General features: G+C 49.0%; 8 protein-coding genes across 8 annotated transcripts; 6 read left to right on the top strand and 2 right to left on the bottom strand.

Moving 5' to 3' along the window:
* The first annotated feature begins 1,163 nt into the window (after window positions 1-1,163).
* Window positions 1,164-2,147, top strand: LOC130474970 (olfactory receptor 5V1-like). The gene has a single exon (XM_056846659.1). It carries the CDS (start codon window positions 1,191-1,193, stop codon window positions 2,145-2,147), a length of 957 nt encoding a protein of 318 aa, XP_056702637.1. The 5' UTR covers window positions 1,164-1,190.
* Window positions 2,148-12,782: 10,635 nt separating this feature from the next.
* LOC130474967 (olfactory receptor 5V1-like) lies at window positions 12,783-13,739 on the top strand. The gene has a single exon (XM_056846657.1). The coding sequence runs from the start codon at window positions 12,783-12,785 to the stop codon at window positions 13,737-13,739; it is 957 nt and encodes a 318-aa protein (XP_056702635.1).
* An 8,445-nt stretch (window positions 13,740-22,184) lies between these two features.
* On the top strand, window positions 22,185-23,126 carry LOC130474966 (olfactory receptor 1019-like). The gene has a single exon (XM_056846656.1). It carries the CDS (start codon window positions 22,185-22,187, stop codon window positions 23,124-23,126), a length of 942 nt encoding a protein of 313 aa, XP_056702634.1.
* A 10,273-nt stretch (window positions 23,127-33,399) lies between these two features.
* On the top strand, window positions 33,400-34,341 carry LOC130474965 (olfactory receptor 5V1-like). Its single transcript, XM_056846655.1, has one exon. The coding sequence runs from the start codon at window positions 33,400-33,402 to the stop codon at window positions 34,339-34,341; it is 942 nt and encodes a 313-aa protein (XP_056702633.1).
* A 1,101-nt stretch (window positions 34,342-35,442) lies between these two features.
* Window positions 35,443-48,136, top strand: LOC130474964 (olfactory receptor 1086-like). Its single transcript, XM_056846654.1, has 4 exons — window positions 35,443-35,511; window positions 37,240-37,315; window positions 43,233-43,285; window positions 47,162-48,136. Exons 1-4 carry the CDS (start codon window positions 35,443-35,445, stop codon window positions 48,134-48,136), a joined length of 1,173 nt encoding a protein of 390 aa, XP_056702632.1.
* Window positions 48,137-53,342: 5,206 nt separating this feature from the next.
* LOC130474963 (src substrate cortactin-like) lies at window positions 53,343-79,875 on the bottom strand. The gene is made up of 16 exons (XM_056846653.1): window positions 79,836-79,875; window positions 76,430-76,513; window positions 73,750-73,823; window positions 68,669-68,798; window positions 68,213-68,323; window positions 66,168-66,222; window positions 65,061-65,171; window positions 64,266-64,376; window positions 63,009-63,119; window positions 60,841-60,896; window positions 60,570-60,639; window positions 59,215-59,363; window positions 58,820-58,933; window positions 58,070-58,412; window positions 55,031-55,102; window positions 53,343-53,479 (listed from the first exon to the last, which is right to left on the bottom strand). The coding sequence occupies exons 2-16, from the start codon at window positions 76,511-76,513 to the stop codon at window positions 53,343-53,345; spliced, it is 1,728 nt and encodes a 575-aa protein (XP_056702631.1). The 5' UTR covers window positions 79,836-79,875.
* A 6,196-nt stretch (window positions 79,876-86,071) lies between these two features.
* Window positions 86,072-97,321, top strand: LOC130474962 (snaclec VP12 subunit A-like). The gene is made up of 6 exons (XM_056846652.1): window positions 86,072-86,123; window positions 86,270-86,279; window positions 86,908-87,007; window positions 91,195-91,335; window positions 96,503-96,518; window positions 97,254-97,321. Exons 1-6 carry the CDS (start codon window positions 86,072-86,074, stop codon window positions 97,319-97,321), a joined length of 387 nt encoding a protein of 128 aa, XP_056702630.1.
* A 3,614-nt stretch (window positions 97,322-100,935) lies between these two features.
* Window positions 100,936-138,406, bottom strand: GOLGB1 (golgin B1). The gene is made up of 23 exons (XM_056846651.1): window positions 138,317-138,406; window positions 137,559-137,711; window positions 136,218-136,379; window positions 133,206-133,355; window positions 130,174-130,296; window positions 129,628-129,741; window positions 128,319-128,721; window positions 127,728-127,927; window positions 125,415-125,499; window positions 123,978-124,051; window positions 122,146-122,236; window positions 121,739-121,812; window positions 119,799-120,994; window positions 115,938-119,702; window positions 112,254-114,183; window positions 110,365-110,513; window positions 108,761-108,881; window positions 107,450-107,584; window positions 105,649-105,807; window positions 104,575-104,672; window positions 103,842-103,955; window positions 102,231-102,336; window positions 100,936-101,070 (listed from the first exon to the last, which is right to left on the bottom strand). Exons 1-23 carry the CDS (start codon window positions 138,404-138,406, stop codon window positions 100,936-100,938), a joined length of 9,627 nt encoding a protein of 3,208 aa, XP_056702629.1.
* Between the last annotated feature and the right edge of the window lie 2,429 nt (window positions 138,407-140,835).

Below are 140,835 nucleotides of genomic sequence, written 5' to 3'. Positions count from 1 at the left end.
CAATAGGTATCTTGTGAGGTAGGTAGGGCTGAGAGAGTTCAGAGAGAGCAGTGTCTGGCCCAAGGTCATCCAGCAGGCTTCATGGGAAGAAGAGGAGAATCGAACCTGGTTCTCCAGATTAGAGTCCTCTGCTCTTAACCACTACATCACTCCGGCTCTCCATGATGGCTAGTTGCAGCTCTCTGATAAGGCTAGTGATTCATGCCCCTTTTGTGGTGACACTAGTAGAGACAGAGAGCCTGGGAGGACAGAAGAGAAGTACGGTCTGTAATATATGTATTAAGTCTGAGATGACAATGAGACATCTCAGCAGAAATCTGAGACAGGCAATTGGAGGGGTTGGACTGAAGAGAGGGAGGACGTTCCAAGCTCCTGGTGGGTGTCCTCGGGTGTGGGTGGTGCTGAAAGCTCAGTGGGAGAGCCAGTGCTATGTGGGATCTGGGGTACTTTCATCCAGACACTCAGACATGAAGTTGTGTGGGTGACATTGGGCCAATCTCCTTCTCTCAGCCTGACATTTTATCCCAAGGAACTTCCAAGGAACTCAGAGTGACAATCTCACAGTAATGCAAGGATGCAATGAAGGCAGGTAGAATCACATAAATAACTCTGAGCTCCTTGGAAGAAAATTGGAAGAAAATGTTCTAGATAGACTGGCAGATAGAGTTTGAAGAACTCATCTACACCCAGCATAACATAAAAGCATTGAAAGGGCCAGGGACAGATCTCTGAGAGTACCCCACAAACAAATAAAACAACAACAACAGAGAAAAACACACGCACACATTCAAACAGTGAATGACCAATTACACATAGGAGGAGAACGAATTGAGGAGAGAGTCAAGAAATCCTACTCATCAAGCAAGGGAGAGATCAGAGGTATCAAAGGCAGCAGACAGACCCAGGGTATGGAGCACAGAGGACAGACCTTGTCCCTTTGGTGCTAGGGAGATCATCAGAGATGTTGGACAGTGCAGTTTCAGTGGAGTCAGGAGGGGAGAAATCAGAAAAGAAGCCATATATCGGTTACACTTCCAGTATCCATGAAAGGCACTATTCCAGAACCATACTTCTTCCACATGACTTCAGTGAGCTTCAAGCTACCAAGTAGTATCCCAAATGCACTTACCATGCAGTATGTCTTCTCTCAGTTGATTGTTTTCTCCTTACAGGTGAATTCTAAGCTCTCAATGGAAATCAGGAATCAGACGCAAGTGGTGGAATTTATCTTCCTGGGTTTCTCTGGCATTGCATACGGTCACATGTACCTCTTCCTGGCATTCTTAGCCATTTACTTGGTCACTGTACTGGGGAACCTCATGATATTTATTATGATTCAACTGGATTCCCACCTCCATACCCCCATGTATTATTTCCTCAGCCATCTCTCCTGCTTAGATATTTGCATCTCCTCGGTCACCGTCCCGAAGATCCTGGTGAACTTCTTGTGCCAGCAACAGACCATCTCCTACAACCAGTGTATGGCACAGATGTTCTTCCTTATGTCTTTCACAGGGACGGAGGCTGCATTGCTGGCCATCATGGCCTATGACCGCTATGCCGCCATCTGTAAACCTTTGCATTACTCCCACCTCATAAATACCAAGCTGTGCATCCTGCTAGCCTTTGCCACTTGGCTCTGGGGCTTCCTAAATTCCGCTCTTCATACAGCTCTCAGCTCCAGATTGTTCTTTTGTGGAGTCAATCAGATTCCTCACATCTTTTGTGATGTCCCCCCACTGTTGACAATTTCTTGCAATGATGCACACATCAATGAAATGACTCTCCGCATAGCAAGCCTTTTTGTGGCTGGGGGACCCTTCTTCTTCATCATTCTCTCCTATGTCTTCATCCTGTCCTCCATCTTGAAGATCCGTTCCACTACTGGCAAACGCAAAGCTTTTTCCACCTGTACTTCTCACCTCATTGTTGTAATAATTTACTATGGAAATGGACTACTTAACTATGACCGTCCAAGTGCTGGCTATTCTTTAGAGACTGACACTCTGGTCTCTACCATGTACTGCATAATCACCCCTATGGTCAACCCCCTCATTTACAGCCTCCGCAACAAGGAGATGAAAGGGGCCCTGAAGAAGTTTTTGGAAGGCCAGAGAAAGTTTAAACACCTCCAGTCTATAAGTTAGGGCAAGTGGGAGACATGTTGTGGAACCTGTCGGTATTGTTCCCCTTGAGAGCTACTGGGCTGCAGAATTGTGTGAATTCTGGTATGAACTCAACTTATTCTTTCCTGTAGTGAAGTAGTAAGGAAGACACAGATTAAATAGCTGAACTGAATGGAACAGGGTACTGAAATGTGAGTAACATGCTACAGAATAAGCCAAAGTCAAGAATTAAGAAAATGAGTAGGGGTGTGCAAAAGAAAATCGGCAAAATTCGGATTTGTGTCTAATGGACCTGATTTTTTTTTTTAACCTGGATATTTGACCACCTCAATTTTGGGAATATCCAGATCCTCAAAAAAAAATTCAGGTCTATTAGACCCGAATCTGAATTTTACTGCCCACTCCATTTCCCCTTCCCCCCACTTACTTTCTCCAGGGCTGCAGCTGTGGTGGTGGTGGTGGGCGCAGAGCTGCCTCAGTCCCCATGTGGTGACCAGAGGTTGTAGATGCCTGGGCAGAGCTATGGCTGCCTGGCCATGCAGCTCTTTGCTACTGGGAGCCCGGAGGCAGGGCACGGGGAGTTCTGTGTAGGCCTGGTTGGCTAGTGGGTAAGTAGATGGGAGAGGGGAGGGAGGCCTTTTTTAAAAAAAAAATGGCAATGGGAATCATATCGGCATAATTCGGCATGATATTACAAGTGGTTTAATCTATTATATTCTGTATCTGATTTTATAATAAATTTGATCCTACAATAATGTTCAGTTTCAATACTGTGCTTAATAAGTACTATGTAAAATATTAATGATTTGCCTCAAGATTAAGGGAATGATCACTGTCAAACTATTATTATTACTATTAATATATTATATATTGCCTGTAACAACCATGGTTGAGTTATTGTGTATTGCATATAACATTATTATCTGTTAATACTTTTTTAAAAAAAATTATTCTGATGTAATGATTACAATTGTCACTGATGTGAAGAATTGTCTTTTAAATCTAGGATCTTTTCCCATATATTCTTCATTTTCTACATTCTGTTTATACGCACACACAATTTTAAAAAATTTTTAAAATGAAGGGATGACATCTGGTACATTTACAGCTTGATAAAATAGTTCACAGGAACACAGGAGGGAGACCCCTGATGGTGAATGCATAGGGGATTCCCTGGTCTGAGGGAGCTTCGCAAATGACTTCTGAATTAGGTTGTCTAACTTGGGCTTGGCTTCTGCTAAATTGTTGCCCCAGATAACCTCTGGACTTGTACTGAGAGCCTGTTAACTGCCGAAAAGGCCAACTGCTCTCTCTTCCCTGGTTCAGCCATTTGCCCTTGACATCTTCTCATCCTGTTTGCAACACCTGCATTGCCAGGTTCCCCCAACCACTGGCGGAGGATGGGGTGGTAGCGTTGCCAGCTCCAGGTTGGGAAACTCCTGGAGATTTGGAGGTGGAGCATGGGGTGGACAGGGACCTCAATGGGGTACAATGCCACAGAGTCCACCCTCCAAAGCATCCATTTTCTCCAGGGGAACTGTCCTCTATAGTCTGGATATAAACTGTAATCCTAAGGGATCCCCAAGTCCCGCCTGGAGGCGGGCATCTTTGCCACAGATCCCCTGCCTAGGAGACCCATATGGAATTTTCTAATTCTTGCTTCTCCTCAGCCTGCCAGAAAAAAAAATCAGCATCATTGTGAGCCTGCCCTTCCAATAAGCACATACATTCAGAGGAGCAGGTACCCATGAATAGGGCTGTCAAAAAAAAAAATTCGGTACAGTTCGGATTCGGCCGAATTTGACCCTTGTGGGGTCGGTACGTGCCGAAGTCGGAACTCCCCCGCTTCGGATCCCCGGTAATTCGGGGGGATCTGGAGTTCGGGGGGAAATTCGGCCGAAGCGCGCCTTCAGGGATTCCCTGAAGGCGCGCGGGGGCCCTTTAAACTGATCTGAGCCTCCCTGCCGGGAGGCACAGATGAGTTTGAATGACAGCCCGCCTCCCTTCAGCGGGCTCCCATAAAGGGGGGGGCTGTCATTTAAACTCATCTGTGCCTCCCGGCCAGGAGGCACAGATGAGTTTAAATGACAGCCCGCCTCCCTTCAGCGGGCTCCCGTGAAGGGGGGGGGCTGTCATTTAAACTCATCTGTGCCTCCCGGCCGATCTGAGCCTCCCAGCTGGGAGGCGCAGATCAGTTTAAAGGGCAGCCCGCGCCTTTCAGCGGGCTCCCGTGAAGGGGGGGCCGAATTGGCCAAATTTATTCGCGAACTCCCGAACTCGCTGAATTCGGCCCCCCCGGTTGCCCGCCAGATTTGAGTTCGGATCCGTCCGAACTGAAAATCACCGAATCAGGGGAAATTCGGTTGATTTTCAGTTCGGACCGAACCGAATTGACAGCCCTACCCATGAGTGAGCTCGTCTTTGATTTCCCTCATGTTTGAAGCAACATTTGATGAATTATTGTCGAAGGCTTTCACGGTCAGAGTTCATCGGTTCTTGTAGGGTATCCGGGCTGTGTGACCGTGGTCTTGGAATTTTCTTTCCTGACGTTTCGCCAGCAGCTGTGGCAGGCATCTTCAGAGGAGTAACACTGAAGGACAGTGACTCTCAGTGTCAAGTGTGTAGGAAGAGTAATATATAGTCAGAAAGGGGTTGGGTTTGAGCTGAATCATTGTCCTGCAAACAGTAACAAAGGTAATGTGCAAACCATTGTCCTGTAAGTATCAAGATAATGTGCTAATGAGGGTATGGTATGTTAATATGGAACCATTGTATCCTCAAGTGATCTGTTAATGTGTGAAATCCAAAGCTAATCTGCATGGATATTGTTGACTGTAGTCTTTGATGAATTTGATGAATTCTTCTTAATTATTGTTTTTGCAACAGAAGCTATAAACAGCTAGCCATCACACACTTGAAAGGGAAGCCTAAGATTTGCTTCCTGAGTAAAAAAGTGATTTTACTACAGCAGCCAAATGTTTAGCCACACGCAAAGTGACTTGTTTATCTTCATTAAGAAGACTTACAGGGCAACCCTAGGGGGTGGGGCTGAAAGCACTCAGGGGGCAGCATGATCCTGGTGCCAGCGATAAATGCCCCTTGCACTGGTGTAAGGGGCATTTATGGAGGTGCTGAAGCACTTATACCAGCCCCAGATCACCCAGCAGGCTTCATGTGGAGGAGCAGGGAATCAAACTTGGTTTTCCAGGTGAGAGTTGGCAGCTCATAGCCACTACATCATGCTGGCTCATGAAGTTTTTAAAGAGATAATTATTAAGGGAAAGTTGTAGAATCTGAACTTTTTCTCTCTCTCCCAAAACACTAGAACCACTCTAGACCAGATTCCCAGGTTTTGGTATTCATACCTGAAACCCGAATATTGCCAAAATGGCTAATTTTGGCTTTATTTTAGGTTAGGGTATATCAATACGCACAACTTTAGTCAGGACTTGCGCATGCCTCCCTTTCTACTGCTCTGATGCTATCCCTTTTAGGTGTAGATTGCTACTCTCAGGGAATCTTCCTTACTTCCAGCCGCCTTCTCTCTCTCCCACTCATTCTCTCCATCCTGCTACCATGGGAACAAGACATGCGTCCTGCATCTCTATCCATCCAGCTAGCTAGACTAGCTATCCTATCTAGGATGGGGTTCCTTACAATAAAGGACTCATATTAGCTAAGATAAAAAGGCTCTGAGAGTTACTTTATTCTGTACAGCAGAACTCACACCACTGGTAATTCTGCCATGCCATGACCTGTGAGCACTCTGCTAATCGAATAGTCTATCAAGTATGAAGCATTTATGCACTCTTTGAGTACAGTTCTCCATCCAGCATGGGAAGACAATGGGATATCAGAGACATTCCTGCAAAACTAGCATGAATGTGTTTCTCAACGCCAGCAAGGCCCATAATCTGTATTCTGAAGTTTCTGAACCAATTTGAAGGATACCCCAAATAAACGTCATGACGGTAACTAATCCTGGAGAGTGCCAGGGCACAGCAGCACTAGCAAGTTCATTTCCCTCCAGGAGGATTCAAGTGGGGGAAGCTGGAGCATTGTAAACAATTTTTTTAAAGCACAAATATCTTTAATCTGTTGTAAACAGCCTTCTGTATATTATGTGTGGAAAGGTAGAATCTACCTTCTATAGAAGTAGGTAGAAGAAGAAGAGCTGGCTTTCATATGCTGACTTTCTCTACCACTTAAGGGAGAATCAAACCAGCTTACAATCACCTTCCCTTCCCCTCCCCAGAACAGACATCCTGTGAGGTAGGTGGGGCTGAGAGAGTGTGACTGGCCCAAGGCCACCCAGCTGGCTTCATGTGTACAAATGGGGAAACAAATCCAGTTCATCAGATTAGCCTCCGCTGCTCATGTGGAGGAGTGGGAAATCGAACCCGGTTCTCCAGATCAGAGTCCACCACTCCAAACCACTGCTCTTAACGACTACACCATGCTGGCTCCCAGCATGAAGACAGAAAGAAGCAAGAATAGACCTCAGACAGCCTACGAGAGGGTCATATGGTTGGTCTCAATTCTTGTGAGCGTGTGAGCTTGCAGACTGAACTGGTAAGAAGCATTCAGGTCAGGCAGCACTTTGGGAGAGAAACTTTAGAACTCGTTGGTGTTTTTCCAAAGCCATCTGCCTAGGCTACACTTCACATGTCCTGGTTCCCACTGTGGGTTTAAGGTGTGTATCCCCTGACAGTATGAGGCAACATCCATTCTGCATGGCTTAACTGAGTCTGCTAAGAAGCCCCATGTGAGCCACTGATTCTTGGAGCTTCAAGCAATTATACACAATTGATTCCCTGTGGGTTTCCAAACGAGGTTCATCCCCAAGGCCCCCAGGCCAAGTAAAGTATTCTCACTTCCAGCCAACCTCAGCCTTGTACAATACTGGCTGCAGAGACATGCTCTTCATGTTGAAGATGGAGAGAGCCCTTCCAGACCTACTATAGGGGCCACTTTTGTGGGCTAGCAATTGCAACCACGCTGCTGGTTTCACGCTAGGCACTATCTCAAGTCTAACCTTGCAGTCTAGCAGCAGGAAACGTGAAAGGCCATGTGGTTCCCCTTCCCAACATGAACTGAAGCTGAACTGGAGGAGAAGGAATCCATCCATCCATCCATATGCAAAGGTGAGATGCTTTCTAGGAGAAACTACTCATATTCTTCTTAGATAGCAAGATAAACGTGCCACAATAAACAATATATATACATATATACATACACACACACACACACACACATATAGTTTATATATATATATATAAATAAATATTATGTACATAGTGCTCTGGAGGGAAGGCAGCATGGTATAGCCCAGGGATTGGCAAACTCATTAGTCAAAAGAGCCAAATATCAACAGTACAACGACTGAGATTTCTTTTGAGAGCCAAATTTCTTAAACTTAAACTATATAGGTAGGTACACTGTTTATTAACTTAATAAACTTTAATTAAAGTTTTAAGTCTTAATTAAACTATAGGTACACTGAATAAAACTTGATATCATACTTAATAGTAATCTTATTTATTGATAAAAATTAAATTGTAAGTCCCTGCCATTTCCCCCTCACCGTCCGGAGTCCTTGTCTGGAGACCTGGTCTACCGCCATAAAAGCCTATTGGTAGACCTGGCCTCCGGCTGAGTCCCATTGGGAGGCCAGGTCTACCCATTGGCTTTCTTGGCAGTAGATCTGGCCTCCGGAGGCCCATAGAAGCCAATTGGTAGACCTGGCCTCTGAAGGGGGACTTTTTCCCCTCCTCAGAGTCCAGGTCTACTGCCAAGAAAGCCAGTGGGTAGACATGGCCTCCCAATGGGACTCAGTCGGAGGCCAGGTCTACTAAAGGAAGCCCGCCCTGCCCAACAGCTGATGGGGGGGCAGGAACCGCCGAGCCGCCCGCCCAGAAATCGTTTGGCTAGAGGGGAGGGGAGGCTTTAGCCTCCTAACCATTGAGGGCAAGGGCAAGGGGGACCCAGCCATTCTCCACAGTGTGTGGGGGAGACAGCGCGCCCACTCGCCCGCGCTCTCTCTCTCTCAAGTGCACCGGCTCCACAGCCCGGCTGCCGGCACGAGCGGGAGCAAGAGCAGGTGCTCCAAACCAAGTTCGGAGAGCCACACTCAACTGGCCAAAGAGCCACATGCGGCTCTGGAGCCGCAGTTTTGAGACCCCTGGTATAGCCCAATCTACTCAGATCTTGGAAGCTAAGGAAGGCCAGTACTTGGATGGGAGACCACCAAGGAAGACTCTACAGAGGAAGCCAATGGCAAAAATACCTTTGCTTCTCACTTGCCTTGAAAGCCCCTTGCTGGGGTTGCCTAAGTCAGTTGTGACTTGACAGCGCTTATGTACATGCTGTGCAGAGGAAGGCACTGGCAAACCACCTCTGTTAGTCTCTTGCCATGAAAACCCCAAAAAGGGGTTGCCATAAGTCGGCTGCGACTTGATGGCACTTCAAACACACACACGCATGTACATTGGTACATTGTGCTTTCCAGAGTAAAGGAAGCCGGAAGCCCCCACCAAACAATTGTTCTCCAAGGACACGGCAGTGTAAAGACTGGGTGGGGAAGCTGAGAGAAGGGATAGAGAGATGGGATGAGAGCGAGAGGCAGGCACCAGAGGAAATGAACATGAGCAGAAGCAGCGGCTGAGGAGGAAGCTTCATTTTCCCTGAATGCTAAGTGGCCTCTTGAGTCCTATGTTCCATGTCCATGCTCTGTGCAACCGAAGTGGAAGGGAAGATACCAGATTGCACAGACATTGTCCAAATGCTTATAAAGGCTGAAATGGGGTTGTGAAGAAAATTGACACATTATCTCATAAGATGATGGAATGCCCCCTCTTTAAACACCACCGAGATAAATGGATTACCCCCATATTGGCGAGAATTCCTGCCCCCATAACAGGAGACAAAATAGTCCCCTTTTTGCTGATGGATAGAGATCCAAATATAACATTGTGTGTGTGTTAAGTGCTGTCAAGTCGCTTCCGACTCATGGCGACCCTATGAATGAAAGTCCTCCAAAATGTCCTATCTTTGACAGCCTTGCTCAGGTCTTGCAAATTGGGGCTGTGGCTTCCTTGATTGAGTCAATCCATCTCTTGATGGGTCTTCCTCTTTTCCTGCTGCCTTCAACTTTTCCTAGCATGACTGTCTTTTCCAGTAACTCTTGCCTTCTCATAATGTGACCAAAGTACGACAGCCTCAGTTTAGTCATTTGAGCTTCTAGGGTCAGTTCAGGCTTGATTTGATCTATAACCCACAGATTTGTTGTTTTGGCAGTCCACGGTATCCATAACACTCTCCTCCAACACCACATGTCAAAGGAGACTAGTTTCTAACATTTTGTTAGAAAACACTTACTAACATTGGCCATGGCCAAATCTCTCTCCATCATATTTTCCTCTAAGAAATAACTGCTCAGGACCTATGGGTCATAGGAACTAAGAAAGAAAGGAAATGGGGACATGGTACTTGCTTTATGTATTGTGAACTGGCATGTGAAAATCCATGGACTGGAATGGGAAAAGACGGAGGGAAGAGACGTACAAGGTAGTGCAGCATTTTCCCATCAGAAGCCGTAAAGAAAAGTGTGACCTTCCATCTGGTCAACTCGTTAAATTCAGGGAAAGAATGTCGAACCTTCAATCTTGTCAGGCATTATGTTAGATGGATTTAACTTTTTTCTGGTGTTACTGTTTTTAGTGAATTCATAAGGTGATCAATACATTTTGTAAGCCAGACTCTACACAGGATGATTAGGATTGGGCTATTCACAAGGACCAGTAAAATGGAACCGTTCCCCTTTTATATGGACACTTGTTAGTAATTCTGAATTATGAAATGCTTTACAATCAATATTTTGGGAGTGAGCTATAGTATCACGCTGCACTGTACCATGGATGAGACTGAAATGTGGAAAAGAAGCTGTCGGGGTTACCAGGAAATATACTAGGCTAGGAGTGCAGAGACCTGGGTTCTAGTCCAAACTCAAGCCATGACACACACATGAAGCTGCCTTATACTGAACTTATGTTCATGAATATGCCAGTAGCATCTTACAGCTTCGTAAACTCTGGATGTTATACAGACCATCTTAAAATTGGAGCCACTGACATCACCTATTGTGCCCTGAGCTTTACTTACTCTCCACACTTTTTTTGACAGCACTAGGCTATTCTGGATGCTGAACCCATCCATTGCATTTATTCACTGACTGCAGCAGCTGCATCTTGGTTCTTGCTGAGGTCAACTAGAAGAAGAACTTCTAGAGGTTTTTTTTTATTATTTTTGCATTTGCACCAGTAAGAGGTAAGTTATCATTGTTCTCTTCCAGATTGGAGTTCACTAGCACCTTAGAGACCCAGATTTTCAGGGCTTTCCAGAAATGCTTTCAGGGGTTTCCAGAGTCAACACTTCCTTTATCAGGTTCTACTCTAGCTCTTTACCTCTTGTTATTGTTCCGGGTGCCTGGGTTTGCCCCACCTTGTGAAAGAACACTCCTTCCGATGTCTGCTTCCCCCCCCCCCACTCTTTTATTTTCATTACGACCATAGAATCAGAGAATCAGTCAGAAGGGGCCCTACATGCCATCTAGTCCAACCCCCTGCTTAATGCAGGATCAGCCTAAGGCATCCCTGACAAGTGTCCATCCAGCCACTGCTGAAAGACCACCAGTCATCACCTCCCTAGGCAGCCGATTCCCCTGTTGAATAACTCTTACTTTAATTACCCCCTAATATCCAACCAGTACCTTTACACACATAATTTAAACCCATTATTGTGAGTCCTATCTTCTGCTGCCAACAGGAACAGCTTCCTGCTTTCCTCTAAGTGACAGCCCTACAAATACTTAAAGAGAGCAATCACATCCGCCCTCAACCTCCTCTTGGTGGGCTTGGGCGGAAAGAGGAGAAGTCCAGTCTGGGGGGGGGGGAGAGAGAGAGAGAGAGAGAGAGAGAGAGAGAGAGAGAGAGAGAGAGAGAGCGTGTGATGGCAGTGGAAATCTCAGACTGACAACAGGAGATGCAGGACTGGAAAGAGGGAGAAAGCTCAGAGGTTAGGCTTGCCAACCTCCACGTACTAGCTGGAGATCTGCTGCTGTTGCTACTGATCTCCAGCCAACAGAGATCAGTTCTCCTGGAGAAAATGGCCGCTTTGGCAATTGGACTCTACGGCATTGAAGTCCCTCCCCTCCCCAAACCCTGCCCTCTTCAGGCTCCACTCCCAAAACCTCCCGCCAGTAGTGAAGATGAGCCTGGCAAACCTTTCAGCCAGGTGTCATCAGTGGGTAGGTTAGGGTTGCCAGCTAGTACCTGGAGGTTATTGCTGTGTTCCGTATGGAAAAATACCGAAATAAAGAACAAAATTTACAACTAAACCTTATTTGGTTTTACTGGATGTTGTATATACTTCATACAAACTTACAGTCATATGGCTTATCTCGTACACATACATACAGATTTACATATCTGAATACACAGGCATAATATGCCCTTGCAATTTTTCCAAATCTGGTGTAATTGCCAATTTTTCTGTGAGCATTACTTGCCCTTACAATCTATGCTGTGCCATATGCCATGCCATGCCAACTTTATTTCCCGGGATTGGGTAAAGTTTCAATAATCTTTATCAAGGCATCAACCTAAAAAATAATAATGAAAACATTTATAATCAAATACAAACATCATAGATTAATTCCTTTTACCATACTTACTGAATTGGAGGCAACAGCCTTCCCCTGCCTGTCACAATTGAAAAGTGCCGGACCTAACATGAGGTCCCTATACTTTTTATTCATGTTAATGCATTTAACTTTTTAACACAGCAATAACTACATACTGATTAGCACTGGTTACCAGTAGCTGGAGGTTGGCAACCCTAGTGTAGGACTAGAATGCAGCTGCCAGTTTTCCACAGGGCCTTTGGGTTGGCCTTTGGAGTGTAGTTCATATGTTTTGGGGTATTTTGCTGGTGGGAGGATGCTGGCCACATACTTTAATAGCTTCATATTTTAATGCTAACGTTTTATTTGTTTTAATGTTGTTTTTAACTCGTTTATACTGTTTTAGTGTTGTAAGTTGCTGTGAGATTCCCAAGGGTCAGCGGTGACTAAAAATATAACGAATAAATAAATATCTGGTGGAGATAGGGTTGCCAGCCTCCAGGTGGTGGCTGGAGATCTCCTGCTATTACAACTGATCTCCAGCAGATAGGGATCAGTTCCCCTGGAGACAATGGCCACTTTGGCAATTGGATTCTATGGCATTGAAGTATTTCCCAAACCCCACCCTCCTCAGGCTCCACCCCAAAAATTTCCCCCCGATGGCAAAGAGCGACCTGCTAACCCTAGGTGGAGAAAGGGAGATGAACTGTTGGTTTGCTGGGAGAAATGAGCTGAGGGTTAAGGACAGGGTAATCCTGAGGGCAGGGGGATAAGGCTTCTGCAGTTCCTTTTCCTCTGCCCTGTATATAATTATATAATCAATATCCCAGAGGGCAACAATTGTTCCTTATAACAACACAGAGCTTTAACCCACTTGAGGAATCCAAAAAACACTCAGAGTTGTTGCTCATTACAATGCCTAAGATGTGTTTTCTCCACTCATTTTTCTCTCCGTACAGGTGAGTTCTGAGCTCTCAATGGGAATCAGGAATCAGACACGAGTGGTGGAATTTGTTTTCCTGGGTTTCTCTGGCATTCCAAACAGCCACATCTACCTCTTCCTGCCATTCCTAGCCATTTACATGGTCACTGTATTGGGGAACCTCATGATATTTACTATGATTCAACTGGATTCCAGCCTCCATAGCCCCATGTACTATTTCCTCAGCCATCTCTCCTGCTTAGATATCTGCCTCTCCTCGGTCACCATCCCTAAGATCCTGGTGAACTTCTTGCGCCAGCGACAGACCATCTCCTACAACCAGTGCATGGCCCAGATGTTCTTCCTGATCTCTTTCACGGGGACAGAGGCTCTGCTGCTGGCCATCATGGCCTACGACCGCTATGCCGCCATCTGTAAACCTCTGCATTACTCCTTGCTCATGAACACCAAGGTATGCACCCTACTAGCCTTCGCCACTTGGATCTGTGGCTTCCTGGATTCAGCTCTTCATACAGCTCTTGGCTCAAACTTGTACTTCTGCGAAACCAACCAGATTCGTACCATTTTCTGCAATCTTCCCCCGCTAATGAAAATTTCTTGCAGTGATACACAGGCCATTGAAATGGCATTAGGCATGGCAAGTCTTTTTGTGGGCGTGGCGCCCTTCTTGTTCACTATCCTCTCGTACATCTTCATCCTGTCCTCCATCTTGAGGATCCATTCCACCACGGGCAAGCGTAAAGCTTTTTCCACTTGTGGTTCTCACCTCACCGTTGTCATCATTTACTATGGAAATGGGTTACTTAACTACAACAGACCGAGTTCTGGGTACTCTTTGGAGATCGACACTCTGGTCTCTACCATGTTCTGCATCATCCCCCCTTTGATGAACCCCCTCATCTATAGCCTCCGCAACAAGGAGGTGAAAGGGGCCCTGAAGAAGGTTCTGGAAAGCCAGAGCAAGTCTGTATGTCTCCACACTAGAAATTAGGGCAAGGGGGAGGCATTCTGTGGTATTTGTCAGTGTTGTTCCCCCGGAGAACTACTGGCTGGGAAGTTTTGCAATTTCTAGTGTTAGTTGTTCTCTCATTTTGCTTTAGCAGGATGTATTGAAGCACTAAGAAGCACACAGATTCAAATAGCTGAACTGAAACTAAAGCCAAGAATTAAGAAAATTAGAAAGGCAAAAGAATAAAAAGAATGAAACAAAAAAAGAGAAAAACTCTCATGTGGCCACAGACCATTTGCTGAATGCCCAGTTCTAAGATCTCTCTAGGATCTGATTCACGTTGTTGTATGAAGTGGTTGAAATTGAACCGCCATGGCTGTTAAATGATTCTATTTTCTTACCTTTCCTATCTGCTGCTTAGTCAATAAAATGTACTTGCCCTTGCTGGAGGTCTCCGGTCTCTCTCTCTCTCTGTCTGTCTCTCTCTGTCTCTCTCTCTCTCTCTCTCTCTCTCTCCAACTCCATTGGGGAAGGGGCATACCAACATCAGCAGCCCTATGGGTCAGAGTGTGCACATTATGGGTTCCTGGTAACAGCTAGCCACTGACCATGAGCAGAGTATAGGGCTGTCAATTCGGTTCGGCCCGAACTGAAAATCAGCCGAATTTCCCTTGATTCGGCAGTTTTTAGTTCGGGAGGAACCGAACTCAAAACTGGCGGGCAACCGGGGGGCCCGAATTCAGCGAGTTCGGGAGTTCGCGAATAAATTCGGCCAATTCGGGGCCGTCAGTAAGCAGCATAACCGTCAGTAAGCAGCATTCTCCTCCCCCGGCCAATCGGTGGCCAAGCTGGGTCTTCTTCTGGCCAATCAGTCAGGATTGAGTACTGGAGGAATCAGCTGATGTGCAGCCCGGCCGGGGAAAGAGAGAGAGAGAGGGAAATCCTCATGTGTGTGTGAGGGGGTGCTTGTGCACATTCGCTCCTTTCCATGGCTGCAGGGGGCGCATTTTTTGGGGTACAGACCCCAAACTTTCAGGGGATATTCAGACAGGTTTTCTTAAGAGACCACCCAAGTTTTGTAAACATTGGGTCAGGGGGTCCCGAGATATGGGCTCCCCCCCTTTTTCTTTCCATGGCTGCAGAGGGCGCATTTTTGGGTGTGCCGACCCCAAACCTTCAGCGGAGCATCAGACAAGGCTTCTTAAGATACCCCCCAAGTTTTGTAAACATTGGGTCAGGGGGTCCCGAGATATGGGCTCCACCCCTTTTTCCTCTCCCCCTTTTCCATTTTCGTGGCTGCGGGGGGCGCTTTTTTGGGGGTGCAGCCCCCAAACTTTTATCATAGCTTCAGAGAATCCCTCTTAAGAGACAACCCAAGTTTTGTAAAGATGGGTTCAGTGGGGGCTGAAATATCGGCTCCCCCCTTTTCTCTTTCCGTGGCTGCAGGGGGCGCATTTTTGGGTGTGCCGACCCCAAACTTTCAGCGGAGCTTCAGACAAGGCTTTTTAAGAGACCACCCAAGTTTTGTAAACATTGGGTCAGGGCCCCCCGAGATATGGGCTTTCCCCTTTTCCCTATTGGGATGAATGGATCACCCTCGAGAGATGCATACATATGGATCTTATATTGGATACAAATGGAATCATATTGGATTACCCAGCCTCCCAGCCCCTCCTGATGGAACAGAAGGCAGCCACAGTAAGACCCCTTTGGGGGCTTTAATCTGTAATTTTTCTTTTCTGTGTGTGTGTGGGGGGGAAAGCAGAGTCTGTGTGTGTGGGGGGGGAGGGAGCAGTTTCTGTGGGGGGGGGAAGCCAAAGGGGGCTTTTGCCGGTTCTGCCTGGGGTGTGTGTTCCCCCTCCAGTCTCTCTCTCCCTGGTTTGAGGGGGGGCTTCATTTTTATTCTTCAGGTTTTTCCTCATTCATAAGATCAGTTAGGTTATTTTGATGCTTGCTCAAAACTGGTTTTCTAATGGTGACTTAAAGAATGCATCTGCCTGGTCCCAAGTCCAATGCAAAAGGAGAAATTCCACCCCCTCCTGCTCATTATGCATAGCTAGCTGCCTCTGTCCCTTTCCATGGTATGCAAACTCCCAGGTGTCAGGTGTTGCTTTGCACTGTTGCAAAGGTGTTGCATTGCGTGCTTGTGTTGCTTTGCAGTTGTATTGTTTTGCAAAATTCTTCACACCTGCCCCGCCCTTTGCATGTTTGCAAAGGTGTTGCTTTTCAGTTGTGTTGCTTTGCAAAGTTCTTAGCACCTGCCCCGCCCTTGCTCTCATCAGCTGTTTGTCGGGGCTGGGAGCTTTGTGCGTGGGTGGCAAGCTCTGCTGAGAGATACACATTAAGGGTGGGGGGGACCCCTTTCAGGGCCCATATCTCAGCCCCCCCTGACCCAATCTTTACAAAACTTGGGGAGTCTTTCAATATACGTCCTTTGAAGCTCTGCTGAAAGTTTGGGACCTCTAAGCCCAAAAATGCCCCCCCCAGAGCCGCGGAAAGGCGCAATTGTGTTTTTAATGGCTTTATTCGGCCAATTTTTTTTTCCGAACTTTGAATTCCCGCCGAATTGAACGGATCCGAAGTGGGGGAGTTCGGACTTCGGCATGTACCGAACCCACAAGGGCCAAATTCGGCCGAATCTGAACTGTACCGAAATTTTTTTTTTGACAGCCCTAGCAGAGTACTAATTAGACATTTCTCTTCCAAAACTCTAGATCCTGCCTTGTACTGAATCAGACCATTCGTCCATCAAATCAGTAATGCCTACTCAGACTGGCAGTGGCTCTCCAGAGTCTCAGGCAGAGATCTTTCACATCATCTACATCCAGATCCTTTAACTGGAGATGCCAGGGATTGTACCTGGAGCCTTCTGCATGCCAAGCAGAGGCTGTTCCGTTGAGCCATGGCCCTTCCTCCAGTCCCTTTCCAAGATAGCGAAACGGAATAGATGTGGTGTGTTTCTAGAGATCAGGCACAGAACATTCAAAATAGGTTTAATATATGAATAACAGCGCATTCCTGAGATCTAAGGGCGAAAGCCCTTAGGAGGCCAAGAAGGCACTGCGCTGGCATTAGTGGCCCCAATGCTGGTGGGTAGGCCTGGTCGCCGGTCGCTGCCATGGCAGAGCCACCCCAGGATGCCGACGGGCCTTCTGGTGGCATCCCAACGTCGTCAAAGGTCGCACCGGCGTTCTGGGAGGTGTTCCCAGGGCGTTCTGGTGCCGGGCTAGGGGAGGAGCCGCCGTTAGGTGGCCTCCACAGCCCTTTCGGGCCAGGAACACCCATTTTTGGGGGGCGAGATATACCACCCTATGAGGGTTGCACGGATTTTTCACTCCATGAGGCGGTTTCAGCAGGGCCAGCCACATTGCCTCCAAAGGCCGCCTAAAGGCCCTTTCTGGGGGTGCCACCTGTCTAGCTTCAGATAGTGGGGGCAACCGAAGCAGGGCCATTGAGGATGACCAAACTTTTGATGGGTGCTTGTCAGAAAGAGATCATGGACCCCCCCCCCATGAGGATCTACGTTGTGGGCTTTGCAATCTGCTCACTTCCTAGAGGTTTTTTTTTTGGCCATCTTCTGGACATGGTGTAGGGGTCACTGTGGGTGTGGTGGTGGGGAGATAGTTGTGAAATCCCTGCATTTTGCAGGGGGTTGGACTAGGTGACCCTGGCAACTCTAGGTGACCCTTCCAACGCTATGATTCAGCCTCTGCTTTTCCATGGAGTCCTTTGGAGGTGACATTTTTACCCTTTGCCCTTGACATGGGCACAATATGTTTGTGGCTGGACAAGACTCCAGCACTTTGCCACACAACCCAGACACAAAGCTCGACAGTTAGGGTTTTGCAAAGCACTTTGAACTAAATGCATGGAGAATTTTGTGCCCCAGGCTGCTACTGTACGGAGCTTGCCTGAAGAATCTCTGTGCAATTGCACAGTAAAGCCAACACAGAAAGCAGGTTTCAGAGCTCTTAGTCGCCATTTTCGTGGGGTTTCCAACTGACTGCAATGGTCATTGGCTCTGACATTGGGCAAAGTTCTGTATGCAAGCTGTATACATCCCCCAAACTGTTCTCTGTGTCCACTCAAGCTCAAGAACCACCTGATTCATGATCCAGAACTGCTAGCCTCTGACCAGCTGGGACCCCATCCATTATGCTCAGGTGCAATCTTCCCTGCCAGAAAACCCCAAGAGGAGACCTCTTTTTCTGGACTGTTTCTCAGTTATTCTTCCTTGTGATGCAGATCTCTCTCTCCAGGGGCCTCTCACAGTCTTGATTAAAACAAAAACCCTCACTCCTGCCAATGCTGGCTTCACATGACACAGACAGCAAGCAGGCAGCCTAGCATTGGGGCGTGTGATCTGGGAGCAGCAAGGAACCAAGACCCTTCCTTGGGGCAGTTCAAGGGGTCATTTGAAACAGAGTCTCCATTCAACAAGCTTTCTGCCCTCTCTGGGTCTCTGACCTGGCTCTCTCCTTGCCAGAATTGACAGGAAGCAGCCTCCCGGACTGAAGATCTTCACACGGCCAACAGCAGCCACCTGATTTTACTCAGCAGGCAGAAGGAAGGTGAGTAGCAGAGCAAGAGTCTAGCAATAAGGCACCCAGTCCTGGGAAAGCTTCTTTTTGTTGCAGGGGAAATTGTTCCTTTGTATGCATTAAATCATTGAAATGCATGTGGTTGTGGAAAGCGACATCAAGTTGCAGTTGACTTATGGTGTCCCCTCATGGGGTTTTCAAGGCAAGAGAGGAACAGAGGTGGTTTGCCAATGTCTGCCTCTGTGGAGCGAACTTGGACTTCCTTGGAGTTCAGTGTGGTGTAGTGGTTAAGAGCGGTGGTTTGGGGAGGTGGACTTGGAGCTGGAGAACTAAGTTCTATTCCCCACTCCTCCCCCTGAGCAGCGGAGGCTAATCTGGTGAACTGGATTTGTTTCCCCACTCCTCCACATGAAGCCAGCTGGGTGACCTTGGGCTAGTCACATTTTCTCAGCCCCACCTACCTCACGGGATGTCTGTTGTGGGGAGGGAGGGGAAGGTGATTGTAAGCCAGTTTTATTCTTTCTTATGTGGTAGAGAAAGTCGGCATATAAAAACCAACTCTTCTTCTTCTTCTCCCATCCAAGCACTAACCATGTCCAACACTGCTTAGATTCCCAAGATCTGATGAGATTGGGCTATCCGGGGCCATCCAGGTCAAGGCTATGACAAGCATAGACAGTGCCATTTCCTAACACTTCAAGCCCAGTGGTCATTTAAAAATTTCCATTGTCCAATTCAGGGCAGGTTTTAATTTTTAAAAACCCACCAGGCGATAGCAAAATAATCTAGTGGACTAATTTTCCACGTGCCACAAGTCAAACCATCTTTCCTCATTGGCTGTTCACTATGTTGAGATGTGGATGGCTTCTCTGCAGCATATTGTTAAGTGCTCCTCACCTCCCAAAGCATCCAGAAGTTGTAGGACTGGTTCCTCTTGGAGGAGAGAGCGTGCCGGAGCCTAGTAGCATTTTTGTAATACTGGCTTTTGCTTTGATTCAAAGGTGGAGGACAGAGGTGGGCCAAAAGGCACTCCTACGAGGCAGTTTCAGGGGGTGGCCATGTTGGTCTGCAGTGAAACAGCTGGATTCAAGTCCAGGAGTACCTTAGAGACCAACAAGCATTTCAGAGTATGGGTCTTCAAGAGTCAAAGCTCCCTTTGTCAGACATGAGTAGGAATGGAGATCTCTGATCTCATAAGAACGTAAGAAAAGCCGTGCTGGGTCAGGCCCAAGGCGCATCAAGTCCAGCAGTCTGTTCACACCGTGGCCAACCAGGGGCCTCCAGGAAGCCCACAAGCAAGACGGCAGCAGCAGCACTTATCCTGCCTGCATTCTACAGCACCTGATATAATAGGCATGCTCCTCTGATACTGCAGATAGTAGATATTTATTCTGAGTAGTAGCCATGGATAGCCCTCTCCTGCATGAACATGTCCACTCCCCTCTTAAAGCCTTCCAAGTTGGCAGCCATCACCACATCCTGGGGCAGGGAGTTCCACAATTTAACTGTGTGTTGTGTGAAGAAATACTTCCTTTTATCTGTTTTGAATCTCTCACCCTCCAGCTTCAGAAGATGGCCCCACATTCTGGTATTATAAGAGAGGGAGAAAAGCTTCTCCCTGTCCATCCTCTCTGCACCATGCATAGTTTTATAGACCTCATATTAATCGCCTTCTTTCCAAGCTAAACAGCCCTAAGCATCTTAACCGCTCCCCATAGGACAGTTGCTCTAGCCCCCTGATCATTTTGGTTGTTCTTTTCTGTACCTTCTAAAGCTTTGCAATATCCTTTTTTTAGATGCGGTGACCAGAACTGTACACAATATTCCAAGTGTGGTCTCACCATAGATTTGTACAGCATGATAGCAGCAGTTTTATTCTCTACTCCTTGTCTAATTATGGTCAGCAGGGAATTTGTCTTTTTCACAGCACAGCACACCTAAAAAGGTATATTACAGAGCTTGAGAAGGTGCAGAAAAGAGCAACCAAAATGATCTGGGGGGCTAGAGCAACTGCCCTATGAGGAGCGGTTAAAACACCTAGGGCTGTTTAGCTTGGAAAGAAGGTGGCTGAGAGGAGACATGATAGAGGTCTGTAAAATTGTGCATGGTATGGAGAGAGTGGACAGGGAGAAGCTTTTCTCCCTCTCCCATAGTACTAGAGCACGGGGTCATCTGCTGAAGCTGGAGGGTGAGAGATTCAAAACTGATAAAAGGAAGTATTTTCTCACACCACGCATAGTTCAGTTGTGGAACTCCCTGCCCCAGGGTGTGGTGATGGCTACCAGCTTGGAAGGCTTTAAGAGGGGAATAGACATGTTCATGGAGGAGAGGGGTATTCATGGCTACTAGTTAAAATGGATGCTAGTCATGATGCATCCCTGTTCTCTCCAGGATCAGGAGCATGCCCATTATATGAGGTGCTGTGGAACACAGTCAGGACAATGCTGCTGCAGTCGTCTTGTTTGCGGGCTTCCTTGAGACACCTGGTTGGCTGCTGTGTGAACAGACTGCTGGACTTGATGGGCCTGGGTCTGGTCCAGCAGGGCTTTTCTTATGTTCTTATGATTCTATGTTCATATAGGCTAGGGATAGGGAGTATGAAAAAGGGGTGTCAGTTGGAAGGAATCATCAGTTGCAGGGGAACAATGCCAAGAGACACAGTTGCCAAGGGAGCCAGACTGGACTTCAGGGCTGGCCTAAATGCCCAAGCCTGACATGTTTTCACAGTTTAGAGTTTGGGGGCAGCTTTCGAATTTTGCAACAGGGCGGTGGGCACAACTACAAAATGGCTGCCACAGGAGGCAGAGCCAGCCATAAAATGGCTGGCATGGGAGGCGGAGCCAGCCACCCAATGTCAGAGAGTGAGGTCATGCACAGCTCAGTCTAACCCTTCAACATCTCAGGCAGAAGCTTTGTTTAATGGGATGCCTTTTAAAATGAGTATATTGTTTTAAAGTATTTTATCTATCTATCTATCTATCTATCTATCTATCTATCTATCTATCTATCTATCTATCTATCTATCTATCTGTCTGTTTTATGATTTCTAGCCCATCCTCGCCAGCCAAAGCCGGCTCAGGGTGGGATACATCATTTCAAATTTGCACCCACAATATTAAAACTTATAACAATAAAACCCAATTAAAATCAAACAAAATCCAATGATGGCACAACAATCCTGTCCTATCGGCCAAGCAAACAGGCAGGCATCCCTTCAGGTCGATCTTCTATACACATAGGAGGAGGGGGAGAGTACGGAGACCAGCAGCTGTAATTTTCTTGTATACACACAGCTTACTCCTAGTTGTACAGTACAGATCCATGGGCTGTTGTGGCAGTTGCTGCTGAAGAATTTTTCCAAAGATCTGCGCAGGCAATCAGATCTCCAATGGCCAAGCAGAAGCCCCACTTGGCCAGGCCCACTTCCTGAAAACCCTTGGTAACATCAGGAAAGATGTGGGCAGAAGCCCTGGCACCCACAGGAATGCTTCATTACGTACCAGAAACATAGTTCTACGTGGAATTACACATACACAAAAGCCGTGAGTTCTGCTTTTGCCCATATTAATTTCTGTTTCTTCCCTTTTCTAAATAAATTTTTATTAAAGAAAAGAAAATAATAACATACACATTATCCTTACATCCAGTGTATTACACCTTCCAAAGGGTGTCGAGTGTTAGCAATGTATTAACTGCATTTCAGTAGATTGCACACATAAGATAGCTGCTATTATTAAGAGTCAATATTCTCAACTGTTTTTACTGATCAGTACAATAAATCATTGTGTCTTTATATTAAAGACTTTTCCTAGCATACATAATTAATCTATTTATGCAGTGCAAATTCCAGTTTCTGTTAACAGAACTTCTCGTTCTTCCTGACCCTTTCATAGAATCATACAGTTGGAAGGGACCACCAGAGTCATCTAGTCCAACCCCCTTACAGATGGATACTTTGGAGCTCACAGCAGGTGTCAATCAGACGCAGGTGTCAGAATTCATCTTCCTTGGTTTCTCCGGGATCCCAAGGGGCCATGCCTTCCTCTTCCTGGTTTTCCTCACAATCTACTTGGTTACCATAATTGGGAACACCACAATCATCACCCTGATCCAGCTGGACTCCCGCCTTCACAGCCCTATGTACTTTTTCCTCACCCACCTTTCCTGCTTGGACATTTGCTACTCATCCGTCACAGTCCCCAAGATCCTGACAAACTTTTTCCGCCAGAAGCCAACCATCTCCTACAACCAGTGCATGGCCCAGATGTTCTTCCTGATGACTTTCGCAGGCTCAGAGTGTGCCCTGCTGGCTGTCATGGCCTATGACCGCTATGCCGCCATTTGCCAACCACTGCACTACAATAATCTCATGAGCACCCAGGTCCGTGTCCCTCTGGCCATCTTTTCGTGGTTCTGGGGCTTCTTGGACTCAGCCATTCACACTACCCTGGCCACCAATCTGTCCTTCTGTGGGGCCAACCAGATCGACCACATATTCTGCGATGTCCCACCACTCTTGAAAATCGCCTGCAGTGACATCTATGTCAACGAGATGGCCCTTCACACAGCCAGTGTCTTTGTGGGCTTGAGTCCATTCTTACTTGTCGTCATCTCGTATGTCTACATCCTGTCGGCCATCGTGCGGATTCGCTCCAACACTGGCCGGAGCAAGGCCTTTTCCACCTGCACATCCCACATGGTTGTGGTTGTAATCTACTTTGGGATGGCCAATGTGAACTACAACCGCCCCAGTGCCGGCTACTCCTTGGAGATTGATACCCTGGTCTCCACGCTGTATTGCATCATCACTCCCATGCTCAACCCCCTCATCTACAGCTTACGCAACAAAGAGGTGAAGGGGGCCCTGTGGAAAGCTCTGGGATTGTAGAGTAAGGATTATGCTTCCCCAAACAAGCAGTGAGACAGAAGCTGGACCAAGATTCCACGTCACACTGACATCCACTTTCCCATCTTCCCAATCTTCCCATATGCCAACTCCAGGTTGGGAAATTCCTGGAGATTTTAGGAGTGAAACCTGGGAAGGGCAGGGTTTGGGGAGGACAGGGACCTTAGTGAGGTATAGAGTTCACCCTCCAGAGCAGCCATTTTGTCCAGGGGGAACTGATCTCTGTAGTCTAGAGATCGGTTGTAATTCTGGGAGATTTCCAGGCTCCACCTACAGGTTGGCAACCCTAATGGGGGCCAAGGAGATACTTCCAATCTAACTGCACTCAGAGTATGAGGCTATTGGCATTTCAACAGGTTGTCTCGGACTTGAGAATCTACTCTGTTAAATGTATGGATCCCGACAATGTGTCAGGCAGACTCTAGCTGCTGAACATCTGGGAACTTGGCCAACTGGTACAGAAGACTATAGGTCCGTCCGTTCCCCTTTCCCCCTTCACTTCATTCTCTCTAAAAGTAGCTAATTGTCTCTATGGGGCTGTAAAGGGGAAGAGGAGAGTGCAGAGATGAAGGGATGGGAAACCTCCATTCCCCTCTGCCGATGGATCCCTCCACTTCCCTCTGCTTCTCTCCAAGGGTCTGGCTAAGGGGATACATTCCAGTTTCGATGGTTCTCGCAAATTCTAAAAAAAATCCCAGCAAAATGCAAACTAGTAATAAGGACATGTTCTAGCTTGGTTTCAGAGGGTATAGCCATGTTGGTCTGCAGCAGAACAGCTCGATTCGAATCCAGCAGCACCTTAGATAACAACAAGATTTTTGGGGTAGGAATGTTCAAAACTCAAAGCTCCCATCATCAGATATCTGATAAAGGAAGCTTTAGAAATCTCATATCCCCCAAATCTTGTTGGTCTCTAGAGTGCTACTGGACTCACATCTAGATGGCCTACCTTGGCCATTTGCTCACTCTCCTGATTCTGTGTCCAACAGGAATATTTAGCGTGAGAAAGCATGCAAAACTGCAAAACCCTTCCAGCCTGCTCTTTCAAGGGGGGCAATCCATTCTACCATTCTCCTCCCTATTGTACCCTATGTGTAGACTAGATCTCAGAAGAATCTGGTTTATATGTGGATACAACTAGGCACAATAATAATACTAACACCAATCACCATTTATCATTTCTACAGTTCTTGTATTTTTACAAGTGTCCCTCAACAAGTTATTAATGGAGTGATGCTCCTTAAAATGTCTACGGTGATAATGGTGAGATTTGTGACCAACAAGATTTTCAGGGTACAAGCTTTCAAGAGTCAAAGCTACAACTGACAAAGGAAGCTTTGACTCTTGAAAGATTACACCCCAAAAGTCTTGTTGGTCTCTAAGGTGTGACAGACTCTACTAGAGAAAAACATGGCTGCCCTCTGAAACTAAGGTGACGTTGACTTTTTCCCATCCTCCACCCAAACTGGCAAAGGCTCTTCTAATACACAGAGAATCATAGAATCGAATCGAATCATAGAATCGAATCATAGAATCATAGAGCTGGAAGGGGCCGTACAGGCAGTGTAGTCCAACCCAAGATTACACTTCTGAGCCAGTGTAGTGTAGTGGTTAAGAGCAGTGGTTTGGAGCGGTGGAGTCTGATCTGGAGAACCAGATTTGTTTCCCCACTCCTCCACATGAGCAGCAGAGGCTAATCTGGAGAACTGCATTTGTTTCCCCACTCCTACACATGAAGCCAGCTGGGTGACCTTGGGCTAGTCACAGCTCTCTTCGAGTTCTCTCAGCCCCACCAAGGAGCCAGTGTGGTGCAGTGGTTAAGAGCAGTGGTTTGGAGCGGTGGAGTCTGATCTGGAGAACCAGGTTTTATTCCCCACTCCTCCACATGAGCAGCGGAGGCTAATCTGGTGAACTGGATTTGTTTCCCCACTCCTACACACGAAGCCAGCTGGGTGACCTTGGGCTAGTCACAGCTCTCTCAGCCCCACCTTCTTCACAGGATGTCTGTTGTGGGGAGGGGAAGGGAAGGTGTTTGTAAGCCGGTTTGAGTCTCCCTTAAGTGGTAGAGAAAGTCGGCATATAAAAACCAACTATTCTTCTTCTTCATGCAGAGGATTATCAACTCTGTTGCGGCCTGAGCTTTCTGTAGCCAGGAGGTTGCCTTGCCAGATTCAGGGCCGTAGTCCAGAAAGGGGCCCCCCATTGAAAGGGAATGCATCATGCACCTGTTGGATGGAGCTGCTCCATTTGCACCCCCCGAAATATTGCTTTCTCAAGCACAAGCCGCTTGGACAGTTGGGCAGCCTTCTTCCTACCTGGTGTACTGCTGGTGCAGGTGGCAAGCTGGCCTCTTGGCACACCTTGATAGGCCCTGGTGAGAGTTCCTGCTCTAGAAATTTGTAGACTGGCTCTTTGCTCTTCCTGGTTACCTTAGGGAAGAAAAAGACCCAGCTATGCATTGGATTTCTTCACACTAACCCACCTGCTATTTGGGCTGTTGGCTCTTCCATTCTGCTTTACCCTGGTGCTCCCCCCACAGAATAATGTGCACCGCAAAACAGGAGCACTTCTCAGCCAAGGGAAGTTTCCTCATCTCCTTATTTTCTTGTCAACACAGTAGAGACATTTGTCGAATAGTCATATGTGGTGGGGGCATTATTCTAAACAGCCGCAAGGAGATTAAAACCTCTTTGACTGAATTAAAGCAATACCTTAACCACTAAATCACCGCACTGTTTGGTAACTAAATGCTCCCTTAAAGCATTCAATCTTTTCAGGGTACAGCCCTCAATCTCTAAGGGAGATATTGAAGTTTGCTTATTTGTTTGTTCCAGGTTCAAAGTGAAACCCTGTATTTACCAGCCAATAAACAGTCATTGTATTAATTAAAAATTTAGTTTAAAATTATCTGATTCCTTTACATCTGATGAATCATTAAATAAAGCATGATTACAGAGATTAGGGGTCCCCAAGAAAGGCACCCATTGACCCCTTTCTTGGTGCCCACCAAGCATTTTTAGAAAGTAGGCAATACCACTGGTGATTTGATTGGCTGTGCGGATTTTGAGGAATATTGCTTTGGCAGCAGCTGCCACCACAACACAAGGATCTTCGCTGTGTGACTGAAGGTAAGCTGTGGCAGCCATGCTGTGACCAGTTCCGGCTCCTGGGGCAGCCATCTTGTGGCTGCGTCCACCACCCTGTGTCAGAATTAATCCAAAGGGGCCTCAAAAAGATTGTGGACCCCCCGGGTGGCATGGATACACAGAACACTGGCAGGCCACATCGAAATAAATCCTATGTAAGCATAGATGTTATTCCTATTCTACCTAAGCTGACTTTAAGAAAAGGTTAGGTTTCAAAGCTTCTTATCCAGCAAGGAGAAATGCAGATTACACTTCTGAGCATCCCAAGAATAAATACTGCATAAAGCCATTTATCCTTCAAGGCTGAAAACTAAGTTAGCTAGAACAATGAAAAAAGGCATTTGCAGATCTAGAGAAGAAACTGAATGCAAATGGATTTAAAGTTAAAATCAGCAACATGGGTTACGTTTGAAGTTCAATTTTGATCTTCTCTTTAAATTGCCTCCAGACTAGGGCTGTCGATTCGGTTCAGCCCGAACTAAAAAATAGCCGAATTTCCCCTGATTCGGCGGTTTTTAGTTCGGGACGAACCGAACTCAAAAATGGCGGGAAACCGGGGGAGCCGAATTCAGCGAGTTCGGGAGTTCACGAATAAATCCGGCAAATTCGGGGCCGTCAGTAAGCAGCATAACCGTCAGTAAGCAGCATTCTCCTCCCCCGGCCAATCGGTGGCCAAGCTGGGTCTTCTTCTGGCCAATCAGTCAGGATTGAGTACTGGAGGAATCAGTTGCTGCGCGGCCGGGCCGGGGAGAGAGAGAGCGAGTGAGAGAAATCCTCATGGGGGGTGCTTGTGCACATTCGCTCCTTTCTGTGGCTGCAGGGGGCGCAACCCCAAACTTTCAGCAGAGCTTCAGACGAGCCTTCTTAAGAGACCCCCCAAGTTTTGTAAACATTGGGTCAAGGGGTCCCGAGATATGGGCTCCACCCCTTTTCCCTTCCCCCTTTTCCATTTCCGTGGCTGCAGGGGGTGCTTTTTGGGGGTGCAGCCCCCAAACTTTCAGCATAGTTTCAGATGAGCCTTCTTAAGAAACCCCCCAAGTTTTGTAAAGATGGGTTCAGTGGGGGCAGAAATATGGGCTCCCCCCTTTTCTCTTTCCGTGGCTGCAGGGGGTGCATTTTTGGGGGTGCAGCCCCCAAACATTCAGCATAGCTTCAGACGAGCCTTCATAAGAGACCCCCCAAGTTTTGTAAACATTGGGTCAGGGGGTCCCGAGATATGGGCTTTCCCCTTTTCCCTATTGGGATGAATGGATCACCCGATACAGTATGCATCTTCAGAGCGGCAAAACCTTCTGTGCTTAAATGGAACCATATTGGATTACCTCCTCCCAGCCCCTCCTGATGGAACAGAAGACAGCCACAGTAAGACCCCTTTGGGGGCTTTAATCTATAATTTTTCTCCTGTGTGTGTGTGTGGGGGGGAAAGCAGAGTCTCTGTGTGTGTGGGGAGGGAGCAGTTTCTGTGGGTGGGGGGGAAGCCAAAGGGGGCTTTCGCCCATTCTGCCTGGTGTGTGTGTGCCCCCTCGAGTCTCTCTCTCCCTGGTTTGAGGGGGGGCTTCAGTTGTGTGTCCTCAGGTTTTCCCTCATTCATAAGATCAGTTAGGTCTATTTTGATGCTTGCTCAAAACTGGTTTTCAAATGGTTACTTAAAGAATGCATTTGCCTGGTCCCGGTCCGATGCAAAAGGGGAAATTCCACCCCCTCCTGCTCATTATGCATAGCTAGCTGCCTCTGTCCCTTTCCATGGTTTGCAAACTTCCAGGTGTCAGGTGTTGCTTTGCATGGTTGCAAAGGTGTTGTTTTGCAGTTGTGGGTGTTGCTTTGCAGTGTTGCTTTGCAGTTCTGTTGCTTTGCAAACTTCTTAGCACCTGCCCCGCCCTTGCTCTCAGCTGTTTGTCGGGGCTGGGAGCTTTGTGCGTGGGAGGCAAGCTCTGCTCAGAGATGCACATTAAGGGTGGGGGGACCCCTTTTGGGGCCCATATCTCAGCCCCCCCGACCCAATCTTTACAAAACTTGAAACTTTACAAAACTGAAAGTTTGGGACCTCTACCCCCCAAAATGCCCCCCCTGGAGCCGCAGAAAGGAGCGGTTGGGTTTTTAATGGCTTTATTCGGCCGAATTTTTTCCCCGAACTTTGAATTCCCGCCGAATTGTACAGACCCGAAGTGGGGGAGTTCGGACTTCAGCATATCCCGAACCCAGACGGGCCGAATTCGGCCAAATCCGAACTATACCGATTTTTTTTTTCAACAGCCCTACTCCAGACCAAAGGAAAGCATGCGGCGGCTGGAGTTAGGGAAAGGCTCCCATTCTGGGCTCGCCCCCTCCTCCAAACCACAGATGAGTGCATTGCGAAGACATCACAGCAGCTCGGAGTACTGGACAACATCTAGCAAACCAGCGATGGTGCTCAAAAAGAGTTACTTAGCAGCACAGCAAAGAGATATGTTAACGAGACTGAAGGGTAGAACTGTCTTTGTAGTGGGACCATTTCTGCAGAACTCTCCCTATTTGTTAGAGACGATTAGTCCAATGGGATTAGACCGACAAGGGATCAGCACCTGACCCCAAAGCGTGGTGTGATAGATAAGACAAATTGCATCTGGAATCTCGGGATAGGAGATTGAAGACAGAAGGAAGCAGGAATAGACCTCAGACAGCCTACAAGAGGGTCCTATTGCTGGTCTCAATTCTTGTGAGCCTGTGAGCTTGTAGACTGAACTGCTAAGAAGCATTCAGGTGGCCCGGCAGAGAGAGTGGACAGGGAGATGTTTTTCTCCCTCTCCCTTAATACTAGAACATGGGGTCATCTGCTAAAGCTGGAGGTTAAGAGATTCAAAACAGATAAAAGGAAGTATTTTTTCACACAACACATAGTTAAATTGTGGAACTCCCTGCCCCAGGATGTGGCAATGGCTGCCAGCTTGGAGGGCTTTAAGAGGGGAGTGGACATATTCATGGAAGAAAGGGGTATTCATGGGTATTAGTTAGAATGGATACTAGTCATGCTGCATATCTATTCTCTGCATGCCTATTATTTTGGGTGCTGTGGACCACAGGCAGGATGGTGCTGCTGCACTCGTCTTGTTTGTGGGTTTCCTGGAGGCACCTAGTTGGCCACTGTGTGAGCAGACTGCTGGACTTGATGGGCCTGGGTCTGATCCAGCATGGCCTTTCTTATGTTCTTATGGCAGCACTTTGCAAGAGAAACTTTAGAACTCATTGGTGTTTTTCCACAGTCATCAGCCTAGGCCACACTTCACATGACCCGGTAACCTCTGTGGGTGTAAATGGTGTATCCCTGACAGTATGATGCAACATCCATTCTGTATGGCTCCCCCGAGTCTGCTAAAAGCCCTATGTAAACCACTGATTCTTGGAGCTTCCAGCAATTATAGACAATTGATTCCCTGTGGGTTTCCAATCGAGGTTCATCCCCAAGGCCCCCAGGGCAAGTAAAGTATTCTCCAGCCAACCTCAGCCTTGTACAATGCTGGCTGCAGAGACATGCTCTTCATGTTGAAGATGGAGAGAGCCCTTCCAGACATACTGTAGGGGCCACTTTTGTGGGCTAGCAATCACAACCATGCTGCTGCTTTCACTCTAGGCACTATCTCCACTCTGACCTTGCAGTCTAGCAGCAGGGAAAGTGAAAGGCCGCGTGGCTCCCATTTCCAACATGAACTGGAGCTGAACTGGAGGAGAAGGAATCCATTCATCCATCCATCGATATGCAAAGGTGATGCTTTCTAGCAGAAACTACTCCTATTTTTCTTAGATAGCAAGATAAACGAGAATGGAGAACAAATGTTGTCTTCTCTGTTCCAACAGGCTGAACTAATGCGATCAGTGCAGTATCTCAATAAACAATAGTACAAAATCATGATGTGCTTATAATGCTATGTACATGGTGCTCGGAAGGGAGAGAAGGTGTTACATCAATTAAATAGTCTCGGTTTAATTGGGGGAATTAGCAATGGTGACAAGATTTGCAACAGGTTGGCTCTCAGGATCTTTTACACTTTTTTCTATGAGGATGAGCATACCAGTGGAAATATTGTCAAGATCAAATCAAATTTTATTTCGATACAATATCAGCTCTGAATAAAAATCAAAGTTAGGTTAAAATAATGAACGTTGATGGTGCTGGGATGATTTAAAGAAGAGGAGGAAAGATCTTCAATGGGGAAAGGTTTTCATAGAATCATAGAGTTGGAAGGGACCACCAGGGTCAGCCATTTTCAATCAGACGTTTAAAAATCCCACTAGACCGGAGGCAAAATTTGGCTACTTGAGTGGTTATCTCCCGAGAGGAGTCTGCTAAGAGAAGGGAAATTTTAGCTTCTTCCGATCTGCCAGGGAATATGCTCAATAAAGATGCATTGCATGAATTTTAAAGATTTTATTAAAATAATTTTAGTTGCGCACACACTCATAGCAAATCACTCAGAACCTGATACATTCAAGAACTAGGAAATAAAAGGAGCAAGGGGATGGACATAAGGTTATGAGGATGTAGGGGGAAATTATAGCTACCATTCCAAGGGGTGACGTCCAATATGGCAGCTGCAGTTGAAGTGAGGAACGATCAACACTACTCAAAGGAAAGCGGGAAGGACCTCACATGCAAGTACAGGGTGTTGTGTTTTGGATCCAAGAAAACGCTCACAGTTTGCCATCATGAGAGGGGAGATACTTATACCCCAAAATGTATCCTGAGGCGTTATGACCTCATTGGCAACCAAACATTGCCAGGGACAAAGGCTTGATTACTCTTTGATTAGTTTCGCTGTTTGAGTATAAAAGGACAGGAGGTAGAAGCAGATCAGAATGATACCTAAGTTCTTCTGATTAAGTGAATACATTTTGGAAGAGGTTTTCCAGGTAGGAGGAGATGACTCAGAAGGGATTGGTTTTACCTATTTTGCAACTTGATGAAGTTAACTGGACATCTAGATAGGTAAGTCCAAGTTCTCTGAATAGAGTCTTGATTGCTGATGCAATTAAGAGGTTCGCTATCAGCTTCTAGGTAGCTGCTAGGAGAGCTTTATTACATAAGTTAAGGAGGCTGTCTCCTCTTCGTTCTTAGGATTCTCACCTGTCATGATGCCTGGGGAAATGCAGATTAGCCCGTCCCTGCCTGTCAGCTCCAGAGTGTCCCAAGATGGATTCCAGGGACCTTCCATTTTAGAACCTGTTTCACAGCAGTGCCCTGCTTCTTGTGTTAACTCTGATCCTAGATACATACCAGGTAGGGCATACCGGGTAGCTTAGGGCAGTCCATAGCACATCAAAGCCAGCATAGTGGAAGCTAAGCAAGGTCAATACTTGGAAGAGAGACCACCAAGGAAGACTCTGCAGTGCTGGCAAACCACCTCTCCTTCTTACTTGCCTGGAAAGCCCCTTGCTGGGGTTGCCTAAGTCAGTTGTGACTTGACGGCACTTAACGTACACATGTGCATTGTGCTTTACAGACTTGATGGCACTCACTCAAACACACAACCAAAAAGCTTGTGTACAGCTGAGTCTGAGGCGGATCACACATGCCAAAGGCCTTAGAAAGCAGAGCTCAGAGTGAAAAAGGCAAATTCCGTCTCTATTTTTTGGGAGTCCTTATTTTGTTTTCACTTTTTATTCTATTATGGCTAGAGGCCCCAGTGATTGGAGATGGCCTGAGTCACTCTGAACCTCACAGGTCCCAACTGGGAGGAGGTCTCGGGTTAGGCAGACCTCCATGCTAAAGTTGAAACTCTTTTACTGGGACCATTTAATGTCCTTTCTTCAAAATAGAAATCCATAGTCATGAAAACTGAACATGTGATCTTTGTAAACAAGGGCCATTTATGCAGGGAATATTTGCACTTCGTTTGCCGCTTACTAGATGCAGGGTTTTCTGATCCGAATTTTCAAAATGCTATTCATGGGTGCGATTTAATAGAAGATATTCTGAGGCTGATTGGAGTGGGCTTATGCTTGATAAGCCTAACCGTGCAGTATCCAAAATACTTGGGAGTGATTACCATCAATGTTGTTGTCATTACGTTTCTCACCATGCCCCTTTCTCGATTGTAAGCACTCATGCACATTGTAGATATCTCCATAGATTTTGTGTAAAAATCCCCCTGGCCATTGCTGCAGATTCTCTTTACTGGACAGAGTAGACATTTTGTGGCAAAAAAGAGGGCCATTTTGTTCCCCAAGAAGAAAAATTACACCCGAGCTCACTACACAAGCAAATGAATTCTTTCCGGAGAAAGATCTGGTGCTTCCTCGGACAACCCCTCTCACAATTGGTGGTCAATTCCCCAAATGAGAGAGGGGGCATGGAAGTGCCTTGTCCTTTCCCCGGCTGCTCTTCTCTGTAGGGAGGAATGAAATTACATTTAGCGTTTAAATTCACTAGGTATTGCCTACTCTCATTAACAATGGACATAATCATGGGAAGGGGTGCTTTGCAAAGTTTGTATAATAAAATGCTTGTTAAAAATACCCACTGGTGTCAGGGTATGCATTGCCTCCCACTCCCAAATAGCTTCTTTGTTACGTCCTAATGTGTTTTTGCCAAAAACATCACCAACCACTCGGGGAGGATTCTCTTTAGTGGACAGAATTTCCATAATTTCCATAAGACGGGGAGTTCAGAAAAAACAGACCAAAACCTCCCTCCAAAAAAATTCCTTATTTGGGTCAGTAAGTGAGGGGCAAGGAATACAAAAGGGACAACACTAGTCAATAGGGATATAATATCATTTCACTGTAAAACTATTCTCATTATGGAAGCCCAAAAGCATAATTAAAAAGAGGGGGCCGATGTGGTAGTCAAACTTGAAACATTAAAAAACATAAAAGGTAAGATGGCTTACGGGGGAGTTGAGAGGAAGGTTTGGAGGAAGGTAGGCTGAAGGAGGAGTAGGAGGGGAACCCCACTGTTAACATTTTTCTAAATTAACAAGGCTCAGTTAGTTATCTCTATAAAAGCTGAAATACTCCCAGGAATACTTAATTCCGTACCAGAAACATAGTTCTACATGGAATTATATATACACAAAGCCATGAGTTCTGCTTTTGCCCATATTAATTTCTGTTTCTTTGCAACCCTTTCCTTACAGATGGAGACTCTGGAGCTCACAGCAGGTGTCAATCAAACACAGGTGTCAGAATTCATCTTCCTTGGTTTCTCTGGCATCCCAAGGGGCCATGCCTTCCTCTTCCTGGTTTTCCTCGCAATCTACTTGGTTACCATAATTGGGAACACCACAATAGTCACCCTGATCCAGCTGGACTCCCGCCTTCACAGCCCTATGTACTTTTTCCTCAGCCACCTGTCCTGCTTGGACGTTTGCTACTCATCCGTCACAGTCCCCAAGATCCTGACAAATTTCTTGCGCCAGAAGCCAACCATCTCCTACAACCAGTGCATGGCCCAGATGTTCTTCCTGATTACATTCGCAGGCTCAGAGTGTGCCCTGCTGGCTGTCATGGCCTATGACCGCTATGCCGCCATTTGCCAACCACTGCACTACAATAATCTCATGAGCACCCAGGTCCGTGTCCCTCTGGCCATCTTTTCATGGCTCTGGGGCTTCTTGAACTCAGCCATTCATACTGCCCTGGCCACCAATCTGTCCTTCTGTGGGGCCAACCAGATCGACCACATATTCTGCGATGTCCCACCACTCTTGAAAATCGCCTGCAGCGACACCTACATCAACGAGATGGCCCTTCACACAGCCAGCATCTTTGTGGGCTTCAGTCCATTCGTACTTGTTGTTGTCTCATATGTCTACATCCTTTCCACCATCTTGCGGATTCGCTCTAACACTCGCCGGCGCAAGGCCTTTTCCACATGTGCATCCCACATGGTTGTGGTCGTAATCTACTTTGGGATGTCCAATGTGAACTACACCCGCCCCAGTGCCGGCTACTCCTTGGAGATTGATACCCTGGTCTCCACGCTGTATTGTATCATCACGCCCATGCTCAACCCACTCATCTACAGCTTACGCAACAAAGAGGTGAAGGGGGCCCTGTGGAAAGCTCTGGGGTTGTAGAGTAAGGATTATGCGTCCCCAAACAAGCAGTGAGACAGAAGCTGGACCAAGATTCCACGTCACACTGACATCCACTTTCCCATCTTCCCAATCATCCCAACTGCCAACTCCAGGTTGGGAAATTCCTGGAGATTTTGGGGATGGGGCCTAGGGAGGAGAGGATTTGGGAAGGAAAGGGACCTTAGCGGGGTGTATTGCCATGAAGACCACCTTCCAAAGCAGCCATTTTCTTCAGAGGAAGTGAACTCTATAGTCTAGAGATCAGTTGTAACTCTGGGATGTTTTCAGGCCCCACCTGTAGGTTACAACAAACAAGGCTAAATAGTAGTGCTGTAAAAAAGTGAACTGTAGAATAACAACAGCACTATAATTGATATGGGACCCATTATGATGGAACGTTTGTCACCAGGCACAGTATACAACAATGCTTATCGGTTTAATAAATTTCAATTATAAGAAAAAACAATCTGTACTCCCTAACTAGCTAGCTAACAAAAGCTGCAAATATAAACAATCACAATTGCATACACTGTCCTAAAGGATCATAATATTACAATGAGCTATACAATGTTACATGAATATGATTACATATTTGACCCCAGGAAAAACATGTGTAACAAATGAATATGAGTCTTTGTTTAACTGGGTCGACAACATGAAAAGAGATAACCTTCGAAATTTCCATATAGTAAGTCCTGGTTATATAAATCACTGCAGTACGTTGTCTATAAGGGCAATGTCAGGCACCGTACTGCCTCCAGGGGCTGAAAATTTGGGAACTCTGCCAGAGGGAAGCAAGTAACACTACAGAAGATTATGGGTCTGCTCCCCTTTCCCCCTTCATTTCGTTCTCTTTAAAAGTAGCTAATTGTCCCTATGGAGCTGTGAAGGGGAAGAGGAGAAAGCAGAGAAGAATGGGATGGTAGACCTTTGCTCCCCTCTGCTGATGGATCCTTCCACTTCCCTCTGCTTCTCTACGAGGGCCCAGCTAAGGGGATACAATCCAGTTTTGATTGTTCTCCCAAATTAAAAAAAAAATCCCAGCAAAAAGCAAACTAGTAATACAGAAGACATGTTCTAACTTGGTTTTCGAGGGCAGCCATGTTGGCCTGCGGCAGAACAGCTCGATTGGAGTCTAGTAGCCCCTTTGAGAACAACAACATTTTCAGGGTACGGATTTTTGAAAGTCATAGAATCATAGAAACAGAGTTGGGTGTAACATCCAGGAAATTCACAACTACAGTACTTCCCCCCCCACACACACACACACCCTCAGTGACCCCCTCCTCCATGCCCAGCAGATGGCAACAAAAACTCTCCAGGATCCCTGGCCAATCTGGCTTGGAGGAAAATTGATCTGGACCCCAAAACTTCCTTTGTCAGCTATCTAATAAAGGAAGTTTTGACTCTAGAAAGCTCATATCCCAAAATATTGTTGGTCTACAGTCCCCCTTGGCCTTCCCTCCGGATTGTGTTACTGGACTCGCACCTAGATGCTGTACCTTGGCAATTTCCCCACTGTCCTGATTCTCTGTCCAACAGGAATATTTAATATGAGAAGGCATGCAAAACTGCGACCACTTCCAAACTGCTCTTTCAAAGGAACAATCCATTCTACCACTCCTCCTCTCATTGTACCTTATGTGCCGACTAAATCTCAGAAGAATCTGGTTTAGATGTGGATGAAATTAGGTGCAATAATAATATTAGCACCTACCACCGTTTATCATTTCCAAGGTTCTTGTTTTTTACAAGTTTTTTTGGTTTTGGCTTTTCTTGTTTTTTGCAATTATTTTTGAGAATTTTTGGAGAACAGGTGAGGTGCCAGAAGATTGGAGGTGGGCAAATATTGTTCCCATCTTCAAGAAGGGGAAAAAGGAGGATCCGGGTAACTACCGACCCATCAGCTTGACGTCTATACCTGGAAAAATTTAGAACACATAATCAAACAGTCAGTTAGAAAGGGTGGCTGTGATTACTAAGAATACACTAAGAGACAGCACGAGTTTCTCAAGAACAAGTCATGTTAGACTAACCTCATCTTTTTTGAGAAAGTTACTACCTTGCTGGATCAGGGGAATACTGTGGGCATCGTTTTTCTGGATTTCAGTAAAGGCTTTTGATAAGGTTCCCCATAATATTGTTGTTGCCAAGTTGGTAAAATGTGGTTTGGATCCTATTACTGTTCGGTGGATCTGTAACTGGTTGACGGATCACATCCCAAGGGTGCTTATTAAATTTGCAGATGATACTAAATTGGGAGAGGTAGCAAATACGATAGAAGACAGAGCCGGGATACAGGATGATCTTGACAGGCTGGAAAACTGGGCTAAAACTAATAAAATGAAGTTCAACACCAATAAATGTAAAGTTCTGCATTTAGGTAGGAAAAATCAAGTTCATAATTATAGACTGGGTGAGACTTGTCTTGACAGTAGTATGTGCAAACAGGATCTAGGGGTCTTAGTAGAACATAGACTGAACATGAGTCAGCAGTGTGATGCAGTAGCTAAAAAGGCAAATGCAATTCAGGGCTGTGTCTAGATGGCCAACTATCAGCAATGTTGATTCTGTGAATTTAGGCAGATCATGAGAAAGAGGGCAAGGAGGGTTGTGTCAGTGTCTGGCTCTCGTGGCCCTTTCTTACATGCCCAGGGGGTCAGGAAGCAATTTTCCTCCAGGCTTGTAGAATCTCTGTGCAATTGCACAGAAAACCCCCAGACCTGCCAATGCTGGCTTTGGATGACACAGACAGCAGGCAGGCAGCATCACTTTGGGCCGTGTGATCTGAGAGCAGCAAGGAACCAAGATCCTTCCTTGGGGCAGTTCAAGGGGTCATTTGAAACAGAGTCTCCATTCAACAAGCTTTCTGCCCTCTCCGGGTCTCTGAATTGACAGGAAGCAGTCATCCTGTCTGAAGATCTTCACATGGCCAACAGCAGCTGCTGCATTTCACTCAGCTGGTGGAAGAAAGGTAAGTAGCAGAGCAAGAGTCTATCAGCCTCACTAAACAAGTATCATTGTTGAAGTTATGATTTCACTAGCAGCAACTGATTACAATGCAATAGGGGGGCATGGCTAGTGATACCCTGGAAACTGGCCTAAGCTGCCTGGTGTGCCTTGAAAGGTATATAGGACTAGGGCTGTCAATTCGGTTCGGCCCGAACTGAAAATCAGCCGAATTTCCCTTGATTCGGCGGTTTTTAGTTCCGACGGATCCGAACTCAAAACTGGCGGGCAACCGGGGGGGCCGAATTCAGCGAGTTCGGGAGTTCGGCGAATAAATTCGGCCAATTCGGCCGTCAGTAAGCAGCATTCTCCTCCCCCGGCCAATCGGTGGCCAAGCTGGGTCTTCTTCTGGCCAATCAGTCAGGATTGAGTACTGGAGGAATCAGCTGATGTGCGGCCGGCCGGGGAAAGAGAGAGAGAGAGGGAAATCCTCATGTGTGTGTGAGGGGGTGCTTGTGCACATTCGCTCCTTTCCGTGGCTGCAGGGGGCGCATTTTTTGGGGTACCGACCCCAAACTTTCAGGGGATATTCAGACAGGTTTTTTTAAGAGACCACCCAAGTTTTGTAAACATTGGGTCAGGGGGTCCCGAGATATGGGCTCCCCCCCTTTTTTCTTTCCATGGCTGCAGAGGGCGCATTTTTGGGTGTGCCGACCCCAAACTTTCAGCGGAGCATCAGACTAGGCTTCTTAAGATACCTCCCAAGTTTTGTAAACATTGGGTCAGGGCCCCCCGAGATATGGGCTCCACCCCTTTTTCCTCTCCCCCCTTTTCCATTTTCGTGGCTGCAGGGGGCGCTTTTTTGGGGGTTCAGCCCCCAAACTTTTGTCATAGCTTCAGAGAATCCCTCTTAAGAGACCACCCAAGTTTTGTAAAGATGGGTTCAGTGGGGGCTGAAATATTGGCTCCCCCCCCTTTTCTCTTTCCATGGCTGCAGGGGGCGCATTTTTGGGTGTGCCGATCCCAGACTTTCGGCGGAGCTTCAGTCAAGGCTTTTTAAGAGACCACCCAAGTTTTGTAAACATTGGGTCAGGGCCCCCCGAGATATGGGCTTTCCCCTTTCCCCTATTGGGATGAATGGATCACCCTCGAGAGATGCATACATATGGATCATATATTGGATACAAATGGAATCATATTGGATTACCCAGCCTCCCAGCCCCTCCTGCTGGAACAGAAGACAGCCACAGTAAGACCCCTTTGGGGGCTTTAATCTATCTTTTTTCTTTTCTGTGTGTGTGTGCGGGGGGGGGGAAAGCAGAGTCTGTGTGTATGTGTGGGGAGGGAGCAGTTTCTGTGGGTGGGTGGGGGAAGCCAAAGGGGGCTTTTGCCGGTTCTGCCTGGGGTGTGTGTTCCCCCTCCAGTCTCTCTCTCCCTGGTTTGAGGGGGGGCTTCATTTTTATTCTTCAGGTTTTTCCTCATTCATAAGATCAGTTAGGTTATTGATGCTTGCTCAAAACTGGTTTTCAAATGGTGACTTAAAGAATGCATCTGCCTGGTCCCAAGTCCAATGCAAAAGGAGACATTCCACCCCCTCCTGCTCATTATGCATAGCTAGCTGCCTCTGTCCCTTTCCATGGTATGCAAACACCCAGGTGTCAGGTGTTGCTATGCACTGTTGCAAAGGTTTTGCATTGCGTGCTTGTGTTGCTTTGCAGTTGTATTGTTTTGCAAAATTCTTCACACCTGCCCCGCCCTTTGCATATTTGCAAAGGGGTTGCTCTGCAGTTGTTTTGCTTTGCAAAGTTCTTAGCACCTGCCCCGCCCTTGCTCTCATCAGCTGTTTGTCGGCCGGGAGCTTTGTGCGTGGGCGGCAAGCTCTGCAGAGAGATCCACATTAAGGGTGGGGGGACCCCTTTCAGGGCCCATATCTCAGCCCCCCCTGACCCAATCTTTACAAAACTTGGGGAGTCTTTCAATATACGTCCTTTGAAGCTCTGCTGAAAGTTTGGGACCTCTAAGCCCAAAAATGCCCCCCCCAGAGCCGCGGAAAGGCGCGGTTGTGTTTTTAATGGCTTTATTCGGCCGAATTTTTTCCCGAACTTTGAATTCCCGCCGAATTGAACGGATCTGAAGTGGGGGAGTTCGGACTTCGGCACGTACCAAACCCACAAGGGCCAAATTCGGCCGAATCCGAACTGTACCGAATTTTTTTTTTTTGACAGCCCTATATAGGACTGCAGTTTAACACGCAAGAAGCAGGGCACTGCTATGCAACCAGAGACAAAATGGAAGTTCTCTGGCATCCATCTAGTGAATTTACATCCAACATTATGACAACTCTGGAAGCTGACAGGCAAGGATGGGTCTCATCTGCATCTTCCCCACACCCCGTGGCATGTGAGAACTCAAGAACAGTGAGAAAGAGACAGCCTCCTTAGCATACATGATAACACTCTCCTTGCAGCCATCTGGAAGTTGATAGCATATCCTCTTAATTACCTCAGTAATTAAAGCTCCATTCAGGGAATTTGGAATCATTCCTTTACATGCACAGATGCCCAGGTAATAACATCAAGTTGCAAAAGAAGTATAGGCAAACCCCTCTGAGTCACCTCATCCTTCCTGGGAACCTCTCCCAAAACATCTCCCCTCATCTGGAAATCTATAACAAAATACTTAACAGTACTTAATCAGCAGATCCTAGGTATTGTTCCTAGAATCATAGAATCATAGAGTTGGAAAAACCATCAGGGTCATCTAGTCCAACCCCCTGCATAATACAGGAAATTCTGAACTACTTCCCCCCACACCCCCAGTGATGCCAAGACTTCATGCCAAGAAGATGGCCAAGGTGCCCTCCTATCTGCTTCTACCCCCTGTTCTTTTTTACTCTAAACTAATCAAAGAGCAATCAAGCCTTTGTCCTTAGCAATGTTTGTTTGCCAGTGAAGTCATACGGCCCTAGGATATGTTTAGGGGTATGTATGGCCCTTCTCACAATGGCAAAGTGTGAGTGTTTTCTTGGATCCAAAACATGGACCCCTGTACTTGCGTGTACAGTCCTTCTAGCTTTCCTCTGAGTAGCTCTGGTTGCTCCTCACCTCTACTGCATCTGCCATTTTGGATGTCATTCATCTGATTGATAAATATATTTCCCCTGGGAACCTCTCATCCTTATGTCTACTCCCTCCTTCCATTTATTTTCTAGTTGTTGAATGTATTGGGTTCTATGTGTTTTGATGTGAGTGTGTATGCAATTTGTGTATTTTCAATAAAACCCTTAAAATTTATACAACATTTCTTTATTGAGGGTATTTCTGCTGATGTGCTCATCCCCGTAAAAATAGGTCTTAAAGATTCCGTACGCCAGTCTCTCGCAAAGCTCATTTTATCACCATAGCAAATTCCCCCAAATTAAAAGGAGACCCCTCTAATTGGTGTAACAGTAGAGCCTCTGCTTGGCATGCAGAAAGGACCAGGCAGTAGGTGATATGAAAAACCTCCACCTTAGAGAGCTAATGCCAGTGTGAGTAGACAAGGCTGACCTTGATGGACAGATCATCTGAATCAGTATGAGGCAGTTTCATGTGCGTGTTCACTTCAGGAAGTCTTGTTGCATGACCCTTCCTGAACAAAGAGATATGTTAACGGGACTGAAGAGGATAATTGTCTTTGTAGTGGGACTATTCTTGCAGAATTCTCTCCCTATTTGTTGGAGACAATTCATCCAACAGGATTAGACCGACAATGGATCAGCACCTGACCTCCAAGCATGATGTGATAGATAAGGCAGGATTGCATCTGGAATCTCAGGATAGGAGGCTGAAGACAGAAAGAGGCAGGAATAGACCTCAGACAGTCTACAAGAGGGTCATATTGCTTTTCTCAATTCTTGTGAGCCTGTGAGCTGTGAGCAAATGGATTGCCAATCTCCCGGACTGGCCATGGCAACCCCAATAGATGCGTGCCTCTGCCTTTCCTGAACTGGCGGCAAGCCTGAGCCACCACGGAAAGAACTCCTATTCATCCCGCAAAACCAGCAGTCGAGGAACCGTGGCCAGGTCAACCCCTCCAGCGAACCAGAGGGAATCCATTTTCCTGTGTGCCCGTTCCAGCAGAAGCCATCTCACAGGGAGCTGTCAAGCACGTAGTCTTCGCCAACACCCCCCTCCCCACCACATCTGCATGATTAATAGCCCATCAGAGAACATCAAGATACCAACAAAGAATCGCTCCTCCGGCTATGCAAAGTGACGCACCCTGGATCCATCCATACGCATCTTTGTTCCAGCTCGTTAAACCCATCTTTGGACGGTTCCCAGGCCTCCTGGAATTGCGCAAATCAATAGGAATAGTATAGTTGTTTCAATTGCCCTATTGCCTCACCCCGGCAGCCAACCATTAGACTTTTTGTTACCTTTTGTTTCACATGGGAACCACGAAGGGGCAATCCAATCACCCCGCCGCCGGGAAAAGGTATAACTGGGGTCCCCGCAATCCATACCTTACCTTAAGTCTTTCCCTGGCTTACTTGCCTCCACTCTGTTGGTTTGGGTTTGGTGCAGACTGACCACGCTCCCCTCCCGTTTCGGTGGTCGAACCTCAAGAACCCCCCTACCATCACCACCACCCCGCTTTCCTAGTATTGTAGCCTACGGAACCCAGGACAACTCCGCTCCAGGACAGGTGCAGTATTTCCCATCTTCAGAGGGCCTGCCACATTAGCCACTGTCTCTATACTCCTCTCTTTGATTCTTAGGCTCTGTGTGTTGTTGTGTGCATGTGATCTGAGTGCTTGTGCACATACTATTAATAAGTAAATCCTTGAAACTAAATCCATTGACTCCGCTTTATTCTTTGAATCACGGTTTGGACTCCCGTAGACACAGATTAGATCCTGCAGGTTATGCCCATTGCCGGTTATTGATTTGCTCTTCCCCAAATAATTATCATAACCAAGCAATTTGGCTAACAGAGCTTGCAGACTGAACTGGTAAGAAGCCTTCAGGTCAGGCAGCACTTCAGGAAAGAAACTTTAGAACTCATTAGTGTTTTTCCAAAGCCATCTGCCTAGGCTACACTTCACATGTCCTGGTTCCCTCTGTGGGTTTAAGGTGTATATCCCCTGACAGTATGAGGCAACATCCATTCTGCATGGCTTCACTGAGTCTGCTAAAAAGCCCCATGTGAGCCACTGATTCTCAGAGCTTCCAGCAATTATAGACCATGGATTCCCTGTTGGTTCCCAATCGAGGTTGATCTCTAAGGCCATCAGGCCAAGTAAAGTATTCTCATTTCCAGCCAACCAGTGCCTTGTACAATACTGGCTGCAGAGACTTCATGTTGAATATAGAGAGAGACCTTCCACACCCACTGTAGGGGCCAGTTTTGTGGGCTAGCAGTTGCAACTACGCTGCTAGTTTCATGCTAAGCACTATCTCCACTCTGACCTTGCAATCTAGCAGCAGGGATAGTGAAAGGCAGTGTGGTTCCCCTTCCCAACATGAACTGAAGCTGAACTGGAGAAGAAAGAATCCATCCATCCATCCATCCATCCATCCATCCATCCATCCATCCATCTGCAAAGGTGAGATGCTTTCTAGCAGAAACCACTAGTATTTTTCTTAGATAGCATGATAAATGAGATTGGAGAACAGATGTTATCTTCTCCACTTCAACAGGCTAAACTAATGCAGTCAATGCAGTGCCTCGATAAAAATAGTACAAAATTATTATTTGCTTAGTTATAATGCTATGTACATGGCGCTTGGGAGGGAGGGAAGGCAGAATAATGTAGCCCAATCTACTCAGATCTTGGAAGCTATGTAAGGTCAGTACTTGGATGGGAGACCACCAAGTAAGACTCTGCAGAGGAAGCTAATTGCAAAATACCTTTGCTTCTCACTTGCCATGAAAGCCCCTTGCTGGGGTTTCCTAAGTCCGTTGTGACTTGACGGCACTTAACGTACAGAAGTACATTGTGCTTTCCAGAGTAAGTCAAGCTGAAACCCCCACCAAAAATTGTTCTCCAAGGACACTGCAGTGTAAAGACTGGGAGTGAGGAAGCTGAGAGAAGGGATGGAGAGATGGGATGAGAGCGAGAGGCAGGCACCAGAAGAGATGAGCGTGAGCAGAAGTAAAAGAAAAAGAGTTGGTTTTTATATGCCGACTTTCTCCACCACTTAATAGTACAAAATTATTAGTACAAAAATTAGTACTCAAACTGGCTTACAATCACCTCCCCTTCCCCTCCTCACAACAGACACCCTGTGAGGTAGGTGGGGCTGAGAGAGCTCAGAGAGAGCGGTGACTAGCCCAAGGTCACCCAGCTGGCTTCGTGTGGAGGAGTGGGAAACAAATCCAGTTCACCAGACTAGCGTCCGCTACTCATGTGGAGGAGTGGGGAATCAAACCCGGTTCTCCAGGTCAGAGTCCACTGCTCCAAACCACCACTCTTAACCACTGTACCATGCTAGCTTCTAACTTAATGGCAACCTCAGCAAGGGGCTTTCAAGGCAAGTGAAAAGCAGAGGTAGTTTGCCATTGCCTTCCTCTGCAGAGTCTTACTTGGTGACCTCCCATCCAAGTACTGACCTAACTTAGCTTCCACTACATCATGGTGGCTACCAAGTAGGGGCCAAGGAGGAAGCTTCATTTGGGCAGGCACTGAATGCTAAGTGGCCTCTTGTGTTCTGAGTTCCACGTGTCCATGCTCTGTGCAACCAAAGTGGAAGGGAAGATACCAGATTGCACAAACATTGTCCAAATGCTTATAAAGGGTAAGGTGGGAATGTGGAACTTGCTTTATGTATTGTGAACTGGCATGCGGAAATCCATGGACTGGAATGGGAAAAGACGGAGGGAACAGACATACAAGGTACTGCAGTATTTTCCCACTAGAAGCCATAAAGAAAAATGTGACCTTCCATCTGGACAACTCATTAAATTCAGGGAAAGAATGTCAAACCTTCAGTCTTGTCACGCATTCTGTTAGATGGATTTAACTTTTTTCTGGTGTTACAGTTTTTAGTGAATTCATAAGGTGATTAATACATTTTGTAAACAAGACTCTGCACAGGATGATTAGAATTGGGCTATCCACAAGGACCAGGTGGTACAAAAACCTAGAAAGATGGAACCGTTCCCCTTTTATATGGACACTTGTTAGTAATTCTGAATTATGAAATTCTTTACAATCAATATTTTGGGAGTGAGCTGTGGTATTACTCTACACTGTTCCATGGATGAGATTGAAATGTGGAAAAGAAGCTGTCGGTTTTACTAGGAAATATGCTAGGCTAGGAGTGCAGAGACCTGGGTTCAAATCCAAACTCAAGCCATGACACACACATGAAGCTGCCTTATACTGAATTAGACCATCGGTGCATCCTGGTCAGTATTTTTTTTTTAAATTTTTATTGCAAGATTTAGGGATTACAGAAAAAGGAGGAGGGATAGGGGAAAAGGCAAAATAAAACAAAGTATATCTTCCGAGACTTAACAAAACTATATTAGGAGTAAAAAATAAAAAATAACAGATTTGTCAAAATTTTGATTCATATACTATAGCCTAAAACACCTATAAAATCTTTCTAGTAACTTAAACATACCATATTTTTAATACCTCAGTTGATTAACTCATTATAACTACCTTCTGAGATTCTAAAATATCTGTAAAGTTTTCAAATAGCAATCGTTAAAATAAGTAGCCGTTCAAAATTCGATTCTTATTTTTTATCTTGAAATGCCTTAAAACTCTTTCAAGTGACTTAAGCATAACGTTCACTTAAAACTTCAGTGCCTATTCCCACTACAAATACTCTCTACTGGTCAGTATTGTCTACTCAGACTGGCAGTGGTTGAAAGGTTTCTCAGGCTGAAGTCTTTCATATCACCTACTGAATGGTCCTTTTAACTGGAGACGCCAGGGATTGAACCTGGGGCCTTCTGCGTGCCAAGCAGATGCTTTACCCTCCCCCATGACACTCCCCTTGGACCAGTCATCGTCCCACAGAGGTGTTGGGCCCACCTCCTTGTGCATGAAGGAGTATGGCATAGGTGTGCTTACACAGAACAGGGTAGGGACCAATCTCCAGGGAGAGCTGCTTATTTGAAGAGAAAGACTGGACCAGAAGCATGAAAAAAATGCTTGATAGTTGATACTTGAATTGTTGAAGTAGACATTTGGACAAAGATTAAAACCATCCTCTTGGGTCTATACTTGAGATGCAATCTGTATGTGAGTTGGATGCCAGCGTGGAAGAGTCTGGGGCTTTTCAACTTAGAAAAAAGACAATGGATGAGGTACCTGATAGAGGCTTATATAATTCTGCATGGGTGCAGTGGGGAGAACATAAGAACATAAGAAAGGCCCTGCTGGATCAGACCAAGGCCCATCAATTCCAGCAGTCTGTTCACACAGTGGCCAACCAGGGGCCTCTGGGAAGCCCACAAGCAAGACGAGTGCAGCAGCACCATCCTGCCTGTGTTCCACAGCACCCAAAATAATAGGCATGTTCCTCTGATACTAGAGAGAACAGGTATGCAGCATGACTAGTATCCATTCTAACTAACAGCCATGAATACCTCTCTCCTCCATGAATATGTCCTCTCCCCTCTTAAAGCCCTCCAAGCTGGTAGCCATCACCACATCCTGGGGCAGGGAGTTCCACAATTTAACTATGCGTTGTGTGAAAAAATACTTCCTTTTATCTGTTTTGAATCTCTCAGCCTCCAGCTTTAGCAAATGACCCCATGTTCTAGTATTATGGGAGAGGGAGAAAAACTTCTCCCTGTCCACTCTCTCCAAACCATGCATAATTTTACAGACCTCTATCATGTCTCCCCTCAGCCAACTTCTTTCCAAGCTAAACAGCCCTAAGCGTCTTAACCGCTCCCCATAGGACAGTTGCTCTAGTCCCCTAATCATTTTGGTTGCTCTTTTCTGCACCTTCTCAAGCTCTGTAATATCCTTTTTTAGGTGTGGTGACCAGAACTGTACACAGTATTGCAAGTGTGGTCTCACCATAGATTTGTACAAGGGCAGTATGATATCAGCAGTTTTATTCTCTATTCCTCGTCTAATTATAGCCAGCATGGAATTTGCCTTTTTCACAGCAGCCGCACACTGGGTTGACATCTTCATTGAGCTCTCCACTACCACCCCAAGATCCCTTTCTTGGTCTGTCGCTGCCAGCACAGATCCCATCAGTGTATATGTGAAGTTGGGATTTTTTGTTCCAATATGCATCACTTTACCCTTACTCATATTGAATCTCATTTGCCATTTTAATGCCCATTTTTCCAGTATGCAGAGATCCTTCTGGAGCTCTTCACAGATAAAATCATAATACTATTGCTAATACATTATAAACTATCCTTTATATTAAAAAAAAGTATAGTGCCCAAACCTCCACCACCCTCCTATTGTGCCCACCACCCTTGGACTTCCAGAGCGGTGTTATGACAGTATTTAAAAATCTTATTATAGTCATTTATTAACATCATCTTAATCTATAATTCATTAACTATACCTGTAAAATCCGGATTTTACAGTCTGATTTTGTTTTAACCACCCTAAATAATTTGGTGTCATCTGCAAACTTGGTTCTTCACTGTTTAACCCCAACTCCAGGTCATGGCTTTGTGTATATTTAATTACCCATATAACTTTGTTTCTGGAACAGAATTAAGTGCTCCTGATAGGGCTGTGCAAACAAACAAAATTTTGTTTGTTTGCACAGCCCTATCAGGAGCACTTAATTCTGTTCCAGAAACAAAGTTATATGGGTAATTACATATACACAAAGCCATGAGTTCTGCTTTTACTCATATTAATTTCTGTTTCTTTCTGATGTTTTCCTTACAGATGGATACTTTGGAGCTCACAGCAGATGTCAATCAGACGCAGGTGTCAGAATTTGTCTTCCTTGGTTTCTCTGGCATCCCAAGGGGCCATGCCTTCCTCTTCCTGGTTTTCCTCGCAATCTACTTGGTTACTATAATTGGGAACACCACGATAGTCACCCTGATCCAGCTGGACTCCCGCCTTCACAGCCCTATGTACTTTTTCCTCACCCACCTTTCCTGCTTGGACGTTTGCTACTCATCCGTCACAGTCCCCAAGATCCTGACAAATTTCTTGCGCCAGAAGCCAACCATCTCCTACAACCAGTGCATGGCCCAGATGTTCTTCCTGATGACTTTCGCAGGCTCAGAATGTGCCCTACTGGCTGTCATGGCCTATGACCGCTATGCTGCCATTTGCCAACCACTGCACTACAATAATCTCATGAGCACCCAGGTCCGTGTCCCTTTGGCCATCTTTTCGTGGCTCTGGGGCTTCTTGGACTCAGCCATTCACACTACCTTGGCCACCAATCTGTCCTTCTGCGGGGCCAACCAGATTGACCACATATTCTGCGATGTCCCACCACTCTTGAAAATTGCCTGCAGCGACACCCACATCAACAAGATGGTCCTTCACACAGCCAGCATCTTTGTGGGCTTCAGTCCATTTCTACTTGTTGTCATTTCATATGTCTACATCCTGTCTGCCATCTTGCGGATTCGCTCCAACACTGGCCGGCGCAAGGCCTTTTCCACCTGCGCATCCCACATGGTTGTGGTCATAATCTACTTTGGGATGGCCAATGTGAACTACAACCGTCCCAGTGCCGGCTACTCCTTGGAGATTGATACCCTGGTCTCCACGCTGTATTGCATCATCACCCCCATGCTCAACCCCCTCATCTACAGCTTACGCAACAAAGAGGTGAAGGGGGCCCTGTGGAAAGCTCTGGGGTTGCAGAGTAAGGATTATGCTTCCTCAAGCAAGCAGTGAGAGAGAAGCTGGACAAAAATTCCATGCCACAATGACATCCAGTTTCCCATCTTCCTCCTCCCTCCATCTCTACCTTGCTCAGCTGCCACACAACAGATGATGAATTGCCACTAGGGTTGTGAAAAAAAATTCGGTAAATTTTGGTAATCCCGGAACAAGTTAAATACCCAGACCAGTAAATATCGGTATTCGGCTTACTACCAGGTTTACTAAAAAATTTGGGTCCATTATAGTCTATAGGGATTTTTTTAAAGCTCCTGTGAGGGCATTTTTGGAGGTAGAGTCCACAAATTTGCATCATGGCTGTCCTTAGACAGTCACCAAAGTTTGGTGAACTTTGGGACAAGAGGTTCAATTTTATGGGCCCACAAAGGGGTCACCCCCATCCTCCAGGCATTTGCAAGAACTGTCCATCAGTTTTCAGGTTCAGAAGTTCAGCGTTGCCAAGGACTGGCAGAAAAAGCCGGTTGGCAGGCTGGTGCCTCAAAGTCTGGGGGCTCCCGTAATATCTGGGGTGCATAGTATGATGTCCATGCAAATTAGCTTCCAAACTGAGGAAAAGGGCTTAAATGCAAGAAAAAATAAGGCATGGAAAACATTTCTTTTTGGGGGCAAATCACATCCGGTGAACAGTCCTTTATTATGGTTATCCGGGCTGTGTAACCGTGGTCTTGGAATTTTCTTTCCTGACGTTTCGCCAGCAGCTGTGGCAGGCATCTTCAGAGTAGTAACAGCTGCTGGCGAAATGTCAGGAAAGAAAATTCCAAGACCACGATTACACAGCCCGGATAACCTACAAGAACCAATGAACTCTGACCGTGAAAGCCTTCGACAATATATTTAGTCCTTTATTATGGTCATCAAAAATCTGATTTCAGGAGATGGTCACAGTGTGGGGAAACAAAGCCTCTACTCAGGGTGACCTTCAGTTTCAGAGCAGGTTTTCAGGGGGGGTGATATTGGAGCCTAGCCGAAGTCTCAACTACAAGGGCTGTCTGAAGGAGATAGTTCATCCTCATGGGCGAGGATGTCCCCTTCAGAAGCCTGGTGGTGTGAGCAGTTGTTGAAGCCAGTTCTTTTTAGTTGGAGGGTATATCCCTCCAGATGGGACTGGTCAGCCCCGTCTTTAAACAACCCTTATGCTTTATCCAAATTAATCCACTGAATGGTGATGGCCAGATGGTTTTGTGGTTAGATGGTTGGTCAGACCAAGTTGGCTCCAATTACACAACCCCTGCTTCAAAAGGTCCCCAACTATGGGTCCCTAACAAAACCAGTTTTTTTAAAAAAAGATAGAAAAATGGGAGAAAGCACAGAGCCGTTCACCTGAGCAAACGAGAATAGCCGAACCCGAAAAAGCCGAATATTTATTCAACTTTTTCGGGAATCGCCTATTCGGCTTCGGGGAGATCCCCAAGTTTTGATATTTGGTAAACCCAAAATGCTAATATTGCCAAAACGGCTAATTTCAGGTTTATTTTTGGTTCAGGTTTATCGATATGAACAACCCTATTTACCACATACACCCTGACCTGGATGGCCCAGGCTAGCCTGATCTCGTCTGATCTCAGAAGCTAAGAAGGGTCAGACCTGGTTAGTATTTGGATGGGAGACCACCAAGGAATACCAGGGTTGCTGTGCAGAGGAAGGCACTGGCAAACCACCCCTGTTAGTCTCTTGCCATGAAAACCCCAAAAGGGGTCGCCATAAGTCGGCTGTGACTTGACGGCACTTCACACACACACACAATTATCACATACAGATCAAGCGCCTCACCTCAGACAGAAGTCTGTTAACTGCCACATATGACTTTTTGGGAGTAGCTCTGTAGATCCAAAGGAGAAGGTGGAGCTGCAGATGAGTCTCCAAACAACTTCTATAGTGAAAGGTGAATTTTTCAGAGAACAGCTAGATTTGAGTTCAGTAGCACCGTAGAGACCAACAAGATTTTTGGGGTATGAACTTTTGAGAGTTAAAGCTCCCTTCATCAGACTCTCGAACCTCATACCCCGAAAAATATTGTTGGTCTCTAAGGTGCTCCTGGACTCAAATCTGCCTATTAAACCAGTTTTTGATGGAATCTACACGTAGCCTTGTTTTAGAAATGTGAATCAGATCTAGGTCCTGTTGGCAGCAGAGGATAGGACTCGCAATAATGGGTATAAATTGCAGGAGGAAAGGTGTGTGTGTGTAAAGTGCCTTCAAGTCGCAGCCGACTTATGGCGGCCCCTTATGGGGTTTTCAAGGCAAGAGACTAACAGAGGTGGTTTGCCAGTGCCTTCCTCTGCGCAGCAACACTGGACTTCCTTCGTGGTCTCACCGGCTGGATATTAAGAAAAAGTGTTTTACAGTCAAGAGTTGTTCGACAGTGGAATCGGCTTCCTAGGGAGGTGGTGAGCCTCCCCCCTCACTGGCAGTCTTTAAGCAGAGGCTGGACAAGCACTTGTCAGGGATGCTCCAGGCTGATCCTGCATTAAGCAGGGGGTTGGACTAGATGGCCTCTATGTCCCCTTCCAACTCTATGATTCTATGATTGTAGATTCAAGTCCATTAGCACCTTAGAGACCAACAAGACTGAGCTCAGGTATCTTCATATTTCATTTTACAAAATATCAATCAATGTTAATAAGTTGTTGAGGGACACCTTTAAAAACAAGACTATTAGAAATTATAAAGGTGATTAATGTTAATATTATTTTTGCACACAGTTGCATCTACATGTAAACTAGATTCTTCTGAGGTCTAGTCGTCACATAGAGTACAATTGAGGGGAGGGGTAGAAAGGCTTGCCCCCCTTCAAGGAGCAGGTGGGGGTCACTGTTTTGCATCCTTTCCCACACTAAATATTCCTAGAGGACAAAGAATCAGGAAAGGGGGGAAAGGGCCAAGCTAGAACAGCTCGATTCGAGTCCAGTAGCATCTTAGAGCCCAACAGAATTTTCAAGGTATCAGCGTCAGACACTCATTTCTCCAGGGGAACTGATCTGTGTAACCTGGAGTTCAGCTGTAATGCCAGGAGCTTTCCAGGCCCCACCTGGAAGCTGGCAACCCCACTGAGCAATGTAGTCGATGTCAACTTGTCACCTCTGACGTGGACTACATTGCTCAATTTCCAGGTGGGGCCTGGAAAGCTCCTGGCATTACAGCTGATCTCCAGGTTACACAGATCAGTTCCCCTGGAGAAAATGGATGCTTTGGAGGGCGGGCTCTACAGTATTATAACCCACTGATGTCTCTCCCCTCCCCTCCCCAAACCCCACCCTCACCAGGTTCCACCCCCCAAAGCTCTACGTATTTTCCAAACTGGAGTTGGCAACCCTGTGTTCAGGACAATTGATTTTTAAAAAATTTTGTCTCTCTGGAAGTTCATGGCTGACTCAGGGCCAAGGAAGGACTACCTCTTTGATCCAGAATTCTTACTTAAGAGTACATGCACATAAGAAGAGCCCTGTTGGATCAGACCCAGACCCATCAAGTCCAGCAGTCTGTTCAGACAGTGGCCAGCCAGGTGCCTCTGGGAAGTCCACAAGCAAGATCTCCTGCCTTGCAACCCTTGGGACATCAGGGGGAGCTCTGAAACAAGTTATTTACTCACATCAGACAAGTCCTAGAGTGGATGTGGGCTATGTATGAGTTGGTCTTGCCAACAGCTTGGCTTTTGGGGAAGTAGATACTCATCAACCCCAGGCCAGGCAGGAAACACAGAAGACAACCGGAGTGAAGCTGAAATGTCCCATTTTTAATGGCTTCAGTAACAACACACAAACACAGGAAGGGTCCATAAGATGGTCTCTGGTGTATCTCCAGGGACTCTTCAAGAGCACAACGTTCAAAGTGTCCAAACGCTGAAGACACCATGGAGCATCAAGGAAGCCAGTGTGGTGTAGGTGGTGAAGAGCAGAGGCTTGGAGCGGTGGTGGGCCCCCACCCCGGAGTTCTAAGCCTTCCACATGCACTCTTTGCCTGGCCTTGCCTTGCTGTGTGTGGTTATGACGAAGAAGGAGCTGGTTTTTATATGCTGATTTTCTCTACCTTTTAAGGAGAATCAAACCGGCTTGCATTCTCCTTCCCTTCCTCTCCCCACAACAGGCACTTGGTGAGGCAGGTGGGGCTGAGAGAGTTCAGAGAGAACTGTGACTAGCCCAAGTAGGGCTGCCAGCCTCCAGGTACTCAGTACAGGAGCGAAGTGTATCCAAAGTACAAAAAACTTTATAAGCTACCAAAATGACATAACAAATGACACAGCTCATTGGGAACCTCGCTGAAAATCCTTTGGATACCACTTCTCCTACAATTGAGAGAGACTCTATGAACATTAGCTGTGTCATTGTGACACTTTTTTCCACCTTGTACAGTCATCTTGTTTGTCTTAGCTTGTATGTTTCAGCTTAGTAGTGTATATAGTGTGTATAGCGGTATTGTTATATCATTTTGGTAGCTTATAAAGTTTTTTGCACTTTGTATACACTTCGCTCCTGTACTGAGTTCCTTATCTTCCCGATATTAGTGCAGTGGTGTCTATTTCTCCCTCAGCCTCCAGGTACTAGCAGGAGATCTTCTGCTATTATAACTGATCTCCAGCCAATCGAGATCAGTTCCCCTGGAGAAAATGGCTGCTTTGGCCATTGGACTCTATGGCATTGAAGTCCCTCCTCAGGCTCTGCCCCAAAAACCTCCTGCCGGTTGTGAAGAGGGACCTGGCAAGCCTAAGCCCAAGGTCACCCAGCTGGCTTCATGTGGAGGAGTGGGGAATTGAACCTGGTCCTCCAGATTAGAGTCCACCATTCATGTAGAGGAGTAGGGAATCAAACTCGGTTCACCAGATTAGAGTCCACCACCTATGGGGAGGAGTGGGGAATTGAACCCAGTTCCCCAGATTAGAGTCTGCTGCTCCTAACCACTACACCACGCTGGCTCTCTGTGGTGGCCACAAAAGGAGTTTCCGGGGACATCCAGTGCCAAGAGCTGGAGAGATCATGATGCAGACTGCAAAGCTCAGAAAATTGCCCCAGGCTTGGAGCGGCAGGAGCTCCGTGGGCTCTATTTCCAACCTGCTGCACCATGGGAAACAAAGCATTAGATCCCCATACCTGGAGCTCAATCGTAAAAAGAGGGCTAGGGAAGCCACACCCCGTTCTCCTGTCCCCCACCCACAAAGGATTGGGGCCGGTGTCATGGGGGCAGCTGGGAGCAGACGGGGTGGGTCTCACTGCAGGAGCTCCACGTAATTGGCTGGAAAAAGGCCCACAGCGCCACGGCAGCGCCCACGCCACCAGCCCTCGTCCACCTGCTCGATGTGTGTGATGGTGTCGCCGGGGTCGAAGGAGATCTCATCGTCCCCATCTGGAGGAGGAAGAGGAAGAGGAAGAGGAAGAGGAGTTGGTTTTTATATGCCGAACTTTCTCCACCACTTAAGGAAGAAACAAACCAGCTCACAATCACCTTCCCTTCCTCTCCCCACAACAGACACCCTGTGAGGTAGGTGGGGCTGAGAGAGTGTGACTAGCCCAAGGTCACCCAGCTGGCTTTGCGAGTAGGAGTGGGGAAACCAACCCAGTTCACCAGATTAGCTTCCGCCGCTCATGTGGAGGAGTGGGGAATCAAGCCCAGTTCTCCAGATCAGAATCTACTGCTCCAAACCACCGCTCTTAACCACTACACCACGCTGGAGTGGAGGGGAGTGTCAGCAATGCCATGCTTTCCTTAGCAGAGTTACAAGCTCCAGTGGGGTTCATGGTAGGATCCCCATTTGTCCATTAATGGAGGGAGAGCTCCAGCCGATTGCTGGCATGGCCTGCCGATGCTCAGCTGAGCGGCGGGTGGAAACCAGAGCCAAACTGGGGGGGGGGGATCATGCTGGGGGGAATCTTAATCTTACTGTAGAATCTCTGGCAATAGCTAGGCTCCCCTTGTCACTTCTGGGTAGCTCTAGGAATCACATGGAATTCTATGGTCAGATGTTCTGGTAAGTAGCCCAGGCCTTGTTTCACTTTTTACTTTTTCTCGCAGGACACTGCCACTCCCCACAACCTTCTCGCCCAGGGTTGCCAACCTCCAGGTACTACCTGGAGATCTCCTGCTATTACAACTGATCTCTAGCCGATAGAGATCAGTTCCCCTGGAGAAAATGGCCAGTTAGGCAATTGGACTCTATGGCATTGAAGTCCCTCCCTTCCCCAAACCCCGCCCTCCTTAGGCTCCACCCCAAAAACCTCCTGCCTGTGGCAAAAAGGGACCTGGCAACCCTATTCTCACAGGCTGCCAGGCACTGCCTGGCAATCCTGGTTAATTGAGATGGGCCATGCCTCGCAGATGTCTCCACCAACCCCAGAATCCAAAACATATCTCCAACTGCTCCTTACCGCTGCCACCTCTGCTGTCCTGCTTAATCCTTGCAAGGGTCAGGAGACCCTTGGGAACTATGTGAATCGTGGTTACGGATGACAACCTCCAGGTGGGGCCTGGAGATCTGGAATGGCCACTGATCTCCAGGCAACAGAGATCGATTCCCCTAGAGAAAGTGGCTGCTTTGGAGGGCAGACTCTGTGGCATGATACCCCTCTAAGGTCTCTCTCCTCCCCACACCTTGTTCTCCCCAGGCTCTACCCCCATATGTCCTGGAATTTTCCAACACAGAGTTGGCAACCCTAGTTGTGACCCAGGACATCACAGCTGGAAGTGGAATCTTCAGAAACAGGAATACCCCCTTTCCTAGAGCCTTTTGGTTTGCAATCATTTTATGCACATCCAGGGATTTGGATCCCACCTCCTCCACTCGCCTTGACTCTCCATGACTGTTGCCACCTCTCTCCTGGCTCCACTGACCTGCCCATCCTTAACCATGTCCCCAAATCTTTATTCAAGCTCCATGAACACCCCAAACGATTGACTCACCTCCCTGGTAATCATAGAGGGCCACAGCTGACAGGCCCGTCTCGCCCACCTGGCACACAGGTCCTCCACTTCCTGCAGGAAAAGAAGCCAAGAAGGGGATTGGGAAGTGGGTGACCCTGCAGGAATGGCCCTACCTAATGGCAGGTTCCTGGTGGGATGGGGAAGTGGGTGGATGAGAACAAGATGCAATTCAACAAGGACAAGTGCAGAGTTCTACAGCTGGGTAACAGAAATGAGGGACATGCATAGAGGATGGGGGATACATTTCTGGGTAACAGTGTGCGTGAACAAGATCTTGGGGTATGGGTGGACCGTAAGTTAAATATGAGCAGCCAGTGTGATGCAGCGACAAAAAAAAAAAGGCTAATGCGATCTTAGGGTGCACCAACAGAGGCATCACATCCAAATTGCAAGATGTCATAGTCCCGCTGTACACTGCATTGGTCAGGATGCACCTGGAGTATTGTGTGCAGATCTAGAGGCCTCCCTTCAAAAAGGACATGGACAGAATGGAGCAGGTGCAGAGGAGAGCGACGAGGAGGACTGGGGGCCTGGAGACCAAGCCCTGCGAGGAAAAGCTGAGGAAGTTGGGAATGTTCAGTCTGGAGAAGAGGAGGTTGAGGGAGGACATGATTGTTCTCTTTAAGTACCTGAAGGGCTGTCACTTAGAGGAGGGCAGGGAGCTATTCCTGTTGGCAGCAGAGGACAGGACTCACAATCGTGGGTTTAAATTGCAGGCAGAAAGGTACCAGATGGATATTGGGGGGGGGGGATTTACAGTGAGTGTAGTTCAACAGTGGAATGGGCTTCCTAGGGAGGTGGTGAGCCCCCCCTCACTGGCAGTCTTCAAGCAGAGGCTGGACAAGCACTTTTCAGGGATGCTCTAGGCTGATCCTGCATTGAGCAGGGGGTTGGACTAGTTGCCCTCTATGGACCCTTCCAACTCTATGATTCTATGATGTACAGTCAGTCTCACCTTCGATCTGGGACTCCAGTGGTGATATCCAGGTGCTTCCAGGAAGATTTTACTCTCCTCCTGGCCCCACCTCCTGAGGCCCAGATGCAATCTAGGCTATGAATGTCCAACAGCCCCCACTTCACACTTCTCTGGTCCATTTACTGGTCCTCTGGGGGAACCACACACACCAGTGGCCCTCAAGTGACTACTGTGTGCTCTCCAGCGTTGGTGCTCATCTGACTTGCTGCTGATCGACTTTAACTTTTTGATTATTTATTTATTCATTTATTTCTTTGGCATTTGCTGCTGTCTCGCTCATATGGGCTTTGCTAGTATGAGGGTCGCTATTTATTCTTGTACTTTCCTGGCTATTCGGGCAAGTGGTGAATTCAGTGAATCAAGATAAATAGTTTAAAGAAATAACCTTTTCAAGACGTGAGTCTCGGTCCTGTGTCTAATACATTATAAAGTCATCTCATTTATTACCTATACTTTCCATCATTCAGTCCAGGGGAGAATCACGGCTATCCTGGGCAGCCAAACCAGCGTAGCTCTAGCAATGGGCCTACCTAAGGGTCGTTCAGTCTGAGACGAGTTGTCGAAATGCCAATAGCCTATAGTTTTAGTTACTGTATATTCTCCGATTTTAATTCTGTAACTGATATGAATTAATGGCATTTTCTGTATCAGTAAATGAATCTGAATGAAAATAGCCTCAGACTTTGATTGCGGTTAGAATAGGAGCCTCTGCTTGGCCCCCATTAGGTTTGCCAACCTGCAGGTGGGGCCTGGAAATCTCCCAGAATTGCAACTGATCTCCAGACTATAGCGATCAGTTCTCCTGGAGAACATGGCTCCTTTGGAAAGTGGGCTCCACGGCATTATACCCTGCTGAGGTTCCTCTCCTCCCCAAGCCTCGCTCTCCCCAGACTCCACCCCCCCCAACATCTCCAGGAATTTCCCAACCTGGTGGGCAAACTGACCCAAAAAACAAAAGGATGTGCCTAGCAGTATCTGGTATATACTGGTATGCACACCTTGTACGTAAGGGTAACACAGCCCAGAAAAGAACAAGCAGAAAGTATTCCATGGCAGTTGGCTCTTTAATTTTATAAATTTTCTAGAATATATAGGGCACAAACTGGAATACATCCTTACATACATACCAGGGTTGTTGTTGTTATTATTCTGCTATAATACTGTTATAAATGTTTTATTATAGAATCATAGAATAGAATCATAGAGTTAAAATTATGAACACACATGAATCTGCCTTCTACTGAATCAGACCCCTGGTCCATCAAAGTCAGCATTGTCTACTCAGACCGGCAGCGGCTCTCCAGAGCCTCAGGCAGAGGTCCCCCACATCACCCACCCGCCCGGTCCCCCTAACTGGAGATGCTGGGGACTGAACCCGGGACCCTCTGCATGCCAAGCAGAGGCTCTACCACTGAGCCACAGCCCCTCCACAGACCAACCCAAGGATACTCCCTACGCCCAGCCCTTAGCTCATTGACTTGGAAGTAAGTTCTGTTTGTTTCCATCCGTGGGGAGCTCCACGGAAGCCTGCTCCACCGGCTGCCGCCAGGAGCCCGTGCGCTCCCCCCAGGATCAAGCCCCCCTTTCCCTAGAAGGTGCCCTCCCCCCGCCTCCCAGAAGCAGGCAACTCACCAACTGAGATGCAGTGGGAGTGCCGGGGGTCGGGCAGGGGGTAGGCGCTCTGGTAGAGGGCGGGCATGTGTCCCAATACATAATACAATTATGTATTGATGTGCATTATAAGTGATGTTATTAGACCACTGATGAAGGCCAGGGGGCCAAAACGTGTTTGGAATGTGGTTTTAGTTGTACAGAGATACATTTATTTTTAAGGCGCTGATATCTATTTTAAAAACATTAAAAATTATACTAAAAGAAAGCACAAATGGTAACTTATTCAGGTTGATAAAGTTGCCATTTGTGCTTTCTTTTAATATAATTTTAATGGTTTTAAAACAGATATCAACGGCTTAAAATAATATATTTCTATACATAATTAGCAGACCGACCCCCCATCAATGCTTCGCTTCCCCTCTCCTCACCTGTAGGGGGCACTACCACACAGCTGCCCGACTTCCAGTCTGGGATCTCCTCATAGTCCTGGCCCTGGTCGGTAGAGTCTTCGTAGATGGGCTCCTCGTCCCTCAAGGGCCCCGGCATATCTTCATAGTCCCCCTCGCCATCCTCCTCCTTGACGCCTGGAGGTTCCTCCCAGTGGCTTGGGGCCACAGAGACGTCCTCATAATCATTGCCACCATCTGCACTCTCAGGGGAGGGAGGGGGCTGCACAGGTGGGGGTCTGGCCAGCCCGTGGGCACCTTCGTCCAAATCCAGATTGCGTGGGGGAAGGGCGGGAGGCTGGTCCTCTTCCTCCGCTGCTGCCCCCTGAACATCAGACAAAGAACAGCCAAGGGGTCACAGTACGGTTGCCAACCTCCAGGTACTAGCTGGAGATCTCCCACTATTACAACTGGTCTCCAGCCGATAGAGATCAGTTCCCCTGGAGAAAATGGCCCCTTGGGCAATTGGACACATTGAAGTCCCCCCTCCCCAAACCCTGCCCTCCTCAGGCTTCGCCCCCAAAGCCTCCCACCAGTAGTGAAGAGGGACATGGCAACCCTAAGGGCTGTGGTCCCGGAAGGGGCCTCGAAGAGTCCTGGCCCAGCATCTTCTGAGCCTTTGCAAGGGATTGCGTCATGCGCCTGTTGGATGGAGCTGCTCCATTTGCACCCCCCAAAATATTGCTTTCTCAAGCACAGGCTGCTTGGACAGTCGGGCAGCCTTCTTCCTACCTGGTGTACTGCTGGCACAGGTGGCAAGCTGGCCTTTTGGCACACCTCAATAGGCCCTGGTGAGGGCTCCTGCCCTGGAAATTTGTAGACTGGCTCTTTGCTCTCCTGGGTTACCTTAGGGAAGAAAGAGACGCAGCTGTGCATGGGATTTCTTCACACTAATCCTCCTGCTATTTGGGCTGTTAGTAGGCTTGCCAACCTCCAGGTACTATCTGGAGATCCCCTGCTGACAGAGATCAGTTCCCCTGGAAAAAATGGCCGCTTTGGCCATTGGACTCTATAGCGTTGAAGACCCTCCCCTCCCCAAACCCCGCCCCAAAAACCTCCCGCCAGTGGTGAAGAGGGACCTGGCAACCTTTGCAATTGGGGGGCTTCCCGAGGCTCCACCCCCTCACCTTCTGCTGCTCCTGAGCCACCTGCCGCTCCTGCTGCTCCCTGGCTTGGCGGCGCATTCGCTCCTCCTCCGCCCGCTTCCGGTTCTCTTCGTCGGCTGACTTGGCCATGTTCTCAAAGCGCTGCTTCAGGCTGCCGGCCCCTCCAGAAGCTAAGTGGGGAGGGGGGAATCACTGAGAGGAAATGAAAGGTGGGAACACCCCCTCTTTGCCCCTCCCCAAAGCCAAGAGACGGGTTGGTTGACTCCCAGGGAGATGTTACTACAATCAGGCAGCCACCTCTCAGCTTTCAGGTTCCCAAGAATGTGTGATTTCTTTAGGAAATCTCTCTGCCGCTTCTCCAAAGATCTGCTCCAGGCCGGATCCCAAAGTAAAACAGCGTCATAAAATGATAAAATGGCAGCATAAAAACAAGACAGAGGCATCAAAACAGCATAAAACGACACTCAGCAACTGACGGTGACATTCATTGAAAAGTCCTCAGGCTAGAAGCAGGCCACAAAAACAGCTTTAAAAAGATGGAACCATCCCCAAAAGCTGGGTGAAAAAGAAATATTTTGACCTGCTGCCTAAAGGATGGTAATGTAGAGAGCAGGTAAGGCTGCCAACTCCAGGTTGGGAAATACTTGGAGATGGGAGTCTGGGGAGGGCGGGGTTGGGGTTTGTGGAGGGATGCCAGTTGGGTATAATGCCATAGCATCCGCCCTACAAAGCAGCCATTTTCTCCAGGGGAGCTGATCTTGGTCATCTGGAGATCAGTTGTACTTCTGGGAGATCTCTAAGCCCCAGCTTGAGGTGGGCAACTTTATCACCAGGCATGCCTCAAGGAGAAGGCCATTCAGGAGATGAGGTGTAAAAGCCATGTCTTTCGGCTGCCCACTTCACCACTCCATGAAGTTATTCCTCCTTGAATATTAAGTACCTGTTATATCTGCTCACTTACCTGCATGAGACGAATACAGAATACAGAAGATTGATGTGTATACTTTGAGAGACATTGCACTTTTGAATTGAACTGTTCCTGGTTACCATCATCCTTGAGATGGTTCTGTATGTTTGTGCTTGATATGATTGTATGTGTTGTTCACTTTGTGTATTTATGAGTGCGTATTATATTAGACACAGTAGCATATAAACAGTCTTTGCATCTATATGTGTTTTTCGCTCCTGTACTGACTTCCTAATCTCCCGATACCAGTACAGTGGTGTCTGTTTTCTCCACCACTTGGAGGTTGGCAACCCTGGTTATTTGTGTAACTGATGGCTCCTCATGGGAACTGCAACTGGTGAATTTCACCTGATATCCCACAATGCATCCACTCACAAATTTTGCCAAGTTCATGTGGGAAAAGACTCACCAGCCTCCACAGGCTTGGTCTTCTCATACGAGGAAGTCGGGGCTTCCATCTCGCTGAAGCCTGCAGCGCTCTGCAAAGAGAAGCCAACGGATGGGAGAGATTCTACAGCATGCTGGGACCTCACCACAAGGGCACCGAAGACCCCCCCCCCAGTAACTAGCCTTCCTTACCTTGTGTAAGGGTATTCACAAGATCAATTGACGTTGATCATCTACCTATTCTCATTTACCCACCCAACCACCCTCCCCCCACATCGTAGCTCAAAGCTTACCTTGTCCACTCTATCCTTCTGCACCCCATAGCGGCCTCCAAAGCCCTTGGCATAATCTGAGAAGCAAATGAGGACTCCGTTATGGGATGCATGACCTAGGGCATTGTGTTCAGTTTTGGGCTCCGCAATTTAAGAAGGATGTAGACAAGCTGGAACGTGTCCAGAGGAGGGCAACAAAGATGGTGAGGGGTCTGGAGACCAAGTCCTATGAGGAAAGGTTGAAGGAGCTGGGTATGTTTAGCCTGGAGAGAAGAAGACTGAGAGGGGATCTAATAACCATTTTTAAGTACTTGAAGGGCTGTTATACAGAGGATGGTGCCAAGTTGTTTTCTGTTGCCCAAGAAGGTCGGACCGGAACCAACGGACCGGATTTGAAATTAAATCAAAAGAATTTCCATCTAGACATTAGGAAGAATTTTCTAACAGAGCTGTTCCTCAGTGGAACAGGCTTCCTCGGGAGGTGGTAAGCTCTCCTTCCCTGGAGGTTTTAAGCAGAGGTTAAATGGCCATCTGTCAGCAATGCTGATTCTATGACCTTAGGCAGATCATGAGACGGAGGGCATCTTGGCCATCTTCTGGGCATGAAGTATGGGTCACTGGGGGTGTGTGGGGGAGGTAGTTGTGAATTTTCTGCATTGTGCAGGGGGTTGGACTAGGTGACCCTGGAGGTCCCTCCCAACTCTAAAAATCCAAGATTCTACAGATTGCCCTCAACAGGCTCAGCTTCAGGATCCTTCCAGACCACCCAGGCAACAGCGGCAAGTCCCACTGGGTCAGTATCATATCAGCTGCTACAAGGAGGGACCCCCATTGAATGCAGAGTCAACCCAAATGCACCTGAGTGTATGAAGTAGCAGTTTGTTGAATGGCATTCAGTGCACAACTAGATGTGCTGTACAAGTACAACGTGCTACAAATTAACCACTCAAGGAGCTAAAACATGGATGAACTGCATTTTGGTATGCAAGGCAGGACCCATGAGAACCAGATCACGTGATCTCATTGACACACTGGTTGAGAGTATAAATGTCATCGCTGGTTATGTGATGCGGCAGACAGACATGCTCACAACATAGTCCAAATTTGGTAAGTGTAAGTGGATTTGGCAGTGGCAGAGGAAACATGGCTTGGAGTAGAAATTGGGCACTCTAGTGACCCAGTCCCTGAACACCTTGAACTGTGACAGAGGTGAAACAACTTGCCCCAGAGATCTTGTATAGCCCAAGATGGGACTGATGCACAAAGCAAGGGAAGAACAATCCACAAGCTGGGACTGCCTTTGAAAAGAGGATTCAGGGTCTGACTGAGATCAACACATTAGAGTTCACAAAGACTGAATCCTTTCCCCCAAAAAACGATCACCTTGCTCTTCAGATGCTCCCCTTATGAGATGGCAGAAGGCACACCTAGAGAATATTCAGCAGTGTCCAATCACAAGGATGCATGCCAGGTCTGGGCCCCTTGAAGAGCCTTCCTGTTCATACTTGAGATTGGCCAGCCATAGACTGCTCTGGAACAATATCTATGATCCCTGGGAGCTCTCCAGGTGCTGAAGTCCCCCCTCTTCTCTCTGTTATCCTCTGTCCTGCTTGCCACCTTTGACTGTCTCCACAACACTTCTGCTCCATCACTGGAGCCAGCAAGGTGCAGTGGTTAAGAGTGGTGGTTTGGAGTAGTGGACTCTAATCTGGAGAACTGGGATCGATTCCCCACTCCTCCACAAGAGCAGTGGAGGCTAATCTGATGAACCGGGTTGGTTTCCCCACTCCTCCACACAAAGCCAGCTGGGTGACCTTGGGCTAGTCACAGCTCTCTTAGAGCTCTCTCAGCCCCACCACCCTCACAGGGTGTCTTTTGGGGGGAAGAGAAGGTGATTGTAAGCTGGTTTGATTCTTCTTTAAGTGGTAGAGAAAGTCGGCATATAAAAACCAACTCTCCTTCTCCTCCTCTGTTAGGCCTTTGATTCCCAGCCCTATTGCTAAGGATTCTTTAACTGGAATCACTGAGGATTTCTGTTCCCAGGACCTTTGGAATCCAGGGCAGGGTGTAAAGTGAAGAGCCGGGATACATGATAGTCACACTCCTCTCACTGTCTTTACCCAGGTGCACCCCTCACACACAGACACACACTGTATCCGACTCCAACAGGGAGGAAAGGGGACACCCACCTGTCTGGGACTCGTGGGGCACCACCTCCTCTTTGTGTGCCCAGCTCAAGGCAGATTTGTCCTGACGGTCCTTCTGCACACCAAACTTCCCACCAAAGCCCACCGCATAATCTGCAAAGAGGAAGAGCCAGCATGTTTCAGGCAGATGTGCACAGGGCAATAGGCAATGTGCCCACCATACCACCCATCACCCCTGCTCTCGTTGTCTGACCTAAATGTTTAATGGTGGATTAAACTCTGCTGTTGGGTGAGACACACCACAGGCATCAAGATGCTCTGGCATGAATTTTGCCACTGCTTACATCAGGGGTGGGGAACCTTTTTTCTGCCCAGGGCCATTTTTATATTTATAACATCGTTCGCGGGCCATACAAAATTATCAGCTTTAAAATTAGCCTGCTATATTTGGTCAAACATTTAGCCAAAAGGCATGACGGGATACGGCTCTGAGTGTCTGCAACATAGAGCAACTCACTTTTGAGCTCTGCCGTTCCCAGCTGGGCCCGAGAGATTCAAGCAGGGCAGCAAACACAAGACGCAGTCTAGCAGCTCCATAGCTAACGACTCTTCTTCAAGGGGGAGAAAAGTTTCCTTTTCTCAGCAAAACAAACTCACATCCGCCTTGAATAGAGGCTATTCCTGTCCACGGGAGGGGGCGGATCGCCATTTTAGATCCTTCTGAGCTAGAGATCTGCCAGGACCCACAAAGGGCCAGACCAAATGATTTTGTGGGCCTTAAGCATCCCTCGGGCCTGACGTTCCCCACCCCTGGCTTACATGATCCCCTCCCCCAGTTTACCAAAACAGAAGGGCTCTAATTGTGGACAGACAGAAATCTTCACAAAAAAGAGATCCCACTTACATGAGCACTTAATCTCTGCTTGAGATTATGGTTGTCAACTCTGTTTGGGAAATTCCTGGAGATTGGAGGGTGGATCCTCAAGAGGACGGGGTTTGGGAAGGGGAGGCAGCTCAGCAGGGTAGAATTACATACAGTCCACCCTACAAAAATGCCATTTTCTTCAGGGGAACTGATCTCTGTTGTCTGGAGATTAGCTGTAATTCCATGAGGCTCTCCAGGCCCCCTGTGGAAATTGGAAAGCCTACCTGAGATTGAATTTGGTAACTTTGGAACCCAAAGCAGGTGAGCCCTGGGCCTAAAGTGAAGGATGGGGAGATATTCACACTGCTCTCACTCTCTTTTTCCATATACACACCCCATATGCTTCTCCAACCAGGAAGACAGTGGACACCCACCTGTCTGGGACTCATGGGGCACCACCTCCTCTTTGTGCGCCCAGCCCAAGGCAGATTTGTCCTGACGGTCCTTCTGCACGCCAAACTTCCCACCAAAGCCCACTGCATAATCTGCAAAGAGGAAGAGCCAGCATGTTTCAGACAGATGTGCACAGGACGCCATCACCCCTGCTCTCATTGTCTGACCCAAAAATTGCATAGTGGATTGAACTTTGCTGTTGGGTGAGACTGTGCCGGATGCACACCAGAGTCTCCCAGATGCCCTGGTACTCCCAGAATCCCCCATTTGCTTCTCACTGCTGACAACTCCCCCTGTCCCCCATGTGCACAATCTTGAAGCCCACCCCCTCGCTTATATTTTAACTGGGATTGAAGGCACAATGTTTTCTTTGGAAGATGGGTGCTTTCTTGTGGGAAATTCCTGGAGATCTGGGGGTGCAGCCTGGGGAGGGTGGGGTTTGGAGAGGGAAGGTAACTCAGTGGGTATAATTACTTATAGTCCACCCTACAAAGCAGCCATCTTTCTCCTGGGGAATTCATCTCCCTAGCCTGGAGATTAGTTGTAATTTCAGGAACTCTCCAGGCCCCACTTGGAGGTTGGCAATTCTACCCAATTTGAATTTGGGACCTTTGGAATCAAAAGCAGGTGCTCTACCACTAAGTGATGGGCCTAATGTGAAGGGCAGGGAGATGTGGTATTCGTACAGCTCTTGCTCTCTTGTTCCAGGTGTTGCCCACACACAGACACACCCCACAATGTGTCCATCTCCAACAGGGAGGAGAGAGGACACCCACCTGTCTGAGACTCATGGGGCGCCACCTCCTCTTTGTGTGCCCAGCTCAAGGCAGATTTGTCCTGACGGTCCTTCTGCACGCCAAACTTCCCACCAAAGCCCACCGCATAATCTGCAAAGAGGAAGAGCCAGCATGTTTCAGGCAGATGTGCACAGGGCTCGGGGCAATGTGCTAACCATACCACCCACCACCCCTGCTCTCATTGTCTGACCCCAAAATGTCATAGTGGATGAAAACGTGATACTGGGTGAGACACTGCAAGTTACACACTACTCTCCACAAAGAATCTGAGCACAGAGGTATCCCATACTCATTCACACACATATGAACACAAATGAAGCTACCTTCTACTGAATCAGACCCTTGGACCCTCAAAGTCAGTCTTGCCTACTCAGACTGGCAGTGGCTCTCCAGGGTCTCAGGCAGGGGTCTTTCACACCACCTACTGCCTGGTTCTTTCAACTGGAGATGCCAGGGGTTGAGCCTGGGACCTTCGGCATGCAAGCAGAGGCTCTGCCACTGAGACACAGCTCCTCCCCACTCTTGGTTCTTTGAGATTAGGATTGTCTACCCAGATGGGCAGTAGCTGTCCAGGGTCTCAGGCAGAGGTCTTTCATGCCCCCTACCACCTAGTCCTTTTAGCTGCAGATGCTGTGGACTGAACCTGGGACCTTCTGTGTGCCAAGCAGATGCTCTGCCACTGAGAGGCAGCCCCTCCCCACAGGCTCCAGTACTCCTGGATGGGACCCCCCATTTCCTTGACGTTGCTCCTATTTCACACTTTCCCATAGCACCTCTCTTTTCTTCTTCTGAGCCCACCATTGGCAAAGTCTTTGTGAAAACTCTCTTTCTCTACAAGGGCTGCTGAGCCCTGCAGCACTTTAACAACACGCACCATGTTGCCTTGTGGTTCACAGAGGAACACAAGATGGTGCCTTTTGACTTAACGCTGCATCCTCTTCTCCGCAGTGACAGACCAGGCGGGGGGTGAAGGCCGCCACAGCTGCAGAATAGGCTTCTGCTGTGGGAGGAAAACAGAAGCCGGACGCCCCAGGGGAAAACTCAGGGATGGACCCCAAGCAGAGCTGGGGTGCGCTCGGGACTTACCTTTCTGCGAGGCGTGCTTTTCCACTTCGCCCTTGTAGTCGAAGCCCTGCGCTGACTGAGAAGGGAAAGCAGCGCAAGTGGTTACAACTGGTTGCTATTGTTTAGGCAGCAGCAACAAAGCACATGGCACAGAGAGCATCAGGGCTAAAAGAGACAGGACCCTGCCGCAAAGGGCTTGCAATCTATATTTTGACAGTTGGGAGGGGAGGAGAGGACAGAAAAATGAAGGGTTTATGGGAGCAAATGCTGGTTCTTGCGCTTTGACGTTGTTAAGGACCGGCATGGCATCTGCTCCAGGGTGCCACAGGAGCAAAGTTTTGAAACAACATCCCACAAACTCAGTCCTGAACTTCTGAGGTATTTTGATATTATGATTTTAAATGTCTGTTTCGTTACACACTGTTAAGACAACGAAATCTGATGTCGATATATTGTCAAGGTTGTATACATCAGGACTAAAACAGGGCTTGTCAAACCCCAAATTTTATACCCTACATTTCTTCTTCCCCCCTCTTATTTTTTCTGTGATATTTCCAGTTATAAGTTTCTGTCCATCTGCTTTTAAATGATTAACAAATAGAACAAACCATTTAAAACAACAATCCACCCCCTCCCAAATATCTGTCGAACGAGATCTAGCAATCATAAATGTGTAATTTCTCAGTTTTGACATTAGGAAAGATGACAATTAACGGCTTTCCTGCGAGCTAAGAGAAGTATCCATCATTGTCAATATTCAGTTTTCTCTAAAAAATAATAATGAGAATAAACATTTGAAACTTCACAAGCGAGTCCGTGAATCCACACCACTAATTCAGATTAGCATTTCTAGGCTAGACCTCAGGGAGGTAACCAATGCAGAGATGGAAAAATTGCAGAAGAGGGCAACCAAAATGATAGAGGGTTGGGGATTATAAAATTATGCACGAGGCAGAGTGTTGACAAAGATAACTTTTTCTCCCTCTCCCAAAATACTAGAACTTGGAGACACCCAATGGAGTTTACAGGCAATAGGTTCAGAACAGACAAGAGTTCTTTTATCAATGAGGAATGACATTGTGGGCTTCACTGCCGGAGAATGCAGTGATGGTCTCAGGCGTAGGTGGCTGTAAAGGGGGGTTACACAGATTCGTGAAGGAGAGGTCTATCAGTGGCTGCTAGCTATGATGATTAAAGGGAACCTCCACGTTCAGCGGCAGCAAACCTCTGAATACTGGTGTCAGGAGGCAACATCTATGCCCTGTTGTTGGACCTCCAGATGAACTGGTTGGCCACTGTGTGAGATGGGATGCTGGACTGGATGGACCCTCACTGGTCTGATCCAGCAGGGCTCTTCTGATGTTCTTAACAGTGGCAGGCCTCAGCTTCTATGCCCTGTTGGTGGACCTCCAGAGGAACTGGTTGGCCCCTTTGTGAGATGGGATGCTGGGCTAGATAGACCCTCCCTCGTCTGACCCACCAGGGCTTGTATTTTGGTCTTTTGCCTGCAGCTCCTGCAAATGTATAGTGGTTGCTTTCCACCCTCAAAGAGAAGGACCTCTTCTGCACCATAGAGCCTGTGGAATGGTGGGGGGAGGTTGCTTGCTGGACAAGGGCTGTGAGCTGTCTGGGCACTAGTGTGCCCAGAGAAGGAGGAGGAGGAGTTGGAGGAGAAGAAGAAGAAGAGTTGGTTTTTATATGCCAACTATCTCTACCACTTAAGGGAGACTCAAACCAGCTTACAAATGCCTTCCCTTCCCCTCCCCACAACAGACACCCTGTGAGGTAGGTGGGGCTGAGAGAGCTCTGAGACTTGTGACTAGCTCAAGATCACCCAGCTGGCTCCATGTGTAGGAGTGGGGAAACCAACCCAGTTCACCAGATTAGCCTCCATCGCTCATGTGGAGGAGTGGGGAATCAAATCCGGTTCTCCAGATCAGAGTCCACCACTCCAAACCATCGCTTTTAACCACTACACCACGCTGAGTCAAACGTGGTCACTGTTCTGGGGGAAAGGCAGAGGAGCCTGCCGAAGGGAGCACAACAGGAAAGGAGGTGATACTGACCTTGTCCGCTCGGTCCTTCTGCACCCCGTACTTCCCTCCGAAGCCCTTGGCTGCATCCGTCTGAGACGAGTGCATCCCGACCTCAGCAACATACTCATGGCCCAGTGCACTCTGGGAAAGCAAGAACGACAGGCATCAGGATCTGCATTTTGCTGAACAAGCAAATAAGACAAAGGGTGCTCTGGGCTCCTGAAGTAGGGCTGCCAACCTCCAGGTGGTGGCTTGAGATCTCCCACTATTACAACTGATCTCCAGGCGACAGAGAACTGTTCCCCTGGAGAAGATGGCCGCTTTGGCAATTGGACTCTATGGCGTTGAAGCCCCTCCCCTCTCCAAACTCTGTCCTCCTCAAGCCCCACCCCAAAAAAATCTCCAGGTATTTCCCACCCGGAGCTGGCAACCCTAACAAACACATACGCCAGCCCCAATCCTTGGCAGCACAGAGCCCCTCCACACCTTGTCCATGCGGTCTTTCTCAGTTCCAAACTTGCCCCCGTAGCCATAGGACGCTTTGGGCCCCGTCTCCAGCTCTTTCTTCTTGAGAACCTGGTGTTCTTCAGAGACTTTGCTCCTCAGCTTGTGGATGCTGCAGAGAGGGGAAGCAGCCAGAGTGGAAAGGCAGCAAGAGCAGAAATGTCCTGACCCAAGTTTCTCCCCCTCCCCAAGAAACAAGGTGCCCTCTGGAATGGTTGGGGGCTTCAGAAAAGAAAAGAGGGGATTATACTTTTTCTGCAGGTAGGGCTGCCAACCTCCAGGTGGGGCCTGGAGATCTCCTGGAATTCCAGACTACAGAGATCAGTTCCCCTGGAGGAAATGGTTGCTCTGGAGCACTGATTCCCAACCAGGGGTCCATGGACCCCCAGGGGTCCGCGAGAACTAAATTAAGGTCCGCGAAACAAAGTTATAAACCCATAATAAATTAATATTTTCAATTAAAAGTTCTCTATTATAAAAATATATATTCAAATATTATTCTAAGTTTAATGTTTAACTAACAGTTATGATTAAAGTTTATTTTCAAATTCTCAGAATTTTTATTTTGAACCTTGGGGTCCCTGCACCGAACAAAAAAGTCCTAGTGGTCCCTGGTCAAAAAAAGGTTGGGAACCACTGGAGGGTGAACTCTATGGTGTTGCACCCAGCTGAGATCCCTGACCTCCACAGGCTCCACCCCCAAATCTCCAGGAATTTCTCATCCCAGAGCTGGCAGCCCTAACTACAGGGAGGGTTTCCAGAGCTTTTAGAAATGGCAGATGGCTGTTGTGACTATGTATGTGTGGCGGCTTTTCATCAGGGCCACAACACAGGAGTGCATGTGTGTGTGTGTGAACACTTTCCCCAAGTTGTTCCTGCAATATCAAGCCCTACCCCCCAGACTCCTGCACCCCACATGGGGGGAAGCACCACCATACAATAAGGACTCTTACATGCTCCACCCCATAGAATAAAGAGCAGTGAGGGAGGAAAATGAGACTGCAGGAGAAGAATCTCCTTTAAAGGAAAGTAGAAAAGGGCAAGAGTCCAGTAGCACCTTAAAGACTAACAAAAATATTTTCTGGCAGGGTATGAGCTTTCGTGAGCCACAGCTCACTTCTTCAGATACAGCTAGAATGTGAATCCATCTGTCTTTAAGTAGAGGAGAGTGAATTCAGACAAGCATTAGTATGTAAATGTTAACAGTATGTCAATGTGAATAGCAGGCGTGATGGGATTAGGTGTGGTATGCAGAAGAGTCTGTGATGTGCAGGGGAGAGATGGGTGTGGAGAAATCAGCATGGGTAATGAGCCATGAATGCAAGGTCTTTATTCAGCCCAGGTAAATGCATTGTCTTTAGTTTGAATATCAACTGTAATTCAGCAGTTTCTCTTTCCAATCTCCCTTTGAAATTCCTTTGTAGGAGAACTGCTACTCTTAAATCTGCAACAGAATGTCCTGGAAGGTGAAATGTTCTCCCACTGGTTTTTGAATATTGTGGTTTCTGATGTCAGACTTATGTCCATTTAATCTTTGTCTAAGAGACTGACCTGTTTGACCAATGTAGATTGTGGAAGGGCATTGCTGGCATGTGATGGCATAAATCGCATTAGAAGATGAGCAGGAGTATGAACCTGAGATAGTATGGCTGACATTGGTGGGTCCAGAGATGGTGTTCCTAGAATCTATATGAGGGCAAAGTTGGCACCTTGGTTTGTTGCAGGCCTTGGTGCCAGAGTCCATGTTCTTGTTAAGTAGTTTATCATCATGGGTGAGAAGTTGTTTTAGGTTAGCCGGCTGTCTGTAAGCAAGAAAGGGACGCCCCCCCCCCCAGTGCTTCAGCGAGGGAAGTGTCACAATCCAGCATTGGTTGTAGGTCCTTAATAATATGTTGGACTGGTTTTAGTTGGGAGCTATAAGTGACAACCAGAGGTGTTCTGTTGTCATTCTCTCTGGGCTTATCTTGTAATATTTTTGTGAGTCTTTAAGGTGCTACTGGACTCTTGCTCTTTTCTACTACTGCAGACAAACTAACACGGCTACCCACTGTGAATTATCTTTAAAGGAAAGGTGAGAGAGCCGCCTGGAGCAGGCGGCCTCTGGGAGGGAGAGTGAAGAAGAAAAGAAAACATGTGCAGGAAACATGTGTGAGGGGAAGAAGGAGAGAGGTGGGCAGAGCATCACACAGATGCTGTGTGATTCAAATCCAGACTGCAGAAGATGCTGGGAAATTCCTGAGATCTTCCCAGCAGTCACATGGAACCATGATTGGAAGGGTTGCCAACCTCCAGGTGGCACCTGGAGACCTCCTGCTATTACAAATGATCTCCAGACAAGTAAGATGAGTTCCCCTGGAGAAAATGGCTGCTTTGGATAGGTACACTCTCTTGATGTGTTTTCCCCCCCCTTCCAGAGCAGGTAACCAAAGAGCAGACAGAAAGGTTAACACGGACGCCCCTCGCTTGCATTCTGGCCACAGTCCATATTAGGGCTCAGCCCCACCCGCTATTTCCTTTTAAAAAAAATCCAGCTACATGTTTCCCAGCAGTTTGTACAATTTGGTCTGAGGAGTCGAAACAGATTAAACAAGAAGTGGATCAGGGAACTCATGCAAACAGCAACAAGGATAACAATCAAAGTAAGAAGCAGCGAACGTGAGACAAGCAACTGAATTAAGAACTGAAACCCAAAAGTTGGCCTTTGGAAACAAGAAGACCGACAAGGAGACTCTTACAAATGGTTGTGCAGTTCGGTAATTTTAGAATAATCTAAGGCTGCCAACCTCCAGGGAGTAGCTGTAGATCTCCTGGGATTACAACTGAACTCCAGCCAATAGAGATCAGTTCGCCTGGAGAAAACGGCTGCCTTGGAAGGTGGGCTCTATGGCATTATACCCCATTATAACTCCCTCTCCAAATCCCACCCTCCTCAGGCTCCGCCCCAAAAATCTCCAGGTATTTCCCAACCTGGAGCTGGCGACCCTAGAATTGTCCCTTACAGGTCTTGGATGGGGAGAGCTTTCTAATGCCCTTCTAGTATTATGAGGGTCCATTTGACCTAACACACGGCTTGATGTATGCACATCCTTAGAAGCCTGGCATGAAATACAAGGTGGGACATGGGAGCCATGTTCTAGTGTACATGGAATAAATAATTTTACAAGAAGACTCATAATACTAGAAGGGCTTTTATGTATTTTCTACCTTGCATTATGATATCATACTGTAAAGATGTGTACTAGACTACAATTCTATGTCTGACCACTGAGGAAGGCCTTTTGGAGGCCAAAATGTGTTTGGTCCTACTTGGGTCATTGCACGGGTTCACATCAACTGTGTATGAGTTTCATGTATTTATTGATTGTGAATGACTCGCCTGTGATATAGGCCTTATGCTTTTAACTTTACTGTGAGCTTATTAAAATTTAGATATTTGTAATTTTAGTGTTTTTTAGCTCAATCTTTTCAGTTTGGATTCAACATTTTGGTTGAGTTTAATTTGTCCCCCCCCCTTTTGTAGTTGTTTGAGAATAGGGATGCATTCTGACTAGTACGTGCATCACGACTTCTCCTCCTTTGCCAGAGCTTTTGTGGCTGATCTGAGAAAGTCCTTATTTGGCAAGCTGCTGTGTGAGGGACACCACTTCCTTTTCCGGTCAGAAGCGGTGTCGCCGTGACTGCCGGAGAGAAGCCTGAGCATCCATTGCAGAGTTCGGCTCAGGGGTTGCTGCTGCTGCAGAACTGGCTGCAGGTGACTCCGGGTGCCCAGGAATGCGGGTCGCCACTAGGTCTCTGCCCTGAGACAGACATATTTGCACCCGCGCCCCTTTCAGGTGTCCATTTCTCAATGAGACACAGGAAGACAGTGGAGGCAGGAAGACAGTAGGGTTGCTACCCTTAGGGTTGGCAACCTCCAGGTGGTGGCTGGAGATCTCCTGCTATTACAACTGATCTCCAGGCGACAGAGATCAGTTCCCCTGGAGAAAATGGCTGCTTGGGCAATTGGACTCTATAGCATTGAAGTCCCTCCCCTCCCCAAACCCCACCCTCCTCAGGCTCCACCCCCAAAATCTCCAGGTATTTCCCAACCCAGAGCTGGCAACCCTACTGGAGAACCCTGCCCTAGAGCATTGCTGATGTGGTGCCACCACTTCTGGATGATCCCCTGGAAGTGACTTGGCCGCATCAGTATCTCTCCCCCTCCCGGGCTCTGCCCCCCCCAAAGCTCACAGAGGTTGCCCACACAAGGCAGGCACCTCTAAACAGTGAAGGGTCTTATGCAACCCATGCATGTAGGGTTGCCAGCTCCAGGTCTTAAAATCATAGAATCATAGAGTTGGAAGGGACCACCAGGGTCATCTAGTCCAACCCCCTGCACAATGCAGGGCATTCACAACTACCTCCCCCACACACACCCAGTGACCCCTACTCCGTGCCCAGAAGATTGCCAAGATGCCCCCCCTCCCATGAACTGCCCAAGTTCAAAGAATCAGCATTGCTGACAGATGGCCATCTAGCCTCTGCTTCAAAACCTCCCAGAAAGGAGAGCTCACCACCTCTCGAGGAAGCCTGTTCCACTGAGGAACTGCTCTGACTGTTAGAAAATTCTCCCTAATGTCTAGATGGAAACTCCTTTGATTTAATTTCAACCCGTTGGTTCTGGTCCGACCTTCTGGGGCAACAGAAAACAACTCGGCACCATCTTCTATATGACAGCCCTTCAAGTACTTGAAGATGGTTATCATATCCCCTCTCAGTCTTCTCTGAGAAACAGCTGGAAATTTTGGGTGTGGATCCTGAGGAGGGAATGATTTGAGGAGAGGAGGGACTTCAGTGGGGCATAATGCCATAGAATCCACCTTCCAAAGCGGCCACTTTCTCCAGGTGAACTGATCTCTATCAGCTGGAGGTCAGCTGTAATAGCAGGAGATCTCCAACCACCGCCTGGAGGTTGGCAACCCTACATGCATGTGACAAAATGTAAAATGGAAAGAGCTGTTTTTATGTGACAAGCATCGAAGGGTATGTAATGTGGGGAGGGAAGAAGGAGAGAAATCACTCACTCAATGTGCTGGGGGCGGCCGGAGCCTTCGATGGTTTTGGCCCCCCACCTCTGCTCTTTCTCCGTGATGTCATTCTGCAAGAGAGAGAGAGAGAGAGAGAAAGAGAGATGCTTAAAGCCGGGAGCTGATTGAAAGAGAATGATCCTGCCTCATTTTCCATCCAAAAAATACAAACCGCTGGCTTGTGTTGCCTCACTCTGCCTGGGGGATGTGCAGGTAAGGGAGAGAGGATTTAACCCTTCAACATCTTCTCAAGTCTGATAATCAAAGATGTCCCCTCTATTATTAACATTTTAAAGAAGAAGGGAAAGGTATGTCCTTTAACAACAACAAAAATCCAAATTTGTTCCTTTTAAAAATGCTGATAACAAAGCAGGAAGCCTGGTTTTTATTACTGGAATTAAGTGGATTGGATAAACCTCTCTCCCTTTCCCGCATGTCCCCAAAGCAAATTGAGGCTGAAATCTAAATGTTCAGGACGTCTGTATTTGGTGGAGCCTTCCTTCCCTTCAGCTGATGCTCTTTAAGATTCAGAGCACTTCACAATCATGGCAATTAAAACTGAAGCTGTAATTAAAATTGTTACATTATGTCTGGGAGAACTCAGGAGAACTGCCCCCCTTTTGAGTCTTGCTGCTACATGCATGTAAGTTTTCCTTTAGCAATGTCATCAGTGAGTAATGGGCATGCCAGTGGGACTCCCTTTGTAATAGGATAATTGCCCATATCCCATTAAGAAGCCTGTACCAATTAGCTTGTACGAATATTATTTCCTTTAGCTAAGTGGCCACAAAGGCTTCAGAAAGATCTCTATAGATAACACCCGCTGAGAGGGTAACTTAGCTGCCTGGTGCAGTAATTATAAGTGAGGTTCTGTATTTAGTGTTGTACTAGCAAAACAAGCAGAAACTTCAGTGAACTAATGATCTTGTATTGAAAAAGATGTAGCTCTTTTTTTAGGCAAGATAGTAAAAATAGATACTAGTTAACCCTATAAATACTGGAAAACCACATACAAGGAAGATCAGATTTCCTACCATTTCTCAAACACAACTGAATATATGAGGTTTAAAACAAATCAGATTTCAAATAACTGTCTCAGAATGCTTTAGGAAGCACAATACACGCACACACATACGCACACACAGAGAAATTTCATCTGTACCCCCTTGACAGCCCTTCCCCATAAGCTTCATTAGCTGTCTGCGTGATGCCTTTTATTGTTACGATATGGACTGCTTGTGTCCCGGACTGGTCATGGCAACCCCAGTCAATGCGTGCCCCCACCTCTCCAGAGCAAACGGGAAGCCTAGAGCCGCCTGGAGAGGAGTGCTCTGTCATCCCGTGAGCCGGCAGTCAAGGAGCAGAGGCCAGGTCAACCCTCCAGTGAACCAGAGGGAGTCCACCATTCGCAGTGCCCCTGTTCCAGTGGAAGCCATATTGCAGGGAGCTGACAGCCCGCAACCACCAGCAGCGCTTCCCCACCCCCCAATCTCTGAGCTGATCGACTTAATTAGCTAAACATTAAAAACAAACAAATAACACCATTCCTTCGGCTATGCAAAGGAATGCCTTCCCGGACATCGTGATGAGCAACCCGTGTATGAGCAGCAAAACCCATCAACGAGAGACTCCTGATTCCCTCAGGGTTGCGCAAATCAATGGAGACAGTATAGTCTACCAAATTATCATACTTCCCCACCCCGGCAGCTGATTGTTAATCCTTTTTTCACCTTGTTTCTTAGCTTGGGAACCGCGAGAGTAATCCCATCACCCTCCCCCTTGGAAAATAGTATAACTAAGGTCCCCGAGATCCATATGGTACCTTAGGTCTTCCCTTCCCTTGGCTTTTCTGCCATTACTCTGTGAGTTGGGCTTTGCGCAGCCCATCCCCTCTCTCTCCCTCCCTGGGAACCCCTCCACTCTGCCCCTTTTCCTCAGTGCTTTAGCCCATGGAACTCAGGACATCTCCTCTACAGGACAGGCATCGTATCTCCCATCGTCTGGGACCTGTCACATTGGCTACTGTCACTCTTCTCCTCCCTTTTTGCTCTTAGAATCTGTATAAGTGTGGTGTATATTATATTTGTGTGCTTGTGAACATATTTGATTGGTCAAGTAAAAACCTTTAAACTAAACCCATTTGCCTTCGTCTTTTCTATTGTATCTCGGATTGGACTCCCGTAAACATTGGTTAACGATCCCTAGGTTATGCCCACTGCCGGTTATTGAACGCTAATTTCCCCATATTATTCATAACTGAGCAATTAGGCTAACATTATAGATAAGGTGACAGCCACCATCTTACATAAATCTTTATAACTTTATCATGTGATGGTTTTATAGATAATTGATTGGTTCTCAAAATAATCATGAGATCATACACAAGTGTGCTGAAGTATATCTGATAATGCTGGGGTTGCCAGGTCCCTCTTTGCCATTGGCGGAAGGTTTTTGGGGCAGAGCCTGAGGAGGGCGGGGTTTGGGTAGTGGAGGGACTTCAACGCCATAGAGTCCAGTTGCCAAAGCGGCGATTTTCTCCAGGGGAACTGATCTCTTATCGGCTGGAGATCAGTTGTAATAGCAGGAGGTCTCCAGCTGCCACTTGGAAACAGGCAACCCCACCACAAAGCGAGAGGGCTGGTTTCTTCCTGCTTCTCTCAAGCAGCAGAAAACTCACCACAAAATCAGGGTCTGTGTCCCAATCATCTCCTTCAGACTCCACCTTCACAGACACGTTGTGGCCCACGGCAGCCTTCCACATCTAAAGCAGGTGAGAGCACAGGGTCAAAGAGTCAAGCCAACTTTCTTAGGAGGTAGATGCCCTCTCCTCCATGTGACAATCTGGGGGCTTTTTCTAAATGCTCACACACACACACACACACACATAGAATGAATGGGCTTCTGGCACCAGCCATGTATCAAAACAGGCAGCCAAATGTTGTATTTGTACAATGGGACTCTGGAACAAGAGGAGGGAGTGAGATCAGAATGTGGAAGAAGGATGCTGTGATCATGGGGGAAATAGCCAGGCCTTCTCTGATCCAGGGGGCTCAACAGAGGGAAAACAAACCAGGTTCTAGCAAGTGACTTCTTGGAAGGTGTGAGCCTGGTGTCCAAGCCTCCTCTCCCCTACCCTGCTCAAGTCAGTTCAGTCCACTGCTCCTTGCAGACTTCCTTGGCTAGCTGTCCAAGACACCGCCAGGTGCCAAACTGGCAAAGATAGCAAGGTCGGCAAAAACCAGTACCAGCTTCTGATTGTGGCAATTAAGGTTGCCAGCCCCAGGTTGGGAAATACCTGGAGATTTTAACGGTGGAGCCTGGGGAAGTCGGGGTTTGGGGAGGAGAGATACTTCAACAAGGTATAATGCCATAGAGTCCACCTTCCAAGGCGGCCATTTTCTCCAGGTGAAAAGGGATCAGTTCACCTGGAGAAAAGGGCTGCTTTGGAAGGTGGACTCTATGGCATTATACCCCATTGAAGTCCGTTGCCAGGTGCCCGCTGGTGGCGAGCAAACCCCCGGCAATTATATTGTCGAAGGCTTTCACGGTCAGACTTCATTGGTTCTTGTAGGTTATCCGGGCTGTGTGACCGTGGTCTTGGTATTTTCTTTCCTGACGTTTCGCCTGCAGCTGTGGCAGGCCTCTGAAGACGCCTGCCACAGCTGCTGGCGAAATGTCAGGAAAGAAAATCTGTGAACTTAGACAGATCATGAGAGGGAGGGCAAGAAGGGTTGCATCAGTGTTTGGCTCTTGTGGCCCGTTCTTACATGCCTAACTCCACTTTGGGGTCATAAAGCAATTTTCCTGCAGGCCAGATTGGCCAGGGATCCTGGAAGATTTTTTTTTGGCCTTTTTTGGCCACTAGATGTGTGGGGGGAGGTAGTTGTGATTTTCCTGCATTGTGCAGGGGGTTGGACTAGATGACCCTGGTGGTCCCTTCCAACTCTATGATCATAGAATCATACCACCTTTTACCACCTTTTTCTGCATTTATTACTGCACTCCACACAGTTGCTAAACCGGAATATTTCTGTAGTTAAGGTGATTGTTAGGGGGAAGTCTATTTCCCACCCAAAGGAAGCAAATACCAAAGGCAGCCTTCCCCTTCTGAGTTACCAGCAAGGAGAGCACATGTAAGAGATCAGAAAAGTGCCCAGCCTCTAAGCCCTTAAAAGCCCTCCAAACGAAGGGCAACATTTCAGGAAGCCAAACTTCTCAGGGGCCTGGCTGTCCGTTGAAGGGCAGGAGCTTCCTAGGCAGGAGAGCCAGGGGCCGCAAAGAAGCTGGGACTCCCTTCTTCTGTGCACAACAGGGACGCTCTGACCCATTTCCTAATAATGCCGCATCCAAGGACAAGACACAAGGAGTTGGAGAGTGTTTGCTCTTAGTTCGTAGAGTGTCAGTGTGGTGTAGTGGTTAAGAGCAGTGGACTCTGATCTGGTGAACTGGGTTGGTTTCCCCCACTCCTCCACATGAAGCCAGCTGGGTGACCTTGGGGTAGTCACAGTTCTATTAAGAGCTCTCTCAGCCCCACCTACCTCACAGGGTGTCTATTGTGGGGAGGGGAGGGGAAGGCGATTGTAAGCCTGTTTGAGTCTCATAAGTGGTAGAGAAAGCCGGCATATAAAAACCAAGTCTTCTTCTGCTGCGGACTTCAGGCACCAATCTCGTTTGTCCCGAGACCACCAACCTGCAGCTGAATCTCACCACAAACTCAACTTCAGTCCCGCAGTAGCAGAACTGCACAATTTTTTATTCTTTGGCAGAGGTTGTGGGGAGACACTGCAGGAAAAGGTATCCCAGGAGATTGGGATGGGTGGGGAGCAACAGTACAAAGATATTCTCATCGACAAGGGATAAGAAGCCAAAGTCAGGTGCAAAGAACTTGAGAACGGCCCTGGAAGGGCATGGCGAGGCCTGAAGGGAAGATGGGGGGGGGGGCACAGACAAGACCCATGGGGGCTCAATTGCATTCATTAACCATTGGCCAGTTTCAAGTGGTGATGCATTTCCACATGCTATGGGGAAAGTTTCTGTAACTTTTAAAGTTTTTAAAATAAACAGATCTTTGTAGGGGAAGTGAATGCTGAAACCAGAGAGCGTGGAAAGAACCACCCAGCTGAGGGCCATGTCAAATTGGCCTCACATGCTGGGGGCACTGGAAACCGGGGGGGGGGCACCTTGCGCATGAGCACAGCCCCATCCTCTGGCGAGGAACAGACTGGAGCAAGTCTCAGCCACGCTCCTCATCCAGGTACTTTGGCTCACCTGCCCTCCTCAGAAAATGGAGAGGCCCGGTATTTGCTAAGCGGGTCGTCTCCCCTTCTGGCAGGCTGCCACAGTGTAGTTTCCCTCCCGGGTGCCTGCCACACATGGGCCAAAGTGGAATGGGCCACAGGGGCTTGTGGTGCAACTGAGGGGCTCTACCGCCCTCACCCCACCTGCAAAACCCACAAGAATGCATGTGGAGAGGGAAGGGCTGTGGCTCAGTTTGTAGAGCATCTACTTGGCATGCAGAAGGTCCCAGGTTCAATTCCGGCATCTCCAGTTAAAAGGACTAGGCAAGTAGGGGATGTGAAAGACCTCAGCCTGAGACCCTGGAGAGCCGTGGCTCAGTGGTAGAGCCTCTGCCTGGCGTGCAGAAAGTCCCCAGGTTCAATCCCCGGCATCTCCAGTTAAAGGGACCAGGCAAGAAGGGGATGTGAAAGACCTCTGCCTGAGACCCTGGAGGGCGGCTGCCAGTCTGAGTAGACAATACTGACCTTGATGGACCGAGGGTGTGATTCAGTAAAAGGCAGATTCATGTGTTCATGTGAGGGCTCAAGCGCTATGTTAAGGGTGGCAGCATCTCACTGTTTGGACTCGGCTCTCAGCTACCAATAGGGTACCAATAGGGTACCTTCCAGGCCAGGGCTGCTGCAACGGCCTGCCCCACTTCCGGCTGCGTTAACAGCCACTTCTTCTGTCCTTTCCCCCCAACTAAGCTACCAGCGCCCTCGCTCGGGAAGGCCCCCAAGAAAGCAAGCCAGGCGTGTCCCCCCTCCAACCCGTACCACAAAAGCCCTCCCCTTCCAATGTTGTACCTTGGATAGGAAACCTCACTCCACGGACGCCCGTCTCTGCTGCGAGGGCCAGCTGCACCCAAGTTCCTGTTTTAGCATCGCCCGACTCCCTCGCTTCCGGTGGGCCAGCCCTTCTGCGGAGCTTCGCAGCAAAACCACCCCTGTGTCTCACGCAAGGCTGGGCCAGGTTGAAAAAGGAAGGCCTGGGGGTCTCGCAGGGCGCGGAACGGGCTGTGCCACGGGGGCTGTCCGTTTTGCCCGTTGCAAAGGCGAGCAAGCCGGCCTCAGCGGCACAGTGCCTGACCACGATCGCCGACTGCCGCACGTCTCCCTTCTTAATAGGATTAATTCTTTTAGGCCAGAACAGCATGGGTTTTGCAAGCGCTGAGTGGAAACCCGGGGGTGTCACGTTTTGCTTCCACCACCGAAAGTGTGCTTCTGGTGCTACTTTGGAGAGGATAGAGGGGCGCATGGGCAGGCCTCACCTTGCCAGACCCCACATCCAAAGGGGGACAGAGAGAGACAGAGAATGTAGTCATGGATTTGCTTTAGGGCACCCAGCAGCCTGTGGCACCTGGAGGCAAACATACTTGCCAGGAGGCAACAGGAAGAAGAGCTGGTTTTTATATGCCGAACTTCTCTACCACTTAAGGCAGAACCAAACCGGCTTACAATCACCCTTCCCTTCCCCTCCCCACAACAGACACCCTGTGAGGTAGGTGGGGGTGAGAGAGCTCTAAGAGAGCTGTGACTTGCCCAAGGTCACCCAGCTGGCTTTGTGTGGAGGAGTGGGGAAACAAATCCATTTCACCAGATTAGTCTCCGCCACTCATGTGGAGGAGTGGGGGATCAAACCCGGTTCTCCACTACACCACACTTAGGGTTGCCAACTGCCAGGTAGTAGCAGGTGATCTCCTGCTAATTCATTGATCTCCAGCCGATAGAGATCAGATCACCTGGAGAAAAACGGCCGCTATGGCAATTGAACTCTATGGAATTGAAGCCCCGCCCCTCCCCAAACCCTGCCATCTTCAGGCTCCGCCCCCAAAATCTCCCACCAGTTGAGAAGAGGGACCTGGCAACCCTAACCACACTGCAGATACTCCAGAACAATATGTTAAAAATCAAAACGCAGAGAGAGAAAGAGAGAGCACATGCATTTATTACCCTTTCCAGGCCAAAATGCCTCCAGAATGGCCTGGGACGGGCATTAAACAAATTATTGTTCTGCAAAATGGGGGTTACAATCCATCCATCAATGTTTCCCCTTGCTCAAAAATCACACGAAACCTGTCTGAAATGTTGGGTTGCCTAGCACCTGAAGATCCTCATGAAAAAGTAGGGATGACCTAAGAGAGGGCTGTGGAGAGGACGGTTGGGCAGATTACAGGAGGGGAGAACAATACAGGATTGGAGGGGAGTGGCAGGCAACAGGGTCTTCTGTGGTGGGTCAGGGCTGAAAGTGCCTCTGGGCATGCTTTCGGCGCCAAGGCCCCCCTGCAACTGTCCAGTGGTAGCTTGAGGCTTAAGACACGGTCTCCACCTAATGGGGGTCAACTGGCTAGAAGCTACACAGCCCAGAGCCAGGGGTCCTGTGGAAGGGGCGAATGGGAGTTCCCACTCCCCGAGGGTTTTTGCAGGTCCCCCACTAAATCAAAAGAGTTTCCATCTAGACATTAGGAAGAATTTTCTAACAGAGCGGTTCCTCAGTGGAACAGGCTTCCTCGGGAGGTGGTGAGCTCTCCTTCCCTGGAGGTTTTTAAGAAGAGGTTAGATGGCCATCTGTCAGCAATGCTATTTCTGTGACCTTAGGCAGATGATGAGAGGGAGGGCATATTGACCATCTTCTGGTCACAAGTGGTGTGGAGGGGGGAGGTAGTTGTGAATTTCCTGCATTGTGCAGGGGGTTGGACTTGATGACCCAGGCAGTCCCTTCCAACTCTATGATTCTATGAAACTACTTTAAGCATTGCTCCCCATAGCCAGTCATGAACACATGAACACATGAAGCTGCCTTCTACTGAATCAGACCCTTGGTCCATCAGAGTCAGTATTGTCTACTCAGACTGGCAGCGGCTCTCCAGAGTCTCAGGCAGAGAAAGGTCTTTCACATCACCTACTTACCTAGTCCCTTTAACTGGAGATGCCAGGGATTGAACGTGGGACTTTCTGCATGCCAAGCCAATGCTCTACTACTGAGCCACAGTCTTATCTACCCGACTGGCAGCAGCTCTCCAGGGTCTCAGGCAGAGAAAGGTCTTTCACCTCACCTACTTGCCTAGTCCTTTTAACTGGAGATGCCACTGGGGATTGAACCTGGGACCTTCTGCATGCCAAGCAGATGCTCTACCACTGAGCCACGACCCCCTCCAAGTAAACTGCAACAAGGCTGCGTTTTCAGTGGGATGAACTCAGAAACTCCCTGATTCAACATGACAGCACTTTCCATCCACCAAGCTAGTTGTCCCTACAACATCTCACAGACGAGGTAACAGGAAACTATACAACACGGACCCCTCATGCGTTCTGCTTCCTGGTAGCTGAGTCACTGCTCACCTGTGGTAGTCTTCACATGATGTGCTTTCGGGGGGGGGGGTGTTCACTGTTCTGAACGGGGACAGGGTAAAAGCCAGAACGGCCCGTAACAGGCATTAAACAAATCACAGTTACGCAAAAACCAGTGGCATGCCTTGCAGATGCTTCAGAACAATTTTTCAGAAATCAAAATGTAGAGAGAACACGCATTGATTAACATCTCGCAGACAAGGAAACAGGAAACTATCCAACACGGACCTCTCATGCGTTATGCTTCTTGGTAGCTGGGTCACTGCTCACCTGTGGTAGTCTTCACACGCTGTGCTTTCAGGTCGAGTGATAATGCTTGGTCTTGATCCATATCACTCCCTCCCAGTTAGCACATAAGTGCTCCAGGAGGGCGAGAGCAGTGCCCAGGAGGATCAGAAGAGACCCTCAGTTACAACGAGCCAGACTGTGAGTGACCTTCACAGGTGGGCTCTTTGAGGGCCAGCGTGGTGTAGTGGTTAGGAGTGGTGGTTGGGAGCAGGGGAGTCTGATCTGGAGAACCAGGTTTGATTCCCCACTCCTCCGCATGAGTGGCGGAGGCTAATCTGGTGAACTGAATTTGAACCTGGGACCTTCTGCATGCCAAGCAGATGCTCATGGAGGAGAGGGCTATTCATGGCTACTAGTTAAAATGGTCATGATGCACACCTATTCTCTCCAGGATCAGAGGAGCATGGCTGTTATCTTAGGTGCTGTCGAACACAGGCAGGATGGTGCTGCTGCAGTCGTCTTGTTTGCGGGCTTCTTAGAGGCAACCGGTTGGCCACTGTGTGAACAGACTGCTGGACTGGATGGGCCTGGGTCTGATCCAGCAGGGCTTTTCTTATGTTCTACCACTGAGCCACGTCCAAAATTATGCACAAATCGCTGGGATGACCTATCTATGTACATAGTAGCGTCCTCTTAGGATTTTATGTATTTTATACTTTTTATACTTGTATTTATATATTTTATACTTTTATATTTGGAATTTCTGGTTTTAATACTGATGGGATTTTAGGCAACTGTTGAATAGGCTATGTGCCGTATTAATAAATGACTGACTGTAAAAGGCAGCTTCATGTGTTCAAGTTCATGTGAGGTTCCTAATAAGAAGTTGCAGAGAAACAAAATCATTCACTGACATGTATTGTTTCTCTGCAGCTTCTTATTCGTTGGTTTTGATTTGTGTTGCCATCCAAATGAGGCAGAGTCACCCGTGAAGGAGCTAAGGAGGATCCCCCCGGCCACCCATTACCAACGCTTGGGTGGGGTTGAGGAAGGTTCTACCTCATTCTTTCCTTCCCTGAAGAAGAAGAGCTCTAAAAGGGTCTCTACAAACTGGAAGAATGGGCATTAAAATGGCAAATGAGATTCAATGTGAGCAAGTGCAAAGTGATGCTTATTGGGGCAAAGAACCCCAACTTCACATATATACTGATGGGATCTGTGCTGGCAGCGACAGACCAAGAAAGGATCTTGGGGTGGTAGTGGATCGCTCAATGAAGATGTCAACTCAGTGTGCAGCTGCTGTGAAAAAGGCAAATTCCATGCTGGCCATAATTAGACGAGGAATAGATAATAAAACTGCTGATATCATACTGCCCTTGTGCAAATGTATGGTGAGACCACAATTGGAGTACTGTGTACAGTTCTGGTCACCGCACCTAAAAAAGGATATTACAGAGCTTGAGAAGGTGCAGAAAAGAGCAACCAAAATGATCAGGGGACTAGAGCAACTGTCCTATGGGGAGCGGTTAAGACGCTTAGGGCTGCTTAGCTTGGAAAGAAGGCGGCTGAGGAGAGACATGATAGAGGTCTATAAAATTATGTGTGGTATGGAGAGAGTGGACAGAGAGAAGCTGTTCTCCCTCTCTCATAACACTAGAATACGAGGTCATCTGTTGAAGCTGGAGGGTGAGAGATTCAAAACTGATAAAAGGAAGTATTTTTTTACACAACGCAGAGTTCCACAACACCTAATATATTGGTCATGCTCCTCTGATCCAGGAGAGAATAGGTATGCATCATGACTAGTAGCCATTTTAACTAGTAGCCATGAATACCCCTCTCCTCCATGAACATATCCACTCCCTTCTTAAAGCCTTCTAAGTTGGCAGCCATCACCACCTCCTGGGACAGGGAGTTCCACAATTTAACTGTGCAGTATGTGAAGAAGTCACGTCATGAGACGACAAGAGTCACTGGAAAAGACAGTCAAGCTAGCAAAAGTTGAGGGCAGCAAGAAAAGAGGAAGACCCAACAAGAGATGGACTGACTCAATAAAGGAAGCCACAGCCCTCAGTTTGCAAGATCTGAGAAGGCTGTCAAAGATAGGACATTTTGGAGGACTTTCATTCATAGGGTTGCCATGAGTCGGAAGCGACTTGACGGCACTTAACACACACACATGTGAAGAAGTACTTCCTTTTATCTGTTTTGAATCTCTAACCCAGGGGTGGGGAACCTTTTTTTCGCCAAGGGCCATTTGGATATTTATAACATCATTCGCGGGCCATATGAAATTATCAACTTAAAAATTAGCCGACCAAGCCCCAAGCAGGCAGCTGCCCCAGATGACCCCCTCCCATGCGGGAAAGCAGGCAGGCATCCAACCAGTGGCACACTCGCCCACCTGGTGGCACAGGATGGTCTGTTGCACCAGCCGGGCGTAGCCGTCCAGCCATAAGCCGGAGTTGCTCCTGCCCCGCATGGTCGGGGCCAGATTCTACAGCCGGCTCCTGCTACCTCCACCTGCAGGGGTGAAATGAGGACACACTGGCTAAGAACCCATACACACCCTGCACATTCTGGCCCTGCCCCCTTTAACCCCTCCATTGTTGCCACTTCTGCCCCCAGCTCTCTTGTAGTACAGAGGGAATACATTTCTCCACGGCCCGGGTGGGAAAGGGTTAACACAGTTTCTTGGACGGTCCTAGCAGCTCCATAGCCAATGACTCTTCTGCAAGGGGGGGGAAAGGTTCCTTTTCTCAGCAAAACAAACTCACACCTGCCTTGAATAGAGGCTATTCCTGTCCACAGGAGGGGGCGGATCGCCAGTCTTAGATCCTTATGAGCTAGAGATCTGCCAGGACCCATGAAGGGCCAGACCAAATGATTTTGTGGGCCTTATACTGCCCCCGGGCCTGACGTTCCCCACCCCTGGTCTAACCCTTCAGCTTCAGCAGATGATCCCATGTTCTAGTATTATGAGAGAAGGAGAAAAGACAGAGTTGTCTGGAGCCATGGCTCAGCGGCAAAGCATCTGCTTTGCAGGCCAAAGGTCCCAGGTTCAATCCCAGGCATCTCCAGTTGGAAGGACCAGGCAGTTGGTACTGTGAAAGGCCTGAGACCCTGGAGAGCCCCTTGCCAATCTGCGTAGGCAGTAGTGTCAGGACTGACCTTGACAGGCTGATGGTCTGATAAAGCAGTTTCAAGTGCTCATGTGTAATAACTGGGTTGCATGGAGAAGTGTGGCAGGTGCAGATTCTCCACCTGTTATAAGACCATCATAGGAGACCTGCTTGTCATGCTGTCTTCCATGCCATGATTAAAGGCACCAGCCAGGTTTTTCCATCTTGGATCTGGCGCTGTGATTGATGGAAGAGGCCATGTCAATGGGTCTTCACCTCCTCCTCCTCCTCCCTTTTCATCATCTGCTCTTGCTCTCCACAGGACTGGAAGAGAGAAAGAAGATGGGTCATCTCAGCTGTTTCGCTCTGGCCTTCCTTGGCTTCCTGATCGCTGGTCCGCTCCCAAGAGTTGAGTCTCTGCAGAATCCCCCAGCCTTAACCAGGCCAACTTCACGTAGTCTTGACCTGTTTGCACGTAATATTTTGTAATGATTCCCAGAGACCTGAAAATGTGTCTCTGTGAGAATCCTTCCTTCTCAGGGACTGTCCCGTAAGCAGGTTTCTGCCCATCTCACCCTCACAGGAGGGTTCCAGAAAATGCATCTGATACAGGGTTCCTTTCCCATGTATGCAGACATGTAAAAAGGATCATCTTCAAAAGGAGACCTCTAAACCAGAAGTCCCCAAACCTTTTGAGCATTTGGGCACCTTTGAAGTGCTGAAATAAGGTGGTGGGCACAGCCACAAAATGGCTGCCCCAGGAGGTGGAGCCAAACAAATGCAGTGCTGGGGAGAAGAGGGGTAATTTTAAAAATACACTGGGAAAGAAGAGTGAGAGAGAATAAAACAAGTCCTCAGGTGGCTGATGCCCCCCTTCCAAAAAAACCACAATTTGAATCAGCACAGCCGGTTGGTTCTTCAGCGGCCAATCAGAAGCCCTCCTGGGCAAGATCCCTACCTGGCTGCACCCACCTTCTAAAAACACAGAGTGGGTGCCACGAAAAGTTTTGGTAGGAAGAGAAACTGATTGACTACTCTGAAAAAGGGGATTCTTTGCCCACTAAAGTTCCTTTCTCCTCTCGCCTCTCCTCACGTCCGACCCTTTTCCTCCAGATTCACAGTCATTTCACACATTTCCCCCTTCTTCTTTCCCCCCTGTCCGTCCATCTTTTTCCTAGAGCAGGTGAGGGAGTGTTGGTCTGCGCTGAAGGATGGATGTTCTACCAAGGCAGCTGCTACAGACTTTTCAACTACACGTTGTCCTGGTATCAGGCAGAGGTAAGGGGCACTTCTTGACCACTCTCTACACATCCTGCTGAGGAACAGAAGTCAGCATCTGGATTGAGACAGATGTTAGCTGGATTCCTCTGGGGGTTTGATGAACAGCCCATGGAGGCATTCCTTCCTGCTCTATCTGACTACCAGCATTCAGAGATACACTGCCTCTAAGCATGGAGGTTCTACATAGTGACCAGGGCTAAGCGCTTGGTAGACGTATCATATGGTTGTTTTCTGAATACCCTTTTAAATTCATCCACGGCAGTGGCCACGGTTGACTCTTGCGTAAGTGAATTCCATACATTCATTGTGCATTATGTGTGACTTTGGTGTGTCCTGAATTTTCTGCAGTCAGTCCCATTGGGTTCTATTTTGGAGTTATTATTATTCTGTTATTATGGGAGAAAGAGAAACAGTCCTATATGTCTACTTTCTCCACACCATGCTTCCCTGTGTCATTAAAAAAAAATGAAATTCCCCAAATCGTGCAGCCTTTCCTCTTGAATATATGAACTCATGAAGCTGCCCTATACTGAAGCAGACCAGCAGCTCTCCAGGGTCTCAGGCTGAGGTCTTTCACATCACCTCCTGCCCAATCCATTTAACTGGAGATGCTGGGGTTGAACCTGGGACCTTCTGCACACCAACGAGATGCTCTAACACTGAGCCGTGGCCCCTCCATGACCTCCCCAGCCTCTCTCTTAGGGAAGGTGCTCCAACTAGGGCTGTTGATTTGGTAAAAACTGAAAAAATACCGAATAAATGTCAGTACAGTAAATTTCTGGTTCGGGTTTACCGAATCAGCAAAATCCGGGAGATTGGCAAAACTGAATTTGGCATTCTTGAAAATTTGGCTTTAATAGGAACCCCTTTCCGCAGCTCCTGCAGGGGCATTTTTGCAGGTAGAGGTCCCAAATTTTCAGGGTAGCTAGAAGGGACTCTCCTTGCAAGAACCCCCAGGTTTGGTAAATATTGGGTATTTCTATGGAGGCAAGGGGTGAAATTTTCAAAGATACATTGCAAAGATCACACTAAAGATTCTGAACACAGCCACTTTGCCAATGCATTTCAATGGTGGAGGATAGGGGCGACCCCTTCCAGACCCCATAACTCTGGACCCCCTGAGCCAATCTTTACCAATCTCGGGGGTTCTTGCAAGGTGAGTCCCTTCTAGCTACTCTGAAAATTTGGGACCTCTACCTGCAAAAATGTCCCCCAGCTTTTTTTGCAAAGCTCCTGGGGGGCATTTTTGCAGGTAGAGGTCCCAAATCTTCAGGGTAGCTTGAGGAGACTCTCCTTGCAATAACCCCCAAGTCTGGTGAAGGCTAGGGCAGGGGGGTCTGAAGTTATGGGGTCTGGAAGGGGTCACCCCCTTTCTCCATAGGAATGCATTCAAACCCATTTGTATTGGTTTTAATAGAGGAAGGGGGGCAAACCCTTCCAGATCCCATAACTTTGAACTCCCTGACCCAATCTTCACCAAACTTGGGGGTTCTTGCAAGGAGGGTCCCTTCAAGCTACGCTGAAAATTGGGGACCTCTATCTGCAAAAATGCCCCCCAGAAGCCACAGAAAGCCGCAAAATGGCTTTAATGGGTTTAAATGGCCGGTTTTTTCAGGAATCCTGAATTTAAAGCCGAATTCCCACCTTTACTGGCATAGGGGAATTCGGCATTTGGGTTTTCTGGGGGGCAGGGGAAGGCCAATTAAACCCAAATTTCCCCAGGGTTTTTTATTCAACAACCCTAGCCCCAACCCTTTGATCTATTTCTGTAGCTTTTCCAGTTCAATTATACAATTTTTTGGGATGGGGTGATCTGAATATGGAAAGGCGGAAATCAGACTCCGGTATTTATCTGAGTGTACAGCAGTTCCAGACAGTAATGTATGAATCAAGGGGATGAAAGACCTGATCTCGCGGGGGCAGGGAGGGTGCAAGTGAAAAGCCAAATTATTTGTATGAATAGGGTTGCCAACCTCCAGGTACTAGCTGGAGATCTCTCACTATTACAGCTGATCTCCAGCCGATAGAGATCAGTTCACCTGGAGAAAATGGCCGCTTTGGCCATTGGACTCTATGGCATTGAAGACCCTCCCCTCCCCAAACCCCGCCTTCCTCAGGCTCAGCCCCAAAAATCTCCTGCCGGTGGTGAAGAGGGATCTGGCAACCCTCTGTATGAAGGCAGAAAGTTACTGCTTCTCCTTCTCTGTGGCCCCACCTATTTTCCTGAAGGCCTTGGTGGGCACCTGGGGAACTGCCTGCTGCCGCCACGGTGCCCACGTTGGGGAACCCTGGTATAAATGTTGGGTGTGTTTGTTAGTTGTAACAAGGGATCTTTTTTTGGCAAAATTCCACTAACAAACAGAATCAGTCAGCTGTCTGGTCATCTCAGTGTTCGGCGTGAGAAATATTCACTCCCTGCACCACTTAGTTTTCCAGAAATTGTGGTTTCTGGCAGCAATGTAGGGTTGCCAGATCCCTCTTTGCCACCAGCAGGAGGTTTTGGGGGCGGAGCCTGAAGAGGGCGGGGTTTGGGGAGGGGAGGGACTTCAATGCCATAGAGTCCAATTGTCAAAGCGGCCATTTTCTCCAGGTAAACTGATCTCTATCGGCTGGAGATCAGTTGTCATAGCAGGAGATCCAACCCTTCAGCAATGTCATGCTGTACAATTCCTCAGGGTCAGGCTTTTTTCCCCCCCATCAAGTCACAGCTGAATTTTGGCAACCCCATGGGGTTTCCAAGGCAAAAGATGGTGGATTGCCATTGCCTGCCTCTGTGCAGCGATCCTGGACTTCCTTAGGGGTCTCCCAACTCCCATCCAAGTAATAACCAGGGCCAACTCTGGTTAGCTCCCATCATCTGACCAGTTTGGGCTTGCCTGAACCATCCAGATCGGGGCTCAGGGTCTTGACTAGGGGTTGCCAGGTCCCCCTCTCCTCCAGAGGGAGGTTTTTGGAGCGGAGGTGAGGCAAAGATTGCCCACGGGCAGCCACACCACGCAGCCAGTTGGATTGGCGGGGGTTTGCCCACCACCACCTAGCACTTGGCAACCCTAATCTTGACCCCCAAGAGAGTGAGGACTTTTCTTCACCAGATTGTATCCCGGTCCTTCCATAACAAAGCTGACAGAATCTGACAGGAACCAAGGGTGACTAATGAAAGGCAGAGTAGGCACATCCAGTAGAAGCATAAATCCAGTGCCACCTTCAAGAATAACCACATATATACCAGCATGTTTTCATAAGTAAGAATTCACCTCTTCATATGTTGTGAAGAAGAAATTATATCCTACCCTTAAGGTAAAAGGTAAAGGCCCCCCATGCAAGCTGGGTCATTCTTGACCCATGAGGTGACATCACATCCCGATGTTTATTAGGCAGACTTCGTTTATGGGATGGTTTGCCACTGCCTTCCCCAGTCATCCTCCCTTTACCCCCAGCAAGCTGGGTACTCATTTGACCGACCTCGGAAGGACGAAAGGCTGAGTCGACCTTGAGTTGGCTACCAGGAACCAACTTCTGTCGAGATTGAGCTCAGGTCATGAGCAGAGCTTGGACTGCAGTACTGCAGCATTACCACTCTGCACCACGGGGCTCTGTGATTCTACCATTACATGGAGAAAATTACAAAAGGGGAGGGAAGAAGGGAACAGCCAGTGACAGACCTAGACTTGGTATGCATCCAACCTTTCAGGTGTGAAACCAATTTAGGCTATTAACACATAATGGATGATGAGAGAGATCAGAAGATCCGGCCTCTTTCTCATGGGATGCAGAGAAGCAAAAACTGTAGTAAAGTAGGTTCTGCTCAAGTATTAGAAATGATAGTGTGTAAGGAAACCCAAGTCTCTGTTTGAGCCGGAAAGAGAGGCAGTGTTTAGTTCCTTGATGAATTCTAATTCAGCACTTTCACATTGTATATTGCCTTTAAAGTCTGATTTGTATGTGTGTGTAAAACAATGATTTTCAGATCTGCAATAGTATGTCCAGGAAGATTAAAAAATATTCTCCCATTGATTTTTCAGTGCGGCGGTTTCTTTAGCCAGAGTTCTGTCATTCTTTTGCAAAACAGCAGCAGCAACAATAAGAATAATTTGACCTTGCAGCCCATGATGGCCACGAAATGTCCCTCCCCACCTGATGCTGCCCTCTTGGGTAAAATGGACTTTTATGTCTCCCTTCCTCAGCTCGAGTGCCATCGCAAAGTCGTCAGGAGCCACCTTGCTTCTATTCATAGCCAAGATGAGGGAGCCGAGTTGGCCAAATACATTCAGGCCTCTCAGCAAGAGTGCGTCCCTGTCTGGATTGGACTGAAAAACTTCGTAAGGGTGAGTATCTGCTCTGCTTCTTTGTGTTTACTCATTAAATTTCAAAAATATTACACCTTCAACTTAATTCAAAACAATATTCCTCATTAATGTGATTCCCAGATGGTTGGTAATTTTATTTGTTTGTTCGTTTGTTTGGACGTGTATCCCGCCTTCAATCCCCAGTCAGACCCGGGCTCAGGACAAGTAACATCAATACAAAACGACAAGATGACCATAAAATATCGTCCTGCGTGCCGGTGGCAGTGCTGGCCGTGCCGTCCCTTCGGCCCCTGGCTGGCCGCGCCTCCAATGGTGTCCTGTTTCCTATTAAAACTAGTCGTTCCTTAGGTACTGCTTACATATGCCTGTTTTGAAATATCAGTTTAGTACTTGAGTACGATTGCAAACGTGTTCCACATTGGTGACATTTATTTTTGCATTGACTTTGCAAACGAGTGTCTGAAGGCTGGACGGGGGCGCGGAGTGAAGTTAACTGTAATTCAAATTGGAAAAGAACTTTTGTCCAGTCGCATTCTTTTGGTACAAAATTAAATTACTATGTACTGAAAAATTTTAAAAGACCCTAAAATATCATCCGTTAAAACCATTAAAACCATACAGTCCTCGGCAACACTGAACTTCTGAAACTGAAAACCAATCGACAGCTCGGCTCACAAATGCCTGGAGGATGGGGGCGACCCCTTTGCGGGCCCATACAATTGGACCCTGTCCCAAAGTTCACCAAACTTCATTCTCTGTCTAGGGATAGTCCCTTGCACTCATGCTACAAATTTGGGGACTCTACCTCCAAAAGTCTCCCCAGGAGCTTCGAAAAAAATCACCATATAGTATAATGGACCCAAATTTTTCGATAAACCTGGTAATAAACCAAATACCATAGAGTTGCCTTTGAAAACAGTCCAGAACCTGCCATTTGTCCAAACAACCGGGGCCAGGCGGCAATCAGAGACAGGGCATTTTCAGGGGTGGCTCCTCACCTTTGGAATGCAATCCCCCTGGAGGCATACAAGGAGCCGAGCTGGCTGGTCTTTACGCACCATGCCAGTGCATTCTTATAGGGTTGCCAGTGCAACTGGGAGGGGGAGAAGAAGAAAGAGGAGGAGGAAGAGAGGAAGAGTTGGGTTTTATACCCTGCTTTTCTCTACTTTTAAGGGTTCTCTACTTTTAAGGCAACTGGCAGGAAGTCCCTGAACACATGAACCTGCCTTCTACTGACTCAGACCCTGGGTCCATTAAAGTCAGTCTTGTCTACTCAGACCGGCAGCGGCTCTCCAGGGTCTCAGGCAGAAAAAGGTCTTTCACATCACCTACTTGCCCAGTCCCTTTAACTGGAGATGCCACTGGGGATTGAACCTGGGACCTTCTGCATGCCAAGCAGAGGCTCTACCACTGAGCTATGGCCTTTCCCCATATAGGAAGTGACAAGGGGCAGAATTCACAGGAATTCTGGTGATTTCTAGAGGCACCCGTTGTCACTTCCTGAATGAAATTCCAGCAGGTACACAAGGCATCTCTTTTTCTTCTTAAGTTTCTTAGTTTTTCTCCTGCTGCTGCGTGGAGACACAATGGATCTGGGGGCAGGGTCCCCAGTCTACAGGGGTCTTGGCAGCCATACTTTTTACCCAGGCCTCCAACTAGGGTCACCAACTTCCAGGTGTTGGCTGGAGATCTCCAGTTACTACAACTGATCTCCAGCCGACAGAGATCAGTTCCCCTGGAGAAAATGGCCGCTTTGGCAATTGGATTCTATGGCATTGAAGTCTCTCCCCTCCCCAAACCCCGCCCTCCTCAAGCTCTGCCCCCCAAAATCACCAAGTATTTCCCATCCCACTCAATGTCATGCCGTTTTTATGCTCTGGCTTATGGTTATTCTCTTGGTTTTAAGGCTCCAAGGTGAGCGAGTCTCTGGAAAGGCAGCAGGTACATTTCCTAAATAAATATACCTTTCACTGCCTGGTCCTCCCCCACACACCCAAAAAAACCTTCTTTCTTGTCAATGCAGAGGCAAGGCTGGGGATGGTATGATAAGTCTGTAGTCAATTACACGGCTTGGCATAAAAAGGAACCTACAAATCTTACAAGAGGAGACCACTACTGCGCAGAGCTTTCGTGTGACACAGGTAAGCCCTCTCCTCATGAGGTGAGAGATGCTGGGTATCCAGGGCAGAACATCTCAAAGCCATGGGTCTCCCAGTGATGGAGATATGCTCACAGAATGAAGGGCAAGACAGAATTGTTTTGGAAAAAGGCTGTGACTTACTGGAAGAGCCACTGCTTTGCATGCAGAAGGACCCAGGTTCAATCCCTGGCATCTCCAGTTGAAAGGACCAGGCAGCAGGTGATGGGAAAGACCTCAGCTTGAGATCCTGGAGAGCTGATCCAGTTTCAGTAGGTAGTTCTGACCTTGAGGGACCAAAGGTCTGATTCAGCAGAAAGTGGCTTCGTGTGTGAATACATAAACACATGAAGCTGCCTTCTACTGAATCAGACCCTTGGTCCATCAAAGTCAGTATTGCCTACTCAGACCGGCAGCCGCTCTCCAGGGTCTCAGGCAGGGGTCTTTCACATCATCTCCTTCCCTAGTCCCTTTAACTGGAGATGCCGGGGATTGAACCTGGGACCTTCTGCATGCCAAGCAGATGCTCTACCACCGAGCCATGGCCCCTCCCCAACATGGACCCTGTGTGTGGTTGTGTGTGTGCGTGCTGTGGTTGCAGAAGTACAATAAGATTAATGATGTGACACATACCAGGCAATCCAAATTCCATTTCTAGGTTTGTCAGCCCTTCTAAAATTTTGTGCAGGCTTAGCAAAACTGCTGGAATGCCACTGGCATTTATTTCTCATCTGAGGAAAAACAAATCAGTGGGTTTTAGATCAAATCTTGCCTGAACTGACCCTAGAAACTAAAATGACTCAACTGAGGCTGTTGTACTTTGGACACATTATGAGAAGACAAGAGTCACTGGAAAAGAATATCATGCCAGGGAAAGTTGAAGGCAGCAGGAAAACCCAACAGCAGAGGAATTGACTCCACAAAGGAAGCCAAGGCCCTCAGTTTGCAAGATCTGAGCAAGGATAGTGTCCTGGGTGGGGCCTTGGGAGTTTCACAATTTAACTATGTGTTATGTGGAAAAATACTTCCTTTTATCTGTTTTGAATCTTTCACCCTCCAGCTTTAGCAGATGACCCCGTGTTCTAGTATTATGGGAGAGGGAGAAAAACTTCTTCCTGTCCACTCTCCAAACCACGCATAATTTTATAGACCTCTATCATGTTTCCCCTTAGCTGCCTTCTTTCCAAGCTAAGCAGCCCTAAGCGTCCTAACAGCTCCCCATAGGACAATTGCTCTAGTCCCTTAATCATTTTGGTTGCTCTTTTCTTCACCTTCTCAAGCTCTGTAATATCCTTTTTTAGGTGTGGTGACCAGAACTGTACACAGTATTCCAAGTGTGGTCTCACCATAGATTTGTACAAGGGCAGTATGATATCATGAGTTTTATTCTCTATTCTTCGTCTAATTATAGCCAGCATGGAATTTGCCTTTTTTACAGCAGCCGCACACTGGGTTGACATCTTCATTGAGCTATCCACTACCACCCCAAGATCCCTTTCTTGGTCTGTCGCTGCCAGCACAGATCCCATCAGTGTATATGTGAAGTTGGGATTTTTTGTCCCAGTATGCATCACTTTACACTTACTCACATTGAATCTCATTTGCCATTTTAATGCCCATTCTTCCAGTATGCAGAGATCCTTCTGGAGCTCTTCACAGTCCGATTTTGTTTTAACCACCCTAAATAATTTGGTGTCATCTGCAAACTTGGCTACTTCACTGTTTCACCCCAACTCCAGGTCATTGATGAACAGGTTGAAAAGCACCGGTCCCAACACAGATCCCTGAGGCACCCCACAGCTCACATCCCACCATTGGGAGAACTGACCATTGATTCCTACTCTCTGCTTCCTATTTTTCAGCCAGCTCTCAATCCATAAGAGGCCTTGTCCTCTTATCCCGTGACTATGAAGTTTGCTTAGCAGTCTTTGGTGGGGGACTTTGTCAAAAGCTTGTTGGAAATCCAAATACACAATATCCACAGGCTCATTCCTGTCCACATGCTTATTGACGCTTTCAAAAAACTCTAACAGGTTAGTGAGACAGGACCTACCCTTACAGAAGCCATGTTGGGTTTTGCCCAGCAGACCTTGCCCTTCTATATGCTTGACAATTCTATCTTTAATAATGCTTTCCACTAATTTACCCGGAACAGACGTTAAGCTAACTGGCCTGTAATTTCCTGGGTCCCCCCTGGAACCTTTTTTATAAATGGGTGTTACATTGGCCATTCTCCAGTCCTCTGGTACAGAGGCTGATCGAAGAGACATATTACATTTCTTTGTTAGAAGTTCAGCAATTTCCCATTTGAGTTCTTGAAGAACTCTAGGATGAATACCGTGTGGTCCCTGTGACTTGTTAGTTTGCAGTTTGTCTAGACATTATAAGACTTCCTGCCTTGTTACCACTATTTGCCTCAGTTCCTCATTTTCCCCTCTCCAAAATCTCTGTTCAGGAGAAGGAATCTGCCCTGTATCTTCAACAGTGAAGACAGATGAGAAGAATTCATTTAGTTTTTCCGCAATCGCTTTATCCTCCCTTATAGAGTTCCTTTGCTCCCATTGTCATCCAATGGTCCTACCGCTTCCCTAGCTGGTTTCCTACTCCTAATATACTTTTAAAAATTCTTATTGTTTGTTTTGATGTGTTTCGAACTATGCCCCTCAAAATCTGTTTTTGCATCTCTAATTATCTGCTTGCATTTCCTTTGTGCAACTTTGTGTTTGCTTCTGCTCGCCTCGTTTGGGCAAACCTTCCAGTCTCTGAAGGAAGACTTTTTTTCTCTAATTGCTTCCTTCACCTTACCTGTTAGCCATGGTAGTGACCTCTTGGACTTATTACTACCTTTCCTGACCTGCGGTGTACAAGCTAGCTGAGCCTCTAGTAATGTGGACTTGAGTAACCCTCAAGCCTTTTCCAGAGATTTAACCCTCCTAACTGTTCCTTTCAACTTCCTCTTTACCAGTTTTCTCATTTTAGAGAAGTTTTAGGAATTTGAATGCTGTCTCTAAACTGTTTTTTATGCCCAACCTTTTTTCCCAACTGCAGCTAGACCTCAAGGAGGGTAACACCATTGAAACAATCCATAAATCATAATAAAAAAAATACTACTAGGTTCTCCTTAAAAGCAACAGAATAAATAGCCAGAGCACCAGCGTAGTGTAGTGGTTAGAGTGTAAGACTAGGATCTGGAGACCCAGGTTCGAATCCTCGCTCTGCCAAGCTAACTGGGTGAACTTAGGCCAGTCACACCCTCTCAGCCTAACCTACCTCATAGGGTTGTTGTGAGGATAAAATGTAGGAAAGGAGGAGATTGTAAACCACCTTGGTACCCCATTGGGGAGAAAGGTGGGGCATAAACGAAGTAAGCAAATAAATAAATTTGAGAACCGACTAACTGTTCAATCCATACCAAGGGCTCCCCTAGTCTTTCTGAAGGGCAAGCTATGTAGAATGTGGGGTGGTTCGGAGTGAAGATGTACATGTTTACTCTCTATAACTGCATGATACGTTGCCCTCTGACCCTGCCAGCCTCCCTAAAGCATTTCCTTTTGCAGTCAAGTCACAGCCGACTTATGGCTACCCCCCAGGGTTTTCAAGGCAAGAGATATTCAGAAGTGGATTGCCATTGCCTGCCTCCCCATAGCAACCCTGGACTGCTTTAGTGGTCTCCCATCCAAATACTGACCCTGTTTAGCTTTCGAGATCTGATGAGATCAGGCTAGCCTGGGCCATCCAGGTAGGGCCCCGAAAGCATCGGAAGAAGCATTCCACAGCCTGTTTTTTTTTTCTCTTCCAGGATACGAGAAGTGGAATTATAAGACTTGCGACGGCAAGTCCCCATCCGTCTGCAAGTATGTTCCTTAGTAACCACACTAACTGTTAGAAAATTCTTCCTAATGCCTAGACGGAAACTCTTTGGATTTAATTTCAACCCGTTGGTTCTGGTCCAATTTTCGGGGGCAACAGAAAACAACGTCAAGGGGGCACATCTACTACTTGCCTGACTTCTAAGCTCCTGCATTCTCTGTCCGATCACATCAAATGCTGACTTTTCAGATCCCGAGTGGAATATAAAACATGTGAATCAACTCAGTTGTCTGGCAGGCTTACTGAATGCCACTTTGCAGGGAAGCCCCTGAAGATGGAGAGGAAGCTGCCCCCCTCTGCCTCGGTCTTTCTTCTGCATTTCCTCTCCCCACTTTGCACTGTTAGCTCAAAGGGTGGCATCCAGGCACTTTGCTGAGGATGCTTATCACGGTTGCAAACCAGCTGCATTTAGCTTCACTTGCTATGCATAACACCTTTTTTTACAGATAATGCCCTTTTGTAGTTCTGTATATTGCATTTCCCTGAAATGCTCCGAGCCCTTCCCAAGTACCACTTCAATGATGTTGACACCAGCCCCCAAACTACGGCAGTCAACATGACAGCTGTTTGCAAAGGGGAGGGTTATTTACTGAGTCGAATCATTAGCCTTACCGTTGTCCCTCCCTCTTTTGTTCAAAAAGTGTCATATTCTCATGGAGAAAAAAGGTTCTGGGTGAGAATTTGCCCCCGTCTTTTTGCTGCTATGGGAGTTTGGCTCCCTGACCTCCTGGAGTTTAATGCCCAGCTCTTAACCCTCTGGAATCAAAAGCTTTCAAGGACAGGAGACAGGAGAACGTGCTTTATGGGTGACCAAGCGGGCCTCCTCTGGGAAGGATTCTACTGGAGTGGAGAAGGCCCGCCTGCTTGGCCCTGATGAAAACTTATCCAGGAGGATGGGCATCTTTGGGGATAACAGAAGCAGAGGACATAAAAAGAGACCTTCTGGATCAGACCTTTGGCACATGTAGTCTAGCATTCCACAGTGGCCAACCAAATGCCTTGGGAGAAGGAAGCCACTTCTGGGTTGGGAAATTCTGGGAGGTGTGTGGGCGGAGCCGGGGTAAATTGTCATTGAATTCACCCTCCAAAGTTTGCGTTTTCTCCTGGGCAAGTGATCTCTGTAGTCAGGAGATCCGTTGTAATTCTGGGAGATTTCCAGGCCCCACCTGGAGGGTGGTAACCCTACTTGGAAGGCCCACAGCAGGGCCCAGAGGCAGGGTTGCCAACTGTGGTGTGGGAAATTCCTGGAGATTTGGGGGTGGAGCCTGGGGACTGATACCCAAACTGGACCCTGAAAAAGTGCAGAGGGAATTAGCGTATTACTAAGTTTCCAGATGGGTAAACAAAGGATCTTTTACCTGTGTATATCAGGGTGTTGTTCCAGAGGAATGTCAGAGAGAAGGACACAACAAACTGTCCAACTGTTCCAAACTAAATAAAATTCATTCCCTAATAAATATGACTGATATGCAAATAAATCAAACGAAATTACAGAACGATAAAACCACCCTCTCCATCCGGGAGGGAGGGAGATAGAGAGATACACACACACACAATAGATCCATAGACTACCCCACCTTTTCCAGTGCTACCAAACTATCTAGAATTCTTATCCATTCCATCCTTGTGAAGACTTTTCCTCTTGATATAGAACTCACATAGAATGGCTATTCATGAAGTAATACAACATATATAAAATGCAACAACAGACACCCTGTGAGGTAGTTCAGTGGGTAGCCGTGTATCTGAAGAAGTGAGCTGTGGCTCACGAAAGCTCATACCCTACCAGAAAATATTTTTGTTAGTCTTTAAGGTGCTACTGGACTCTTGCCCTTTTTGACTCCTGTGAGGTAGGTGAGGCTGAGAGCGTGTGACTAGTCAAGGTCACCCAGCAGGCTTCATGCAGAGGAACAGGGAATCAAATCCGGTTCTTCAGATTTGAGTCCACCGCTCTTAACAACTACACCATACTAGCATGAACAGAAGGGCCTCAAGTGACGCCAAGGGCCAGGTGGAACGTACAGAGCAGAGCCACTGAGGGTCCACAGAAGAATCCCAGTGAACGTGTCTGGTTGTGGTGAGTTGGCTGCTAAAGGCCGGCTTGTACCACTTCCGATGTATTAATTTATTAAAACGTTTCTATCCTGCCTTTCCTTGTGGCTCAAGGCGGCTTACAGCAATAGTTAAAAACGTGTTCTGCCACAACCAGAAATCAAACGGCCAACCCAAAATCTCTCACAGTAAAGACTCACATGACCGGTTCATACACATAGGAAAGGCCGTGGGCCACTGAAGGGTTCATGCCAAGCTTTCTATGTACAGCAGAGGGTTTCTAGAGGAGGTGCCTTCCATGAGGTGGGTCTCCACGGGGGAAACCTGCACCCGGATTGACAGCACGAGGCCAGAGGCTGTTCTAGGGACAAGAGTGGGGTCAGAATTGGGGATTCCCTCTGGAGGCCTGGATGCAGACCAGCCCGGCAGCAGAACTGGACCCACAGACGATGACACTCATTCCAGGCGCTCGGAAAATAATCTTTATTGCACAAATTGGGATTGGGGGAGGGGTTCAGCAGGCAGGATTTTGGAAATGAAAAGGACACCCACAGACCACACGTCCTGCAGGAGAGGGGACGGCCCCAAGTCACTGTTGGAGGACCCAAGAGGAAGAACCAAAACCAGAGGAGAAACCTCTTCCCCCCAAACACACATTTCTAACACATGCAGTCCTCAATTCATCCTGGAGAGGAGGGCCATGGATGAGCTACCAGGGCTCCCACCTGTCAAAAATTATGACTCCCCTTCCTCCACATTCATATAGGTCCTCCCCCCCCACCCATGGGGGTGTAGAATTCTGCCTCTTCTCCTGATCTCCATGCAGTGCGAGAAACAGGTCCCGCAGCTACCAGAGCCGGAGGCAGCGTCTCCTCCCTTCTCTCCTCCCCAGCACGCGACAGAGACGGGGGCCTGACGCTTCCGGTTCTCCCACAAAGCCAGCCCAGATCCCTGGTGCCAAAATTACAGAACCCAAAACAGCAGCTGCAAAAGAAAAAGTCCTCCTGACAAGGCGAATGCCAACCAGGCTAACTTCCCCTTTCCAGAACCCCCACGGGACGCTTGCGGCGATTCCGGAGAGCTGGTGTGTTTTCGCAGCATGCCAGCATGCTGAAAAATCCCTGTCTGTTGTCGGTAGGAAGCCCAGGCTACGATTTGCATGGTGTGTCGAGTGGAGAAGGGAAACTCTTCATCTCCCCCACTTCACCTGCCTTCCCCTTCCAATTACCCTAAACTGTAAATTACCTTAGCCCCGATTCAGTGTGTGCAGCCAACAGAGAAGTTCAGTGCTCTTCCTTACGAGCATACGTGAGACTAAAACCACGCCGACAGTGGCTCGTGGCAGCCGTCTCTGGGCCAGGCTCTCATTGGCAAGAGGGGAGGGAGGCCCCCTGAGTTTGATACAGCAGCCCCCTCGCCATCAGCCGACTCACGTAGGGTGTCGGATACCCCGAGCAACAACTGGGGGGAGCTTCCCCCTCCAGCCAGGCCCCCCAACACTTCTCCCTGTGGGCAGAGCCCGAGGAAAGGGCCGACTCTCACAGGCCCGCAGGAGGCTGTTACAGGTGGCCTGTGAAGCACAGGAGAAGCAGCACGTGGACGGTGAGGAGGTAGACCGTGGCCAGTAGGGGCAGGCGCGTCCGAGAACAGAAGAGCGAGCGGAGGAGGCGCCGGGGGCCAGTGCTCTGCCGAGGCTGAGGAGAAAGCACAAGGAAGGTGGTGGTTATGACACAAGGGAAGGGTGCCATGGCCCGTGAGACCAAGGACAGCACACAGGGCACCTTTCCGTCTTTCACACTGAAGCTTTTCAGGCATGAAGGTAAATAGAATCTTAGAGTTGGAAGGGACCACCAGGGTCATCTAGTCCAACCCCCTGCCCAATGCAGGAAATTAACAACTACCTCCCCCCACCCGCATCCCCAGTGACCCCAACCCTCCCCCGCAATGCAGAATCCCACAATCAAAGCACTCCCGACAGATGGCCATCCAGCCTCTGTTTAAAGACCTCCAAAGATGGGGACTCCACCACCCTCCGAGGCAGCGCATTCCACCATCGAACAGCCCTCACCATCAGGAAGTTCTTCCTAATGTTTAGGTGGAATCGCTTTTCTATTAGTTTAAATCCATTACCTTGTGTCCTAGTCTCTGGAGCAACAGAGAACAAGCTAGTTGCCTCATTAACATGACATCCCTTCAAATATTTAAACATGGCTAACATGTCACCCCTTAACTTTCTCTTCTCCAAACTAAACAAACCCAACTCCCTAAGTCTCTCCTCATAGGGCATGGATTCCAGACCTCTGACCATTCTGGTCGCCCTCCTCTGGACACGCTCCAACTTGTCAACATCCTTCTTAAATTGTGGAGCCCAAAACTGGACACAGTATTCCAAGTGAGGTCTGACCAATGCAGAATACAGTGGTAATATTACTTCCCTTGATCTAGACACAATACTCCTATTGATGCAGCATTGGCCTTCTTAGCCGCCATATCACACTGTTGATTCATGTTCCGTTTGTGGTCCACTAAGACTCCCAGATCTCTTTCACATGTACTGTTGTCAAGCCAACTCTCTCCCATCCTGTACCTGTGCCTTATGTTGCATCTGCCTAGGTGAAGTATCTTACACTTCTCCCTGTTGAAATCCATTTTATTACTTATGGCCCAGCTCTCCAGTCTATCAAGGTCATTCTGAACTCTATTCTCCAGGGTATTAACTACCCCTCCTAACTTGGTGTCATCTGCAAATTTGATTAGCATGCTCTCTATTCCATCATCACCTTGTAAATAACATAACCTTGTAAAATAATATTATATCGAGGTTGCACATCCTCCCCCCGAGGAGGGCCCTTACCTTGCTGAAGGTGCCCTCCATGGAGCCAACGAGTAGCGCGTGCTCAGGGGCAGGGGACATGTCGATGCTGGTCTCCGAAGAATGTGCCCACTCGCTTGACTCCAACCTGCATTGAGACAAACATGGATAAGCACCTGCAACAGCACGCTGGCCAAGGTGCACCCTGGCACTTGGCCACAGGCCCTGCGTTCCCTTCCCTCCCCAGATGCGGAGAGAGCAGGCAGCCCAGCCAAGGGGCCTCGGCCACACGGGGCATTCCCCATTTGCCCCACGCCTCACCCCCTTGGGCCAGTTCGGCTGCTATGCTCCAGCAAGTTCCCCATCAGCCCACAGCTGGCCAGCAGGGCTCCCAGGAACTGTGCAGAAGGTGGTCGAGAGGTGATTTCAGAAGTACTCGAACAAATACTCCCATGAAGAATGGGAGTGAGAGAGGAAGGGGACTCTTAGTTTAACAATTACAAGAACAGAGAGAAGGGCTGATATTTACATATAAAGATCTTGGAGAATTACAAAACTGGTAGGCAGAGCCCCACTGGAAAAAGAATCATAGAAACATCACTTTGTATAAGTAACAAATGTAGGGAAAGGGGCTGCATGTTTTCACCTTTTCTTTGAACCTTTGCTCAGCCTGAATGCTTGAACACATACTGCGTACTCTTTTTATTCATTAAACTTTCTGATATTTGGGAATCCTCTAAGCCTGATCTCTGTGAACACACCACATCTATTCGGTCTTGCTATGCAAAAAGCAGGAAAGGGAAAGGGGCTGCAGGTAAGCTCACAATCCTTTGAGAGTGATTGCTCAATGGTTCAGAAGAGTTGGTTTCTATACCCCACTTTTCTCTACCTTTAAGGAATCTCAGATCGCCTTCCCTTCCCCACAACAGACACCTTGTGAGATAGGTGAGGTTGACAGAGCTCAAAGAGAACTCTGACTAGCCCAAGGTCACCCAGCTGGCTTTGTGTGTAGGAATGGGGAAACCAACCACATGAGTCCACCACTCATGTGGAGGAATGGGCAATCCAACCCAGATCTCCAGATTAGAGTCCGCCGCTCCTAACCACTGCACCACGCTGGCTGGTTCAAAAGTGCACTAGATCATCCCTCTGCTGGCCAGTACACGCCAAGCAGGAGATGCAGCCACCAGGCCGAGACATCAAGCAGCAATGAAGATCCAGACGGCTAGATGGAAAAATCCATCTCAGAGGAGATACTCTCAAGATTTGCTTCCCCTGGGAGTCAGGGAAAGGGCCAGCTGCAGCAAGTGGAGAATTGAGATGGACATGTCTGTGGACCCTGCATCAAATCCTGAAGCGTTCTGTGCAACTGATGTCTTGGAGCTGATTTCTACAACAGGGTGTATAGAAGAGTATCCCTGGATTGCTGGATGGAGTTGTTACCCGTGAAACAGATGCTCACACCCAAGCAGAGTTCCGGTTTCTGTTCCAATGCCAGACAGAACCAACTAAGGCTCAACGCCCGAGCAATGTTTCTTAAAGCTTCAAGGTCATCAGGACAGTTTTTAAAGTTACTTTTGTGCAGGACTTGAGGTACTTTATTTAGAAAGGGTGATGATGGGAAAACCTGGTGGGTCTCTCTGCCGCACTCACCTGCGGATATGCTCCTGGGCTGCCCGGCGCTGGTTCCGTTCCTCCTGCAGCAGCTCCTCCAGCTGCAGTAGGCCCTGTTTGGCAGAGTTCTCCTGCTGCCTGGCCGCCGACAACCTGCAAAGGGGCGAAGAGACCGTGAGGAGGAGGACCGCCCTTCCCAGCTCAGGGGTGCCAAATTCACTGCCAGGAGCAAGTCTGTAATTCAGCGCCCTGGTTAAAGAGGCACCAGAGAATGAAATTCCTTCTCATAGTGCAAATGAATAACAACTGGATGAAACGGGGACTATGATTTGAATTAGGGGCCAGGGACTGGCAGACACTCTAAGCACATCGTGAGAGGGAGGGCAGGAATGTCTGTATCGGTGCTTGGCTCTAGTGGCCCTCTCTTACATGCCCACGGTAATGCTGATCGCCACTTTGGGGTCAGGAAGCAATTTCCCTCCAAGCCAGATTGGCCAGGGATCCTGGAGGGTTTTTTTTTTGCCATCTTCTAGGCATGGAGTAGGGGTCGCTGGGTGTGGGTGCGTGGGGGTGGAAGGGGTGTGTGTGGGAGGTAGTTAAGAACATAAACTCACATAGTTGTGAGTTTCCTGCATTGCGAAGGGGGTTGGACTAGATGACCCTGGTGGTCCCTTCCAAATCAATAATTCTACTACCTGATGTAAGAGTGCGAAACTGCGATGTTGCATTTCTGGGTGGCCGGGGGCACTGGGAACCACCAAGAGGGACTCACCTCATCTGTAGTTCCTGCAGCTCTGGGGTGTAGCTCTCCCTTGGAAGCTCACTTCTTTCTTGCGGGGCTCCAGGAGCAGCGTCTGTTGAGAGGGATCCCTGGGGGCGGAACACAGGCATTCAGGCCTAAAGAAAGGGTACAGTGGCAACGGCCACCGTGCCCACGATGGGAGTCTGTGCCCCTGACTGATCACTGCCAAGCAGTTCTCTTTCCCTGCTAGTGACTAGACAGCTACATTTATCAAAAGCTGTCCTAAACACGCATGCTCTGATGGGGTAAGTACCAGGAGCAGGGAAAAAGGCAAGTTCAGCGTTAATAGGGTTGCCAACCTCCAAGTGGTGCTTTGGAAGGTGGACTCTATGGCTTTATACCCCAATGAAGTCCCTCCCCCTCCACAAACCCTGCCCTCCTCAGGCTCCATCCCCAAAATCTCCACATATTTCCCACCCTGGAGCTAGCAACTAGAAGCGTTAGGCATCCCTGTGACCAGTGGTGGTCACTAGAGAAGAAACTGAAGAACTGGAGGTGGGGAACTGAACACAGGAAGCTCCCGTATACAGAGTCAGACCACTATGCCGTCCAGCCCAGCATTACGGACTCTGAGAGGCAGCAGCTTCCTGCGGTCCTTCCCAGCCTGGCCGTTCGAGGTCTTCCATCTGGAGATGAGATTGGGGAGGGGCCTTTGGCTCAGTGGTAGAGCGTCTGTTTGGCATGCAGAAGGTCCCAGATTCAACCTACAGTTAAAGGGCCAGGCAGTAGGAGATGCGAAAGACCTCTGCCTGAGAGCCGTTGCCAGACTGAGTGGGCAATACTGGCCTTGATGGACCAAGGATCTTTTTCAGTGTAAGGCAACTTTGTGTGTCTGAGATGCAGAGGAGGCCGGGACCAGGATCTTCTGTCTACCACCACACAGGCCTTCTGCGCACACGTTGCAGCATCTGGGCTGCGTACCCCTCCCTCCCCTAGATCAATCTCGGCAGTGATAGAGTCACCAGCATCACCCCAGGTTCTTCCAGGAACTGCCTCTAAGAGCCAACAAAAAAAGACTGTGGCAACACCCCTCCCTGGCCTTACCACGTCCTTCCCCAGAGGCGGCTGCTGCTGCAGCTGCTTCTCCAGCGCCTCGCAGCGGGCCAAGATGTCGCTGTAGCGTTGCTGGCTCTCCCGCAGGCTGCGGCTGCTTCCCCTCAGCTGGAGGGAGAGGGCATTCTTCTCTTCAAAGACCTGCGAGAGCTGGGGAGAGGACAGATTGGAGGGGGTGAGATCTCGGCCAGCACTTTAGGCCCTCCCAACTATAGAGTGATCATGATGGGTAGCTGTGTTGGTCTGTCTGTAGCAGTAGAAAAGAGCAAGAGTCCAGGAGAACCTTAAAGAATAACACAATTTCTGGCAGGGGATGAGCTTTCGTGAGCCACTGCTCACTTCTGCAGATACATGAATATACCTGAAGATATCTGAAGAAGGGAGCTATGACTCACGGAAGCTCCTACCCTGCCAGAAATTTTGTTAGTCTTTAAGGTGCTACTAGACTCTTGCTCTTTTCTACTGCTACAGACAGATGAACATGGCTATCCGTCGTGATCTAACTCCATGGAAATCTTGTTGGTCTTTAAGATGCTACTCTAAGATGCTACTGGACTCAGCAGAAGATAGGACTCTCAATAATGGGTTTAAATTGAGGGCGGAAAGGTACCGACTGGATATTAGGGAAAAAATTTTTACAGTAAGAGTTGTTCGACAGTGGAATCAGCTACCTAGGGAGGTGGTGAGCTCCCCCTCTCTGGCCGTCGTTAAGCAGAGGCTGGACAAACACTTGTCCCTTGTGGTCCCTTCCAACTCTATGATTCTATGATTGTCAGGGATGCTCTAGGCTGATCCTGCATTGAGCAGAGGGTCGGACTAGATGGCCTGCATGGCCCCCTGCCAACTCTATGATTCTATTATTCTATGACTCTTGCTCTTTTTTACTGTTACAGACCAACTGCAGAGTGTACAATACCCATGGGGGGGGAGGGGGGGAGCCAAGGATACGAGAATTCCCTCCTTTACAACAGGGCACCTTTGGTAAGGGAGAATCAAACCAACTTACAATCACCTTCCCTTCCTGACAACAGACACCATGTGAAGTAGGTGGGGCTGAGAGAGCTGACTAGCCCAAGGTCACCCAGCTGGCTTCATGTGGAAGAGTGGGGAATCGAACCCAGTTCTCCAGATTACAGTCCACCGCTCATGTGGAGGAGTGGGGAATCAAACCCGGTTCTCCAGATTAAAGTCCACTGTGCCAAACCACCACTCTTAACCACTACACCACGCTGTAGCCATGGTGAATAAAGTACAATTACCTTGCATACAATTTAGCGTCCTAATGTTTTTTAAGAGCCCCGTGGCGCAGAGTGGTAAGCTGCAGTAGTGCAGTCCAAGCTCTGCTCATGACTGCAGTCCAAGCTCTGCTCATTCGATCCCGACGGAAGTCGGTTTCAGGTAGTCGGCTCAAGGTTGATTCAGCCTTCCATCCTTTCGAGGTTGGTAAAATGAGCACCCAGCTTGCTGGGTGTAAAGGGAAGATGACTGGGGAAGGCACTGGCAAACCACCCCATAAACACAGTCTGCCTAGGAAACGTTGGGATGTGACGTCACCCCATGGGTCAGGAATGACCCGGTGCTTGCACAGGGGACCTTGACCTTACTTACCTTGCATACAATTTAGCATCCTAAAAAAATGCACAATTCTGGCCTGCACAGGTGTGGAAAGTGACTTGACAAACATGAATCGCCTTGACAAAGAAACAGGCTTGAAAGTGATGGGGAAATAGGACCCACTGCAAGAACCCCACACAGTCGGCTTCAAAAATGTCACCCGCAATCCCAAGCACACCTTGCTGTTCATCTGCTGGATGCGCAGCTCCTTCTGGTGTAGCTCCGTCAAGCTGCTCCCAAGCTGGACCTGGAGACGCTCCACCTCTGTCTCCCGGCTAGACGCATCCCGCTGCAAAGTGGCCTCTGAGGGAGCCTGCAGGAGAAAGAGAGTTCAGCCACAGATGCGCGAGGCTGCCCCCCACCAGGCTGCAAGGCCCGAAGAGCACCACTGGAACCCAGATGCAGCCACTTCCTTCAGATTCTCGCTAATGGCAAGCTAGTGCACTGCCTGCTCTCCAAAGCTTTGGGCAGGTATTTAAAACCGATGCCAAAATGGGGCTCAGGAACCCTCTGGGCACCTAACAATTTTAATTTTTTTTTGCCATCAAGTTGCTGTTGAATTATGGTAACTCCATGGGAGTTTTTCAAGGCAAGAGACAAACAGAGGTGGTTTGCTATTGCTGAACTCGGAGTAGCGACCCTGGACTTCCTTGCTGGTCTCCCATCCAAGTACTAACCAGGGCCGACCCTGCTTAGCTTCCTAGATCTGACGAGATCGTGCTACCCTGGGCTGTCCAGGTCGGGGTAGAAACAAACAGGAGTGGTTTGACACTGCCTGGCTCTGAACAACCCTGGACTTCCTTGGTGGTCTCCCATCCGAGTACTAACCGGGGCTGACCCTGCTTAGCTTCCGAGATAGGTCAGGGCTATAACAATATAGTACAAACAGTAACCAAGCAAGATAAAACACAGGACAGTTTTTCAACAGAGAATACATGATAGCCAAAGAGAAACATTTAGAACATAAGAAAGGCCCTGCTGGATCAGACCAAGGCCCATCAAGTCCAGCAGTCTGTTCACACAGTGGCCAACCAGGTGGTGCCTCTAAGAAGCCCACAAACAAGACGGCTGCAGCAGCACCATCCTGCCTGTGTTCCACAGCACCTGATATCACAGGCATGCTCCTCTGATCCTGGAGAGGACAGGTATGCATCATGACTAGTAGCCATTTTGACTAGTAGCCATGGGTAGATCTGTCCTCCATGAACATGTCCACTCCCCTCTTAAAGCCTTCCAAGTTGGCAGCCACCATCACATCCTGGGGCAGGGAGTTCCACAATTTAAGTTAAGAAAATACCTACGTCAAGTTCATGGGTTAACCAAGACTTGCAGGAGGTGGACAATTACTACATAGAATGCTTCCTAGTCTTTAGGTGGGGGGAAAAATGATGCGACAGCCGTCTCAGTCAGCAATCAGCCGCCTCCACCGTCCCCACCCCTGCTGCAGGGCCCCTCGTGCACCTCTGCAGGCCACTCCCCCCTCTCTCACCTGTCTTTGGTGCTGTTCCCCCTCCACGGGAGGAATGCCGGGTCTCATCTCCTTCACAGACGCCTGAACGCTGCCCTGCAGCTGGCCTTTTGCCTCCACCTCCCAGGCCGCCTTCTCCTCCCTGAGGACACACCCATAGAGAGAAAGAGAAGCCCGCATAAGAGGCACCCTGCTGAACCAGGCTGGACTGCTGTAACACAGCCTGGGGCTCCCCCTGGAGACTGGCCAGAAACTTCCATTTGGTGCAAAATGCAGCACCCAGATTACTCCCTTTGGGGAAAAAGAACTTCTTTTGCCTGTCTTAAAACAGCTGTGCTGCATTTTGTCTCTTGCACTTAAAAAGACCTTTAGTACTCAGTTTACATATATTTTGGATTTTTGTCTGCAGCCAAAATAAGAGCTAAGATTCTTTTTAAAAAATCTAAATTCTGGGCGAGACTAGTTTTGCTTATAACTAAAGTACAACAGCATTCTGCCAAGCCTATGGTTTCTGTAAAATGGACCTACTAAGCACATTTTGTACTCTATAACATTTAATTATACTTTTTGACAACTAAACAAAAAACTAAAATCTGACCTTGAAAAAATAAAACCTTTGGGTGTTACTCAAAAGGATCCCATAAACAATGTGGGACAAAGATATCTAAAGGACCCTCCCTTCCCACATGAGCTCACCGGGAAGTTTAGAGCACCGACAAGAGGGTCTGTCATGGGTACCCCCATCTTCTGTGGCAAGGCAGGTGTTGTGGCACCTCAATCGTGGAATGCCCCCCCCCCCACAATCAGCTCGACTGGCACCTCGCCTTCTGTACTTTTAGGCTGTTGTGAGGGCAACAAGACCACTCGCTTAAGGGCACCAACGTGCAAGGAGGGCTGTGCCTTAAGGAAACCACCAAAGACTTTGGCGGCTGAAGACAGCGGCTCCTACTCTCCAAGTGGGCGGAGAGAAGTGCCCCACAAGGGAAGTGAGGAGGGTCTGTGGATCAGTTGAGGTGCCTCTGCTTGGCATGCAGAAGGTCCCAAGTTCAATCCCCAGCATCTCCACTTAAAAAGAACCAGGCAGCAGGAGATGGGGAAGACCTTCATAGAATCATTGAGTTGGAAGGGACCACCAGGGTCATCTAGTCCAACCCCCTGCACAATGCAGGAGATTCCAAGCTACCTCCCCCACACACACACCCAGTGACACCCCCTACTCCATGCCCAGAAGATGGCCAAGATACCCTCCCTCTCATGACCTGCCATCTAGCCTCTTCTTAAAAACCTCCAGGGAAGGAGAGCTCACCACCTCCCGAGGAAGCCTGTTCCACTGAGGAACCGCTCTCACTGTTAGAAAGTTCTTCCTAATGCCTAGAAGTTCTCATTTGAGACCTTGGAGAGCTGCTGCTAGTCTGAGACCCTTGAAGGACCAAGGGGGTCTGATTCAGTCCAAGGCAGCTTCATGTGTGTCCATGTGTGTGTGTCCCCATTTCCACATTGCCTCATTGCTCCTCTGGAAGTGTCCCCCCCACACACACATCGTGAGGTATTTCCCAGAAGGGGCAGCAAACCAAACCCAGCCCGAGCTGGCGGGGTTCCCACCAAGGAGGGCGGCTCCTTCCTACCTGAGCTGCTGCACCTCCTGCCTCAGCTGCTCCTGGCGATGCTGCTGCCGCTCCGTCTCTTGCTTCTGCTCCTGCAGCTGGGCCTCCAGGCGCGCCTGCTCGGCAGCAGCCGCCCCTGACTGCTGCTGGAGGTTTTTCAGATCTGCCAACTTCGGACAAAGAGAAGGACCGGGTCATAATTAACACACCCCGGGGGGCCACATGAGGACCGGCGCATGGAGATGCTGGCTAGGGTCTCAGTCATAGAATCATAGAGTTTGAAGGGACCACCAGGGTCATCTAGTCCCACCCCCTGCACAATGCAGGAAATTCACAACTACCTCCCCACACACACACACACACACACACACACACACACACACACACACACAGACCCCTACTCCATGCCCAGGAGATGGCCAAGATGCCCTACCTCTCATGATCTGCCTAAGGTCATAGAATCAGCACTGCTGACAGATGGCCATCTAGCCTCTGCTTCAAAACCTCCAGGGAAGGAGAGCCCACCACCTCCTGAGGAAGCCTGTTCCACTGAGGAATTCTAACCTAATTGTTAGAAAATTCTTCCTAAAGTCTGGACGGAAACTCTTTTGATTTAATTTCAACCCGCTGGTTCTGGTCCTACCTTCTGGGGCAACAGAAAACAACTTGGCTCCCTCCTCTAGCAAAGAACTCAGAACCTGAAACCCTTTTGCAGCTAAAAGGGGGGGCAGGGAACCCATCAGAGGAGAACCGCAAGTTTTGGTCTCTCTCTCTCTGCTGGCCTTGTACCACAGTCTCTCCTCCTGAATCCATCGCAAATTCTCTTTTCTTGCCCTCTCCCACAGAGAAACAACGCACAAGATTCGAGCCCTTAGGGCTGCCACAGCAGACCCAAAAGCACCAGGCGCACCTTGGCAAAAACCATGAAGAGACCGAAGTGGTGGGGTCAATCCCCCAATGGGGGGATTCAGCCTGTGTGACTTATGTAAAGGACGCGGCTACATGTATATCTTTTTTAATTAGAATCCTAGAATTATAGAGTTGGAAGGGATCACCAGGGTCATCTAGTCCAACCCCCTGCACAATGCAGGGAATTCACAACTACCTCCCACCCCCCACACACACACCCAGTAACCCCTACTCCAAGCCCAGAAGATGCACCCCCCCTAAAAAAAAAAAAATCCCTGGCCAATCTGGCCTGGAGGAAAATTCCTTCCTGACCCCAAAGTGGTGATCAGCACTACCCTGGGCATGTAAGGAAGGGCCACGAGAGCCAAGCACCGACGCAACCCTTCCTGCCCTCCCTCCACGTGATCTGCTTAAGGTCAGAGAATCAGCACTGCTGACAGATGGCCATCTAGCCTCTTGTTCCTGATGTATATATTTCTCCTAAGTAACTGTTTTTCAAAACGCTCGCCTTTTCCCCCTTTGTGTGCTGGAATCCTGGCTGCATGGTGAAGTGGCCCCGCCCAGAGGTTGGGACCCAGGAATTCTTGCTCAACATGCAGTCTACGGCTCAGGCCGCAGCAAGATGTGCCGAGGGGCCTTCCCAAAAGGCAAAGGAAGCCGGACTGACAAGACTGAAGAAGAGTTGGTTTCTATACGCCGACTTTCTCTACCACTTAAGGCAGAATCAAACTGGCTTACAATCACCTTCCCTTCCCCTGCCCACAAAAGACACCCTGTGAGGTAGGTGGGGCTGAGAGAGTTTGGAGAGAACTGTGACTGGCCCAAGGTCACCCAGCTGGCTTCATGTGGAGGAGTGGGGAAACCAACCCGGTTCACCAAATTAGCCTCAGCTGCTCATGTGGAGGAGTGGGGAATCAAACCCAGTTCTCCAGATCAGAGTCCACCACTCCAAACCACCGCTCTTAACCACTACATCACACCGGCTCGCCCTGCTCACTCACCAGCCGCTCCCGGTCGTTCTGCAGTGAAGACAAGGCCCTCTTGAGGCTCTGCGCTTCTGCGGGGCTGGCGGAAGCGCCTGGGGCCGTCTGCAGCGGGGCTTCGTGCTCCCTGCGGCTCTTGCCCAGCTCACGCAGCAGGCGGTCTCGCTCGTCCTGCAGGCTGGCCATGGCCTTGGAGAAGGACTTCACCTGGCCGGAGGCCCCCTCGAGCTCCGAGGTCAGGCGGAGGAGCTCCGCGTCTCTGGCCTGGAGCTGCTTGTTGAGCTCGTCCAGCTGGGCCAGGAGACGCTTCTCCTCGACCGCGTCCCGGAGGGCTGCCAGCTCGGAGGCCAGCGTTGCCCGCTCCCCGGCAAGAGTCTCCTGCACCCCATGGAGCTCCGCCTTCTCCTCCTGGAGGCTCCGGACCAGCGACTGCTGCTCTTCCAAGTCGGCGGAGTACTTTGTCTCCATGGCGCGCAGCTCTTCATTGGACTGGTCCCAGCTGTCTTGGAGGGAGCTCATGGCCTTCCTGAAGGACTGGATCTGGGCCTTCAGGTCCTGGTTCTCCTCGGTGACAGCCAGCAGGCTCTGCTCCGTCTCCAGGAGGTCCTTGGCCAGCTCGGCCACCCGCTCCTCAGCCGTCTCGGTCTCGTTGCGCATCAGCCCGGCGTCGTGGTGCAGGCTCCTCAGCTCCTTCTTCATCTTGGCCTCCGCCTCTTGCAGCTGCTGGGCCGCGGTCTGGCAGGCGAGGGCCAGCTCCTCCTCCAGCTCGGCCACCCGCCGCCGGGCGAGGGAGAGCTGGCTGCTCAGCTCCTGCGCCTCGTCCGCCTTGGCCTGCAGCCGCGTCTGCAGCTCCAGCATGGGACCGCCCTCCTGCAGCGCCGCCACCTCCCCTTGCAGCTGGGAAAGAGAGGTCCGCAGGGCCTTCGCCTCCTGCTCCAGGCTGTGCTTGTCCCGAGACAGGGCCTCCACGAACCGCTCTGACTCCCTGAGCAGGCCCTCCGCTCCCGCCTTCTCCTTCTCCAGGGCCTGGATGCGCTCCAGCTGGGCCCGGGAGAGCTGCTTCTGCTGGCTGTCCTTGATGGAGATGAGCTGCTGGAGGTCCTCCCGGTACCGCACCAGCTCCGCATCCAGCTTGGCGTTCTCGGCGTGGAGGTCGTCCATCCTGCCGTGGAGGCCCCGGATCTCCTCCCTCAGCCTGTTGTTCTCGGCAGCCGCCTCCTGGATGAGCTGGTCTTTCTCCAGCATGCTGGACAGGTGGCGCTGCTCCAGCTGCTGATAGTCTCCTAGGACCCGGTCCCGGTCGTCCTGCAGAGAAGACATGGACTTGGTGAAGGAGTCCAGCTGGGCCTTGTGCTTCTTGCTCTCCTCCCGGGTGCTCTTCAGCTTCCCCAGGAGACTATCTGCCTTCTCCAGAGCTTTCCTCCTCTCCTCTTCCAAGGCCGCACACTCCTCTTCCCCCTTGGCAATCCTGTCCTCCATCTCTTTCAGCTCCTCCTCGTGCCGCTGCTGGGATTCTGAGACGGCTGCCGCCACGGCTTCCTCCCTAGCAGCCAGAAGGCTGACAATCCTCTGCTCCTTGCTGCTGATCTCCTCGTGGAGCTTGTCCGTCAGCTCCTTGGAGACGCGCAGGTCCGTCTCCAGCTGCTCCTGGCGGAACCTGCACTCCCGGAGGTCGGCCTCTTGCCGTTTCGCCGTGCTCTCCGTTTCTTCCTGCGCTTCCTTGCACTCTGTGAAGGAACCCTGCAGCTCAGCCAGCCGCTCTCTCAGGCCTCGGAGCTCCAACTCCTGCTTTTGGAGCTGGTTTTGGGAGTCACAGAACGACTGTCGTATCTCCCTGAGCTGGGATGTCAGGCTCTGGTTCTCCTTCTCGAGCAGCTCTGCCTCTTCCTGCAGTCGCCGAAGCTCCTTCTGGGAACTGGCCTCTGAGGCCAATTTGCTGTGTTCCAGGCTGCAAGCAAAGAAGGCAGAATTAGGCACAGCTCCCCATGGGCAAAAGCCATCACTCAAAAGAAGAGCCTTGCCAAGGCCTTCGTGAGAACACAAGAAGAGCCCTGCTGGATCAGACCAGTGAGGGAGGGTCCATCTAGCCCAGCATCCTGCCTCACACAGCGGCCAACCAGTTCCTCTGGAGGGCCAGCAACAGGGCGTAGAGATCGAGGCCTTCATGAGAACACAAGAAGAGCCTTGCTGGATCAGACTAATGGTCCATCTAGTCCAGCATCCTGTCTCACACAGTGGCCAACCAGTTCCTCTAGAGAGCCGAGGCCGAGGCCTTCGCGAGAACACAAGAAGAGCCCTGCTGGATCAGACCAGTGAGGGAGGGTCCATCTAGCCCAGCATCCCATCTCACACAGCGGCCAACCAGTTCCTCTGGAGGGCCAGCAACAGGGCATAGAAACTCCCATCAGGCTTTCTGCTGGGGGCTTCCAGTCAAAGGAGACCTGACATTGGGTAGGCATTACATTCCACCTAACAGCTTAAAACACATGCTTTAGAGACTTGTAATCATGATGTATTTAGTTTAACTTTAAGAAATGTCAGATCTGATTTCTAAGCATGCGGCTGGCTCCGAGCAATATGCTTTTAGCTTAAGCTAAGGAGATCGGGCAATGGCCAACCGCCTCAGAACGTCTCTTGCCTTGGAAACCTTACAGGGTCACCGTAAGTTAGCTGTGACTTGACAAGGGGGAAAGGGGTGGGGGAGATCTGACTTTTACTGCCTGCATTTCTTCTGGATTCATAGGATTGATCTACATCTGTATTTATTTGTTAAGTTCTTGTCTAATAAAAAAGTTATGCTTTCTTTTAAATAATATTAACTCAAAAGAGTTCTGTTTGTTCTGCTGGCAAGATGAGTCATCTAAATGACAATATTTCATTGTGCTGCAAGAGATAAACTTCCCTCAGAGAGTTTGTCTTAGAAGAGTTGGTTTTTATATACCGACTTTCTCTACCACTTAAGGGAGACTCAAACCAGCTCACAATCGCCTTCCCTTCCCCTCCCTAAAACAGACACTCTGTGAGGTAGGTGAGGTTGAGAGAGCTCTAAGAGAGCTGCGACTAGCCCAAGGTCACCCAGCTGGACTTGTGTGGAGTGGGGAAACAAATCTAGTTCACCAGATTAGCCTCCGCCGCTCAAATGAAGGAGTGGGGAATCAAAACCAGTTCTCCAGATCAGAGTCCACCACTCCAAACCACCACGTTCTCAACCACTACACCACGCTGGCTAATTGGAGTATATGGTGCTATATGCAACAGGTATAGGTGGCTATAAAAGGTGACTAGACAAATTCATGGAGGATGGGTCTATCAGAGGCTACTAGCCATGGTGACTAAAGGGAACCTCCACATTCAGAAGTAGTCAGCCTCTGAATCCCGGTGCCAGGACACAACATCAGCGGAAGGCCTCGGCCTCTGTGCCCTGTTGTTGGACCTCCAGAGGAACTGGTTGGCCACTGTGTGAGACGGGATGCTGGAAGAGAAGCTGGATGGACCCTCACGGGATGCTAGATGGACCCTCACTGGTCTGATCCAGCAGGGCTCTCCCTGATGTTCTTATTCAGCCGAATGAGGCTTCCACTCTCTGGGAGCTGAGTTCAGTGCAGACCTCAAGATTGGGTGCAAACAAAATATTCTCCTCCCAGGCAGGACCAGCCACCCACCTCCTTCCTCCCCGCCCCCAACCCCAACCCCCGCCTTTACCTGACAACCTGACTCTGCAGCGCCTCCACCCGGGCAGCTGCCTGCTTCATCTGGTCCTCCAAAATGACGCAGGCTCTCTCCCGGGTCCGCACCTCTTCCTCCTTCTTCTCGACGGCCTCGCTGAACTCCCTCTCCCACTGCCGGGACTTGTCGATGACCCGGTCCCGGTCGTCCTGCAGGGAGGACATGCTCCGAGTGAAGGCGGCCAGCTGGGCCAGGGCTTGGTTGAGCCTGCCTTGCAGCTGTTTGGCATCCTGGTCCTTCCGGGCCAGGGCCTCCTGCAGGCCGCGCATCACCCCCTCAGAGAGGGCCTGCTCTTGCCGCCGGGCCTCCAGCTTCTCTTCCATGTTCCGGACCTCCTTGGCGTGCTTGCCCTTCTCTTCCGCCAGCCGCCGCTCGAGCTCCTCCTCCTGGCGCCTCAGCTGCGCCCGAACCTGCTCCTTGCTGGCCTGAAGCTCCTCTTTGGCCTTCAGGCTCTCGGCCAAGATGCGGGCGGCCTCACTCTGGGTGTCATCCAACAGGATCCGGCAGGAGCTCAGCTCAGCCTGGACCTTCTTGGTGTCGTCCCTCGCCTTGGCCAGGCTCCTCTTGGTGGCCTCCAGCTCCTTCTGAGACTCGCTCTGGACAAACTCCAGGGCCTTGATGGTTCTCTCTAAGCTGCTGATCTTCTCCTGGCTCTTAATGCAGTCCTTCTGCAGCTGCCGCACCTCCTGCTGCTTCTCCTTCAGCAGCTCTTGCAGCTCTTTCACCTGCATCCTGCCACCGCTGTCTCCCTTCCGGGCGCTCTTCAGCTTCTCCACATGCTCCTTCTTCTCTGCCTCCGCATCAGCCTTCTCCCTCACTAGGCGTCTCTTCTCATCCTCCAGCCGGCTCAGTGCTCCTCGAAGAGCCTCCACCTCGTCCAGGAGCTGCCGGTTCTCGCCACGCAGATCCGCTGCGTCTTGCTGGTAGTTGCCAATGCTCCCGTTCAGCTCTGCCAGCTGGTTCATCAGCCGCTCCTCCAGGTCGTCTTTCTCAGCCTCAAGAGCTTCTTTCAGCCCCGCCGTTCCAGCGAGCTGCTCTTCCGCCTGCTGGTGGGCACGCTCCAGCCCCAGGGCCCTTTCCTGCAGCGCGGCCAGTTCATGGGCTTTTGCTGCCAGCTGCTCCTCCAAGCCTCTCTTCTCCTCTGCCAGGGCACCCACATCCGCCAGGGCCCTGCCCAGCTTCTCCGCTTCCCCCCTCCTCATCTCCTCCAGCTGCGCGACCCGATCCGTGAGCTGTGCCACTTGTCGGATGTACCCGTTTATTTCATCGCGCGAAGGGCCGACCTTGCCCTCCTCTTCCTCCTCGGTATTAAGGCTCACGGCAGCCAGCTCTGGAGCTTCAGAGGCTGTGCCTTCGGCTGCCTCTACAGCTGCCACCAGTGGGGAAGTGGCTGCCACCAGGAGCGAAGTGGCTGCCTCTTCCTGTGCCACAGCCTCCCCTTGCGCATCACTTCTTCCTGCCTCCTCCGCCTGGCCCCGCAGCTGCTGCTGCTTCAAGCCCTGGATCTCCTGGCTCAGAGAGTCCTTCTCGGCCTCCAGGGCTTCCAGTTGCCTGGAAAGGGTCTGGCAGTTCTCCTTGGTGCTTTCCAGCTCTTCCCTGAGACGGGAACTTGCCTCTTCCTCCCGTCCTGGGTCGCCTTCCACGGGAGGAGCCTCTGCCCTCAGCCGCTCGTTCTCCTCCTCCAGCTCCAGGATCTTCTGCTGCTTGGACTTGGCAAACTTCCGCATCTTCTCCCTCATCCCCTCCATCTCGCGCTCGGCCCCCTGCAGCTGAGCCTCCGCCTCCCTCTTCTCCGCCTCCACGCCTTTCAGCTTCAGGAAGAGCTCCTGCTTCTCCTGCCGGACGCCTTCCACCACCCGTTGGATCCTCTCCGCCTCGTTGCTGACATTCTCGTACGACTGCAGGAGGGTCTCGTACTCCCTCTGCAGCTCCTGGTGCCTCCCTTGCCAGTTGGAGAGCTCCTCGGCCTGGGCGCTCCGCAGAGCGTCCAGGTCCTGCTCCAGCCGGGCTTTCTCCTGAGTCACCCCCTCGAGGGCCAGCTTCAGGCTCTCGCAGGAGCCGGACAGGTTCTGGTTTTCCACCAGGGCTTTGTCCACCTCGGCAATCAGCTTCCCCCGTTCCTCGGTGATGGCCTCCAGCTTCCCCAAAAGGGCCCCCTTCTCCTCCTCCAGCTCATGGGCCTGACTCTCTGCCTCCGCCAGGCGATGGGATGCACCTTCCAGGGCGCTTCTGGTGCCCGCCAGCTCCTCCTGCAGCAGTCTGCTCTCTCTCAGCACTTCCTTCCTGGAGATGAGCGCAGCCTGCAGTTTTCTCTGCAGCTGGGCCCTCGATTGCTCCTCCGCAGCCAACCTCTGCGTTTCAGCCAGCTCGGCTTGTGGTCGCTGGGTTTGCTCCTTGGCCTGGAGCTCCAGCTGGCCTCGGAGGGCTTTGATGGCATCCTCTCTTTCCTGCAGCTGCACCTGGAGGCTCTGCAGAGACTCCATTTTCTCCAAGAGCTGGAGGCGAAGAGCTTCGGTTTCTTCTTTCCTTTCGAGTTCCTTCTGCTCTTCTAGACTCACCTGATGGAGCCTCAGGCTTTCCAGCCTGGCGAGCTCAGCTTGGCTCTCCTTCAGCTCCACCCGAAGGCTTGTGACGCTGGCTTCAGCCTGGCGGGAAGCCTCTTTGGCGGCCTCCACCTCGGCCAGCAGCCACCCCACCTGCTCCTGGAGCTGCAGGGCCGCCTCCGACTCGCTTCGGAGCTCTCCTTCCAGGCGGTGGAGCTGGGCTTCAAGCTCTCCTTTCTTGGCTTGGAGTTTCTCTAGATCGGCCTCGATCTGTCCGACAGCGACGTCTTCCGCTGCCGGGCCACTTCCGCCGGCCGCAAACCTTCCCGTTTCGGAGCCTGCGGGGGGCACCTCTGGGGCAGGTTCCTGTGCTGGCGGAGCTCCTTCCGCAAGAGCTTCTGGGTCAGGCCCGGGGAAAGAGGAGTTCTCCGGTGCCTCCATCCGGGCCTGCAGCAGCCGGAGCTGATCACGGATGCGCTCCTTCTCCCTGCCCTGCTCCTCAAACTGCCCCTGGAGGAGGCTGTAGTCGTCCTTCTGCTGCTTCAGCTGCTCCCGGTGGTGGCGGTCCTTCTCCTGGGCCTTTTTTACGGTGTCCTTGCGGGAGGCCAGGGTCTCCTGGAGCTTCTTCTGGAGCTGCTCCTTCTCCTGCTCCAGAGCGCAGACCTTCTCTTCCAGGGCGGTCCTCCACTGCTCCTCCAGGTCCGACTCAGCGGAGCCACCCTCCGGGGCCTGCTGCTCCTTGCAGTCCTTGGCTTCCAGGGCCCCGATGAGGGTGTCCTTCTCCTGCAACCTTTGCCACAGGTCCGCGATCACCGCTTGCAACTCAGCCACTGCAGATTCCTTTTCTCGGAACGTGATTTGCAGTTCAGCCTCCTTGGCAGAAGGCGGCTGACTGAGAGAGGCAACCTGGCCTCGGCTTTCGGGATCGGCCTCCACGTCTGCGTCGGCACTGATCTCGGAGGGTTCACTGTCCTTCGTCTCCAGGGCTTTGGGCTCCCCCGGCTGCCCTTCCCTGCTCTCCGGCAGCTTCTCCATCTTGCGGATCTTGCTTAGGAGATCCTTCCTGCTGACAAGGGCGGCCTGCAGCTTTTTCCTCACTTGCTCGTTTTCCTTCCTCAGGGCCTCCAGCTCCTTGCCGGCGGAGGACACCCCTTCGGCCTGCTGCCCGGGTTCCTCGCTAGTGCCCACGCCCTGCTCTCTCGTCTCCTTTCCTCGCAGAAACCGACTCAGCTGCTCGTTTTCCTTCCTCAGGGCCTCCAACTCTTCGCCGGCCGAGCACACCCCTTCGGCCCACTGCCCAGATTCCTCGCTGGTGCCCACACCCAGCTCCTTTGTCTCCTTTTTTCGCAGAAACTGACTCAGCTGCTCCTGAAGGCCCTTCAGCTCCTTCCCCAACGCAAACTTCTCCTCGTTCAACTGAACCATCCGGTCGGCCATGCTGGTGCCGATTTCTGCCAGCTGCTCCTGCCGCTCCGCCACCACTCGCTGCAGCTGCTCCACCATGGCGGACCTCTCTGAGAGGAGCTCCTGAAGCCTGCCGGCCTCCGCGTCCTTCGAGACGACGCTTCGAGAGAGTTCCTCCACCTCTGTGGAGGCCTCCCGCAGGCGCCCCACCAACGCACGGCCTTCCTGCTCCTCCTCCTGGAGCTGGCTTCTCAGGCTGCGCGCCAGCAGGTCCTGCTCCGCAACGCAGTGCTGAGCTTCATCCAAGTCCCTCTGCAAGGCCTCTATCTTCACCTCCTTGGACCCAGCCTCATTCTTCAGGCTCTGGATCTGCTCCTTCAGCAGGCTGAGCTGGGAGATCCCGCTCTCGTAGTCAGAGAGGCGCTGCTTCTCCGAGTCAGCCAGGTCGCCCTCCAGCTGCCTCACCTGCTCCTTCAGTTCTGCCAGGGAGCAGAGCTCCTTCAGCCGGGAAAGCAGTTGGTCTCTTTCGGCAGTCAGGGTGCGCACGGCGGCCCCAGACTCTGCCAACAGCCGCTGCAGCTTCTCGATTTCAGCCTCCTTGTGGCATTCCTCTGCTTCCTGCCAGCTGCTGAGGAGTCCTGTGGTGCCAACTGGGGCCTTTCCCTGTTCTGGTGGCGGTGGCTCCGAGGCCAAGGAAGGCTCTGGAAGGGCCTGGCTGCCCTGTGCCAGGAGGCTGCCTTGCTCCGAGGATATCCCCAGCAGGGCAGGCGCCCCCTCCGGAATTTCCACGGCCATTAACGAACTGCCATTTGAATCGCTCTGGACAAGCCCCGCCTCTTCTCCTCTTCCCCCTTCCAGGACGCTGCTGGCCTGCTGTCTCCCTCCCAGCTGAGCGTCTACTTTGGGGGCCGGACTGCCGGAGTCATGAAGCTGCCCTTTAAGTAAGGCAATTTCTTCCTGTGCCTCCTGCATCTCCAGAAGCAAGACAGAGAGATCTTTGCGCTTCTTCGTGGAGAGGTACTGCAAAATGTCAGGGTGGCCGTTGTCCCCAGTAGGCGGCTCATCAATGCTTTCTCCTGGGTTGGCCTGGAGTGAGGGAAGGAAAGAGTTACCCTCCCAGCATGGAGACACCTCACTACAGATGCTCATTTTCTGCATGTGTATAAAGCGCCAAGGTCACAGCTGACTTATGGTAACCCAGTAGGGGTTTCTAGGCAAGAGACGAACAGAGGTGGTTTGCCATTTGCTTGCCTCTGCGTAGCAACCCTGGACTTCCTTGGTGGTCTCCCATCCAAATACTAACCAGGGCTGACCCTGCTTAGCTTCTGAGATCTGACGAGATCAGGCCAGCCTGGGCCATCCAGGTCAAGGCATTTTCTGCCCCTAAGCATTTCTTCCCTGCTCTAACCAAGCTGATTACATTTTGCGTTGAACTTTTGCATCCTGAGTCTCTTCTCTGCCAACGCCTCTCCCACCTTCTGACTGGGGCAGAATGACTCAGGGTTCTCCATTCTGACTTGTATCTGACGAAGTGAACTTTGACCCTCGAAAGCTTATATCCTAGAAATCTTGTTGGTCTTTAAGGTGCTACTGGACTCAAACCTTACCCTCCCGGCAAGGCACTGTGGGACGAACTGGTATGATGCAGTGCTGGAAGTGTCGTCTCGGAATCCCAAAACACTTCTGCCTCTTGCCTCCCCCACTTCCCCATTCTGGGGAATGCAATGGACTACTTACTCTACAGGGCAGCTGCAAAGCCTAGAGAGATAATCTATGAACACACTTGAAACATGCAGGGAAGAAAAGAGTCGTGGGGAGAGAGAAGCTCACCTGGGTCAGGATGGCTGGCACGGCGGGTGGATCCAGGCTCTCTCTTGTGACGCTTTTAATCCCATCCAGCGAATCTAGCCAAAAAACACAGGAGAGTGAAAACTTCAGGTAAGGGCTGAGGGCAGATCACTTGCCCACCCTGCTCCTGGATGAATGCTCCTTCATAAGAAAGGCCATGCTGGATCAGACCCAGGCCCATCAAGACCAGCAGTCTGTTCACACAGCGGCCACCAGGTGCCTCTAGGAAGCCCACAAGCAAGATGACTGCAGTAGCATTGTCCTGCCTGTGTTCCACAGCACCCAATAGAATAGGCATGCTCCTCTGATCCTGGATTCAGGTATCTGAAGAAGTGAGCTGTGACTCACGAAAGCTCATACCCTGCCAGAAACTGCAAAGTGTGTCTTACCCCCTGGCCCCAAACAGCCATCTCCAAAGCTCGACAAGACCCCCGAAACCAGCAGAGGGGAGAAGTCAGTGCCTGGATCAGCACAGCTGACCTTTGAGAAAAGGGAAGAAGGACTTGAACAACACAACAGGCAAGACTGTTTACTTGATAGCAAACAATATGCATGTGGAGAATGCCTCGTCTCAGATTGTTTTTGGTCTTTTCATAGCAAGTTTCTAGCCCTTGCAATACTGGAGATGATACACACAATCACAGTGCAGCATCCTTAGTGGGCAGTTCCCTCCCGTTCACAAACACCACCCTCAATTCACTCGCAGAAGCTTCCGGTCTTTGCCGCTCACAAACACTTTTCTGGCTGCCGCAACTCTCCAATAGCCACAAAGGGTCACCAGTCCCCAGCTATGTAGAGAGATGTAGGGAAAGCTCTACCAACCACAGTTCCACAGGAAAGGGGCCATTGCTTCTCCCTGCAGGTCTGGGAAGAGCAGCTGTGAGAAAACCCTTCCTGCTCCACGAGCCGCTTAACATTCAGGAGCTGGGTTTTCCTCTGGCAGCAGCGAAGCCGCCCTGTCGCCAGAATTGGTACAGGAACAGGCAACTGCCTATAAGCAGCCAGCCAGCTTGACACAATTCCCAGAAGCCTTTGGTGCTATCTCTCATGCCATTTATGCATGGGAGGTTTTGCCTTGGATTTACAGCTCTCTAAATGCACATTATTTATTTATTCCACTTATTATCCTGCTCTCCAAAACCAGGCTCAGAGCAGCTTACAAAAATAAATATCCCATTAGATCGGTAAAAACTTTAAAACAGCCCTATAAAATCACATAAATATCACCCTAATTTACCTAAGGAGCCTCTAAAGTGTAGCACAAAACCCAAACTTCAGTAAGGCGAGTAGATGGAATAAATACAGACTGAATAAAAAGATAAAAAGTTATGACCACAGCAGGGAGGTTAGGGAGGCGGCCTTAATATATAGGGAACCGTAGCTGGCCATCTGAGTTTTTCCCCATCTGAATTTTCAAAACTCTGCTTGCGGGCTTATTTTTCAGTTCTGAGACTTCAGATGAGGGAAATGTTCATTTAGAGAACGGCAAGTCCAAGGCAAAACCTCCCCTGCATAAATGGCCTGTCATGATTTCATTCACAAACTTAAGGTTACTAGGACAGATCTGTTTGACTTCAACTTTTAGGACTGAGTCTCAGACAAGAAGATTAATATGTAGCCTGAAGTGGCAAAGAAGCGTAGCGCCACAGGAACTGTCTGATGAACAATGCCAAGCTGCCTTATTCAGATCATTAATCTCTCAAGGTCAGCAGGCAGCAGCTCTCCAGGATCTCAAGGTAGAGGTCTTTCACATCACCTATTGCTGTTGAAATGGAGATGCCGGAGACTGAACCTGAGACCTTCTGCATGCAATGCAAATGCTCTGCCACAGAGTCACAGTCCCACTGAAGAGTCATCAGGCTGTCTATGGAAACTGGACAAAGTTCTGCATTTTTGCTACCCCGGAAGGGATTCAAGCCCTGGTTCTGGGAAGCGTGGCCCCAAGCATGCCCAACTGCAGTCAACCCTTCTCCCCCAGAGTACATCACCCCAGAGGAGGTGAGGGAAGAGTTCCACAAACCCACAAAGCCTCATAGGTGCATTCAGAGGCATTTCTCTCTCCCCCCCCCCCCCCCCCCGCACACACACATTAAGCTTCCTAATAATAGAACGGCAAAGAGGATTTCTGGACATGGCCAAGAGAGCAGCTTAGGAGAAGCCATTTTGAGGCTAAGCTTGTTTCTCTGGCAGGCTTCAGTCCTTCTCATTCCTTGAAGGTTACCTGGCTTGACTCCGCTGCGCTGGCTGCTAATTCCAGCCGCTTTTCCAACAGGGCAACTTTAGCATGGAGGGACTCTGAAAAGACAGGAGAAAACCCAGGTGAGGGAGCCCCATTGCTCAAAATGCAAAGGAAGCCCTGATCAGGTGTGGTCAGGACAGGCCACTGACTCCAACCAGGAAAGCTGAGACACCAGGACACCATCCTAGAATCACAGAGTTGGAAGGGACCACCAGGGCCATCTAGTCCAACCCCCTGCACCATGCAGGAAATTCACAACTACTTTCCCCTGCACCCCCAGTGATCCCTACTCCATGACCAGAAGATGGCAAAAAAAAAAAAAAGGAAAAAAGGAAAAACCCTCCCTACGTTCTTTGGAGCAGTGGTTCCCAACCTTTTTGGTCTAGTGGCCCACCAAGCCCACATTTACTTGATCTAGTGACTCAGTTAAAACACAAAGAATGCAGAATTCAGCAAAACTGTAAAAGCCTGGGAGCCACTTGGGGGTCGGGACCCACATGCTGAGCCATGCTGCTTTAGAGTCGGGGGGAGGGGGGGAATTATGGCCCAGGGGCCACATCTGGTCCACGGCAACTTTTCAGCCAGCCTTCAAACTGTGGAAGCATTCAGCAGGAGCCTCAGCTCTCTAAAATGCAACACCAGTCTAAAAGCCAACCCTCTCCCCAAGTTGTTAAGCAACTTGGAAGCCAAGTGCCATTAAAAAACAGCAGAGGGGCAGAGAGGGACTCAGATGGGTCTCCGCTCACAGCTGGTAACAGCCTCCAGGTTGGTTCCCCCACTCCTCCACACGAATCCAGCTGGGTGACCTTGGGCTAGTCACAGCTCTCTTAGAGCTCTCTCAGCCCCGACTACCTCACAGGGTGTCCGTTGTGGGGAGGGGAAGGTGAGGGGAAGGGAAGGTGGGGAACGGAAGGGAGCCAGCGTGATGTAGTGGTTAAGAGTGGTGGAGTCTGATCTGGAGAACCGGGTTTGATTCCCCACTCCTCCACATGAGCGGCGGAGGCTAATCTGGTGAACCAGGTTGGTTTCCCCACTCCTACACACAAAGCCAGCTGGGTGACCTTGGGCTAGTCACAGCTCTCTTACGAGCTCTCTCAGCCCCAACTACCTCACAGGATGTCTGCTGTGGGGAGAGGAAAGGAAGGTGATTGGAAGCTGGTTTGATTCTTCCTTAAGCGGTGGAGAAAGTCGGCATATAAAAACCAACTCTTCCTCTTCTTCTGGCAACCCCCCGAGGCCAGGAACCAGAGCAGAACCAGAGCCTGAAGCTGCACCAGGCAGGCCTGCTCTTGAAACGCCGAGGCCCAATCTTAATCAGCAAGGATCTGAGTGCGGGACAGGGGTATCGAGGGGGTGGGGTGACAAAGCAGATTAAAGGAGTCAAGAGGGTGGAGAGAGACCCAAAGCAAGAGACGGTACCATTTTCAGCTTCCAGCTTCTCCACCGCCGTCTTCAGCTGCTTGTCTTCCGGCTGGCCGTCCTTCTCCAGTGGAGGTCCTTCGTCCTGTGCCGCGAGGGGCGAAGGGACAAAAGAGGGCACTTTAGAGGAAAGCTTTCCACCAGGCCATGCGCTGCCATCTGAACTGCAACAGATCAGTCCGCGGGGACGTTTATGGCAGCTTCAATGGAGCAAAGCCCCCCACGGCCTTTTTAACTGTCGCAGGGCTCTTGTGGGGACTGTGTTCTGCTGTTGGGGCGATAGAGAAGTGGGAGCTGGACTTAGGCGCTCCTGTACCTCACACATGAAGCTCCCTTATGCCGAGTCAGCTCAATATAATTATGAGGGGGAGGGGTAATGATAACAACCCAATGTAGAAAAGAAAAAAAACCTCAAATATTGAAATTATCAAATATTATCTAATTGGTTCTTGTAGGTTATCCGGGCTGTGTAACCGTGGTCTTGGTATTTTCTTTCCTGACGTTTCGCCAGCAGCTGTGGCAGGCATCTTCAGAGGAGTAACACTGAAGGACAGTGTCTCTCAGTGTCAAGTGTGTAGGAGAGACACTGTCCTTCAGTGTTACTCCTCTGAAGATGCCTGCCACAGCTGCTGGCGAAATGTCAGGAAAGAAAATACCAAGACCACAGTTACACAGCCCGGATAACCTACAAGAACCAATGAACTCTGACCGTGAAAGCCTTCGACAATATTATTATCTAATGCTTATACATTCATGTCTGTATGTAAAGTAACCTCGGTTAAGAAGAGAGAAATAAGACTGTTGTCAGATACAGGTAATTGGAACAAGGTCACAGCTCTTAAAGAAGCAGAAGAAGAAGACTTGGTTTTTATATGCTCAACATTCAGTCTGATGCTCAGGCTGCAGCAAGGTGTGCTGAGGGACCTTCCCGAAAGGCCCAGGAAGCCGGGTTGACAAGACTGAAGAAGAAGTTGGTTTTTATGTGCCGACTTTCTCTACCACTTAAGGCAGAATCAAACCGGCTTACAATCTCCTTCTCTTCCCCTCCCATGCGAGGTAGGTGGGGCTGAAAGAGCTGTGACTTTCCCAAGGTCACCCAGCTGGCTTCGTGTGTAGGAGCGGGAAACAAATCCAGCTCACCAATTAGCCTCCACCACTCATGTGGAGGAGTGGGGGAATCAAACCCGGTTCTCCAGATCAGAGTCCACTGCTTTTAACCACCACTCTTAACCACCGCACCATGCTGGCTCTCACTGTTTTGACATTTCGATGCCAGTTTATATTATTGTTTTGTGTAATTGCAGTGTCTGTATTTAAAACACCTTTTGTAACCTGTTTAACATTGTGATGCCTGAACCATATATGTGATTTCCATTACTTTCCATACAGACGTGAATGTATAAGCATTTAACAATTTCAAATATTTGGGTTTTTCTTTTCTTTGGATTATACTGAGTCAGGCCATTGGTCTATACAAAGTCAGATTCACCTGCCCTAATGGGCAGAGGGACACTCTAGGGTCTCAGGCGGGGGTTCTTCCTCATTGCTTATTTCCTGATTTCTTAAATTGGGATGCCAGGGACTGAACCTGGGACTTTCTGCGAGCAAAGCGGATGCTCTGCCACACTGAGCAGAGGCCCCTCTCCCATATGTGCTTGAACAGGGTTTCCCCTGAGGGAGGCTCGTGTTCAATGAAGCCCTATTGAGGAGCCCTGCCCCACAGGATCTCAGGTTTGCTCAGCATCATCTGAACGGACACAGTTTCCTCCAAGGGAAGGAGGACAAGCAGGCCTCGTGCCCATAACACCCATATGACATAAAGGTTTCCCTGCCGCTTCTTGTAGACAGGAGCAAATGCTCCTTTCTTTGCTAGCTCCTCTTTTGCTGCCAGCCATACAACGGTCAAAGGGAACAGGGGACCAAGTCTCTGTGTCGAGAAAAGTATAACTTTGTTAACGTGGAGCGAGAGAAGGATTAAGAACAGGGGTCACCAACGTGGTGCCTACCACCTTTCCTGGCACCCCCCAAGTGTTTTTAGAGGGTGGGTGGGACCAGGCGGGGCTTTTGCCCAGCAGGACTTCTGACTGGCCAGTGAAGATTTTTAACCAAGTTGCTTCGGCAACAGCTGCCATCACAGCCAATGGATTTTCACAGAGCGACTGAATGTAAGCTGTGGCAGCCATTTTGGGCTGGCCCTGCCTCCTCCAGCAGCCATTTTGTGGCTACACCCACCACCCTGTGCCAGAATTCCAGGCTCAAAAAGGTTGGGCACCCCTGGATTAGAAGGTATGGAGCTTTTTGTGAAGCAGTTACCTCATCCAGTGTAGAGACCAACTCCATTGTGTGGACTGCAAACGTTTCAGGTTGAGCCTGTGAGCCGCCCGACTCCCGGGGTCCTTCAAGAAGCTCCCCTAAGACACAAACACTGGCCATCAGCTTCACCGCCCTCAAAGCCGCTGCTGACAACCAACGTCTATCCTCGGCCTTGGTGCCAAGAGAAGGCAGACGCAGGACTGTGTTACCCCAGGCAAGAAACTGTCTCTCTGGACAGAAACTGGGATAGCTAAGAGTCTTAGCTTGAGAATCAGGGTTAGGAAGCAAATGTGTCTGAAGCCAGGAAACCAAGGCACCATGGGCAGGTTCCCTGGAGAGGAAGCACAGAAATCTCATGATCTGCCCAAGTTCTCAGAATCAGCATTGCTGTCAGATGGCCTCTGGTTAAAAACCTCCAAAGAAGGAGACCCCACCACCTCCCAAGGAAGCTTAATCCTCCAAGGAACCGCTCTGTCAGGAAGTTCTTCCTAACTTGGCGGGGGGGGGGGGCGGGAGACGAGCGGCAAAATCCCTCCCTGCTGCTGAAGATGCCATTAACCCAGCAGATCCTCAAGAGTCCTGTTTCCTTACCTTGCTGGGTGGAAACCTGCTCGGCGGAGCGTTCCAGGGGCCGATCCAAATCCTGCTGCAGCCGGCTGTTCTCCGTCAGGAGGGTGTCGTAGTTCGAACGCAAGTCCCGCTCCGCTCGTCGGAGCTGGGCTATTTGCTGGCTCTTCTCCTCCAGTTCCTCCAGGTGCCTCTTCTCGGAGGCTTTGCTCTCCTGCTCGCGAGCGTCCTCGACGGCTCTTCCTTGGGCCAGCGCCTGAGAGAGCTGCTGCACCTCCTCCTGCAAGTGATGGCAAGCGAGCTTCCTCTCCGCCAACTCCATTTCCAGCTTCTCCACAAAGGTCTGCGACTGCTGCCTCTCAGAAGCAGAAGTCCGCCTCAGGGACTCCAGCTCCGCCTCGGACACCTGGAATTTCTCCAAGAGGACCTGGGAAAGAACAGCAAAATTGAGCTCTCTTTTGGGGCTCTCGGCCAAGGAATGAAGGGAGCTCCTGAAGAAGCAACAGCAAGACATTACCACCTAAAGTTATGAGAGGGGATAACTGAGAACAGCAGCTCAGGGAAGGGAACCACCTGGCTCTCTTTGGGGGGATTTCAGGAGATTTTGGCTCGGAGGTAGAAAACTGAGTTTGAAACCTGCTCAGCCGGCAAGTGGCATCTCAACACTTTCTGCATCCCCAGATATTGGCAAGGAGAAAAACAACCCAAAAGAGGCACTGCAGACAAGAGACAGGAGATCTTGAGAGGCCTGTGAGACTCGGTCTCTCAAAAGACGCTGGACTGACTGGTAGAAGAAGAAGAATTGGTTTTATATGCCGACTTTCTCTACCACTTAAGGGAGACAATCTCCTTCCCTTACAGTCTCCTTCCCTTCCCCTACCCACAACAGACACCCTGTGAGGGAGGTGGGGCTGAGAGAGCTCTTAGTAGAACTGTGACTTGCCCAAGGTCACCCAGCTGGTTTCGTGTGGAGGAGTGGGGAATCAAACCTGGTTCTCCAGATGAGAGTCCACCACTCCAAACTACCGCACTTAACCATTACACCACACTGGTAGAATCAGAGTCAGGGAGGAATGCTCTACAGAACGGCGGGTGGGGTGAGGTGGGAGGGGGGACACAGGCCTCCATCCTTCGCCTGCAAGAGGTGGCCAAACGTCTGCCAACTCAAACCACTGGGCCACACACTTGCTGCGCATTTGCAACATGCCCCATCTGGATTCTATGGGGTGAACTGTGTGCGGTGGGGGGGAAGGAAGGCTGACAGACAGGCGCACCAGCCTCGATCCAAAAGCAGCTGACTGCTCCCAGCCCCTTCCATCCCCCACGCAGGTACCTGCTTCTGCTCCTCCAGGCTGTTGAGCTCCTGCTGCAGCAATTCCACCACCTGAGTCCGGCCCAGCAGGGCTGCCTCCTGCTCCTCCAGCTTCCGCTGCAACAGCCTCAGATTCTGCGACAGAGAAAATGCCAGTTGCCAGGCTGAAAGGCACCAAGGACAGAGAGCATCGGCAGAGGCCGTCAGGCCTCTTGCAAAACCCAGCCCTCTCTCTCCCTGCTTCAGCCCAACCAATCAGGCCATGTGGATCCATGGCACAGGAACCTCATGGCTGGGCTACCATAACACACTTTAAATGGGTCTGCCCCTTGAAGACAATTTGGAAACTCCAGCGGGTGCAAAATTTGGAAGCTTAACAGGGAATGCATATTACATACGTTCTAGTCTCTTCATTGGTTACTGATTAGTTTCTGTGCTCAATACAAGGTATTAGTTATCACCTAAAAAACCCTCCCTAGCCTAGGACCCACAGCTAGAAGCCCCCCCCCTCCACACACACACACCAGGGGTGTCAAACTCATTTGTTATGAGCCACCTGTAACCCACCTGTTGCATTTCTGCTTCCAGAGTGGACTGGGCCGCTAGTTGGTGAAGCTCCACTTGGTGCCGGCGGGCCTGCTCTTCGAGGAGGGCGTCTTTCTCCTGGATCACCCCTTGCAGACTGCTCAGCTGCCAACACAGCACAAAGACCACAAAACCTTCACTTAAAAAAACAAAACTATGCCACATATTTAATGGTCATGCCTATAGGTGCAGAAATTCTGGGTAGATATCTTCACCGTGATAAATGAAATTCTAGGTTGTAAGATATCCTGCGAGCTGAACCCAAGACAGTCCCTCTTAAATAGTCTCCCTGGAGGTATGCAAGAGAAAACAAAACATTTACAATACTTATATCTCTTGACAGCAGCAAGGGAACCTTGTCAGCACAAACATGGAAGCAGGCATTCTTACCTAAAACAGATTTGTGGGTTTGCAAAATATGGCATATTGTGCTCACGGATAAAATCACAAACAACAAAATGAAAGATGGTATAAAGCCGTGTTGGCGAACCTATGGCACACGTGCCACTTCCGGCACGCGTAGCCCTTTCTGCCGGCACGCGCGGGTGGGCTCCAAAAGGCCTCCCGGGTCATCTGTGCCCCTCCCTCTCTCAGCTGAGCTCCCACCCCCACCGTCCGTGCGTGGGCGGGTCAGCTTCCTGCCTCGCACTCACGCGGCTGGCTTCTTCCTCTTCCTCCCTCTCGCCCCCAACAGCTGACAGGCGGCGGGGAGGCCAGCAGCAAGGAGGCGGGGCCTCCTCCTCCAGGCTCCAGCAGCAGCTCCTCCTCGCCCCCCTCAGGCGGCTCCCAAAAGTCCAGCTCCAGGCTGCCGCCGCCATCGTCCTCCTCCTCAGGCGCCTCTCCCCCGGCCGTTTTCGCCCACCGCCTCCTCCTTCTCAGGGCGCTCGCGGAGGGCCAGGCGGCCCCTCAACAGCCGCGCGTCCGCCAGAGAAGGGCCTGCCATCTCCCGCCATCCTCTCCCCCGCTCGCGCTCGTCCCTGACTCCTGCGGTAAGCTTGTGGGGTAGCCGGAGCCACCCTCAAGTCCTCTGGCTTGGGCGTGGCTGCATGGTCTCTGCCTTCTCCCTCCCTGCCCCCTAAGGTCGCCCGCAGGCTGGCGGGGTCGCGAGTGTTGGCGCGCTCGCCCTCGCTCTCGCCGCCCCCTCCTCCCCTGCCCCCTCCCAGCTGGGAGGTGACCAATGCTGCTGCGCTGGGCCCCAACATCTCCGCCATCCCGCACCGTCGCCTCGCTGCCTCCCCAGAGCTGCCGGTAAGGGGGGGAGAACTTCCGGTGTGCGCCCTGGAGCAAGTCCTGGGTTGGGATTGAGGCCCGACCCAGGACACTTTCTTTCTTCCTTCCATCCTTCCTCCCTTTCATCCTTTCTTCTCTTTCCTTTCCCAGTTCCTTCCTTTCCCTCTTTCTTTCTTTCTTTCTTTCTCTCTCTCTCTCTTTCTCTGTCCCTTCCCATTTCTTTTTCTTTCTTTCTTTCTTTCTTCCTTTCTTCCTTCCCCTCTTTCTTACTTTCTTCCTTCCCCTCTTCCTTTCTTTCCCTCTTCCTTCCCCTCTTCCTTCCTTTCTTCCTTTCTCCATCCCTCCCCCCTTTCTTCCTTCCTTCCCCAGTTCCTTCATTCTCTTTCCTTTCCCAGTTCCTTCCTTTCTCCATCCCTCCCCCTTCCCTTCCTCTACTAGGGCTGCCAACCTCCAGGTGGTGGCTGGAGACCTGGCAACCCTAGCTATAATGTCTGGTGGCTGAGCAGAGGACGAGTCCTGGAGAGATGCATGCCAAATACAAACAACTTTTTATTGAAAGGTAAAAGTTTGCATCATTGAAAGCTCTGTTATTGTGTTTTTCTTTTAACGCAAAATATGTGAATGTATGAGTTGTTTTTTCTAAACTAAAACCTCAGTATTCAGGTTAAATTGCCGTATTGGCACTTGGCAATAAATAAGTGGGTTTTGGGTTGCAGTTTGGGCACTCGGTCTCTAAAAGGTTCGCCATCACTGGTATAAAGCCTTCCAAGTTGGTGGCCATCACCACATTCTGGGGCAGGGAGTTCCACAATTTAACGATGCCTTGTATGAAGAAAGACTTCCTTTTATCAGTTTTGAATCTCTCACCCTCCAGCTTCAGCAGATGACCCCGAGTTCTGGTATTATGAGAGAGGGAGAGAAAAGCTTCTCCCTGTCCACTCTCTCCATACCATGCATCATTTTATAGATCTCTTTTTTAAAAAAAAATTTTTTTTTTATTATTTTCCATTAAATTATATATAAGCTTTTTAACAAACACTTAAAAATAACTACATAAACATTCGTATCAGGATATATGTTTGTTGAAAACAAATTGTTTATAAGAAATTAAATAAGTGAAAACTTCCCCTTCATCCTCCTCTATCTTTCTATTTGCTTGTTTGGTCTTTTGCATTTAAAATTCTAATCCTAATGTCATTTTATATTATGTCTAACAATAACTTTCTTATTGCATACTAATTTCATTTCAACCAAAGAAAATAAAAGGAAAAACATAATATCATTTACAAACCTTGGTTATTAAATAATGTGTAATAAAAAAATTAAAAACAAACTATTCAGTATTAAGATAGGATTTAAGTATTGCAATTTTTTACCTATACCCTATTGATCAGTGGATTAGAACAAAGAATAACCTTGCAATTTCCCCATATAAGTTTCAGTCTCACAGTAAGCTCTCCATGCCTCCCATAAACTGAGCATTGTCTTTTTGGTTTACCAAAGCTGAGTTTTGCCATTTCCGCCATTTCTAACATCTTTTGTATCCATTCATTTTTGTCTGGAGTCTCAGTTGATTTCCATTTAGATGCATATATCAATCTGGCGGCTATGGTTGCATCATGATTTTATAGATCTCTACCATATCTCCCCTGAACCACCTTCTTTCCAAGCTGAACAGCCCTAAACGTTTTAATTATTTACAGAGAACTCGTTCCCTGCCCCCTCAGCCTGCTGACAGAAGTCACCAACCAACAGGTGTTCCGCTTCAAGGATGACCTCCGTACCTGGACCTGTGCTGCTTCCAGGCTTCCTGTGGCCTCCTCTAGCTGTGCTTGCAGTTTCCCAGTCATGGCCTCCTGCTCCTGAAGCCTCCTCTGCAGGGCTTCCACTTCCTCCTTCCATTTGTGATGAGTCTCTTGGTCACCCTGTAGCTGCTGGGAGTGAAGAAGAACGGCAACAGCCAAGTGAGCAAAGGGACGAACGGCTGCACACGTCGGCAGCTGCCTCACAACTACTCTGAGGGTGTCTTGACAATCCCCCAAGGTAAAAGGTTGGATTACTGCGCCATGCTCTGAGTGGGGCTGCCCTCGAAGACAACCGGGAAACTACAACTGGTCTAGAATGCAGCAGCCTGACTTGCTGTCAGGGGCTCGCTGCCGGGGACATCCGCTGCCCATTTTGAAACAGCCAACCAAAAAAGGGGGCAAAGAACTCAACCAGAAAAGTACAGGAAACCTAGTAGTTGAGCTGGAAACTAAAAATGCTTATAAAGTGATATATTTATTAGGTGTACACAATAAAATGGATTAAAACACTGGGTCTGGAATACAGGCTGCATATAAAACCACCAGTATGAACACATGAAGCTGCCTTATACTGAATCAGATGCCCTCAGTCCATCAAAGTCAGTTTTGTCTACTCAGCCCGGCAGCGGCTCTCCAGGGTCTCAGGCTGAGGTCTTTCACATCACCTACTTGCCTGGTCTCTTTAACTGGAGATGCTGGGGACTGAACCTGGGACCTTCTGCAAGCCAAGCAGATGCTCTACCACTGATCTCTACCTCTAATCAACACTGTTGATTATATACAAAATATAAATGACCAACAGACCATGCACGTTTCTTCTTCTTGGGATTTCCTCAGTGGTCAAATTATACAAAACATGATTATTAAAAACACATCCAGAAATGCACTTTACAAGGTATTATATAAGAAATGTATAAACCTTATAACCTGTGTGGCTAGGTGTAAATTAATAACACTAATCAGAGATCTTTCAGCATGGTAATTTGCTCACACAAGTGTCCGGTGTGAAAAAAAAATGTTTCTGGATGCATTGTAACATCAACAAGTGACAAAATATATTTGCCATTTTGAAGCAGCTACACTGGCTGCCAGTCTTGTTTCCGAGTTCAATTCAAGGTGCAGGTTATGGCCTTTAAAGCCCTCCACAAACTGGAACCCACACGTGTGAAGGACCGTCTCCTTCTCTATGTGCCCCACGCGCCAACTATTGTCATCACAGCAACACACAACAGCATAAATTGCTAAATGGACATCGTAAGGAAAAATGCACAACCAATGACTGGTAACCTAGATGTATTGTATAAAGCTAAATTACAATCTATATATCAAAAATACACATACACCTTAATTGTATAACATAGTGTTCGTGTTTGCATAATAATGTGGCATTGTGTTAACATTCCTCCACACAAGTTACAGACATTGTAAACAGAAGATGCTGTTTGATGGGGGGACTCTGTACAAATGTTGATAGTTAAGCTTTGTAGAAATGCCAACAGCCTTGACTGTATCTCCAAACAATGTTCGGGAATGTATCCAAAATCAACCAGCAATAATAACGATGATAGTCAGTATAATCCAGCAGAAACTCCAGTAAGTGTAGATGGCATTAAGAGCAACAGGTACAGTTCATCCAGATTAATCCAACCATTTCATGCAGGTAGACTTCATCAGCCTGACAGCATTAATTTGATAGCATATTGTTGCAATTAATAGGTTTGCATAGACACAGTCCTACTACATATCAGGCAACCATCTGCTAGCTATCCTACCACTGAGGGTGGCCTGTCTGGCATCGACCAGAGCCCGGGCCTTTTCCGCTGTAGCTCTGGCTCCGTGGAATAAGCTCCCAGAAGGTGACGATCTCCTTGGAGATCTTCGGGAAACGCTGCAAGGCCTGTTCCCCCCGAGGCTTTTGTGGGGGGTTGAAGAGCAGGCATCTTTTAAAAGGGGAGGGATTTGGGGGCTTGCGATTTTATCTTTGGTTTTAGCTGGGGATGTTTTTACTATTATTACAAGCCACCCTAGACTTAAGATGAAGGGCAGGATGTAAACATTTTAATAAATAAAAGTAAACCAAGGTTTACTTAGCTGTACACTCTGGCTCCTATTACCTCAAGGAAAGCCATTTCACTCCGCTAGGGAAGCAAAGCTTAAGTGCAGGCCTTTAGTGGTCACTGTCCCTTCCCCACAGAGAATAAAGGTTCTCAGAAGAAAGCACTGCTTCCCCCAGGGAGCCTGACACACGAAGCCAACACACATATAAACAGATAATTCAAGTACCCAGGCAGACACAACAGTCTCAGAAGGTTGGCCCCGTATCCCACTTCTCGAGCTCATTGGCACTGCCAGAGACTCTGGGACTACGGCACGTGTTCTGAGAATTCCACGTGTAAAAGTTAAGCACCTAGTCACTGAGGTTGAGGGGAGGGGCCGTGGCTCAGTAGTAGAGCCTCTGCTTTGCATGCAGAAGGTCCCAGGTTCAATCCCCGGCATCTCCAATTAAAGGAACTAGGCAACTAGGTGATGTGAAAGACCTCTGCCTGAGACCGTGGAGAGCCGCTGCCAGTCTGAGTAGACAGGACTGACTTTGATGGGCCAAGGGTCGGATCCATGTGTGTTCATGTGTGTTGAAGAGATAAGCTTGCAAGCCGTGGGTAGTGCTGGGAGAGATCTCAGAAGTCAGCAAAGGGCTCGAGAAGGACTTCCCACAGCTGGGAGGAGGCGTTAGCGGTACAGCTGGGGGAAACTCACTGGCTTTCACCATGGCTTAGCATGTGATGAATGTTTATGCAAAAAGGAGGAAAAGTGGGCAAACTTGTCCATAGTTGATCCTGGCGGAGGAGCTCAGCTTTCCCGTGGCAGAGACTGGTCTCTGCTAGTATGGACTGTTGTTGGTCCTGCCTCCAAAGTTAAATGGGGTCCAGTGGGAGAACTAAGACAGCCCCAGAAGTAAAGCCGGAGAGACTCGAGGTATTGCACCTGACCCACCTCGCAAGGAGGAGGCGGCAGCGGCTCCTCCGGCAGGCCCTTTGCAGATGCGGCGGCTCCCTGCTCGGTCAGCTCCTCAATGCGCTTGTTAAGCAATGCCACCTTGGCTTTGGCCTGCAGCTTCAGCTTGGCCAGCTTGGCATCGGCAGCCTGCTTTTCCTCCTGGAGGGGGAAACATTACAAAGAGAGGATCAGCTCCAAGCAAAACAGCATGCCACAAAAGAACGCAACTCATCCTATGAGTCCTATGAGGAAAGGCTGAAGGAGCTGGGTATGTTTAGCCTGCAGAGGAGAAGACTGAGTGGGGACATGATAACCATCTTCAAGTACTTGAAGGGCTGTCATATGGAGGATGGTGCCGAGTAGTTTTCTGTTGCCCCAGAAGGTCGGACCAGAAACAACGGGTTGAAATTAAATCCAAAGAGTTTCCTTCTAGACATTAGGAAGAATTTTCTGGCAGTTAGAGCTGTTCCTCAGTGGAACAGGCTTCCTCGGGAGGTGGTGAGGTCTCCTTCCCTGGAGGTTTTGAAGCAGAGGCTAGATGGCCATCTATCAGCAATGCTGATTCATGAGAGGGAGGGAATCTTGACCATCTTCTGGGCATGGAGTAGGGGTCACTGGGGGTGTGGGGGGGAGGTAGTTGTGAATTTGCTGCATTGTGCAGGGGGTTGGACTAGATGACCCTTCCAACTCTATGATTCTATGACATCCAGTTTGAGGGAAACTCTGCATTCCAAAGTATCTGCAGAAGAAAAGACATTGGAAACATTTATCTCCTGGGAAGAGCTGAGAAGATGATGAAGAGTTGGTTTTTATATGCCGACTTTCTCTACCTTTTAAGGAGAATCAATCTGCCTTACAATCTCCTTCCCTTCCTCTCCTCACAACAGACTCCTTGTGAAGTCGGTGAGGCTGAGAGTTCGAAGAGAACTGTGACTAGCCCATGGTCACCCAGCAGGCTTCATGTGTAGGAGTGGGGAAACAAACCCGGTTCTCCAGATTAGAATCCGCCACTCTTAACCTCTACTGATCCAATAAAAGATCTCCTTGAAGAGATTTCAGTGACGGACGACTTAGGCACATATTGCTCTAATCGATCATCACATTCAGGACCGGAAAGAACCTAAGGTAGACTGCCAAGGGACCCTGCTTTCTGGCCTTCTGCCACGGGGTGTAGCTTGGTTTCCTTATCCGAGTCATCTGGCGCTATTTAACACGTGTTGTTTAAACATACTGCTATTGGGGAAAATCCCAGAAAGGCAGGTGCTGGCCCAGACCCTGCTGCAAGGGAGGCCCCCAGCCAGGGACGGGCAGCAGCACCTTAGCACAAAGGAGAGGTACCTGGAGGTTAGCATCCTTCTGGCGGAGCTCAGCATCCTTTTCCCGCACCAGATCTTTCAGCTGCACCACCAGCCTCTCCATGTGGGCCAGCCGTTCCAACGCGTCCTCGGGGGTCTCCTCCCCATTCTGCTGGCTGGCTTCCAACTCTGGGCCCTGCGAGAAAGATTAAGTGGACACAAGTCTGACATCAGAAACCACAACATTCAGAAACCAGTGGTGGGAACATTTTAACCTTCCAGGACATTCAGATGCTGATTTAAGAGTAACAGTTCTCTTACATAGGGATTTCAAAGGGAGGTTAGAAAGAGAGACTGCTGAATTGCAACTAATAATGAAGTTCAAGACTATGCATTCTCCTGGATTGAATAGGGACCTGGAATTTCTTTCTCATTACCAAGACTGTTTTTTCCATGCCTACCACCCCTCTGCTTATCACACCTAATCCAATCACGCCTGCTAATGTCATTTACCCGCTATTGCTATTTACATGCTATTGCCATTGAGTGTTTGAATTCACTCTTCTCTACTTAAGGACAGATGGACTCACATTCTAGCTGTATCTGAAGAAGTGAGCTGTGACTAGAGAAAACTCATCCTCTGCCAGAAATTGTGTTAGTTTTTAAGGTGCTACTGGACTCTTGCTCTTTTCTACTAACTCACAGGGCGATGGCAAGTACAAAATATAGAAGGAAGCAGCATCTTTGAAGGAAAAGTAGAATTAAAATGTACTACATAAACAGAGAGGAAAGGATACTTACAGTGGGCAAATCCCCGACTTCTGAATTCTCGCCTTCCCCTGACAGCTCCTGCAGGACAGTGTTGGCCAGCCCGGACAAACGGCTCAACATCTTGAGCCTGCAACTGAACGACAGCAAAGGCAGAAGGGGAGGGGGTGGGAGAAAGTAGAAGAAGAGTTGGTTTTTATAAGCAGATTTTCTCTACCACTTAAGGAGGAATCAAACCGGCTTAAAATCACCTTCCTCTTCCCACAACAGACACCCTGTGGGGTAGGTGGGGCTGAGAGAGATCTTAATAGAGCTATGACTAGCCCAGGGTCACCCAGCTGGCTTCATGTGTAGGAGTGGGGAAACAAATCCAGTTCACCAGATTAGCCTCCGCCGCTCATGTGGAGGAGTGGGGAAATCAAACCCGGTTCTCCAGATCAGAGTCCACCACTTTTAACCACTACACCACGCTGATGTCATCAGTCACATAAGCAGTGTGGGAGGCCTGAGAGGGTTACTGATACCGTTCTACCTTCAGCTCTGCTGCAAGGCCAATATCAAGGTATCCCTTATTCCCACTGTTTGTGTTTTTTAGCCAACTCAACACCGTGGAAACAGCTGAACACTTCGTTGCTTGTTTTATAAGGATATTTGTTCCCTGTAAGTTACCCCTGTTTTATCTGAGTTTCCGGGCAGATCTGCAAAGTGGTCAAATTCTGTGCTTGGCTCAGCTGATAAGGAAGCAGATGCTTCAATCCTTCAATTAACTGCCTTGTATTACCAAAATTAGCGCTTAACCAGTTCCAATGCAAAAAAGAGCACCTGAATCAAATGAGCATTTAGGAGTATCTTGATTATAACTTTCGGCATATCTTCAAAGCGGCCATTAAATAATAAGCTACAGCCTTATCTTTGCCAGAGAGCAGACAGATTAAGTGGTGTTCATGAGAACAAACAGGAAAGTGTGAAATCAATGGTGTAATAAGGTAAGTAATAAGACGAGACCCTAGAAGCTAAAATGACTAAACTGAGGCTATCCTATTTTGGTCATTATGAGAAGACAAGAGTCAATGGAAAAGACAGTCATGCTAGGAAAAGTTGAGGGCAGCAGGAAAAGAGGAAGACCCAACAAGAGATGGATTGACTCAATAAAGGAAGCCACAGCCCTCAATTTGCAAGATCTGAGCAAGGCTGTCAAAGACATAACATTTTGGAGGACATTGATTCATGGGGTCGCCATGAGTCGGAAGTGACTTGACGGCACTTCACACACACAATAAGATAAGATCTTACAGAATAATGTAAATCACAGCTTAATTTAAAAAAATGAGTAAGTGTTTCTGTCTTTGCCTTTCCATATGGGCAGACTCTGTTTGATTTGGATATTTAAGAATCTGCCAAATAATTCATTGAGGGGTAAGGCTTTATTTCTGGCCAAGAAGAAAAATCTTCAAAAGGTTGGAATGGTTCAATATTCAAGATAATCTGGGAGCACTGGAAAAGATGGGGTGCTCTGTCCCCAGGAGGGTACGCATTTCCTTTTGGCATCACCACATAGTTTAAGATGGTCCCTTCGTTCTAAATCTGTGAGTATGCTATTCATTAGTAAATGGAGGTCTGACGGAAAACTTGAATAGGAAATCTGTAAATCTGAACAGCACTCAACCAAGTTGACAATTTTTGGTTTTACATGCTTTATTTGCATTTAGCATATGCCCTTATGTTGGTAGATCTTGGATCGTCATAAATGAAATGAGAAGTAACTGTTGATAGAGGCAGCACTGCATGGAGGGACCTGTGTCCTGCATGCCGCCCTGGCAAAAGCCAACAAAAGAACTCGGAACTGACCCTAAGAAGACCCCCATCAACAGAATCCTGATCGTCTCCATTGTGCATGGCATAACAGATAACCCCGTGCAGGAGGATGGACCCTGGCAGAAACAGGACCCCACTTGTCTGCCCCCAGCCGATCACTCATCTTGCCCTCAACAGCTGGACTCCACTGGCCCTGGGCCGCCCCTTGCTCCAGAGAGGCATCTTTGGTGAGCAAAAATCACCTTCGTACAAGTAGGCTACAAGCTTTTGTATGCTGAAAGAAATCTGGCTCTTCCATTTTCTTCTTGGACCAACGCTGAAGTACAAATGAGTGAACGTACCTGAGCAGGAAGGCTAATAAAAATTCTTATGGGCAAGGAAGCCTGAAGTCTTCTTTCGCAAAGCTGCCCTCACTCTGCATCAAGTAGGCAGTGGCTTCCAAAAACCTCAGAAGAAACAGAGGGGGATAGTCGTCGGCATTTTTCCTCATTTACAAACAACTGCGGAGGCAAAACAAGGTGGGGGAGAACAGCTGAGACACTGCAGAGCCTAAGCCAATCCAGGTTTTCGCCCCAAGAAAATCCTTCAATATATACTTAACTGCAGAAGCCAGGCTGCCTTGTTTCTCAGAGACAGTCACCCTCATTCATCCCCCTCCCCAATACATATTTCAGGCTTATGAAAAGCACCTGCTACACCTTTGCTGGATCTTCCCTTAAGAGCTCACACGAACTCCA

The sequence above is a fragment of the Euleptes europaea genome, chromosome 3 (genome assembly GCF_029931775.1).
Source record: "Euleptes europaea isolate rEulEur1 chromosome 3, rEulEur1.hap1, whole genome shotgun sequence".
NCBI classification, from domain to species: domain Eukaryota; kingdom Metazoa; phylum Chordata; class Lepidosauria; order Squamata; family Sphaerodactylidae; genus Euleptes; species Euleptes europaea.
This window is presented reverse-complemented; position numbering and strand designations above follow the sequence as displayed.

What these genes read in the sequence shown, in the direction of transcription:
- LOC130474970 (XM_056846659.1), top strand. Translation starts at nt 1,191, where the DNA reads ATGGAAATCAGGAATCAGACGCAAGTGGTGGAATTTATCTTCCTGGGT.
- LOC130474967 (XM_056846657.1), top strand. Translation starts at nt 12,783, where the DNA reads ATGGGAATCAGGAATCAGACACGAGTGGTGGAATTTGTTTTCCTGGGT.
- LOC130474966 (XM_056846656.1), top strand. Translation starts at nt 22,185, where the DNA reads ATGGATACTTTGGAGCTCACAGCAGGTGTCAATCAGACGCAGGTGTCA.
- LOC130474965 (XM_056846655.1), top strand. Translation starts at nt 33,400, where the DNA reads ATGGAGACTCTGGAGCTCACAGCAGGTGTCAATCAAACACAGGTGTCA.
- LOC130474964 (XM_056846654.1), top strand. Translation starts at nt 35,443, where the DNA reads ATGTTGGCCTGCGGCAGAACAGCTCGATTGGAGTCTAGTAGCCCCTTT. An exon ending in AGAACAACAACATTTTCAGG is followed by an intron (nt 35,512 to 37,239) that starts GTACGGATTTTT and finishes CTGAATTGACAG; the next exon opens with GAAGCAGTCATCCTGTCTGA. An exon ending in ACTCAGCTGGTGGAAGAAAG is followed by an intron (nt 37,316 to 43,232) that starts GTAAGTAGCAGA and finishes GGGTTTCCTAAG; the next exon opens with TCCGTTGTGACTTGACGGCA.
- LOC130474963 (XM_056846653.1), bottom strand. Translation starts at nt 76,513, where the DNA reads ATGTGGAAGGCTGCCGTGGGCCACAACGTGTCTGTGAAGGTGGAGTCT. An exon ending in GACCAAGCCTGTGGAGGCTG is followed by an intron (nt 59,364 to 60,569) that starts GTGAGTCTTTTC and finishes CTCCCCACTTAG; the next exon opens with CTTCTGGAGGGGCCGGCAGC. An exon ending in CTGTGCCAGCAGTACACCAG is followed by an intron (nt 58,413 to 58,819) that starts GTAGGAAGAAGG and finishes TCTGATGTTCAG; the next exon opens with GGGGCAGCAGCGGAGGAAGA.
- LOC130474962 (XM_056846652.1), top strand. Translation starts at nt 86,072, where the DNA reads ATGGGTCATCTCAGCTGTTTCGCTCTGGCCTTCCTTGGCTTCCTGATC. An exon ending in TGTCCTGGTATCAGGCAGAG is followed by an intron (nt 87,008 to 91,194) that starts GTAAGGGGCACT and finishes TCCCTTCCTCAG; the next exon opens with CTCGAGTGCCATCGCAAAGT.
- GOLGB1 (XM_056846651.1), bottom strand. Translation starts at nt 138,406, where the DNA reads ATGTTGAGCCGTTTGTCCGGGCTGGCCAACACTGTCCTGCAGGAGCTG. An exon ending in GGGAACAGCACCAAAGACAG is followed by an intron (nt 107,585 to 108,760) that starts GTGAGAGAGGGG and finishes TTTCTCCTGCAG; the next exon opens with GCTCCCTCAGAGGCCACTTT. An exon ending in TCCAGCAGATGAACAGCAAG is followed by an intron (nt 105,808 to 107,449) that starts GTGTGCTTGGGA and finishes TCCTCTCCCCAG; the next exon opens with CTCTCGCAGGTCTTTGAAGA.